This window comes from Tetrao urogallus (genome assembly GCF_951394365.1).
Source record: "Tetrao urogallus genome assembly, chromosome: Z".
Classification (NCBI taxonomy): Eukaryota; Metazoa; Chordata; class Aves; order Galliformes; family Phasianidae; genus Tetrao; species Tetrao urogallus.
This window is the reverse complement of record NC_136816.1, coordinates 6,504,815-6,648,993: the sequence shown is the minus strand read 5'-3', so window position 1 is coordinate 6,648,993 and position 144,179 is coordinate 6,504,815. Positions and strand designations below refer to the sequence as shown.

At 41.3% G+C, this 144,179-nt stretch overlaps 2 protein-coding genes across 2 annotated transcripts; one reads left to right on the top strand and one right to left on the bottom strand.

Moving 5' to 3' along the window:
- Positions 1–27,965: 27,965 nt before the first annotated feature.
- MOB3B (MOB kinase activator 3B) lies at positions 27,966–92,020 on the top strand (the record flags this gene model as incomplete). Its single annotated transcript, XM_079548607.1, has 8 exons — positions 27,966–28,392; positions 59,243–59,445; positions 87,419–87,473; positions 87,891–87,941; positions 88,806–88,868; positions 89,308–89,376; positions 90,945–91,110; positions 91,831–92,020. The coding sequence occupies exons 1-8, from the start codon at positions 27,975–27,977 to the stop codon at positions 92,018–92,020; spliced, it is 1,215 nt and encodes a 404-aa protein (XP_079404733.1). The 5' UTR covers positions 27,966–27,974.
- A 12,245-nt stretch (positions 92,021–104,265) lies between these two features.
- Positions 104,266–138,612, bottom strand: TEK (TEK receptor tyrosine kinase; the record flags this gene model as incomplete). Its single annotated transcript, XM_079548179.1, has 23 exons — positions 104,266–104,340; positions 104,455–104,554; positions 104,794–104,890; positions 105,612–105,652; positions 106,189–106,259; positions 106,929–107,042; positions 107,433–107,623; positions 107,997–108,107; positions 109,037–109,247; positions 110,358–110,515; positions 110,963–111,262; positions 112,233–112,526; positions 113,004–113,138; positions 113,953–114,114; positions 114,490–114,631; positions 115,467–115,621; positions 117,498–117,626; positions 118,338–118,478; positions 119,430–119,561; positions 120,619–120,771; positions 122,513–122,623; positions 126,124–126,435; positions 138,561–138,612. The coding sequence occupies 23 exons, from the start codon at positions 138,610–138,612 to the stop codon at positions 104,266–104,268; spliced, it is 3,387 nt and encodes a 1,128-aa protein (XP_079404305.1).
- Between the last annotated feature and the right edge of the window lie 5,567 nt (positions 138,613–144,179).

Here is a 144,179-nt window from a genome sequence, read left to right as displayed (position 1 = left end):
CAGGAACCAGAGATAGCTAGGAGCCAGCAGTGCCTGAGCTTAGCTGCTGCGGGAATTCCCATTGTACGTGTGTTCTCCACTAGCAGATCTCTGTCCTGCTAGGCTACAGAGAACAGGATGAAACTCTTGGCATAAGTTGTGTTTGTGCAATTGCTCTGTGTGTCTGCTGGCAATTGATGTGGTCACATATATGTACCATATGTTCTACATGGTGTATGTACTGTATGTGTGTGCCTGCTGAGAATGCATGCTGCACCTAGCTGCTGGTTGAACCTGGAGGCTCAGAGCTGAGCAGCCTCACCTCTGCTAGGCTGCCAGATTCTGCCTATCCTAATAAATTATGGTCGTTTTCTCTCAGCCAGGGACCAGCAGGAAATTCAGACTCATCTAAGTGCTTATGAAGTACCCACCTCACCCTGTATGTAAGTTACTGGGGGCTGTAAAAGCAGAGGAATGCTTGCAGGGATAGAAAGAAGATTGATCTTTAGTGCCATGTCTGCCATTGAGAAAATAAAGAGGTCATAACCTACCAGAAAAGCAGAGGTGGAATGCCCTACAGAGGCTTTGTGGTTTTCTGAGGGAATTTCCATCTGGCTGCTCTGTCAAACTGGTTGTGTTAGATGTCTGTGATTCTGCTGTTCTCATCTGCTTGCAATCAGTTTTTATAAACAGTCTAACATGATTGTTCATCCATCTTGGCAACCAGTAGAATATCACTCTCAAAACTATTTCTGTGAAGATGAGAGTTATATAGTTCCTAATGCTTTCTCACTTGCAGTACTTAGTACCAGTCTTAATAAATTTGTATGTTTGTGTGGTGGAATGTTGCTGTAGTGGATGATAAACCAAGGTGCCTCACGAGTCCAGGGGATAAGGCTCACTTGGTGTTCCCATTTCTGGGAAGACTGCAAACATCACCGTGTATGGAGTCTGAGATGTGAAAAACCCTCGGGCCTGAATCACTGAATCCAATAGGGGTGATAGGAAAAGCTCTACCCAGCCAACTTGTTTACCCCCAGCTGCAGAGGAAATGTTTTGTGCTGCGTGTGTTTTTAGAGATCTTTGTCAGTTTAACTGCTCTGGGAAGTAAACTTGTAACGGGTTGCAGATGATATGGAGCTTAAGGTGATGTTTTACCACACGCAGGCAAACTGATGTAATAGTTGTCTTGTACCTAGAGGTGTAATCCTGTCTCTTCTGTTTGGCCTTAGGACTTTTTTAGCCCCCAAACAAATCTGTCTGAGAAGCCAAACCCTTTCCCTCTCCCTGTGGAGGAAAAAAAAAAAAAAAAATCTTGTTTTTGCCAATCAGAGAGGCTAATTAGAATAGAACTGGTGCAGGCACATAGGGAGGACTAGGAAAGCATGGCTGTTAGCAGAAGAACATGACCTGATTTCATCAGCTGGCACCCTTCAGGATATTGGAGAAGGTATGTTTGGGTTGGAAGATCTGATCTTGCTAATTTCCCATGGTAGCACCTCCAAGGGAAATGCTGCCTTTTCTTATCTTTTGGTTTGATGCTTGCAATTTCAACTGGATTCCTTTGCTTTCAGACCTTTTTAAAAAGAGATGTGAGACTAAGAGAATGGTGTCTTAAACTGAGGAGCCTGTGCTGCATAGAAGGCAACCTGGAGTTGTGTGACCTTGTGTCATCATGACATCCAAAATGTCCCAGTTTCCTGGGAGAGGGAAGCTTTAGCTATATTGTGAAATTTCACAGTTCTGTATTTCAAGTACTTGGGCCTGAAACTGGCTGCAGAATATAGGACATTTCAAAACTGTTTCAAATCAAACCAGTTAAAGAATGAGAACCTTACTAAGTGAAATCTGAGATTGTTAACTGTGATGTGTGCTTCTTCCTACAGGGTTGATACCAGATACACATCATTGTTGCATGTTAATCAGCCTCTGTGAGAACTGGAAGCTGCAGAGGCTACAAAGAGGCTGTAGAAGTAGACTATTTCTTGTCATTTATCTTGAGTGAAGGGTGACTGCTGTTCTGATGTAATAATTTCTTCATACTGCTGATGAATTATTTCAGCATGGCCGTTGGCTGGTGAGAAATGTCTTTAATGATGTGGCATGATTGTTGAAAGGCTGCTAGTGATGCAGAATTGCCCAGGCATGTTGAGGTGAAGACATAGCTATTTGTGCCAGGTGTATTTACAATTTTTAGAAATTTACTTCTTTAGCTACTGAAGGCAGTTCATGACCTTCTTTCATTCAGTTCCTCAACTCCTTTTAGTGTTCTGTGAAAGCATTCAGAAAGTAGGACAGAAAACCTACTTGAAGCTAATTTTCAATTCTGTATGTTTTCTGAATGAATTTTCTGAATGATCGATTAGGTTTTTCCTTAGCGAGTTCAGTGAGCTGGGTCTCTTCTCTGTCCAGTTGCTAATTTGGGTGAACTGTGGAGGGCTGTAATTATGTTGAGGTTTGAAAAGCTCTCTCAAATTTCATTGAAATTGGATGGTGATTGGGAAAGTTATTGAAGGGAGCATATAGGTAATTGAATTTTGGAGGCTCTTTTTCTAGGAGGTCAAGAAGTATAATTGAGGTATAATTCCACACTACACCTTAAAAGTTAATAACACACATGGATAACAAGCCTACAGAATTAAGCATTGTTGTAAAGTGTAGTAGCAGCGGATTTTCATGGGCACATGTCAAGTGAGGTTAGTATAGCATAGATGTTGACTTGATCAACAGGAGTAATAACCAGCCTTGCTCTTACTTTATTTTTCTTCTAACCAGGTGGGCAAGGTAAATGTTAACCTTCCAAATTTGCTCTGTTTTCCCTGTAGAGATGGTTGTACTATGAAAATGGTCATTACCAGCAGCTCTGATAACCTGCCTTGATAGTGATATTGGCTGAAGGACTGAATGTGAAACGGTCACAAAGACTGTTCTCTCTGTGTCTTATGAGTTGTCAAATAACAGCTGCTGTGGGCTGTGATCTCTCGAAGCCCAGCAGGATTCTGGATTGCTGAGGTTTCTACAGCAGGGCTGGTCCAAACTGAGAACAGCTCATGTTGCTACATGTAAGTATATCCACATCTCTCCCATCTGCCTTGTATGTAGAAATATTTGTGGTCCATCCATTCTCACACCTCATGCTGCATAAGAAATAGTCCAGACCTTCTAGAACTATTATTATTATTCCTCAGGAAATCCGATGGCTTTCGTTTAAACTGCTGATGTTTTCTTCACTCCAGAGTGGAGAACTATTGGTACTTGGTGTTTTGCTACTTCGGATTTTGTTCAAGACTATCTGTAACAGAGTTAGGTGGATTTTCCAGCCTTTTTCAATTTTGCTCATTAGGAGATTGTTTGGTGTATACAAGAGGGGAATGCTACTGAAATTAGTGGCTGGGCCATATGCATTTAACATTAACAGTGCAGTTAGTAAGCAGTCTAGGCTTTTGGCAACAATGCATGTTCTGAAATGGCTCAGCACACAACAGGCAAGTGAGCAGGCTAGCACATGACAGGTCAGCCTATTGGATGGCATTCAGGACAGGATTTTTGATGTGCCAAAAGTGTAAGCGAGTTCACTGTAAATCTTATTTCAAAGGATGCAGGAAAGACAGCTCTAAAGTCCTTGACAGAATAAAAAGCAGTAGATGGCTGAGTTTCCACCTGGATACCTGCACGTTTAGCAAGCAGAGGTACTATGGCAAACTGCCACAACAGGCTGTGGTGCTATCAACTAATGCCAGTTGCATAGCAATTGGCACTGACCATACATGGTATACTACTCTGGCCTTGGTTTTCTAACCTTTTTGCTGTGTTAAGAAATGATCAAGTCTAGAAGAGGTAGTACTCCAGAATGTAGTACCTGTCTGCATAGATCCTGTTGAAAAAATTGTGAAATCCTTCTGCAGAAATTTGTTAGCTTTTGCAACCATTCATGAACTGTCTGAACGACTGCTTGAAATACTGATACTCACTGAAGATCATTATGAAGAAGAAATAAGACATTATCTTTCATAGCAGGCCTGGAAATATGCCTGTATGACACATGTAAGAGTATGATTATAGAAGAGAAATTTTTTAAGCAGTGACCTGGTGGTCACCCCTTGTGAACCATGATTCTGTTTTGGATTATCTGTGTGGATGCCATCTGCATTGGAATGGACATTGAATGTTGCAAGCAGAAGGCTGCTGAAAAGCTGCAATTGTTTCTACTGGTGAGATTAGCAAGTTTTTGGAGAGGTTGATGACTTCTTGGAGGGACTAAAACTGGGTTCTGTGAATGAAATTCCTGTTAGCCCAGCACTCCTTTTGGCTAGGACTAACCTGACCTGGAAACCCAGTGAGTTGCATTCCTTCCTAAATCTTCTTTTTTAACAGACTTTAAATTCCACTGATGCTTCTGTAGAGATTTATAATAGAAATTTAGTACTAGTACTAGTCAGGGGAGAATTTAAACAGAGAGAGAGATAATGTTATTTTACTATGGGATTAAAAATGCAAACCGTATTTCAAGGACCAGAAGATTTTAGTTATGAGTGTTGCCCTGTTCTGATTTTTATGCATCAGGATTTATCTCCCTTGCAGCATCCTTGTATTGAATGGGTGAAGTTCCAGGTCCCAAACCACAAGGTGGTTCCAGGGGAATCCTTGTAATTCACCACTGTGATGGCAGTTCTGATTACCTCTGATGATACCTCATGTTAACACAATAAACTACAAGTGTTCTGTAAGCATCTACACAACAGTAGTATCTTTCCTTACACCATAGTAATTTAAAGATAAGAGAGGAGAATTACCTTTGTCCAGTAGATATGGTTGAGAAAGTAAGAGATTCTGGTACAGAAGAACAGGAGTCCGTAGTGCACTCCTTTGTGGTGCTGCCATTGATTAAGGTGTGAAAACAATTCTGATTGATGCTGTTCTGTGGTGCCCATCTTTCTGTTCATAACTCAGACAGTAGAAGAAGAGGTGAAATGGAATGTAACTGATTTTGTGAAGTAGACGTTTTGGCCTTTTTAACATCTGTCTGAGCTCAGAGCAGTCTTTAGCTTCTACTGTTTGCAGTATTCCTCAAGACAGCTGAAGTATTTTCATAACAAGAGCAAGGTAGGTGCTAATTGCATGGTGGGTTGACCCTGAAGTAAACACAGTAGCTACAGTTTACACTACAGATAGGTCATTTGCTTGTGTAGCGTCTGTGTGGATCTTTGTTTCCCTCCCAGATCACTATTCAGAGTGCAGCTGAATTTGGAGGACAAATTTTGCGAGAGGACAGCTCAACCAGTGAGTTGTTTGCAGGGAGAGAGCAGTCTGTTTTTACCTCTTCTCTCCTTTACTGACTTCTTACTCCACTGAGTGTGCCAGAAACGCCCTTCTTTTTGACCAGCATTTTGTTGCCATGCAACCAGGACAGCTGTGAGCTGGTCTGACCAGTCTGACCATTGCAGCTGGTTCCAAGTCCTTCACTTGTAAGCGGAGTTGAGCCCTCCTCTCCCTGTGTCAGAGGACAGCAAGCACTTGCAGGACTCTAGTTTCATTTTCTGTCTTGGTGAGGTCACAAAGAAAAGTAACTTTTGGGGAAACCTATATCAAATTTCTGTGGTACTGAAAGAGGTAAAGTTTTCCTCCCATCCTTTCCTATTTGATGTTAAAGAATATTCTGCTAAGCAGAGAGATAATGCTACTGCAGTATTACTTTTTTTTTTTTTTTTCATATGCATCTCATCTTCTTGTTTTGGGCTTCCTGTACTTTATAGAGATGTTATTTCAGTCCATTCATTAACTTGGTGAGAGCTCTTTTTGAAGTTCATTTGAAGTGCTCCACAGGAAGGGTGTTGACAGTTGTGGTTAGCTGCCAAGCAAATAATAATTACATGATGCACCTGTCCTCTCCCAGCTTTGGGTAAGTAGAGAGAGGAACTCCCATCACTGCGTGCTCAGCGCTGCACCGCTTTATTCTGCATAGAATTTGGGTGGAAGAACTAATTTTGCACCCCTGTAAAGAGAGTTGGGATGGGATATGTGCATAGGCCTTTGGGTTTTGAACAGGGAGTATCAAAGGTAAGAATATAATTTCCGATAAGGAATATCTTGATAAGTAATACATATTATTGTAATGTATATCTTTGTAAATAACAGTAAGTGGTTTTCATCATGGGGTCATGAACAATGTAGGTTCCTGAACTAAATTATTTTTCTCTTATTTTTGTTGTGATTGTAAGCTTCAGATATGACATTATCAAGTAGAGAGCTAATTTCTTTGTTCAGTGGAGTAATTCAGCTTGAAAGAGATGTGTTTTCTTCTTCTTTTTTTTTTTTTTTTAACCTGATCCAGAGAAACACTGTACAAGAAAACAATTCACTGTGGTAGAATACAAAACTAACATCAATTGGAGAACCATCTAGATAAGTTCAAATGTGTAGAGAGGCCTTTACTCTAGGTGCCTTTGGATGAGTGAGTAGTCTTGTTATGTTCTGTCAGTCACGGCTAATGGAGAGAGGTGTGTGCTGGGTTGGAAGGAGGCACAGATAAGGGAGAGAAGATGCTGAAACTATAGTCCATGCCTCTTCTAGTTTAATGACATTGAGACTTTAAGAGAAGTGCAATTTCATAGCAAGTTAGAGGCAAAACTTCCTGAAGGATAAGAAAATGACAAGTTTGTACTACACATTTTTCTTTCAAGTACAAACTTACTGCATTTTCAGTGTGATTTGGCTAGATCCAGAGGGCTCCGTTATTATCCAATAGAAAATGAGACTTAACACTTTTTCATTAAACAGGTTGGAACCAAGTTAAATAGAGGTGTCAAAGTCTGCTTCAAGAACGTGTTTGGATTCTGCTTTATGAGCAGATGGCTACCCTGTGAATGAGGCAGCTATGGTCTTGTACTTCGGACTGCTGTTGGCCTGCAGTGTGACCTTGGGCTATTTGTTTACTGATTCTCATGGCTCTTTTCTTTCATCTACTGCTCTCAAAGTCCTTGAAACAGGCTTCACAAAGGACTCTGGAATTGGTTGTGATAAGAATTTTGTGGTTACATCTCACATCAGAGCTTACCTTAAACAAACAACTGGTTACTACATATTAGATTAGTTGAAGTTCTTTAAGACAGTGTTTTCTGATGCCTTGTAAAATGATGTGTGCTTACAAAAGTCTGTTTTTATGCACTGGTGGATAGGTAGCTGTCCTTGGAGCAGGATTACCCACTGTGTTTTCATGTATTCAAATGCAGATTGTTGCAGTTTCTACAGGTGTACTATTGAAGGCCATCTGAAAACCAGGAATTTTATACTAACATAAATTTATAATTTATTTTCTTTGTGGTTATTGTGAACTTACAAGAAGTATCAAACACAACTTCACTCCATTAATGGCTTTTCTTGCAGTATAAGAAGGGGAGGACTCCTCTTGGGGTCATAGAGTTCATTTTGCTTGCAGGTGTAGGCTTCTAATCTACTGGCCTTTTTTAGTGCTTGGTGCTAGCATTTTACTGGTTTCTGCAGTGTAATGAGATGTGGCTGATTACAGTTGTGAGCCTCCAGTGGATATAGGATAAAGAGGTTCTAAAGCATGTAAAATACTGTTGGAATTCAACTGTAAACCCTGAAGGAAACTCTTCATTTGACATGAACTTTAGGAGACCTTCTCTTGGAATGTAACAAAAAATAAATAAATAAAAGAGAAATAGAAATAGAACTCCTTGGGCTGAAAAGATTCCTATTGAAATCTTCTCTGTAGTGATGGAGGATGACTAATAGAAAGAACTGCTAAAAAATATGACTGATCTCCATTGTGCACAGCACAGTTTAATTTGCTTTTTGTCCTAATGGCAGAGAAATTTGCAAGAATAAATCCTCACATGCAAAATCCTTGGGAATTTTGCATTCCTTCGGGAGTGTGTATCTAGGCAGCTTTTTTCTCTTTCTTTCTAAGGGTTTTGGAGGAAGCACAGCTTTACTTCTGTTTTTTCCATTAGTCAGTCATAAGTTCTTCAGTGCACCGCTTTACAAAATACATTAATCCAAATGCAAGTGCCAGCTCATCTTTTTTAATGCAGAAGTACAAATAATGTTACTAAAGGCTCAGCTGTTATTGGTAAAAAACTGGTGCATGAACAAGGAGGTGCTTGTGTAAGCTGCTCTGTGCACTCAGACACCTGGGTTTGCTGCAGAACTGCTTTCCAAAGTTCTCAGAGCTACTTTCCATTGTGGCAGCCTGTGTAATCCACATGCAGTGGTGAATGAGGGTACCTGGAAAAGAGAACATCTATTCATGAGGTAGCAGGATTATCTTCTGCATCACTCTGTAAGCTGCCATGGCTACAAAACTAACCCCATTATATAAAGAAAGAGAGCCGTGCCAGTCACAACCAATACAGCTTATGTTTTCCTGAGTCAGGTGTTAGCTGTTCTCTTCTAGGAAATGAATTGGATTAAACGATGATCATAGCTCGAGGTCTTCTAATAGAGAGTAGGTCTCTAATGGGCTCGTTTATGTTATAGTGGAAGGCTTCTCGCAGTAATAGGGAATGCACGTGGACAGTGGATTAGGCTCTGGCAGTCTGAGTTCAGCTGACAATAGCTTTTTAAGGACATGTCCTAATCTTCACAGAAACCCATTTATTACAGTCAAAAACAGGTAGCTGGAAGGAAACTGGATTTATAGGGGGGAATGGAAGTATGTGGGAAAACACTTGTGAGTAGCAGCCATTTGCCTTAGGTAGCTAAGATCAAAAATAGCTACATGAGATTCACCACAGAGGAGGAAAGGAATATACACCGTTGTCTTATGTTTTCAGGGTGGACAAATGGTTCAGTGATGCTGAAAATGATGCTTAAAAGTCGCTACTTTGTTCTTATCAGCAAGTTCACTATGAAATTTGAGGTGTTAAACCTTTGCCAAAGTTGCTTCAGGGAAGTCTGCGAAGATTTTCTTCTTGAAGTGTTAGTGGTTAACTTGTTTCCACTTCTGAGCACTTAGATTTAGGTCTGGAAAGAGTAACCTTAAGTTTCTTTGCAGTTTGCCTGACGATCCCCTGTCTGCCTGTTCCTGGGTTAGATTCAGTCGTGCCTGGTTTTCTTTTCTTTTTCTTTATCTGTAGATTGCCATATGAGAACTTGTGGTGATTGCAAATTGGTAGGTAGCACAGCTCCATCATGCTGCTCACTCAATCCCCTATCAGAAGAGAGTAAGAAAATACAATAAAAGGCAGCAGGCTGGAGCTGCTCAGCCCTGGTACAGGGCAGAGCTGGGCTCTGCTCACAGAGGCCTCCCCTCTGCAGCCCCCACTACCAAAAGCTTATGCACAAACCCATTATGGAATGGGAATCTTGTGTCTCATAGTCTGTTACAGCAGTATCATCTGCTTTGGGAGGCACTTCTTCACTGTTTGTATTGAAAATGGGCGGATAAACATTACTCATTCATTTTCTTAAAGAGCTAACAGTAATTGTTCATTTCTAAAAATACCTTGTCTCAGAGAATAACACAATATGTAGGTATATAAATGTAACTTTATATTATTTATAAGTGTCATTCTGCTTGACTTAAGAAAGGGAATGGGCAGAAGGATGAGGGTGTGAAGGGAGGAAAAGATGGAATCTGCAGCTTCCAGTTCACTCTGTAAGACTTACACATCTGAGCTGATTGGAATGGGATACCTTTACTATCAAGGGAAGCAGGTGAACAGTTTTTGGTTTGATGCATCTGTTGGAGTTTAGTTGTCCAGTGTGAAATAAGTTTTGTAAGCAGTAGTTTTGCACTATTAACTGTGATGGAAGTTTAGACGAGAACCAATGTGTCTTATGTCTATGCCAGAAATACCTGCATTTGAGCAGGTGAATCCCATGCTGTGAGTGGAAACTGCCACCAATTTGTGACTTCCCACTTCCATACAATGCATTCCAGAAGAAATAAATTTCTTGACTTCATGCACTTTGCAATGGCATGTGTATTCTGAAAGTTAAAGCCTTTTGTCATGGCAGTGGCAGCTGTCCCCTTTTGGGCTACTTTATCCAAGCTGGGCTCACCAATGTTCTTCACAGAGGGGATGCTGATGAGGCTAAGGGTGCTGCTGGAACAGCCTGCTTAGCAGAAGTATTCCCAAGCTGCAGTGCTGCAAGGAAGGTGGTGTAGCTCCATTTTGGGCTGGGATGTTAGCAATATAGCCACCATGGTTCCTGGTGCTGGGTCTACAGCAGTGAAGTATTGACATAAGCAGGGCATAGCAGATTAGGCTGTGCTCTTCTCTCTGGATGATACTGTGATGTCTTTGTAAATAGTACAGTCTGAATTTATTCAGTCCTAATCACTGTCACAGTGTAGTCAGGTTTTAGGCAGTTGAAAGGCATAGGCTTATAGAATCAGAATCACACACTGACAGAGTGACCTGGGTTGGAAGGGACCTCAAGGATCATGAATCTCCAACCCCCCTGCCACATGCAGGGCCACCAACCTCCCCATTTAACACTAGACCAGGCTGCCCAGGGCCCCATCCAACCTGGCCTTGGACACCTCCAGGAATGGGGCATCCACAGCCTCTCTGGGCAGCCTATGCCAGCACCTCATTACTCTCATAGGAAAGAACTTCCCCCTGACATCCAACCTAAACCTTCCCTCCCTCAACTTAAAACCATTTCCCCTTGTCCTGCAGTTATCAGCCCTTTCAAAGAGTTGACTCCCCTCCTGTTAGTAAGCTCCCTTTAGGTACTGAAAGGCTGCAATGAGGTCATCCTGCAGCCTCCTTTTCTCCAGGCTGAACAAGCCCAGCTCCCTCAGCCCGTCTTCATATGGGAGGTGCTGCAGCACCCTGATCATTTTCATGGCTCTCCTCTGGACCCTCTCCAACAGCTCTCTGTATTTCTTGTATTGGGGAACCTAGACCTGGACACAGTGCTCCAGATGGGGCCTCCCAAGAGCAGAGTAGAGGGGGACAATCACCTCCCTGTCCCTATTGGATAGCTGCTAATATATAACTGAGAATTGCTTGAGTTGCTTATCAGGGATTTTTATTCATATCCTTATTTAGTGTATGTGATTGTTTGTTGTGCCATGTAATCTGATGTTTGGTCCAGAAAGGTGGAATTGCTGAGTTGTTACAATTAGGTTTCTGAGGCTGGGCCTTTAGTTGCCCTTAATATAGGCCTGTGCTCAGTAATGCATTAAATTAAGCGGATGGGTACTCTATTATCTCTATTATTGTCTTGTTCACATTGTTCCATCATTTGTAAATTCCATGGCTCAATTATATCCTGGTCACTGTGTTTACATTATTGCAGTAATACTGTGAGACATTAGTACTAAATTCAACACCATTTATGCTGTTCATAGTGATAGAATGTAAGTGTCTTTTAGATAGGTTGGTCTTGTTTCCCTAGTTAAGCTAATGAAAGCAAAAATATAATGGTCTGGTGTACCTTATCTGTTGCAAAAACTGTTTTTCAAGCACTTTTAGAACACTGAAGTTCCCAAAAATTATGTCCAAATGCACTGGAAGGGAATAAAAAAACAATCCAGATCCATTGCAAGTGTATTTTTTGCCATGGTTTCTCATGTTGTCTCAGACTGCTCTCTTTTGCCCTTTATGTTGGGTAGAAAGAAAGTGAAACTATTATTAGTGTCCAGTTTAATGCAGTTTGTGGAAAGGAGTAATTTCAAGTATGTTTCTTAAATGTTAAATCCTCATGAAGAATAGGCTCAGAAAACACTGCCAGTAGGAGATCCCTAACACGGCATTGTATTTTGTGAAAGGTATACAGCATTTTGAAGGCACATTCTCCCCATAGTAGAAATAGTAAAAAGTGACTGTTACCACTTATCTTTTACAGGACTGTCATCTTAGCATTCCTCTGGAATAATGTATTGCACTGCTGGCAGGAATTCATGTCTGTAAACATCAGTGAATGCGTGAGTATGACAGCAAAGAAGGCCTGATTCTCAGTCTGCAAAAACTGGCATAGAAGCTGGATGTGAAATTCAGACTTGAGTGGAAATGTGTTTCCTCACAGAATGGTTGCTGCTTTACTGAAAGTAAGGTGTTAATTTGGTTGTGAGATAAATATGAGCCTTTCCAGGACAGTTTTGTGCTATTCTGCACTACTTTTTGCATCCATCCTAGGGAAGCAATGCATGCTTCAGTTCTTATGCTCTGCTTACAGCAAAAATAGCTTATGTGAAGATGAGTCTGTTTACTGGAGGTTTAATCCTGAAGATCTTCCACACATGTGCTGGTGTTTCAGCTCAAGGCAGAGTATGGTGACAGTAGGAGCTGTTTTGGTTTCTCCAAACAAACAGTGTCTCCACTGTGTTCTCCACAGATGTCCCCTTTTCGTGGTTCATCCCATTGTCCCTTCACACTTGCCTGTGGAGATTCTCACCAAGTTTGGCCAAGCAGTGCAGCTGCCCAGGCTCTCTGCACCCTTGGAACCTCTCCCAGCTGGGGATGCTGGTGTGGTACTGTGCCATCTGACTGTGTTTATCTGATCATGCTTTTGAAACAGAAGCTTTCTCAAGTCCTAAGCTGACAAGAAGTATAATGCTTGATGTAATGTTTCCTGCATTTTTTTTTTTTTGCCTGAAGCTGTTCCATAACATATGTTTGATGCTGGAAGGAACTCTACAATTAATCCCTGTCCCAATGATAGAGGAATGTGGCAGATCAGAAGCGAGTATATAAGGTTATCCCCTACCTTTTAGCATCCATGTGATGAAATCTCTTTTGTGTGAGGTGAAGTTCAGGTGTGGAGTATGCCATTTCACAGTCTGGATACAGTATCTCTGCAGGGCAATGAAATATAAGTCAGGTTATCCAGAGAGTGTTGTCAACAAGCAAAAGTTTTATGTGTCCAGCCTTCCACAGGTGACAACTGTTATGTGAAGTTCTGTGAGGTATTGTTTCATTTGTCTTAAATGCATTGGATAGCTAGCTGCATAATAGAAATCATGAGTTCTGTTACGCCTCCAGAGATGTCTCTTGTGAGAAGCTTGTGGTTACATCAAGTGTGCAAGTTTTAATGAAAATCTATAGAACATAAAGGGAACCTGTTTACATCTCTGTAGCTCAGAGCAGCTGCATATTACATTACATCTGCAATTCTGTAGATGTTATCTGCTTCAATAAATTACACTGGATTTTTAATATTAGAGATTGCAAGGGCTTTCACAATGTATTCTCATAATTTATCAAAATGCTTATGATAAGGTAATCCTCATGCCTTTAAAGAGGTCATGATGGGCATCTTAGAGTTACCTGTCATCTTGTGTTGTAATATACCAGTATGGCCATTTTATTGTTGTGAGCTTGATTTTAACTCTGTGTAATCCAGTGATCAAAAATATATTTGAATTTGAATGTATGTTTTGCAAATTAGCTACTTTTTAGTTTTCAGAATATTTCAGTTTTGCATGTTGTTTTGGCTCTATTTCTTTCTTTCACTAAGTACTGGAGAATATACTGGGGTTTTTACTGGGTTTTTGATTGATTTACTGGAGAATAGATGGGGTTTGTATTTGTTCTAGAAAAGAAGTTGGATTTGAAAGAAACTGAAGACTGATGATGCATACCATAATTTGGAAAATCCTTGTTTCCTGGCAGAGGCAGATTATTCCATTTTAATTATAACCAATGTACTCAAAACTTAGGTTTTCTCCTTTTGTCATGTTTCTTTATAGTGGCCACGTTCTCTACATTTATGTATTACTTATACCACACTTTTCATGCCATCCTCAGTGTGTTTGCTAAAGAATGAATCACAGAGTAGTGTCTCATCAGTCTGGCTCTAACATAAATGGAGTTCATCTGGTTTGTTTAGAACAAACATGTGAAGGATTGGGTGACATATTCTAATCATTCAGGCTGTAGAATTTGTGGTGTGTTATCCTATTTTTAAAACAGGAAGTGTGAAAGAAGAGTGCTTCTTTAATTGTATGTCCTCCCACATACAAGCAATAAGGTAATACTTAAACCTGTCTGAAGGTGATGTTACCAAAAGCAGTCGCTGTAGGTACTGATGGTACACACTTTCTTCATATATCTGCCCGATTGTTTTCTGTAGTCTAGAAGCTTAGTAGGGACAAAGAAGGATGTAACCAGCAGCCTTTGTTTTCATGCCTCCTGTCAGCCTTCTCAATTGCTTTTTAGCTGATACCTGAGCCAAAGCGTGTGCTTTTCTTATAGTACTGAATATGACTGCAAGAAACACTTAGTAAAGGAGTGGAGAAGGAAAGAAGGAAAAAAATGCACAAGGAGAATGAAATGAATACTTTGGAACGAAGAGAGGAACAGAAGAGGAAGAAATTCATAACACAGAAAACAAAAGAGAGGAAAGCATTTCTGAATATTTGCTCGTTTTCACAACATTGCTGAAATGTGTGTTTTCAGACTGTGCAGCAGCATGAGAGAAGCTGTCTGTTAACTACTAAGTCAGTGTCATTGCAGCATCTGCAGATAGGCTCCCAGTGGTTTTCCTCTTGATAATTTTTAGGTATTATCAGTGGTTCCTGAAGAAATATCTGTAGCCTAGATATTAAGTCTTACTGGAGTCTCAGCAGTAGTCTCCAGGATACTAGCTCTCTAAAAAAACAAGGTTTGCTCAGAATTTGGTTGTGTAGCTTGCCATCCTGAATTCTCACACATTTTACCAAGGGCAGCTTGGGCTTCTGTTCCAGCTGTGGTACGTCAAGGGTTCAGCCTTGGTCAGACACTTGGTTGGCATACTGTTCAGAGAGCAGAGATATTATTATTGCAGATTACTCTTGGGATCTGTGGTGATTACTGTCTTAAAAATCATGGTGGCATCTTCCTACCTAATAGCAGATACTGTGTGTGATACAGCTGGGTTTACTCAAATAATTTGTGATGGGATCTAAACCATAATGTATGGAATGTGTGGATGGCAAGAGATGTGACTGAAATGGGATGAAGAATAGCAAGGTAGCAATCCAGTTTCCTAACCATTTATATATGTAGCAACCATAATGACGAAAGCAGGGCAGTCAGTCTAAGGTTGTTTTGGCTTACTGCCAATTTAGAAATAAATTATTGGTACTAAAATTTCTGTGAACGTAAGCAGTATTCACAGGAATGCTAAAGACACTGTAAAATCTTAATGAATCAATTAAAATGTTAAATATAATAAAGCCACATAACTAGCTAAATAACTACTGGTAAAAGATTTCAGTACCATTATCTTCTGGGTGTTGCAGGATGTGTGTGTATGGCAGGAAGTGGATGAAAGAGGGAAATGCAGAACCTGGACATGGGCACATTCAGCAATGCAGCAGAGTTTATACTGCGGTGTGAGCCAGGATGTGACAATGAGGTCATGGTCTGGATGAACAGATGAAAAGCATGCTGCTGTTTCAAGTGCTTCCTATCTGGAAGACTGTACTAAAGCGACGGGAGGGCTGTGGTGGAGTAGAAACCTCAGATACTAATCAGCCTTTAAAGACCAGGCACTGAATCATCTTTCAGAAGAATTTTCTCTGGTGCTGTTTTTCTTCAGTTAATTGCATTTAACTTGGACGTACAACTTAAGTTTTATATAATGTTCTCCAAATTATTTGCAAAAATTTTATCTGCAATCTTCCCAAGATGTTGGCAGGGAATACTTCTAAATTAGTTTTCCAGCTGCTGAATATCAGTGGATAATGAAGTGCCTTATATCCAGATTGGAAGTCAGCTGTTAACAGAATAAAGCAGATATATGATTAGAGCTGGCTTTTTAGTATTTTTCGTATTTTGGTGCTCTGATCTCACAGGGACTGTTTTTGTTTTTTTTTCTCTGCAGAGATCTGCTGAGATTGTGTTGATGTAATTACTTTGCACCAGCCTCTGACATCTTAAGGGTTATACAGATTCATACAACCAAGTTGAAAAGGAACCTAAATGGTCGTCTAATCTAACTACTACAGTAAAAAGGGTTATCTACAGCTCAGAGTGCTGTCCAGGCTGAGCTTGAATGTCTCCGTGTGTGTGAATCCTATGAAATCTTGTTTAGAAGGAATGAAACTGCTACAGGTGTGTGTGTTGTACGTATACGCTCACTGCTTTACTAGAGGTGGTGTGAATTCCTCCACTACTATGACCACCGTAACCATTCATTGGTTTGGATGTATGTTTGGCAGGACAGCATATCCTGTAATATAGGATCCCTAGCATCTATTTTCTCTTAGACATTTAAGTGGCACTTTTCCTTTACAGCAGCTCCTTCTGAGCTCATAAAGCTCCATTTGCTTTATGTTAGAAAGGCATCTTAAAGTTCTGTGGGTTAAGAAACGTGACCACAGAACCTCCCTACAAAAATTTTAGAATTATACCAGCAAATCAATGTTCCTAATGATGTTGCTGTGATTGGGGCCCAAGACAGATGGAGACTTGCTTTTGAATGACAGCGTGTACTGCTTATAAATGTACACGTGAAGCTTTTTTCTTGGTCAGAAATTTTGTGGAAAGTACTGAAATTATGGTGTGGGAAACATGCCACATAAAGTAGATCTGTAGGATGAATCTTAGATGCCTTGACATCTCCCACTTTAAAACTGAGCCAGCTTTATAGTGAATTTTTAATCACATCAGCAATTGGTTTTTAGTTAGAGATAAACTAAGCTTTGCCAAGCTGCGGGGAAGGACTGCCATTCAGACCAGGGTCCTTCAAGCACTGTCTTCCCGTGACCACTGGCTGTGCTTTCCCTGCTTGCTGTCTGCTCTGGTCACAGAGCATAGTGAATAATTGATTATTTTGTTTCAGGGTAACTGCTTGTTTTAATGGTCAGAAAAGAATCCATCTTAACGCTCCCCTGCTGATCACTTTTACTTGCTATTAAGTAAATCATTTTTGTTCCCTTCCTTCTGTAGTGTAAAGTGATGAGATTGGCTTGAGAAGACAAATCTTATAGTGAAGAAAGTTTCCTTCCTAATATACTTGTGGAGGGCCTAATCCTATGGGTCTCAGAGTGAGTGCTTTTGTGGTTGTAAAAGGCCAACAAAAACACTTTCTGTCTTTCTAGGATGTGCTTAGTATGTCTCAAACACTTGCAGTGCAAGGCCATTGCTGTGATAGCCAGTCAAAGACTGTTATCAGCAGATACGATATCCTCTCCTCCCAACACAGTAGACTTGCTTTACTGACAGATTTTTGTCTACGAACTTGGTTTTGACAAACTTGTTATAGTGAACTCGCTTGTTTACAGGCTTGAGACAGTGCATCTGTAAGCCTCACAGGCTAAAACGGATGCCTGAAAAGGACCCTGAGTCATTGTCATCATCTTCATCATCTTGGTGGTCACTGTTGCCATTTGCTGGTTTGAGACTATGACTTCTGCATGAGTGCACTAACACCCCTACCCCTTCTCCAGTGCTGCAGGCTGAGAGTAGAACTCCTCAAAACAGATGTCCAAAACAGTCTGGTGATCAATCTTTTTTCCTGTCTTGTTTTTCTGACGCTTTTTTTTCCTCTGTTTTCTTCAGTTTTCCCTTTTTGTTCTTTTTCTTTGTAAAATTATTAAGTAATTACAAGACATATTTTGGCTTCTGAAAAGCTGTATCTCCTGTACAGTTGCTAAGTTGCAAAGTTGTGAATTAGTTGTGAGTCCTATTTTGGTTCCTGAAAGTCTCTAAGGACTGTAAAGAATGATTAAATACTGTGCTTCTGCATATTCTGTTTAACATGGGGGATAATTAAAAATCCGCACAAACCTGCTTTCCGGATCAGCTGGTGAGTGGAAGTTTTGTTTGCTGTGTTGAGTGGCTTTTTGAGAACAATACAGATTGAGCAGTATGTAGTGGCAGAGAAGAGGCTTTGAAATCTTAAACTGTTTAGTTTGCTGGAAAATTGCACTGTAAACTCCTTGGGTGTGTGTGGAGAAGAGTGCAATTCCATAGCTGTTCCTACAACCTACTCCTAGTGCAGGGTTCCTCTGGTGTTACTGTTCTGTTGTTTTGTCTCATAGTTCTTGGAGTTTGGTTTTTGCTACTAAACTGTATTGAAGGATATTTTTTCTGTCTGCATGAACAGTCTGTGATTATCAGCTGTATTCTTGTAAACTGGAGAGGAGCAAGCTGTCCTTAGGAGAGGTGATTGTTATCACAGTGTTCTTTCCAATAGCATGTGTTGTTTAGATCATGTCTCTGAGTTCGTTTACTTACTTGTATTTCTGATCTCATAGGTGGTAAAGAAAGCACATTTTGTTTTGTTTGTTTTGTTTTTTGGTACAAGTTACAAGCTGCTTATTTAGAGCTTTGTAGTGTGGATGAGTACTTCACCCCAGGTATTCTGTTTCTAGTCTGGTTTATGGGAATGCGTATGTTTAACAGATCCAGCGTTTCCTCCCCTGCACAAAATAGTAGGTCATTTTGACCAGATGATAAGGTCAAACATGGTAAAATTACAGGGTGGTAGTCAGAACTGTTCTCTGGACAGAAATCTCTTCAGCCTTCAAGCCAATTTAGTCCTACAAGTTCAGAACAACTCATAAATCAGCACTGACTGATCTATTTCTTTGAATTTTGGAGGTAGAGGACACACAACCAGACTTTTACAACTACAAAGGCTATGCCTTGTGACTGAGTGTGTTGAAATGCAGTATGTTTTGCCAAGTCACAGAACCACCAGGCCCTTAGCCTACAAAATCATCCTTGGTCTGATCTGTGAAACCTTCTGCATTTTTCAAAAGACACAAGTAGGAATGCTCTCTCTGGTCTGAAAATGTCCATAATTAACTGTAGTTGCTGCCACTCACTATTTGTTGCATATACATTGGGAACTTTGATGGAAGCTAAGATTTCTACTGAAGATTTCTTTAGCTCTTTAAATGTTCTTTACTGATCTTAAGATCACTTAGCTTTTCTAGTACTCATTCGGAATTGTGGGTTCAAGTGAACTGATTCAGGACAAAACTTTAGATTTGTGGCATGAATATATTTGTAGTTACTATATCCCCCTTTTTTTTTTTCTTTTAATATTCCTTCATTTGTGAAAAAGTATGCATTTTGTCTTGTTCACCACTGCTTTGTAAAGACAAACAAATCCTAATCCCCATGGTTAGTAGTGGAATTACCTTCACTGTCTTCCGGCTGTAGGGCCCATAACAGTCCCACTCAGATATGAGTCACCAGAGGTCAAATCGAGGGGCTACCTGGGTCAGGCATAACCTCAACTGCTACATGATTTTGGGTTGATCTTGTCTCTCAGTAACATTGAGCTAAGGGTAATTCTTTGTAATGCAAAATCACTATGCCATGTTGAGAACTGTTTGTAATGAAGGGTGCAGAACACCACCTGATGATGCTGTAGACTCCCTGCAGGTCTTTTGCTCTGAATCCTGGAGCTACTTAGAACTGAGGCTCTCTGTCACCAACCTGCTTCTCCTCTTTTCTCCCTGGGACAACCAGCTTGAGATTTGGCAGCAGAAGCCAGATTTAGACTAACCTTTCTATATCTGGTTTTCTGAGTAGATGTGGTTTTCTGAGCAGTCTTAGTTATTTATGTTTGCCAGCATAGTGTGTGTAGCATGACTGCCTTTGTAGCTCTGTTTCTTGATGTAAAAATGAGTAGTTTGAATCAAAATGATACTGTATGATGGAATGTATGATTTAGATGTTCTTGAACACATATGTGGTTTCCTAAAACTAAGGCTTAGTCTAAAAATTGAAGACCTTGGCCACTGTTTGCAGGGTAGGGAACTTGAAGTTTCAGAGGATAAAATGCTGACTTTTAGCAAAAGAGCTACTGTACTGCTGTGTACAGAGACCTGCCCTCCAGTGAGTCTGTACACGTAGAAGAGTAAGGCCCTGAGTTTAGATCTGAGACCACTGGAGCAATTTTGTGTACGTATGTTTTGTTATTTCTTACCACTCACGAGACCTGTCATGGTCATTCTAAAAACAGACTTCCTAGGATTCATGTTAAATCTCAGCTTTTGGATTTTGTCCTTGAGAATTGTGTGAATGTTCTTGGTGTGTGAGGGTGAGAAGGAAACTGGATTTTAGTGCCATCTACTCAGTTATTCCAGCACTTTTGAAAGCCAGAATGCAGACTGAGGAGCGAGTTAAGCTGAATAGAACAAAGAGATTTATGAACTGTAACCACAATTTAACTCATTCTTACTCTCTTTTCAAAGGAGTGTATTCAGAGGATAAAAGTAAAATTTTACTTCTATTGAGGGTAGAAATTAAATGAACTGGAAGAGAAAAATGCGTGTTAGGGAGAATCATTGTGTAGTTTAGTTTGTATCCCTGTTTTCTGTAAGCTGTTAGAATTTACTCCATTTAACCATCCTGTTCATATTTTTAAAAGAATGAATGATAATAACAGTTCTCTGTCACAATAATTTCAGTGAGAACACCATCCACAGAGATGGCAGGATTTTGGACAAAGCAGGGTTTTTGAGCTGGTTTTCTTGCTACTCCTACCGGAGTGTAGGTCAGCCCAGTCATGCAGTCCACCAGTGTGGTGTTTGCAAGAGCAGTGATCGCAAGACCAGCTGGCCAAGCTATGCACATGCATTTGTAAAGGCTTTTTTAATTAATGGTGGGAAGAAGTAGCAGATCACAAGGAATTGACAACTGAAAGCAAAAGCTGTTGGTGTATTTAGAAAGAGCGTGGCTTTGTGGCTGTGCTTGTAAGCATGCTAGCTACAGCTCAGACCAGTTGGAGTTTGTGAACCAAGAGGAGAACTATAAGAGCTGGGTAGCCAAAAAAAAAAAACCACGCAACAACCATCATTCAAAGGCATTGTCAGTACTGAACATACTTCACTGCATGATCCTGTCACTCTGTCAGAATTCAACCTCAGTAGATGCATGAGCCAAAGGGAGTTCCCAACCTGCTTTAAGGACTTGGAAGGTCTGAAATAATGGCAAACACTGTGATTCAGTGACTGTGGCTAGAAAGGCACTCCTCCATGTTTCACCCATCCTATCCTTTGCCCTCCACAGACAGTGCTTATGCTGTCCTCTTTCCTGTGCTGTGTATCCATGCAGGGGATCAAAGAAATGTACTGGGGTGAAAAATCAATGGTCTCCTTAATTATCTAGTTTAGTACTCAGCCTTATACGGGTTTTGAAGGGATTATATCCACTTAGGCCACATATCACAGAGGACATGGTAAGAGGACAGGAACATGAAAGGCTAAGAGTTGAAGTGGAACAGAACTTTCCAGAAAGAAATTACAGCCATACTTACTCTTGCATGAACATCAGTCTGTAGAAGGTCATAACCTTAAGTTCTTGAACAACGGAGGAGTAAGGGCTGAACTTCAGTATAAACTAAACCATCAATATTTTGTGATTTCTGTACTCTTTGTTATTCTGAGGAATCCTTTTTTCAGCTCACATGAAGCTGTCTTCTATAGCAAGGACATATTCCTGTTTGGATTACCATGGATGCTATTACAACATAGACTTCCAATAAGCAAGTAAGTAGGAGGGTATACTAGTACCTCTCCAGAACTTCTGATGAGATGTTAATTCCTGTTACACTTCTGAAAGCCTCTAGAATGACACTGATTGAGAAATGAGCCCTTCATTAATACAGAAATGTTTGCTCCTATGGTGAAAAGCGTGCCTAATTTGTTATAATGAAGTTTACGCCTAAGATTTATCCTCTCTCATCCCTGTCATTGCTCCTTAGACACAATGGAGGGACTCCTTCAGTCCTGTTTATTGTTTTCCAGTTTAATCTCTATGAAAATCTCTGTAGTTTGGCAGAGTCATGAAGTATGATTCTGTTTCTTTTGTCAGGCATTGCAATGACATTAATGTAGAGGTTTTTAAGCAGAAGCCGATCCAGTGAAATTACTGTTTGTCAAATATTACAGGAATACATTCATTTTAAGGGACCCAGCTTTATAGACAGTTATCCATTATATTCTGCTTTCCTTCTTCGAGTGTTAAGCTTAGAAATAGGGCAGTAGAAGAAGAGGAAGCAGTTACAGCTCCAAATTGAATAAGAATTGAGTAAAAATCCTTTATTTCACTGAACATTGACACCTTGATTATTAAAATACCGTTGTGGTTTTTATTAATCCCAGGAAACCACTTGCTCTTTTTTTTCTCATGCACGAGTGAAACAAAGGCTTGCTATTACATGTAAAATGGATGTTGTTATACATTTGGGAAATGTTTCTGACTATGGGAAGACTTCTTTACAGTCAGCGCTTTCCACTGAGGACCTTGAAGCTGGACTGTTCTCATGGTTATCATATAAGCATTAATGTAAGGCAATCCTGGTAGCTCTATAGAAAAGCGAGGAACTTGAAGAAACTCAAGAGTCCTTCTGTGAGAGGACTTGAAGCCAAATTCCATATTTTTCTAGAGATGCTGGGACTTTTACCACCACAAGAAGTAGCAAATTCTTGTCCTCAGGCATCAGTTAGCTTCCTTTCACTGAATGCTACCACTTACTATTGTTATTTTGCACATTAATTAAAATGCTCTGAGTTTTCAGCTAAGTAACATAGAAACCATGGATACAGGCTGAAGCAGGACTTTTTTTTTTTTTTTTTTTTTTTTTTGTTAATAATGTTGATTCTTCCTGAAAACATTCACTGCAGAAATCATGGAGAAACCATACAGGCCAGCATCTGGAAAACCCAGTCATTGTTTATACATTTCTATGTAGAGCCCATGGGAGCTCACTTTTTATGAGCTTAGAAGATTGTTGAGAATAGGATAACATGTAGAAAAGGATACAATGACTTTTAAAACCTAGTTCCTGTGTTTGTACATGGTGCTTTTTCGAGACGCTTCCTCAGTAACCCAAACTTGCTTTGATCCATTTTCCTTTCTCTTTCAACTCTGGTTAAACCATAATGCAAGTCTGTATTACATGTTAATAAGGGCTGTTGTCCTTTTGCTTGTTGTGGTTTTATTGTTTGGTTTGTTTGTTTGTGTTGCTCCCCCATAAAGAAATGAAGTTTCCACCATGAATTTGCACAGCATGATTGTACAGCAGTTTTTTTCTTATGATTAAACTTGAATTGCACAAACTTGTGCAAGATATGTGGGATATTATTCCTATTTATTTTGATGTTTTTTGCTGTCTAAATAGGAAAGGTGTTTTAAGATTTCTAGACAGGCCATTGTTCACTCAATTGTTCTTTGTACTTTGCTGTGTTACAAGAACTGATTGTAATGTAGGATAATAGTTGCTCTCAGGAGACTGAAAGTAGAGAAAGTATGTATTTGAATATTCAAAAGGAAGAATAGTATGTATGGTCCTCTATTTAAAGAATATTGTGCCTTGTATTAAAACTGTATTAAATTTGATAGTCAAGTATGAAGCCAAATATGAGAAGTCTACAAAGTGTTGGTACTTAATGGGATTTGGATCAAATGTGCTTTTCTAGAGGCTGCAGATGACTTTAGAATCATAGAATCATAGAATCACTAAGGTTGGAAAAGACCTAGAAGATCACCCAGTCCAACCGTTCACCTATTCCCAATAGCTCCTACTAAACCATGTCCCTCAACGCAACATCCAGTCTTTCCTTGAACACCCCCAGGGTCGGTGATTCCACCACCTCCCTGGGCAGTCCATTCCAGTGCCTGACCACCCTTTCTGAAAAGTAATACTTCCTCATGTCCAGCCTGAATTTCCCCTGGCGTAGCTTGAAACCATTCCCCCTGGTCCTATCACTAATGACACGAGAGAAGAGGCCGACCCCCAGCTCACTACAACCTCCCTTCAGGAAGTTATAGAGAGCAATAAGGTCTCCCCTGAGCCTCCTCTTCTCCAGGCTGAACATTCCCAGCTCCTTCAGCCTCTCCTCATATGGCCTGTGCTCCAGACCCCTCACCAGCTTCGTTGCCCTTCTTTGAACACGCTCCAGGGCCTCAATATCTTTCTTGCAGTGAGGGGCCCAAAACTGGACACAGTACTCGAGGTGCGGCCTCACTAGTGCTGAATATAGGGGAACAATCACCTCTCTGCTCCTGCTTGCAACACTGTTTCTGATGCAAGCCAGGATGCCATTGGCCTTCTTGGCCACCTGGGCACACTGTCGGCTCATGTTCAGCCGAGCATCAATCAATACCCCCAGGTCCGTTTCCTCTACGCAGTCCTCCAGCCACACCGCCCCAAGCCTGTAGCGTCGCCTGGGGTTGTTGTGGCCGAAGTGCAGGACCCGGAATCAGTCCATGCAAGTGCTTAGAATGAAAGCTTATATTTTTGGAAAGGAAAATATAAAAGAAAACGAGGATGCAGAGTTGATTTTTCAGACAGTGTCTTGTAGGATAGAACGCTTACTGTGTCTTTGATGCTGGGGAGGTCATGTTTCTTCACTTCCTTGGCAAATAAAATAGGAATTGTGTGAGCTACCTTTCTGCTTAAGGCTCGTGTTATGCTCACTAGAGTGCTCTGATGAAAAGCATGTGGTTGCAAACAGTGTCACATAACATTCTTATGCCTGTGATTTAATAGAAACTGTATGAAGAAATTATATGTTGGGTTTTTAACTCAACAGTGACTCAGACAGGGTGGTGGTGATGTTTTGCTTATTTTTCTGTCTGTGTGGGTGGTATCTGTGTGGGCAGGACTGGCTTATGGGCTGATTGGTGTACCTGTTCACCAAACTCTATCATTCAGGCCATGGAATATTCTCACAAAAGTATATTGTGTATACTTTAGAAATGCACTTTATCATATGAAGGAATTGTCCACTTGAGTTGCCCATAGAGGGACAGCTGTAAATTAGTGTTACAATTCAGAAGTGAATCTATCATGGGTCAGAAGCCAGTTTCTATGGCCTCTGACATCAGTCAATATAAGTCCTGCTGGCATTACTGGGGTATGAAGACTGTTAGACACAAACAATGCCAAATAAGTAATCAGTAGTCAAGTTTAATTTTACATGGAAAGGTGGTGCGACTGTGCCTATTTCAAGGAGCTATAATCCATTATAGCCAATACAGCAGCATTATTCACAGCATTTAGTCACTGAAATAACCCTCCCAAGACCACTTTAGGTAACAAAACTGTGAGCATTTCTCATTCTCCACAGATGAGAACTGTCATGAAAGTTAAAATGATGGCAGGCATGCCAAATTCCATCGTCAGTGCTTTAAAAATCTTGAAATTTTGCTCACCATTTGTTGCTATCGGATGGGTTTACTTTTGATAAAGCCATACGATTTTGAAGCAATATATTTCCTTTCAAAGTCTATCACTACGAAGTTTTAATTTGTGATCCAGAATGGAATGACAGACCTCTCATCACTTGCTGAGTAAAACACAACGCTGCAACGTGCTGGAAGTCCAGTGGTGTGTGAGTTTCTCCAATGGTTCCATGATTCAGCCCAAAGCAGAGGCCATCCTGCAATTAAGTACCACTTCATTGCCTAAACCGTAAAGATACTTTTAGAGACTGCAGACTGTCGCTAAAGCTTTTCAATTAGCATAAGCCTTTGAAGGATCCAAATCTAAAGTGAGTGAATCTCAGCTGAAAATCAGGTACTCTGCTGAAGCTCAGGCTGTTCTTTTGTCCCTTGTAAGAAATATGAAAGCTTATTTCTTCCAGGAAAGTAGTGGTGATGCTATCTGTAACTGTTTAGAAATGCTTGGTAGCTGGGTGCTGTAGTGGGAGCAGTAAGGACACAGCATAGCATGCAGGATCCCTGTCCATTGCAGAAGTGAGGGGGAGGTGTCAAAAAATCGTGTTTTTCTTCATTCATTTTGGCAAGCTTTTGAGTGAAGAACAGAGTTAACTAGATAGCAAATATCCTCACAAAACTGCAAAAAGCGATTTCAGAGAACTGATTCACTGATCTTCACCATACTCTTTATTATATTTTTTTAAGTGAAAATGATTGAGAAATTAAATACACGTGTTCCCAGCTTTGCACAGCTTTCCAGGATATTTTAAGAGAGAGGAAAAATAGATCAACTGATAGTAGGCATTACAGTATGAGTTTGACATGTACAGTCCAGAGTAGTAAATATGTTTTTTTTATCAGGTAAATTTGCAGATAAATAAGAGAGGTGGCCTTACCTTTTACTACAAGATGCTGAACATAGGATTCTCAGTGCAGGAAATTCATAGGCAATTCTCATTTATTTTCATTCCCCTTGTTGTATTAAAGCACATTTTATCTGACTGCATAGTAATCTTATGTTATTAGCTGTTGAGTTGCGTTAGACCATGATGTACGTGTGCTTCTGTGAGCAATTTCACCATTTGATTCTTGGTACGTAGAAGACTTGAGACAGTGAGTTGTTTGGTGAGTGTTTTGTTACTTCTTCTGTGTTCACTGTTTTTCTGCAGTGAAAGTTTAACAGCAGCGAATATTGTTATCTTTTCAAGATGTGTTTTATTTGTTACGCAGCTAGTTGTTTTAAATAAAAATGTTGTGTCATGGTGAATATTTACACGTGAGGAAGTAGCCATGTTAGAGTGCCATGTGTATTACACTCAAAAGAAGTAGTGACCTGAGCTGTGAAACTCCTGTTTGACATCCTTACTGCAAACTGAGACATTGGCTCCATGCCATCTCAAAGTGTGCCAGTCACCAGTTCAGTCTGAGCAGCAGTAACCACTTGTCCTTCAAAAGGCTTTTAAATAAACAGCCTGCTGCCACAGAGCATCTGAAAGCCGGAAGTTATGGTCTTTGCAACAAACTGTAGGACAAGGCTGTCTCTTAAAGCACCCTCATTTCCTGCTAATGACTCTTAGTTTGACTATTAGGAGGCTGGCCTTCCCGGCCTTTGTACTTCATTATTTCCAGACTGTGCAGGAATACTACATCAAGGGCCATGTCAGGTGTGACAGTGGCCTCCCTGGAGTCCATCCCTGCACGTCTCATGTTCTGCTGACAGAGGAAGAATGACTGCTTATAAACTCATGATTGAAGTATCTCTGCAGGGTGGTGTAAAGATGTGCCATCGGCGAAAAGAAAGGGCAACTGGTTTTATTTAATCTTCCAGCTACTTGGGGGAGGATTTTCCATGTTGCTTACATTCTACTGTGTGGAGATGGGGTCTAACACACTACGGTTCTCCTTGCCTAGGTATGCGCTACTTTCTTCTGGTGCACAAAAAAAAAAAAGCCTTTTTCAAGACCTTTCTGCGTCTCTTGAAAGCTTTAAGAGTGTCTTCAGAGTAATTCAGTGCTTTCCATGCACAGCTTAAGGAAAACAGTAGAGCACACATAATCCCATGAAGAGTGTTCATTAGACACTGATAGGGTAGGATGTTTATAGTGCTATGAAAATTTAAAGCGAGGGCCACAGTCTCTTCTCACGCCTCTTATTCTCCACACCCTTCTGCATCTTTGTTGCTCCACTTTGGACACTCTCTAATAGCTTTACATCTTTATATTGTGGTGTCCAGACCTGCACCTAATACTCAAAGTGAAGCTGCACAGCACAGAGCAGAGTGGGACAATCCCTTCCCTTTCCTGGTGGCAGTACTGTGCAGAGGCAGAGATCCACCATGCTGGCTGTTCCCCTGTAGAGAAGATAAATAGAGCTATTAAGAAAGTGTCAGCTTCACCATTGCTTTTTAATAGTTTTACACAGTCTAGTAGAAAATTAAAACCATTGTTGAATTCCCGAGGGTGGATTAAGTATGATAAAAGACAGAGATGATAATTCCTTAGTACTTAAAAAAAAAAAGAAAAAAGAAAAAAAGTATAAAAAATATGTTGTTTATGTTTTATGTTTTCATCAAGTTAGAGATTAGTATTTTTTAAATCTGGCTTATTAAATACTTTACATTTGCTTTTCAGCTTATAATTAATAGAAAACGATGGTAAAATGATAACAAACTGGTGGGTCCAAACTTGAGCTTACCACTAATGTAAATCATTTCCATATCCTTAGGGACATGAAGCCTTTCGGGAAGGCTTTCAAGTGGAAGAGCTAGTAGACTGCTTTGAAGTCAACACGAACTTCTGTGACAAAGAGAACCTGGAGGACCTGTGATAGGGAGCAAGTGTTTTCAGATACCTGAGTTAAATCTTAGCAGTGCTTTTCTGCCATCTGCTGCAGAGCAGAAGATTATCAGACATGTCAATAGCACTGAAGCAAGTCTTTAATAAGGATAAGACTTTTCGTCCAAAACGCAAGTTTGAACCTGGAACCCAGAGGTTTGAGCTACATAAAAGAGCTCAGGCCACTCTGCACTCAGGTGTGGACTTGAAAGCAGCTGTACAGTTGCCCAGGGGAGAAGACCAAAATGACTGGGTGGCTGTCCATGTTGTTGACTTCTTCAACAGGATCAACCTCATTTATGGAACTATCTGTGAGTTCTGCACAGAGAGGACCTGCCCAGTGATGTCTGGAGGCCCTAAGTATGAGTACCGGTGGCAGGATGACATGAAATACAAGAAGCCTACAGCGCTGCCAGCACCGCAGTACATGAATCTCCTCATGGACTGGATTGAGATGCAAATCAACAACGAGGATATATTTCCTACAAGTGTAGGTAAGTTCAAGGAAGAATTGTCAATTGCCTTTCATTCTGTGCACTAAGCATGATTCTTCCTGACCTCACAGAGGCTGTGGAGTCCAAGGCTTTATAACAGCAGGTGGGGGAGGAGGGTGTTTTGCCAGAATGGTCTAAAATGTATGAAATGTTAACTGTGTCTGCTACATATGATGGGGTTTATTAGCCTAAAATGTTTTCATTTGAGCCATTTGTTCTTGGTAAGCTTCTGCTTCTCAGGTTATTCACTACAGGTGGTGACCATTTCATTTTAGCTTGCTGAAACTTAGTCATGTTTGAATTGCTTTACTCTTTGCCTGCCCACATTCTGCAGACGCAGAATGGATGGAAAGAAGAATGGTATTTCCCTTTGGAAAAGTGTACAGCACTATGCAGCACAAGGCCATGGACAGTCAGGAATGCAGTCAACTATACCCTCCTACCCTCTCATCACTTCCAACACTAAACTGATGAATTAGAAAGTGAGCTATTCCCCAAATTACTGTACTTTAACCAAAGAGCCCAGGGAGGAAGCTGCTAGAGAGAGCACAATTTGTCTTTTGGTACTGTTGTTAGCTTTTCTGGAGTGTGCAAATAGATGGAAGTATTGTTGCTAGAATATTTTCCTCTGAATGAGGAAGACTTTGTGGAGGAATGCCATTGTATGCATTGTATGGTGTAGAGAGCCTAAATCTTTTGCTGTGGCTGCAGCTAATGAAAAGGACAGGATGTTGTACCTGAGCAGTGTGAACTTCAGTTTCATTTAATGAATCATGATTCACTTCTTTCAAGTAGGAAAGCTGGGAGCTTCCTGTCAGAAATGTGGGATGTAATATAAATATATGGATGAGTAAATAGCAGAATATTTTGCAGTTTATACAGTTAGGAGATGGTACATCAAGAGGCTGCATGTATTGGTGAGCTTTGCTAACCTTTGAAATAGCCAATTCTTGGCCTTGTCTGCTCTTTGTTTGAACAGACTTGTGGCTTGTTTCCCAATCCTTCTCTCTTTTCTGCACTAACAGGTAGAAAGAAGACAACAACTATGTCTCTTAGGCTGTAATTTGCCAGTCTAGCAAGAAGCAGGATTTCAAAGGAAGAAATATATACTTTTTATATAGTGAAGAATAGGTCTGATTTCATAAAGCTTATTTGCTGTGAAAGATTTCTGGAATTGAGTGTAGCTTAGGAGTGCAGTTAAATATGTGTTTTTGCTTCCATTGGTATTTCTTCCATGCTTTTGTTACACCAAGTTTCCATCTTCCAGTCTTCTTCTGTGCCACCATAGTGTGTATATGCAAAACAAGATTTGTGGCCTGAACATGTACATGCTGATGAGTTTTACTAAAACAATAAAAAAAACCCCACCCAAATAATACACAAGGTTTCAGCTCCAATAGCTCTCCTGTGTATGTTTTTAGTAACATACACCTAAGGTAAACCTTCAGGATAAATGTGAGTAACAATAATGCTTAAATATTAAATAGCAGTGGTGGTTTGAAACCTTGATCTCATGATTCAGAAGTTGATGCACACTGCAGTGAATTTGGAGTTTTGTGCTCTCAGTGAGTCCCTGAGGAGGCACCTAGAACAGTCAGAGGGAATTCTGTGTCAGAGTAGCTCCAACACAGACAGTGTGTTGTAGCCTCAGCAGCTAGGAGAAGTCTGGGCCCACTTCTGGGGCCCATTTCTGGATAAGACGCTTTGCTCTTGAGGGAATCTTTCTAATCTTTCTAAATCAGTCCCCTATCTATAACGTGGAGATGGCACTACCAGCCTGTACAAATGCTGCATATTAAGCAGTTCAATGAGATGTGGTAGCTCAGCATGAATACTGTTCCATGTTTTGCTCTTCACAGTTGGTTAGAGAGTGAAGCTTTGTTATTGTATTGGATACTGTTTGTTCTGCCTGTTTTGCAGCAGCCTTTGGTTATTTAACCATAGGGTCTCTGTTATGTTTAGTATTAGTGCAGATTTTCATTCAAACAGATAATTGGCAATGAAAATTAAGATTCTTCATTCTTCAAAGTAGTTGAAATAGATCTTGAAAGATGATCTACTCGAATGACAGAACTTAGTATGCCATTACCAGTAGTATAGCAGCATTAAAGCATCGTATGTGGATGTAACTTGGAGATTAACTTATTGTGTTAAATCTTTGTAGCATACGTAGAGAATTCCTCTGGAAAAAGTGTATGTCCAGTGGATAGGATTTCAGCTGACCTTTCCACAAGTGGATGAGTTTGCTTAAGAGATCTAGGAGATTTATAGGAGCTGTTTGTACCATACTTTTCTCAGCTTAATCCTATTGCCCTCTTTTATTTGACATAATTCATGCAAACCACTTAAAAAAGGGATAGGGAATAGCCCAGCTTGGTGGGCTTTTGTTTTGGTTCTTCCCTCTGTGGTTAAAAGAAAAAAAAAAAAACACAACAGAACAAGTGAGTTAAGTTATAAACAGTATACTACATTTAACACAAATTCCTCTTGGTGTTTACATTGACCTCTAACCTATGACTACTTACCAGTCTGTGTGCTTCCTGTGGTCTGGCTCCTCTTTGCTTTCTGTGGTCATTCTGGCCTGCTCACTTACTGGTAAAGAGCCCCTTCTCCAGCCACCCTCCTGCTAATACCGATCTGACAGGCAGTAAAAAGGGAGCTGGCATGGGAACTGAGGAGCTGTTAAGTGAAACTGACAAAAACAGGTGCTTGAATATTAGGGGCTCTTTTTTCTTTAAGGCAAAACTTCAAAGATTATTGGAAAAACAGAGTCACAGCCTGTAGACAAGTTTCACTGATTATGACCTTGTTCTTATTTCAATTATTACCCATTTCTTTCATCCATTTTTAGATGGGTTTAATGCATGTTAGAGGCTAGCAGCTCTGCAAACATGTTCTATGTGTAACTAGCCAGCTGCTGTGAGCAGTGTGAGACCTTTTTGGGAAAGGAAGAACAGGATGGGGGAGAGTTTGCTCTGTGTGCTTGCTTAGGCCATGCTGGTGAAGCTATTGATTCTAGTTTCCAACATGGCATCTTTAGTGTGTTGGGGTTTCAGTTACCAGATACAGCTACATCAGATCCATGGCTTGAAATACAAAGGTAAAACAGAAGACGGAGATTTCTGCTAAAATAAAGAAGCACATGGGCTTTTCTGACTTGATGTAATAAAACTCTAGCCCTTGTAGATAAGAAAACAGTGAAGGTTGGGGGCACAGAGTTTATGCTGTCTCCGTCCTTGGGAATTTTAAAGATCAAACTGTGTAAAGCCTTGAGTGTCCTCACTGGATCTCATGGCTGCGTCAAGCAGGAAACTGGGCTGCAGACCTCCCAGAGTCCCTGCTAGCCTGAACTGTCCTGCAATATGTAATTCTGATTTCAGTGCTGACAAGCTGCTCAGGGAACAAGAGCTGAATTGATTAGAAACTGATGAAGCAGCTTAAGAAGGTGCAATTTGGCATTTAACTGAAGTACAAAATCACTTCTAAGCTTTGAGAGTTTGTGTGGAATAGGATTTAAAAGTATTAAATTACTGTAATCAAATAGCCTAGTTATAGCTGGTCAAAAGGACAACATTGTCTTAAAGTGTTTAAAGCCTGGAACTTCAGCTAAAAACTTAATATATCTTTAGAAATATGTTGCCTTCTCCACACTTGTGAGCTCATGACTTTTGGTAGTAGGCAGTTCCAAAATTTATACATGGAGCATAAGTGTACTGCTTCTTCCTAGAGAGGAACCCCATACGTCCACACAGTACATCTCATCTTTAAAAGCAGACCAGGACTGTGGGGCCTTCTAGCCCTTTTCCAGAATAGGGTTGCAGGTGACTGGTGCTGTGAACAAAGACTACTATTGCTTTTGTTTTCCCAAGGAATGGAGAGGTGTATGAGATTTTGGTAGCATGGTGTTAACTGGCACTGGCTGGTTTTCTTCATCTTTTGCAGCCACTGCAATTGCAGCATCTAGGGTCTGACATTGCCTTTGCACATGGGCCCTGCAATAAAAAAAAAAAAAAAAAAAAAGTGTAATTGCTACAGCTGGCTTTTTTTCCTCCCTCCCTTTCTCTCTTGCTTTCTCTCTTGCTTTCTTTCTGCCAAGCTTTGCCAAGGGCTGACAGGATCAGTCAGATGGCTGGATGTTAGCTGGTCGTTCAGTCATGGCTAGTGGATAGGTATAGCTGTAGATTGACAGCTGAAGTCAGTTATAAATTCCAGTCACTCCTTTCTTGCTGATTTTTACATCACTTTGATCAGTAGTGGATTTGGGCTAAGGAAGACATTTGCACTGTAAAGCTTTTCTCCTTTCTCCTATTGCTTCCTGTCTATGGTCCCTTCTTCAGCAGGGGCAACCTGAACAACTGAACAACTACACAACTACGCAACTACATCTTTTGTGTAAATGAAGAAAATTCAACAAGACAGGTTATTGCATCCCAGTAGTTTTCTCTAGTCATTGAAGTGTGTGAATTCTATGCTTATTTGTATGTTGTAGTAAAGTTAGAGCAGTAACACTTGTTTTTAGAAAGTTTTGTGTTTGGAAATATATGTGCCTGAAAAATAACGTAGATATTTTATATTGTGTTTATATGCCCAAATCTACTTTTTCTCTTCCTTTTTAGCTCTTAGGGTGATTCAGGGCCTAGCAGATATTTCTCTGTAAACTAAACTGGCAGATGAATATGCCATTTCAAAAGCACTGTCAAAGACAGCTGATAAACATTGTGTTGTCTCTGTCTGCATGGTGAATCTTGCCATCTGCTTGATAGATAAATATCTGGCCTTTTAAACATTGTTTCTTTTTGCTGATTAATTTTTCTTTTGAGCAGTTTCACTCTGTTTTTGTTTAGTATCTTAAACGCCTTTTTTAGCCCATGCTTTTATAAGAATAAGGACTAAATCCTAGGAGTAATTTGGACAATCTTCAACCCCAGTCATTACTAATTACTCAGGGTAACAGTAAGGAGCCACACAGATTGTCCCATCAACCTTCAGGAAACTTGACTTTCCAGCACACTGAAATAGCATGTGCTGTAGACGTTACTTGAATTAACCTCTTGTAGGATCTGCACCTTCACCACCACAGCTTCTCCTCTATCTGAACTTGTGACCTGTTCTCTTTAGCAACCTTCACAGCATGGCTAATGTCTGTTTGGTCTGTGATAGTGGGGTTGAGCTTGTGCTGAACTCAAAGTGTGGGAAATTTGATATATTTGAATGTGCTTTGCCTGGGAAAGTGGGTTTTGTAGAAGTGAGTTCCGTCTGCATTCCACAACCTTGTGTGCATTCCTTTCCTTGATGAACAGGGAAAACAGCTCCTTATAGAACCCTATAAAACAGACTTTGTCTGTTATGCTGCAAAGCAGACTATATGTAGGAGTAACATTTATGGTTCATAGTGGCTCTGCTGCTTCATTTCTTGGAACCTAAACAAAATTGGTTTCACAATTACTGCCTTTTCTAGTTGCTACTTTTTACCTATGTCTACTTTACCAAATCTAAGCTGTTATTTAAGCTTAGAAAGAGCGTAGAAAATTCATGATGCCCCCGCAAAATATATTCACTGTTAAGGTGACTCTTTAGAGCACAACATCTGTACTTTGGAGCATGTATCTGGCCATGGGGGAAGAAGGGTTAATGTGGCCTTCAGCTAACCCAGCCATGTGATATCAGAATAAATTGTGGTCATAGAAGTTTTGAAATTAGTTTAGTCCTATTTAAAGTATAATCACAATTTAACTTCATTGTAGAAAACTGGAGTGCTATGGTAGTGCAGCTCTCAGGGACTTCTGGAAGGCCTAGAGTGAGGGCCTTTGCTTCAGCCCTCGCTCAGAGATGTATTAAGAAATACATCCACCAATACTGCCTTTATGTTTTCCTTCTATCAAATACTGATTTGGCCCTCTAGTTTCAGAAGTTTCCAAAACGAGCAAAATTAAAAATCTTAACAAGAAGAAACTCATTAGTTTCTTTTAAATGAGGCCCTCATGTCTTTTATAGATAATTTCTGGAGGAAAGTCAAGTATGTACTTAGAAAGTATGTGGTTAGAAACCCCTTCTGTTGATAAAAGCCATGTGTGAGGCTGTATTCTTTAAAAACAAAGACAAGAATGACATTCAGATAATTTGAAACATTTGTAAGCACTGTTTCATCCTCTGAATGCTGCAGGAAAAAAAAGCCAATCAACTTTATTATCAGCACTGTTTTGAAATGTGATTGCCACCTGTGTACTTCCTGTTACAGTCAAATGTAGTGGCACATTTCTGTGCAGAGTTATGTGGCAGTTCTCTCCCTTGTGGAGCCAGCCTAAGTACTTGGCTAAACAAATGTTGGTAAGGAATTATGAGAAGAAGAGCTTCAAGAGAAAAAGCTGCTTAGCATGGCTCTTGCTGAAGTTGGTTTTGCTGCTGCAGATTGCCTCGAACACTGCCTTCATCTGACCTCTGGCTGGCTGCGCTTCGTGTGTCATGTCAGTATTTTTCGTTTTCTCTTCAGATATGTTTGTTGTTATTTGATTCACTGCACCACACTTTATCTTTTCTTCATGGTGCGATTGTACACATTTCTATAAAGGCCTTTACAAATGAAAGGGGGGGAGGGGGACAGTGGTAGTGGCTCTGAAAGGAGCTTAACAGGATGGGTTCTCTGCATCTTTGTGGTTGTTGGTTTCACCATTCCTCTGGTATGTAGTCCATAGTATTCCTTCACACTGAGGACTCTTAAATTTATGACTGATCTGTTGAACACTTGGAAGAAAGCAACTTGAAATTCTGTGGCTGGTGTGATCTGGAAGAAGACAGCTGTATTCCTTCTACTGTTTTAATTCTTAAGGATGTTGAGATGGTGAGGAAATGTGTTTGTGTGTATATTGGTCCGTGCTGGGTAGCAGAAAATAAAGTAACTGAAAATACTTGAGCAACGGAACAAACAGAGATGTTTCTCAAGCTTATGTTCCTTGCTTCAGTGAGGTGTGTGTATGCCCCGTTTACCATGCTGACAATGGCTATGTGCTGTGAAACACCAGGAAGCATATGTCTCTGTGCTTCAGTAGGCCAACTGTAGCAGATAAAAAAGGCTTCCATCTAGCTTTGTCAGTGTGTTGTAGTGAAACAAGAATTCATACTGGCTGCTGGCCCTTGCATAGCTGTAATGGAAATACATGTACATATGTTCAACAGCATGCTTTCCTTAGCTGGTGAGCAGAGGGGTTTCTTGATAATTGTGAGCTGTATTTTTTAATCTACTGCTATATCCAAGCTTGTCCTTCTCTGCAACTTGCCTTACTCCTGTAGCAGCTCTCCTCTGGCTATGTGGGTGATATGTACAACCTTACACATTCATGGTGTTCAGATCTGTGGAGCTCCATGCAATGTCAGAAACTGTGTTATACCCGCAAGATTCTGCATGTTACCTGTTAGGATTGCACAGGAGTGCAATGGCAGCTTGGATCTTATTGATGTTCTTGTGCACCCTGGATGTCCTCTTTATATGTACCTGCTGGCATAATTATTATTTGTTTTAACTTTGTCTCTTCTGTAAGCTGGACACTTGTCTGGAGCTTATCAGCCAAAAAACTGCCTGCAGTGAAAGAGGAGATGGACTCTGCATCCTACATGTGCCTTCTGGCATTTGAAAGCAAAAGGCGAAGGCTGAACTTCATTAATGTAGCTGTGAAGGGATGAGCTCTTGTCCTGCAAAAAAGAGAACTAGTGAATCACAGAAATGATATGAAACAATTATCGTCATTCTTGCCATCTACCAGCTGTGTGGACAGAACCTCAAAAGACACAATTTTCTTAATGACACTGACAGACTTCCCTTTTTCTTTGTTGCTAATTAGTGCTGCTTCTATGTGCCTGAGATGCCAAACAGCTCTTATTGACACTGGGGCTCAACTAACACATGGGGTCTCCAGAAAAAGGTTCTGCATTCTGACAGTCATTGTTGGACTAGGCTGTCATCTCTGTATCACAGACAACTCTTACAAGAAAAGAATCATTGGCTTCAGTAGGCCGTGTGCCACAAAACTTTCATGTGCTGCAGGACTGTGGAAAATCCAAATTGTTCTCAGTGTTTGATGCTGCTCTTATTAGATCCAAATTCTTGTACTACTGTATTCAGATTCAAAGAATCTTTAGGTGGGAAAAGCATAAAGCCAAGGTCTAAATGTTTTTATTTCCTTGAAGACTGATATCAAATACCTTCCAGAAACAGATGCATGGTTGGTGCTTTTCCATGCAGATAGCAACAGGAATGTTATTAAAGTACAGGTATCTGTGATGTTTCATTTTTCTTACTTTTCAAAAGTTTTACTTTAATTGGAAAGCCTTCTGGGCTATGCATAATCTCCTCAGTGCATAAGTGCATGACTGATGAATGACTATTCTACGATTTAAAAGAAAAATCCAGCTACAGCGAAGTTGAAGATTAAGACCTGACAAATGTTCAGAGCATCTGAGCAACTCTGCATAGAGTGGGATAGGCTTTACTGCCTGCGCTGACACAGAGAATTTTTTTTCTCTTTCCATTCTACAGAGAGTCATGCATCTAAAGCACAGGAGGGGGGCTGCACCATTTCATAAGCCTTAAAATGTATGGTGGAAACTTTTATTTCCTTCTCATAATGAGAATCAGTGGCACTTTGACTCAAGGAAAACAAAAGGAAGGTTACTGAGCCATCTGGAATAAGAGATGCTCAAGAAGGGAATAATCAAAAGTATGTTAATAGTTGGAGGGGAAAAGGAAAGACAATGAACAGATTGTCTTTGAAAGACAAACTCTTTCCTGGATATGGAAAAAGAAAAAAAAAAAGAACAACAAACAAAAACCCTTTGCTTTTAAGAGGCAGATGTTCAGCTGAACTGAGAAACATAATAGTTTATCGATAAATGTGTTTTATCAACATTAGAGTGGTGAAATAATGGTAATTGTTGTTCATACAGTGTCAGCTTTAATGAGCCATAATAGAAAGAGCTTAGCCCCATAACAGATAAATCCTGAAAGCTTGGAGCTACAATACTCAACAGCAAAGACACTTTCAAGACGTGCTGGATGAGATCAGATCTTTTAGAAAAGTGCCAGTGGATATTTGGTCATTAAGGCAATATATCTGTTTAGAATTTACATGCTTTAAAATTAGTTGCATAGCATGGCTGCCTCTTTTTGGATTTTTTAAAAATTAAAAATAGTAATAATATGATTTTGAAGAGGTCAGGTAAGGTAAATTTTGCTATTTCATTTGTCAAGTAGGAGACTAAAGCTCAGGTAATTAAAGTAGTCTGCATAAGAGATTTTTCGTGTATTATATAATGGTAGTTCTTTGGTGAATCCAGAGACAGGTGTTATCAGTGATTCTAAGAATACTCTCTGTTCCTAAAATGTTGGCTTTTTTTGTGTGGATTTGAAGCAATGGAAGTAAAAACTGAGGTCTTCAAACTCCAATACCATACATTTTTAGCTATCCCATTAAAGGAGAAAGCTTGCAATTTTGATTCCCATGGGAACTTCAACAAAGCAAATGCAGAAAGTTTTTGCCCTGTTATTTGTTTACTCAGGACATACAAGATGACAATCTATCAAATATTTTTTTCCATATTGATAGATTTTGAGGACATGATTTGCAGAAGAATAGTTGTACAAGTTCAGAGTAAGAGTTTGTGCTGCCTGGTCTGCCTTTGGATATCTTGGGAAAACAAATATTGGAAAAGAGCAGGGTGCCGTTTACCCAGTTTCCAACATTTTAGAGATGACATTTTAGAGATTCCCTTGGAGGTGCTAGAACACACTTTGATCTGGGAGATTCTTCTAGGAATCTGCATCTCACAAATGCCAGTCCTACTTTGTTATCTTCATGCTGATTTGCTAATTTGTTCATTTCAATTTTCTGATACTTTGGGCTTTCTGAAGGTAAGAATTTCTCCCACCCCAAAATTTTACAGGTTAAGAAAAGAGTGGTTGGAAGATTTGGGTTAGAAAGGAGGATACATCCTTTTGTTCTCCTTTGAAGTGAAAATAAGGAGTCTAAAAGGTTACTCCCATTTTGTCTTTCATCTTCACCTGAGCTCCTTCGAGTGCTTCTTAGCTTGTCTTTGGCTGACCGTATTCTAAAAACTCCTTATGACACAGTACCTGTTACACTCAAAGACAAAAATTTTGTAAAGAAAATCATTGCTCATTTTATTATTCACACTGCACTGTTATCTGAGCTGATTGATTATCAGTTAACAGTATGTATGAAAGAACAGTGCAGTAATATTTTATGAAAAAAAAAGCACTTGAGTGTTACTGACACAAAGGAATCGGTTTTTCACTTGTGGATTTTTGCTACCAGAGTTGTGATAAAGTTTGGCTTTTGCATATTCTATTCCTCCTGCAGATAACTGGGTTGGAGAGTGCTGAGGATTTCCCTTTGAAGCTGCAGGTGCTTGCACAGGAGCTGAGGAACTTTACAGTAAAACAAGTGATTATGTAAATATTCAAGATGAAAAATTTTTTTCATGGAATGTAGCTTTCAGCTGAAATGAAGGATGTGCTTGTTATCTCTTTTGTTATCTTCCTAAGCTTATCCTAACATGTCTCATATTATGAAGGCCCACCTTCTAAAACACGCAGATCTTCCTTCCACTCAGTTTCAAAATGTTTCTTAACAGTTATTCTTTAAATAGTGTTAAAAAAACCTTTCCATTCTTATCATAAATGATGATGGCTACAATGTCTTTCTTAATCTTTTGAGTAGGATTTTCTCCAAGTGGGCAGTTATTTTATAAAAATAATTTACAAAATATATCTGTTTTACTACAGTCTTTTTGTTTTGTTGATATTGTAGTTTTCCTTGATTTTTTTTAATTTTTAATTTTTTAATTATTAGACTGAATTTTGCGACAGATACAAGTATGAAGGGAATAGAGTCAGGCTTTAGGAAAATTCTTTGAATCCCAGTGAGATTTCTAAATCTTCAATCTGAGTCTTCCATAAAACTTGTAGAAGGAAAAAATGATTTTATATTGTGTAACTACAAGAATTAATCTAAGGATTTCTGTCACTGGAAGTAATTCAGATTGTGAAGGCCAAAATGCACAAGCAAAAAAGTCCAGTTCTTTTTCCTAGCTGCAGCCTATTCTGTACTAAATCACACGTGTGCTAGAAGTCTGGGAATATTTCTCCAGCACATGTATATCCTTAGAGATAAGCCAGTACTATCTTAATGTACAAAACATATTTTAATGTGATACAGTATGGGACAAACAGAGCTGTTCTCTGTCAGGTTTTCTGTGTTGTGCAAAACTTTAAAACTTTATCCTGCACTCAAACCCATAAAAGCTAACCTGTAACAGAAACAGATGATGAACTGTGCCTTCCTATCAGCACAGTACAAGTAGAGATGTATAACTGTGGAGGCCACACATGCAGTTAGAGGTCTGATTAAACATTTATTCCCTCAGAATTCAGAGCTCCCAGTTTTGCTAGTACTTTGATGTTTAGAAATGGAAAATTCCAAACTCCTTTTCAGTCTTAAAATGTGTTGTGTACTGTGATAAACAGCTACCTGCCTCAGGTTACTAAATAGGCATTTATAAATGTTAGTAAATTGGTAAATCGTCTATTTTCACTCCTCTTGCAGCAATGAGAACAAACTATTCAGTGTCAGGAGTCATATTCTGCTTTTCCTCAGGTACACAGGCTTTGCTGAGCATTTTTGACAGTACGACCGAATCATAGGTTAATTTAGACTGAAAGGGACCTTTGAGATGATCTGATCCAACCTTCTGGGTCAAGGGTGATCATGCAGAACAGGTTGTCCAGGACCAAGTCAGCTGGATTTTGAACATCTCTGGAGGTGGAGACTCCACAGCCTCTAAGTAACCTGTTGCAGTGTTTGACCACTCTCACATCAAAGAAGAGTTTTCTTGGGCTCAGATAGCATGTTGTGCATTATAATTTGTGCCTGTTGCCTCCTACCCTGTCAGTAGGCGCTATGGAGCAGAAATGGCCCCCGTGTCTTCATTCCCTCTTACCAGTATTTATACACATGGATGTCTGAAGCCTTCTCTTCTTCAGGCTGAAGGACCCCACTTCAGCCTCTCTTCATATATGAGAGATGTTCCTGTCCTTTTAACTTCTTTGTGGCAAAGTGCTGGGATCAATCCAATGTAGTCCTGTCTTTCTTGCTTTGAAGATTCCCAGAACTGGACATAGCACTCAAACTGTTGCCCACTGCTGCTTAGGAGAGGGAGGGATCATCTTCTTTGACCTTCTACCTTTTCCTATTGCAGCCAAAGATATTACTGGCGTCTTTTGCCATGGGAGCACTTCGCTGGTTCACAATCAGTTTCTTGTCCACCAAGGTCTTTTTCAGAAAATCTGCTTTTAGCTACACAGCCCAAGAATGCACTAGCGTATCATTGTTACCCCTAGGTACAGGACTTTGCATTTACTCATATTGAAATTAATGACACTAGCTTCCAGCCTTTTGAGGGCCCTTGGCCCAGCAGCGTGCAGTTTGGTTTATCAGCCATTCTTTCCAGCTTTGGATCATTTTTGAATTATCTGTGAACTTCTGGCACGTTGCTCCACCGCCCACATCATTGGTGAAAACTTTTGGTAGCGTGGACTGCTGTACTTTCTGTCACTGGCCACAATCCTCTGGACCTAGCCATTTAGTCAATTTTCAATCCATCTCACTCTTTGCATACCTAATGCATATTTCACTAGTTTATCTGGGATGACATTATGGGATACTGTGTCAAAGACTTCACTAAAGTCAATGTAAACAATGTTTACTGCTCCTGCCTTATCCACCAAGCTAATCACCTTACTGTAAAGACTATCAGCTTGGATAAGTGTGACTTCCCCTTGTGTACATTGCTGACCACTCCCAGTCAGCTTCTTGCCCTTTATATGTTTGAAAATGCTTGCTATGAGGATTTTGTCCATCACTGTCTCAGGGAATGAGGGAGTCTGTCTAGCCTAGTTCCCCTCATCTTCTTTATTGCCATTTTTGAAAACAGAACGGATAGCTAGTGATCAAGGTCCACTGTGAGTCGCATGTCTTTTGAAAAGTAGTCAAGAATGGCCTCATGACACCATCAACTATCTCCCTCAGCACTTACAGGTGTAACCCATTAGACCCCACGGAGTTACATATGCCCAGCTTATTTAAGTGCTCCTTGATCAGGTCCTCCTCCACCAATGTAAGTCTTCCTTCTTCTAGGTGTTCTCTCTGCTCTCAGTGGTATGCGATCCTGAAGGACAGTTTCAGTGGTAAAGACGTAGGCAAAGAAATCACTGAGCACCTTGCTCTTTTCACTTTGCTGAGCATTTTTGACACCAGTTTCCCTGCCCTCTTCACAAATAGGCCTTTGTTTTCATGAACCTTAACTGTGCTTCAGAAGGACGTGTGGAATTCAGTCTTGTTGCTCTTCACAGGCCTTGCTAATATCAACTCTATTTCAGCTCTCAGAAAGCTTTGACTTTTTCACTTGCTGTTTCCTCTTAGGATCCTTGAGGTTACTGCAGCCACAAGGCTGCAGTGTGACTTTTATGTTCCCCATCATCTCTTTCTTCTTGGAAGTACTGTGTCCAGCTGAGCATTTCTCTTTGTTGGCTCTTCCATTACCAAGTTGCCAATCTAAAACTCTCAGGTTGCTTGAGCTCTGGCTGGACTTTCCTTCCAGCAGATACTAGAGCGATTCAGTGTAGTCACTTAGAGCAAGTCCTACAATTCCTTGATGTAATTAGAACTACCTCTCAATTGGAATTTTGTCAACATTTTGATGTAACCACAGATAGAAGCTAACCTGAAAGAGATCTGCTCTTGAAATGTGCCTTGCTGTAAATGGTGGATGGCAATCCCTCTCTTTCAAACCCCATCCAAAACCGTAGCTGATAGCAATGCTGGAAGCTGCGCTGGGAGACAAAGGCAAATGGCTCTTGTGAGTGATAACAGAAGGTGTAGTGATTGATGCTGACATGCAGAAAACCTCCCATAATGCAGCTAGTTACATGCTCTTTGACTTGTCATATTTCTTGAATGATAGACCTATGTTCTGTAGACAAATAGAAAAAGGCAGAATGGAAACACAGGCTGTGAATCAGATCACAAATCAAGTCACGATGGCTTAAAAATGGAAATTGCCTTCACAGTAGTGTAACTGATTACAAGAAGTATTGCATATTGAAGATCAAGCTTATACAGATTAATTTGCCTTTTTTTTTTTCCCATGTCATTGAGTGTAATGAAAATTCATTTAAGAACATATTTTCATTTTCATAATATTTTCTCCTTGAAGAGAACAGCAGGGAGTAATATTGTTCTCATGTTTATATTTTGTCTCTGGCTGCTGCGTGTCCCTGGTATTTTCTTTTGTAACATGTACTTTCATGTGGTCTAGGTCTAAGCCACCCAGACACAAGTTAAAAGCTGTGCACTTCTACCACCAGTCCAGTTCTCCTTGGACTGACATTTTGACTGGCAACTTGTTTGTCAGAATATGAACCCAAAACAGTAAGTGTATCTTCTGTGTGAACTTGCAGTACACACTACTAAGCAAAATGGACAGTCCTTTCTTTTTAAGCCTCCTATTGTTAATTCCTCATGGCTGGAGACAGTCAGAAAAAAGCCGTGTAAGTCCTCTGAGCTGTAGACTCCAGCTGCTAATTCACCCAACCAGCCTATGCTGGTTTTGGCAGATGGTTTCTTTTTTAGCATAACATCTTTAATGGCCTACTTCCCCTTGTTGGCCAGGGACAAGCAACAGCTGTAAAATCATCTAATGGTACTTAAAGATACCTATTAAACTTTCCATCTGCATACCACATTTGAGCTGCCTTGTACACATTGCCTTGTAGCTCACATGGTTATCCTGAAAGACAGACAGCCACAAAGGATCCAGTTTATATTTCATGTATTTATGGAGATAATCTGCTGTTCACAGTCGGATTTTGAGTTGTCTTCCTACTTAAAAATATTTGAAGTAATGTAGAAGCACAAAACTCTTTGCATTAACTTCTATTTTTTATGGTCTCTAAGGAAAAAAAAAATAAAATAAGAGCATGGAGAGGCTTTTAAAATCCCAGTGCAGTGTTTACCTCTGCCAAAACTATCAGAAATTACTAATAATTTGAGCACATAAGTACATAAATGCCAGATTTCAGAGATCATTTGAAGACTCCTGCCTTCTGGATGCTTGGAGTGCACAGGAGGCAGCACATGGTACAGGGCAGTGGGCAGTCCATGAATCTAAGCCCACGCTTCTAGTGGGGGAAAAAATAAGGAAGGTCAAAATTAGAAAGGGGGGTCATATTGAAGGCCCAGAACAGCTTATGGTAATAATGCATTATAGTCAGGGCCAGCCAGTCCAGCTGTGCCTAAATGTGCCTGGAAGGAATGGTTACTCTAAGGCATTATCTTCCTGACTGAAAGAGTGAAGAAGAGCTGGAAGGCTGTAAAAGATTTCTTTGAGCTATAAGTAGGAGGAGCTGTTTACAAAATCCTTATACACTTAAGGCATCAGGTTAGTTCTTGGTGATGGCATGCACCTGTAGGCAGAGCTGAAATAAAAGAAAGCGTTAGTTAAGCTGACATGGCTAACCGGCTGTTAGCAACTTGCAGGGCATTGCTGGGAGGAGGGGAGGGAGGATGTGCAGCTAATAGAGCAGGGAGCAAAAAGCTGGACCTTCCAGCTTCAGTGGCAACTGAAATTGGTTCTTGAATGCGGTACTTTTCTTTCCAAAAGAGTCAAACCATTCCTTTAAAAAAGTATTACTGCAAGGAAAGCTATAACAAACTAGCCTGTTGCTGCTTTACTTCAAGAATTGTGACCCTTTCTTCCTGGCTGTTTTTTTCCTCCCTGAAATCAGTCAATTCAAATATCATTTTTCTTAGTAAAATCCTTCTCTGTATCCAGAAGCTTTGCCTTTTGTGCTTCGTCTCCTGACATTCTGTATTTTTTCATCTGAGCTCTCTCCCCTAGCTGTTTGACTGCACTGTGACAATGCTCTGGATAACTGGTTGTGGTAACACGAGTGTAACTGTGGCCAACAGAAAAGGTTTCAAAAAAATAGTCTGTTTTCAGCTGATGCATCACCATGGAGTCATTTTACTGTATACTTTAGTCTTCTGGAAAACTTGTTTTAGGGTGAATTGATATTCTGACTTATTTTCAGTGCTTTCTTAATTGAGCAGTCTCACGTTACCTCCTGATATGTAGCGGATTTTTCTGGTTTTGCAACTCAAGTTCCAATGGAACTTAAGAATGCTGCATACAAGGGATTTTCCCTATCTTTCTTCATTTTTTTTTTTTTAATGAATCCTGATGAAAAAAAAAAAAAAAAACCTTGATCATGATACAACAATGAAGTTTGTGTACTAAAAGCCACTTTTGCAATGCTAAACTGCAGATGTTAAAAGCATAAATTGTTGGCTAGAAAAGGAATTGAAGAGGAGGGGTAGATCGTTGAAATCTTGCACTGTGAAACTTAGTACAGTCAGCAGTGAAGTTCTGCAGCCTTACAGGCTGGGATGTGGGTTCTTTAGTATGCTCATAAGTGAGAGGCAAGAAGAGTGTGAGCAGTGAGGTAACAGATAATGTTTGTTGATAATAGAAAGGTATTCAAGGTAGCAGAACAGGGGCTGACTTGGAAGAACTGCAGATCCCATGGGTCAGTAACTGCAATAAAAAAGCAGGTGTATGTTGGTGTAGGTGAAGTATGAAGTGATGCATTCAGGAAAAAAGCCTGGTTTCTTTCTCAGATTGTGTCTGAGGTGATTCTTACCATCCAGATTAAGAAAAACAGTGCAGCATCAGCCAAACAAAATGTGTATTTCTACTATTGTATAAATTTCATTACTACATTTCATAGTTGTTGTCTCTTCATCACAGAGAAGGTCTTGTTAGGAAATCTCAGAGACCAACAAAGATGAGGAAAGATATGGAAATACCTCTGATCTGGGAGCAGAGGAGCTGGCTTAGGGGCATTTCCATGTGACAGGAGCTTGCTGAGTAGAGGGGTGCAATGCAGGCATGGAGAGCAACAGCTGGCCACTATTCCAGCATGGGAGCTGGATCTTCCTGACTTCTGAGTTTCAGGAAGACAGACATAGTGGTGGATGGTAAGCTGAAAGTCACTGCTATCTTTGACACTGTAGTAGATCTTTTAAGTTATTAATATATTGGTACTTTGGGCACTGAGTACAACAGCTTTTTTTGTTGTTGTCTTATCAGCATTCTTTATGTTACTATTAAAAATTTTAGATTTTCAAGGAAGTAGTAGGCAAGAAATTTGTTTATTTATGGGGTTAGGGTTGGTTGTTCAATTTCAGTGCTCAGACATCCCAGGAGCCATAGGGAATTTTGGTCATAATCATCCTGGGCTTCTGGGCATACTAATTTTGTCATTGCTGGAGGAAGATCCATTCTCCAGCTCTTATGCAGTATCCCAGGGAGCTCCAAAGAGTCATCGTAAAAGCTCTGTGCAGAAAGTCTTCACACAGAATAATCCTTCTGTTTCCTGAGCTTGCATTATTGTAGGGAACTACAGCTCTTTTTTCAAATACTGTGCAGCCTCATTTTTTTCTTCCTGTTTCTGAGCAAGATGCATTTATTCACGTGGATCACACACAAATCAGAAAGCTTTTATTTCTACTGGGCTGTAGAAGTAGTTAAATCTCGTTGTAATTTCAATATGCAGTACTGATTTCTACCTAACTGCAGGAGCTAGGCAGATACGGATCAATTCATGGTGTCATTCGCAGTTTTGCTAGTCATCACATTCAAAGCATGCCAAGTAGACCCAAAAGTGCTTAGGAGAATTAACTGTTGATTAGTTTTATTCTGTCCATTGTCACACTGAGATGTTCACAGCTTTCACATCACAGGATATCAGTTTTAGATAAATAAAAATGCTAAATGAAACTTGAGGTTTAAGATAACACACATGCTAATGAATATCTAGCTAATGAAGAAATGTGTAAGGTATCAAAACTAAATCAACTGGTTAACTGACAGACAATTTACAAAGTTTACTTTTACAGAAGACGAGACAAGTGGGAGAAAGGCCAGACCTTAGAGACTGGCAGAACTCAGAAGAGCTTTGCAATCTGCCACCTGCAGAAATACTTTGGAGTTAATTGACAAGATGATAAATGAAGTGAAGCAAAGGACAAAGAGCAAAAATGTGGGACATCACTGTGATTCCATAAAGTCCGACTTTCTGTGCTTAATATTAGGCCTGAGCTTATACCCACCCTTCTTCAGATAGCATCATAAACCAAAATCATTAAATAGTCCGTGCTAACCGTACGCAATTTTACCATTGACTGTCTTTGTGCTGTTATTCAATTTTTGTTTTACTTGTGCTCAGAGCTTTCTGACAACAGGAGTGTGATGCTTTGTTGAAATCAGATGCTCAAAGAATAGGTTAGGGAATTTACTTTTGGAGGTTGTATTACCTCCTCCTCTTTCCCCCAGATTACAGGGTTTCTAAAATGATTGCAAATCAGAATGGCAGAGATCACTCATCCCTGTCACACAAAGGGCTTGTTGGAAAAATCAAGGAGAAACATTTGATTGAGAGATCTCAGTTGTTACAGTTTAAATCTAACTGGAAACACTAATTAAAAGGTAAGCAGATGCAAGAAGTTGATTTATGTGCTAACCACTGAGGCTACATGTTTTGCACTTGGATTTCTTTCTTAAATATTTTTAGAGCTGCTGCATGCTCGCCTTTTTGCATGAGAAGGTTCAACAGAGATACTACAGCTGCTTTTTATACTTAGTAGTCCATAGTGAAAACATCTGTGCTATAAACAGATTTTTTGAATTGGCAAGGTGCCACAAACATCTCAGATTCAGGGACTGATGCAGCTTTTATTCTAACACTAAGTTTCCTGCTAGGAAGGAAGTGAAAGTGTGACAAAATATACCTGCTGCTTCATGATCTGTACATAGGGAGAGATTTCTTTATGTATAGTGCATTCTTCCTGTTGCCTGGTTGTTTAGTGATACCCTCAGGAGCAGTGGCAACAGTTTTGTTGGGACTTACTGTGATTTACACAGGGTCTCAAGGAGCAATATCTGAAACCATAGCAAAGTATTTGTTTAGGATGATCCAGCAAATTTTAAATGAGTGGGGACCAGTGTCATGGAGGAGAACTCACACACGAATTAAAAGGCACTTTTTGATTGAGCTTTCTGTCTTAGTAAGAGAGAGGTTTTTTGACAAATTTGTGTAGTATTCTTGATCTAGTTTCAAGCTTCTCTCAGAACCAAGAAGACTCAAATTTGCGGTTCATTTTGGGAGACATACTCAAAGATTTAGTGTGTATGTACATATATAAAATCATCCATTCAGCAGTTCGTGGACATTTGTATGCACGGGTTCCAAGTAAATGTAGCTCAGTTTCCTGAAATAGAAATTTTGAATTTTTAACATCAATTAGTAAGTATGATATGTGCATAAATATACATATTGCTTTTTCTTCTTTTTTCCCTGTATTAACTCATTTTTCACTAATACAAAAAGCAGTATTTCTGGAAATGAGTGGATTCCCAATTATCCTGTAAGTAGAAAGTATAACGATGCAGCAATTAATGAGTGAATTTCAATGTCCTAAATATTGATAAACACTACACCAAGGCATCATTCTGTTATGGGCCAAATGGAGTCACCTCTTTCTTACATACTGCTTCTATTTTGTCTTGGTTTTTACAGTCAGTGTGGTGTTTTTTTGAACACAGTCTCCAATTATTTTTCTTCATTTTTCTTCAAATGCCATTGTATTTCCCAGCACAAACTCGTGCTGAATCTGATGGTGGACCAGAGACCCTCTTCAGTAATTTTTCTTAAGAGTCAGATGTTAAGCCTTAAATGCAATAGATGAACCCAATAGGTCTCAGGAAATGCACATCCCTACTTGTCTAAATGCATTGTTGTACAGTAAGTATTCATAGAAATCTTCTGAAGGTTCAGTGAGCTCATGTGTACCTGCATATTAAGGCACTGTCCTTTAGATACATAAGGTATCGTTAGATCTCATCATGTCCTTCCACCTCTCATGCAGAAGTCTCTTGCAGTGCACCAACAGAGCAGACTGTGCTACTGTTAAAGATTAAATCTTCTGTTCAGTGTTTGTTCTGGTATTGATTAGAAACTATGCAATCCAAGTTGAGAAAGTCAAGTATTTGGTCCTTGCAGACCATCAGTTTTATCCTGTTGTGGTTACTAGCAGTGAATTCTTTGCTCTGGAACTATAGGTATTCATGGACATTGCTTCTAACCACTTCCATGGCCATGCAAAGATGGTCCTGCCCTGTGTTTATCTCTCAGATAGGTAGAAAAAAGAAGGCACAATTCCTCAAGCCTGTGATCTCAAGGACTAGTCAGTATTTGCTGTGTGTAACAGGTATTCTCCAGTTGTAAAATACTCTTGTAACAAATTGCACTCAGCTTCCTGGATCATCACCAAAGGATCAGTTGCTGGCCTGTCCCATTCACCAACATGAAGATCTTCTGTTTTTTAAGGCAGTGGAAATCCTCACTGGGTTAAAAGAAGACTTTAGGTGTCTATTATGGACACTGCCTTCTGGATTTTAGAAACCAGAAATAGAAACATCAATCTTGTGACTACTCAGGAGGAGAATAACAAATCTGTGTTCTTTATGATTTATTCATGCCTTTTCTTCTGTGGAAAAGCTGGCTTAAGCCTAGAGCTTATGGATACTCTTCAGATTGCAAAAATGAAACCGTTTTGAAAGTCTGCTCCAGCTTGCCAGAGCCCTGACCTACACTAATAGTTAAGTGCATGCCAGCAGAGTGAATCTACAATGGATTGAAGCTCTCTGCCTAGGTCTTGATCATCCTTTTTACAAAAACACACAACAGACATCCCTCCAAGTGCTAGTGTCTCTTCATCAGCATCGTCAGGTGCAGATGATCTTCATCCTGCTCAGTTCACTGGTACTCAGAAAACACAGACTCAAAGCCTGCAAACTCTACAGAAGTTGCAAAGAGAACCTGCAACACTGCCTACTGCTTGAAGATATTTTAGGATAATTGCTGAGCCAACACCATACTCTCTTATATGTTTCTTTTAAGACAGAAAATTTTAGGTGTCCAGATACATAAAGCTGCCAGCACTTGTCAGATTTTACACACAAGTTTTATCAATTCAAGATCGTGGTCTGCTTTCCAACTGTGTTAGTTGTAGCAGAACTATATAAATCCCCATAAGCCTAACAGGTGATTGATGTTAAACACCTCATGAACAGTGGCAGAGATCATGTAAACTTAATTAAACATGTAGATAAAAACATACAGACATTAAGACGTGAAACATAAGGATGAATGAACGTTTAGTCCTGAGATGATTAATGTTAAACATACAGATAAATCAGTCTCTTAGCAATAAACTGAAAAATGTGTTGTGCTCTGCCACTGAACTGCAGTAACCACTCTTGCTAGTGTAAGTAGAATGAGGAGAATGGCTTGAGAGCAGTCCTTGGGAAAAGTATTCAGGAGTGCTGGTTGATGAAAGACTCAACATGAGCCGGCAGTGTGTGTTTGCAGTCCAGAAGACCAACCTTATCCTGGGTTGCATCAAGACAAGAGTGACCAGCAGGTCCAGGGAGGTGATCCTGCCCCTCTGCTCTGCTCTCGTGAGGCCTCACCTGGAGTACTGTGTCCAGTTCTGGAGCCTTAGCACGAGAAGGACATGGAGCTGTTGGAGTGGGTCCAGGGAAGCGCCACGAAGATGATCAAAGGGCTGGAGCACCTCCTCTATGAGGACTGGCTGAGAGAGCTGGGGCTCCAGAGGGAGAAGGCTCCAGGGGGACCTTAGAGGGGCCTTCCAGTACCTGAAAGGGAGCCTGCAAGAAAGCTGGGGAGAGACTTTTTATAAGTGCAAGTAGTGACAGGTCGAGAGGAAATGGCTTTAGGCTGGAAGAGGGTAGATTTAAACTGGATATAAGGGAGAAATTCTTTACTGTCATGGTAGTGACACACAGGAACAGGTTGCCCAGAGAGGCTGTGGGTGACCCCCCTCTCAGAAAGCACTCACGGCCAGGTGGATGGGGCTGTGAGCAACCAGATCTAGAGGGAGGTGTCCCTGCCTATAGCAAGGGGTTGGAACTAGGTGATCTTAAACCATTCCATGATAAGTTTTAGTGTAGGTTTCTAAAATTATGCTAGAAAAAACAAAAAAACCCTATAAATACTGTTTTCAGTTAGATTGTCCCTGCTTAATAAAAGCACTGTGGGGACCTGATGAGCTTTTCAGCTTCAGGTGTGAGGTGAAAGGAAGGCGAAAGTGTGAGCAGTATCTGTTGTGTGTCTGGTCTGGGAAGTGGAATGGAGATAAATACTGTTTGTGCATACACAAGAAAGAATTTTATTAATTTGTATGAAAAGCAGATACCTTAATTATACTTTCTGGTTTTGCTCTTTCTCAAGATTTTCAGATATGAAAATAAAGGTCTACTGACTGTTTTCTTTTACATGAAATAAATAGCTTCAAGGAAAAGAAATGAAGCAAAAACAGTCTTTGTTTTATTTCCCTTTCAGTTCTGAGATACTCAGTCGGTATTAAATAAAATAGCAGAAAATATTTATAGGCAGTTTACGAGACCCGAGGAAGAGTTCATGCGGCTGAAACTGTTCCATCGTAGAAATACTCCTTACATAATACATAAATGTTCTGTTGATGATTCCTGTTCGTATATTGCCCATAACTAATTGAGTCTGAGGTGTTTCTGCTAGAGGTTGAATTCAAGGCTTTCAAAAATCTTTTTTATTCCAAGAAGTGTTGAGTGACAATTGGATGAAGGAGGATGAGTGAGGGAAAGAAGGGAAGTGCATTAACCTTGTGGAAGGTCTTTTAAAGAGAAATCTTTACTCTGGTAAATTAAGAGTGCTTCCCTCTTTGGTTTGACAGTTGACTTTGGTAATACAGCAAATGGACATGCTTTTGGCCAGGTGTTTTAAAATGCTTCTTTTATTTGTTGTGTTAGAAGAGCTCTTATCCTGCAGAGCATTTGATTTTAATGGATGTATTTTCATTAAAAACTCTGACTACTGCATTCATCTTGCAAAAATATTTTGTTAAGCTCAAGTCAATGCAACTTTTGAAATTGATGTTGTAACTATCCTTTGCTAGAGGCATTACAATAATATTATGCTGCTTAGCTTTGTTATTGGAAGAGTCCATTTACATCATCTGGGCTTCTTTGTATGGTCAATTGTAGGTTTTGAGTATGTTGTAAATCCAAGAGTCATTGGCTTGTGCTTTAGGAGTAAAGTTTTATCAGAACATCTGCAATCAAAATACTCAAATTCACCCTTGTGCCCCTGACTGGGCAGGGAAAGGAATCGGTGGCAGCTGGGACAAACTTCCGTGGGCTGCAGCTGCGGATTTCTGAAGAGCAGCTGTGGCTTAGCACCCCAATATTTGAGAATGCTTCAGTGTGCTGGGAGGGAGCCGACTCCTTTTTCTCACACTGATGGATCCATTCAAGTTTACAAGTCCTTTAACAGCTGTAAAGCACCTGTTGTGTTATCCCCAGATTCAGTGATATAAAGGCACGGTTTAGTTGAAAGCAACTCTGGAAGCCCTGAGTGACTCTTGCTAAGCAGCGTCCATATTTCTCTCCCAGATGCTGGGCTTGGCTGGAGCAGCACTACTGCAAGGCAAGGTTAACTCCAGCAGTGTCAAGGTCCTGGGCTCCATTCCTGCTTTCACCTGGGCTTCTGGAACAGAATTCTGACTTTTTCATTGCATGCTCCTGGTTACTTGTCTTTCCCTGTCTCATGGGAGAGCTGCATTTTTCTGGAGGGGAAAAATAACTTCTCTAAAACTTCTAAATCTTTCCAAACAGCTATCCGTGTACACTAAAGATACCCTTGTGTGCGTAATGGATTCCTAAGTCAGTGCAGATGTCAGAGGGTCAGAACATGGCATGTACTGCAAGAGCTGTTAGTACTGAGTGTTTCTCTTAGTGGCCCCCTGAAAGGGATTGAGCACAGCAGCCATCTGGAGAACAAACATTACTTTTGTGATATAAACCATGCCAACCTTTCAGATCTTTGAATTTCTTGTTAATGTACTATGGGTTTGTTTTTCAATCAAGGCCAGAATAGAACACGTCCTTGAGACAGGGGGCTGTTTTGTCTGGTTCCCGGTGTAGTTCCCAAGACTAGGCTGCTTACTTCCAACAATGTTTCATGTTGCTGCTTGGTGCTGCAGCGCTAAGTCTAAGAGGGGCCCTTTGAACAGCATGTTTTTTCCGGTGTTCTTATAAAATAAATGGGGGAGGAGGATGTTTACTTGCTGGAAATGCCAGAAGTAAATAATGAAAATAAAAACCATACTGGCAGCGCTGTACTCAACAAGGGATGCTGAGTCATTACCCAGAAATTGTCAGGCCACAGTAAGCACTCAAGGAATGAAGCTGTTTGCAAGTGTCAGCTGAGGAGGCAGTGTTTCCTCTTGTGCCTTAGTCAGACTCCTGTGTTAGTATGTTCTTTTTTCTTGCGTTGACTCAGCATCAAACTCTGTTCCTACCCTAAACTGTCACCTGTTATAATGCCAAGTGAGTCTAACTTTCTGCATTGTCTGCCCCAGAAGTGGCTGCCTATTGCTAACTTGTAACATTGCACTGCTGAGGCTGAGTGCTATTTACTATTCAAATAGATTTCCAAATCTGTGAATATCTAAATGCCACATAAAGTTGTCTAAATCCAGAGTTCCAGTAAATCCCATTTTGTTTCTATGGTGAAGGAGGGACTTCCGCGTGTTTGATGGGTTACAGAGTCACATAAGGATGACTCTGCTACTTTTGCAGGCTCTCAATTTCCTTATCGTGTTGTAGACCTACAGATCTATCCTAATGGGTTTATTGGCAAGACTGGCCTTGCTTGGTACAGGCAGCTGCAGAACATTCTGCTTTCCAGTACTGCAGTTTTCTGCTCTTCTGCTGCAGCAGAATCAAAAGTATTAAGTGGCAGGTCAGGTTCAGAAGAGGTCAGGATATTGGCAGGAACAAGCCACTGTCAACTTCCCTATAATGCAAGGGACCTGGCTTATGCAGCCCAAGGATTCAGGTTCTTCTGTCCTCAGATTTGAGGGAGAGTCGCTTCAGGTGTCCTCCAGCTGTTCAGGTATTGCATACCTAGGTGTTTGCATGCTTCTAGGAAGTGTCTTCTCATTAAGTTATTAGTAAATGGCAGAATTTAGTGCCTTCATCATTTGTTCTTGTACAGCATCAGAGAGTGCTGCAGGATGTTCAAGTAGTGTAACCCCTCAATCAGTTCTCAGATCTTTGTTCTTTTCCCCTTGAACATAAGTACCTTTCATTAGTGGCAGCACCACTTAAAAAATAAAAGACACCATGTAATCTTCAGGATATATTCCTTTGTTCTGTTTTCTCTCATGTGAGAGCAGAAAGTGGGGCAGGATCAGGAGGATGTAGGTGCACGGTAGTCTAGTTTATCACTGACTTTTTGCAGTTGTCAGCTTATTTTGGTGAGGAACAAAGTTCTGCAAAGCCAACGTTGTTTTCATTGGCACTTGAGGCAGATGCTTCCTTGAGTAACATGCTGAGTTAAACATCTGCTTGGATCAGGATAGGTGTTTTGCAGTGAGGTTTCCAGCAATTGCTGAGGGTATCTTTCACAAATTTTAGTACTGGGGACAGTAGGAGGAGGAGAACGCTTAGAGCAAGAAGAGAAGAATTTGGATCAGATGCCTTCTCCAGGTCATTGGTTTTTAAGAATACTGCTTTCTCATTCATAAAAATAAAAATAATCTTACTTTTCCAGGTTGGCATATTTTTAAACAGAGTTTGCAGTAGTGTATTATCAATCTTTTTGCTAGGGGAGTTTTCCCATATGTATATTGTTAAAAAAGAATGACACGTGACTGTGGCCTGTTAAAAGATGTTGAAATGTGCAGTGCTATGTCTGTGCACAATTGCCAGAGGGATTTCCTTAAGTGAAGTAAGTCTTCAAACCACACAAATACAGAAGGTCCAAAGTACACCTGAGTCTGACATCGTAGAACATGTAGCTGGATTTTAAACCAGCAGACCATTGACTTGCTGGTGGTCACTGCACAAGGGGGAAAGGGAAAGTCTCACTGATTTCCAGTGGAAAATAAAGTGTTAAAACTTCTTAAACACGTTGAGTGAATTGAGTTTTGGATGTTTTACAGAGTCTTTGTTATAGCCTTTTCTAGCAAGTAAAAAGAGTTGTAGAATCACTGAAGGATTTAGGTTAGAAGGACCTGTCAGATCATCAAGCCCAACCATCCATCTAACACTACAGGGTCACTGCTAAACCGTGTCCTTAAAAGCCAGATCTGTTTGTCTGTTGAGTGCCTGCAGGGATGGGGACTCCACCACTTCCTTAGGCCTGACCAGCTTCTCTGTGAAGAAATTTTCCCCTATATTCAGCACTAGTGAGGCCACACCTCGAGTACTGTGTCCAGTTTTGGGCCCCTCACTGCAAGAAAGATATTGAGGCCCTGGAAAGTGTTCAAAGGAGGGCAACAAAGCTGGTGAGGGGTCTGGAGCACAGGCCATATGAGGAGAGGCTGAAGGAGCTGGGAATGTTCAGCCTGGAGAAGAGGAGGCTCAGGGGAGACCTCATTGCTCTCTATAACTTCCTGAAGGGAGGTTGTAGTGAGCTGGGGGTCGGCCTCTTCTCTCGTGTCATTAGTGATAGGACCAGAGGGAATGGCTTCAAGCTACGGCAGGGGAGATTCAGGCTGGACATGAGGAAGTATTACTTTTCAGAAAGGGTGGTCAGGCACTGGAATGGACTGCCCAGGGAGGTGGTGGAGTCACCGAGCCTGGGGGTGTTCAAGGAAAGGCTGGATGTTGTGCTGAGGGACATGGTTTAGTGGGAGCTATTGGGAACAGGTGAATGGTTGGACTGGATGATCTCTTAGGTCTTTTCCAACCTTGGTGATTCTATGATTCTATGATTCTATGATTCTATGAAATAATCACTGATATCCAACCTAAACCAGCCCTAGTGCAACCTGAGGCCATTTGTTTGTGTCCTACCACTTGTCACTTGAGAAAAGAGACTGACTCATCCTCACTGCAACCTCCTTTCAGGTGGTTGTAGAAGACGAAGAGGTTTCCCTTAGCCTCTTTTTCTCCAAACTGACCAATCCCAGTTCCCTCAGTCACCCCTCATAACTCTTGTTTTCTAGTCCTTTCATCAGCTTCATTGCTCGTCACTGAATGTGTTCCACCAACTCAAATCCTTCTTGTAGTGAGGGGCCCAGAACTGAGCACGGTATTAGAGTTGTGGTCTCAGCAGGTCTGAGAACAGAGTGATAATCACCTCCCTAGTCCTGCTGGACACATTACATCTGTTGCAGGCCAGGATGCAATAGACCGTCTTGGCTTCCTGGGCATACTGCTGGCTCAGGTCACTCCAGCTGTTGACTAACACCCTCAGATCCTTTTCTGCCATGCAGCTTTCCAATTGCTCTTTCACAGACCTATGCTGCTGCATGGGGTTGTTTTGACCCAGGTGTAGAAGCTGGCAGGTAGCACTGTTGGATGAAGCAGAAAAGTATAGGACAGGTAGGCAGGTATGAGCAAGGAGGAGGTGGTGGCTGGCCACTGCTGTTCTGGTGCGTGCCAGTGCTGCTGTGCTGCAGGAGGAGGCTGTCATTAGCAGTATTTACTGCTGTCTATGCTATACACATCATTCTCTTACTCAGTTGCATTGTTTCTCAGTTGCATGTACAGCCCTGAAGTAAAAGAGCTTGCATGGTATGACTGGGATGTCTGAGAGCATTTGTGTAAGGTGGCACTTAACTAGGACATAATCAGGACCCCTGGGGTTTGGAACCAAGGGAATCCTTCCAATACATTCTTCTCATACAGCAGCACTGAGTCCCAACCTGCAAGCAGGTTGTGCTCCAAGAAGTACTTTTTTTCAGCAAGTAGCAGCTAGCTCAAAAAATCCATTGGCATCTTTGTATTTCTTTGTGTTTTATTAATATAGGTTATCAATCTAATTTGGTGGTTTTTCATTCTTTATCTTTACAGTATCACCTTACTGTACTCAGATACTGAGACAGTCAACTTTATTGAAAATCTTTTTTGTTGCAGAAGGAATCCAAAGTTTAAATAAATACTCAGGCATTTTTTCCCTTATTCAGATTTCCAGGAAAGGAATTATTAAACTTGGACTGCATGTTAAAAAGAGCTTGAAAGGGGAAGGCTCGACTAAAGCACTGTTGACTCTTCAGCAAGTTAAGCATCTAAATCTAAGCTAGTCATTTCCCAGGGGTCACTGTTAACGATTGCATTCTGTGCTTGATTTATTTGTAACGGTAACAGTTGCAGTGGGAAGAAGACATTAGGCCAAATTCTGACCTCAGAGTATAAATCTGGAACCAGTTCACTCTGATTTTTCAAATTTTGATGACATTACTTTAAATTTATTCTGTTACTGTGTTTGGAATCTCTTCTGTTGCATTAGATATTTTTTTTTTCTTTGAGACTGCATTTCTGCCATCCTTCTTGTCCATTTCTGAATACGAAGAGCAGCACATCTATGATAGCAGCTGTGTCTCACTGTTCATTTCATAGCCCAAGTAAGTGAGACAGGGAGAGGTTTGCAAAGCTGGGGAAGTGCTGCAGTGACAAATGGTAGGTGGCAAGTTTATATGCCCCAGGCTGTTCTGCTTTGGTTATTTCTGTGTCTTGTTTGCATGTTCTCACATTCAGTGCCTACACACCTATAAGGCCATCAGGTGGAAGCTCTCACCTGCAACAGAAACTGTGCTACCCCCTTTGCTCCTGCTGCTTGTGACTGTTCAGTGGGAAAATGGGCTGCAAAGAAGTAAAGGATTTGTTCACCTTTGCCAGCTAGATGTATTAGGATTGTTTTAGTTAATATAAAAATATTTCTTCATTACAGTAATGTTCTTCATTAACAATTGTTTTTCAGCCCATGGAAGATGAAACTAATTATTCTCTATTTTGGGGCATGTCTGTTCAGGACCAGAAAGTACAGTGCCCTCAAGCTTCTGAGAATGTTAATTTAATTTCTTCATCTCCTTTGTGCAAATAATGAATGTTTTTTCTTGTTGAAACCATGAGCCAGGTTCCAAGGGCTGTGGGACTGGTTAGTGGTGAGGTTTTTGTTTTGTTTTGTTTTGTTTTTTAAAGAAGCAGTAACTACAGTTATGTAGTTCAAATCCGGAAAAAAAAATATGAAGGGTAAATGAAACATCAGGACAATGCAACAAAGCAAATAGCAAGCAGAGTTACGAGGATGGCACTGAAGTCATTGTGCTAGAGTGCAATCATAGAATTAGATGAAGCCTTTAGGTGTTTGTGACAGCTCTGTGATAGATAGTGCTATGCAAGGTGAACTTTTAATGACAGGGTTTTTTGAAGTCATTATTGATGCTACACTGTGGTTGCCTGGTGGTCTACTTGCAAATATTTCTCATACTGCTGCTTTCAAGTCTTCCACTACATAGTAGTCTAACTTCCAGGATATTTTAGAAAGGTTGTTCTTGTTGTTTTCATGAGCTTTTCTATTAAAGAGCAGAGTGGTGTATGTGGCCGATGAAGCTGAGAACAAAGGGATGTATCCTTCAGTTTCTCTTCATTATTAAATTTAACTTTGTGAAAATGTTAAACTGTTGAATAAGATGGGCAGAAGACAGTCCATGGCATCTAGGACAAACTCTGCCTGTACAGCAAGTGAAACAGCTACCTCCGCATGCAAGCCATTGATGTTATCGAGTGCAGTGCAGTGAAAATCACATTTCTGAATATTCCGCCACCAACTGTTTCTCCGTTAAACTAGTAAGGGAACAAAGACCAGTAACGATTAGTCTTGATCCATTACAGTGATTAAGTGTTTGGCTACCTATGCTGCTACAGTAAGCTAAACCTGACCTTACTAAGAATTGCAGCTGCTTCTGTCAAACCAGCTTGATGCATTACATTCACAAAAACAGGCTCAATATCCCACTACTTCTATGGTTTTGTTGCTCTCCTTTTTTGTATTTTAATAAAAAACATTGAAAATTAAAATGTTTTGTCACTTATATACATTAGCTGTATCATATATTTTATTAGGGCTACTATGAAAGTATTGCCTCCTATTTTATAATGTTGTCCCATGTTGTCAGAGGTGGATGTTGGTGGTTCGGCAGTAGAGGTAGAGCTACCCCAGGGGTATTCTTTTGATTTTATTGCTGTGCGACAGATGGCAGCAGGGAGGCACTCTGTCTCTGGCAACTCTGGCATGAGTTGCATATGGAACAAAGGTATAGAATGGAATTCTTCTGTGCAGAAAAAATGGCACCCACTGACATTCACTGAACATTTATGGACACCAAACAGAAATGTGCACACAGTGAGGGGTGGGTTGGTATGTTTCAGCAGTGGCAGCAGTGGCAGAGTTAATCTCTGCTGGTGAAGATTTTTCTGAGTGGAGCATGCAGGCTCTTGTTCATTATGGGTGAAAGCACAGAGCAAAGGGTGGTGATTGTGCTGGAAAAGAGTATGTTGTAGCTGAGAACTTGCTCTATTAAATAGTGTCTCTGTACTCTTTGTAGCTGTTGTAGTTTCCATCAGAATAAATAGGAGGCATTACCTTCAGAGCAAGCTTCATAGATAACACCCTAGACAATTCCTCTTCACTCACTGCAGCCCAAGCAAGCCAAAAGTTTGGACACCTGTATGTTACATAGACTTTTGGAGTGGAAAGGAGTCATGTCATAACCTGCTTTACAGTTACAGATTTTTTCTTTACTCCAAAGTCACTGTTTTGGTAGGATGACAAGCTGTTGTGACAACTCTCTACCTTCTCTATTCACAGGTGTTCCCTTTCCAAAGAACTTCCTTCAGATCTGCAAGAAGATACTTTGCCGGCTTTTTCGGGTGTTTGTTCACGTCTACATTCATCATTTTGACCGTATCATCCTCATTGGGGCTGAGGCCCACGTCAATACCTGCTACAAGCATTTTTATTACTTTGTGACAGAGCTCAACCTGATAGACCGCAAAGAACTAGAGCCTTTGGTAAGTGTGAGGTCTAGGAGAAAGCTCGAGGAAATATTCAGCCACCCTTCACTGAGCCTTTCCCACACTTACTGCAGTGGATTTTCTCAATGGTTGAACAAAGGCAATTTAAAGCAAAGAACTTGACTTCTGACCAGAGACCATCGACTGCAGCATTTGTGAGATGTAGAGTAGTCAAAGGATAAAAATACAGTGTGTTTTGTATGGAAGAATACAAGCTGGGAAATGCTTTCATTTTAAAGTGGAAATTCAGTTTTCTTTCCCTCCTTCTTGTATTATATATTTTATATATAATTTTGTGCTGTCTTTTTTTCACTAGTTGGTAACAGCGTGGTACTTGTAGCATCCAGTTGCATGCACATGAAGAGAACAGTGGTGTAAATAGAGGTGAAATGGGATTTTTTAGAAATGTTTTAAGTAGGTGTTTTTGAAAATATTGAGTGTGCTAGGCCTGGATCTAAGTGAGACAAATGAGGTGAGACTGAGACTCAGACAATTAACAGCGTAAGAAAACCAGACACTTCCTTTTGACTGAAGGTAGGTCATATGAAACTTATTGTTTTCAAAACTAAGGCTTCAGAAATGGAAACCCTTCTGTTGTGGTCTGCAAATGCAAGTGAAATAGAAGTGTAGGCAGGTAAGAAAGACAATTCAAAAGGTTTCCTCACTGTGTGCCAACTTTTAAAGGGTATGGGGCAACATTTCTGTGTTGGCCAGAATTCTGAAAGTACTGTGTTGTACAGCTTATTCATAATGGCTGGGGTATTTTTTTCCTCAGAGGCACAAGAGCAGCAGAGATTGGCCAACACTTGCAGATGCAACACAGTCCAACGTTGCTCCACTGAAAGCAGTGTTTCCTAGGAACACTGTGGAACACATCCACAGACTTTCAATTGTTCCTCACAAAGGCAGAATGCACAGATATGTACAGCATAGCTGGTATTAAATATTTCTGGAAGTGGTGGTTCTGTGGGAGCTGGAGCTATTGCAGAGTGGTACATGTATGTGCTTATGATAACTGAAGCAGAGCCAGTGAATAAAGACAAAGAGAATGGTCTTGTTTGCAGCACTTCACAAGTCCCTCTGAAAGATGCTGTATATGGCACATACAAGTAACCTGTAATGTTTCTGTCATTCCTTTGTGAGTGGAGAACTTAATACCATCTAAATGTCTGGTAAGGGTGAGTAGGTGCCCTGTAAAAGAGAACTTTGGCAGACCAGGGATTCTGGGTTTGTTGTAGCTGTTGATCTCTGTAGCTGTGTTACAAATAAAATGAGGTGGGATGGGAAAAGAGGAGACAGCTAGTCAGCTACAAGATCCTTGCCTGCTTTGACATACAAAGAGCCCAAAAATTAATTTGATGCCACAAGAAGAGATTAGCAAAATTCCTGTGCTGAGCAGACAGATGAAAGTCTGAGGCCAGAGTGGTGCAGGAGGTGGCCCAAGTCTAGCAGGAGAGCAGGCTAAGAATGTGCTGCATTGGTATATGCTTTCCCCTTGCATTCCAGCATTTGCTTCCCTCACAGAATTACTCTTAGTTTCAGCACAGGGTGCTTTGAACTTTGTTGAGCTGCAGGAGCTTCCAGAAAACTGTTCCACTTGCATGAAAGGCACAGTATCAGCAAGATGACAAAACCCCGCCTGTTTCTTATGTCTCCCTGTCCTCAACTTGGGAGGAACTAGAAATAAAGAAAAAAATTTATCTGCATTTTTGTCTTCAGCTGGGCAGAGAGAAGGGGAGGAGCTGCCAAACAAAAGCAGATATTACAAATAATCTTCTATTTTATTGCAATAGCTGAGGACAACCTGTGCCGTGCCAGGTTCGCCATGGCAGGAAATGAGCCCACATTATCTCCCTTAATTAGAAAATGGGCCAGGAGCTGATTAAATAAACAGACTGCCACATGCTTTACTAAACAGGAAGGCAACTGATTTATCACCACATCTTCAAAAAGGGAGAATAACTAGGAAGTAGGCAGTAGATAAATAGTAATATTAGCCTGCTGGCAGGACTTTCACCCTTAGTTTAAAATAGATTTTATCAGCATTTCTAAGCTGATGTAACAGTTATGAATCAAATGCGGCAAATGAGTCAAATAGGGTTCCTCCCCTCCCATTCATAACTTTTGTTAATACAGAGTCTATAGATAAAAGTGCTGCTTATCTTCTTCCCATCTTCAAGGCTGTGTTAATTTGACAGACCCCCGAGTCTCTCATGGAAAGAGTCTTTTTGTGTGGAAAAAAAAAAGGAAGCTGGCACACTTACTGATCCTGCAGGTGGTCCTGAAGGAAACAAGGCACGGCCAATTGGCTAATTTGTGAGAAAACAGCAAGTCTGAGAATGCACCGGCCCTTTCCCACAGTTCACAGGCAGAAGAGGCAGTGTGCATCATAAGACCCTAGTGGCATGTCTCCAGGGGAGTTTTATCAGAAACTAAATTAAAGTTTGAGTTTAATATGTAGCATCTGTTTTGTACTCACTTCCTGAGTGACTGATTTTATTCTCCAGTGGCACAGTTCACCTTATTTTACTTCTGAGCCTTTTTCAAGCGGTCTAGTTGTGTGATGCCTATTGCAGAATCACAGAATCACAAAATCACAGAATGGCCATGGTTGGTAGGGACCTCAAGGATCATGAATCTCCAACCCCCCTGCCACATGCAGGGCCACCAACCTCCACGTTTAGTGCTAAACCAGGCTGCCCAGGGCCCCACCCAACCTGGTCTTGAACACCTCCAAGGACGGGGCATCCACAGCCTCTCTGAGCAGCCTGTGCCAGCACCTCACCACACTCATGGTAAAGAATTTCCCCCTGATGTCCGACCTAAATCTCCCCTCCCTCAACTTAAAACCGTTTCCCCTGGTCCTGCACATATCAACCCTTTCAAAGAGTTGATTCCCCTCCTGTTTGTAGGCTCCTTTTAGGTACTGAAAGGCTGCAACGAGGTCACCCTGCAGCCTTCTTTTGTCCAGGCTGAACAAGCCCAGCTCCCTCAGCCTGTCCTCACAGGGGAGGTACTCCATTCCCCTGATCATCCTAGTGGCCCTCTGAATTCTCTCCAACAGCTCCCTGTCTTTTTTATTGTGGGCTCCATGCTTGGACACAGTGCTCCAGATGGGGCCTCCCAAGGGCAGAGTAGAGGGGGACAATCACCTCCCTGTCCCTGCTGGCCACCCCTCTTCTGATGGAGCCCAGGATACCATTTGCCTTCCCAGCCACAAGAGCACACTGCTGGCTCATGTTAAGCTTTTCATCTATCAGGACCCCCAGGTCCTTCTCTGCAGGGCTGCTTTCAAGGACTGCTCCTTCCAGTCTGTATGGATGCCTGGGATTCTTCCGGCCCAACTGCAAAACTCTGCACTTTGCCGTGTTCACCTGGGTTCACCTGGGCCCATCTTTCCAGCCTCTTGAGGTCCCTCTGCATGGTATGCCTTCCTTCAACCATGTTGACCACACCGCTCAGCTTGGTGTCATCAGCAAACTTGCTGAGGATGCACTCAATTCCTACATCGATGTCACTGATTATTATTGATTATTATTATTGATTATTATTATTGTTACTTCCATTCCGTCTTCATCCTGTGTAGATTACTGCTGTTAGAGGATACTTAAAACAATCTAAACTTGCTTTTTAGTGAGGCTTTTAATGCAGCTATAGAAGCATAGCAGCTTGCTGTTCAAATGGCAGTTCAACCATGTCAAATAACATTCTTGGTTTTTTTGCTCATGTTTGTATGTAATAAGCATGTCTTGAACAAAATAGTCTTGATTTGGGAAATTATGCTTCATGTATTAGCAATGAACAGAAACTTTTGGTTATTAATAAGATAATGAGAAGTAAAAGGACAAAATAATAATAATTAAAAAACACTCAGGAGAGAAACACTTTCAAATTGAGCAAAAAACTTTTCATCCTCTTTTCAGAGGTTCAGCTTACCATGCTTGTGCTACATGTTATGTTCAACTATGGCCAGTCCCTTTGGCAAGGCCAGGGTTTATGCAGGAAGCTAGGGTTGTGATGCTTTAGTTCTGCTGTTTGCTGCTTGTTTTCCACTACACCAGCATGTGTTAACCAAAGCACACAGTCGCTCATGTTGTCTCTACTCCAGCATAGTTTGCCCACAGCCCCTTTGGAGGTGTGCCTTTGAAAGCAGCTATAACTTGCTAGGGGCTGTGACTTGCGTGGCTTCCCACAACACAGGTCATCCCAGTCACCCCCTGCTACCAATACCCTGCTGGTTAGAAATGTGAGTTATCATATGCAACCTGTTAGCTGAAGATTTGCATTCTTTGGTTTTCTTGTGTATCAGCAGATTAACTGATAACTCTCTTAGTGAGTTTTCCCCTGTTGAATATGATACTGTAAGCCTCAATTCACTGATGTTTGGAAAGTGTTTTTATACCACCAAGTAAGAGTTGAAATAAAAGTAGATCTTAGTCCTAGTTCATCATCTTCCTTTCAGTATGAGACTGGATCCTTGATACTGGCATGTGCAGAACAGCTGAAGGAAATGAAGCCTCCTATGTTCCTTAACTTGATGTTCATTAATGTGGCTTGTTGTTGTGTTAGGAATTGCACTTAATGTTCAAGCACTGCACCATTACATTTCACCAGTCTGCAGGATTAATGCAAAGCTGGCATTTTGTTAGTCTGAGCTGTAACCTGCAGATGCAGACTGTTGTTCCTCTAATCTCAGAGTACATGAAACACCTTCAGAACTGCTTCATAGAGCAACTCATCTCTGTTAAAATGTTCTCTATGCTGTGAGAAGATAGTCCATACCCCTTGTGAAAGATGTAGCTGTTTGTAGTACAGATAGAATTGGAGAATGTTTTTCTGAGATAGGTCATATTAGCTTGCTTGTTTTTAAGGACTACAAGCTCCTGAATACAAGGCAATATAATCCCTTCCAGGTATTTCCTGATTTCTTTAGCTCAGCACAGTATAAATAATCATAAATCCAATTTTTCCATAAAAACAGGTGGGTACCTTCTCTGATATGCATCACTTTCCGTTTCTGTCGTCTCAGAAAAAAGACACTACCTAGCAGGAATAAAGTGCAGCTGCAGATAGAGCAGTCTCACCATAAAGCAATTTATCTTTTGAACATATCTGCTAGCTGTGTCTCAGCATCACAGAATCACAGAGTGGCGTGGTTGGAAAGAATCTAAAGGATCATGAATCTCCAAACCTTCTGCCATCAGGTTAGTTTCCTTTGCTCTGCTGTTTTGAAGCAGCTGGATTCCTCTCTTTTTTCCTGAGAACAGGGTGTCTTTTCAGGAGCCAGGTTTGTCCTGGTGATTACAGGGCCTGTTTGCTGCTGTGCTGAGATTTAGCTGCAGTAGGCACTGGTCATGGCCTGAAACCTGAGAATCAGTGCAGCTACAGCAATGTGTCATGTAGGAAAGGAGGGGGAAAAAACAGGCTTCTGAAAAATGATAAAATTAGTGTCAAGCAAATGTTATGCCTCAGTGGGTTATTTTTTGTTTGTTTGTTTGTTTTGTTTTTTGTTTTATTTGTTTTGTTTTTTAAATTAGAACTTGCATTCTAATAACAAACGTAGGTGGCAAAAATATGTACACTTTGTCTCTCCTTGGCTGCACGGCTGCAGAGCTGTAGGTTGGTCAGGAGTTTATATCATATCAAATGACAGTGGGAAGTGATGGGTTAGGGGCACCTTGACAGATATGAAAGAAGGGTTTGTGTGGTTTGAGTAAACTTGCTTCCGTCATAGTTACTGTGAATTTTCAAATGCATCTGTTGGCCACATAGATAGAGATACCAATATATGTCCTTTCTGTACATTTTCCTTTTTAACCAACGTAGTATCCTCTCACTAAGCAAAGAGTACCTTTGTACTTGAGAGAGCTTGTTCTCTCTCAGAAATATTCAGAAATATATTGCAAATAGCCAGATTCTAGCAGATGCTTACATGACTTTGGAAACTATTGATTGCAGTGAAAGTCCCCTCTTGAGTGCCCGGGTGAAAGACAGAAGAATTTGGCCATTTACTTCACTTATTTCCTAAAAGTTATTTTTTATAATTCCAGTCCCTTGGAAACTTTGATTTTTCTCTCAGAAGTTTTTTTTTTTTTTTTTTTTTTTTAAACATTTTGTTTTATGAGAACAGAAAGTATTAATTACTCTTGGACAGGAAAACAGAGAAAGGTGTTATTTAAACATGTTGTTACAGTAATTCACAAAATACTGACTTCATTTTGATGCAGAGATAATCAGCCATGGTGGCAAGCAGATAGTTTGAGTTTTGGAAGTGGTAGCAATCAGTGGAGCTGCATGCATACTAGTGTAGAAGCTGGTAATTGCCTCTATGAGTATGGAGTTCACTTGTAGAATAACAAAGTTAATAAGGGTTTCTCTCCTTCATTATTCTCAGTGTAAAAGCTTCCATTGATCTCATGGCATGATTGGCTTCTGATAATATATTCATTTAGTATTAGGAGTTGCTTAAAAGTAAGCATTTATATCTGTTTGTTTTATTTTTATAGAAAATTGTCTTCAGAATGGAATTGCTAGTGTATGTCAAGGCAGTCTAGCAGGTAAAGAGATGAGTGTTTAATATATCACTGTAAGTACTAAATTGTGTTCTGGGATTGTTGTTTTTGTGGTTTTTTGGTTTTGTTGTTTTGTTTTTTTGTTTTGCTGTTTATTTTTGCCCTAGCAAGCTGTATTATATATTAATTGCAAGAACCAGTTATGGTCTGAGTGGCAATAAGATTTCAAAGTTTAAACACATTCAGGAAATTGCGCAGTGAGGTTTATAATGATCTAACTCTGCCTTCTTGTATTTTATGATTCAGAGCTGCATTACTGCCCTGATTACGCTGACATGAATGTGGGGCACTTTATTTTCAGTTAGCCCCTTCTTCCTTGTATCGGAGCCAGTCATTACATTATCATCTTAAGACCCAGCTGAACACTGGTTTTGCCTAGGCAGTTTCTGGAGCAGTTGCACACAACCTAGTATCAGCACAAGGCACATGGTAGAAACACTTGCAGCAGCTGTTTGTGCTTCTTCAGCCACCTGCTGAGGGTATCACACAGGATGCAGGGTACCAGCTCACGAAGTCTGCATTTCCTGGTGGGTTTCTCCATGCACATTGTTTCAGGATGAAGTAATGAGAAGTACTCCGTGCAAGTGGTATCCAGATGAGTGCCGAGAGTTTTTCTGTTATGCTTTTGCTTGGCCAGCTTTACAGCAAGGCTCAAGTATCACACCTCAGCTCTGCTGTTGCTGTGCGTGAGGCCCATGTAGCTGCTGTTAGACATCCAGTTTACTACAAACAGTACATCTTTTCACAACATAACTGGAAGTTCTGCTGCCTCTTTGTTTGTGCCGCAGAATGTTTATTCATTAGGCAGTTCATTGCCAGAAATGCCACAGACATTGCACAAATTCTGTAAACATAGCCCATCTGGCATTAGCTCTAACCAGAGCTTATAGTGGAAAAAACAGCAATATCAGGCTTAACAAAACATAGCAAACTGCTAGCATCTTGGTAAAAGTACTCTCAGATGAAAGATGGCTGAGTCAAAATTTGATTAAATGAGGCTTCTACTTCAGATAAATTTTTCAAGCATAAATTCTTAAACATCAATATTCCTTTCTTAATTCATTTGATTTTTTTTTTCAAATAATTGATTTTTCTGCTTAGCTAGTTTTTTATATTCATGGTGAAAATTGGAATTTGAACTTTTCCTGTTCATTTTTTCAATTTGTACATCAGTCTTTGTGAAAACAGCGATGGTAGCCATAAATCAATAGACTGTGAAATTAGCTGTTTCAGACTCAGAAACATAAATGATCTGCCTGTCAGCAGAAGACTTTCTGAGCTTGAAAGCAGAGAACTAATTTCATTAAAGTCACTGTGTTCTTCTTATAACTATCCCTTATAGCTACCCAATTCTATTTTTATATTGCTGCTCATTACTGCTGAAATGAGACCTTCAGTGCTGGAATGGGCTGCCCAGGCAGGTGGTGGAGGCACTGTTTCTGGAGGTGTTGAAGAAATGTTTAGATGGGACAGGGTTTAGTGGGGAAATACTCATGGTAGGTGGATGGTGGGACTGGATGGTCTTGGAGGTCTTTTCCAGCCTTGGTGATTCCCGATTCACAGCACATAGAAGAGCAAGATAACAATAACATTAGCACATTGTTTGAAAGGTATCTTTGACTTTTCATCCTTCCAGACTCTCTGGTGCGTTCTGTATGCTGTACAGATGGTGTAAGCTTCAGACAGGGAACACATAAGGTTTGATATTGTTCAATCATAGGTGCTGCTCCAGAAGGATAACTGTTCATTCCCTACTTAGTCTATCATTAACAGATTCTGACTCTAAAATCTATCAGTGAAGCTTCTGTGTGTAAAAACCACTGTACAAAAACGTCTTTAACAGTAGTGTGTGATTTAGAGCAGTATGCATAGGTGCAGGGGAGGTACACTGACTTACTGCTTGTCTGGGTATTATCCAAAAATCAGTGCTAGCTAAGCATCAGTTTTAAAGTAGGCATTAGTTTGTCTTTTTTTTCTCCCTCCAATTATTTGCTTAATTAAGAGTCCCCACTCAGGGAGGTTTCATCACTGTTGCTAACTAGCCACTGTTATTTCTTTCCTTAAAAAGTAAAATAAAGAAATCAAGCATTCCTTGCTACCAATCCAGTTTTTCATAGAATTACAGAATCATAGAATGTCCTGGGTTGAATAGGCCCACAATGATCACCTACTTTCAACCCCCTTGCTATATGCAAGGTCACCAACTGCTAGACCAGGCTGCCCAGAGCCACATCCAGCCTAGATTTTTATGCAGCTAAAATATATGGTGATAATGTGCAGCATTTCTTTTTTTCCCTCTACAATAAGAACTTGAGAACATAATATTGCTGAAGAATAGAATTCTTAACTTTGATGCTCTAAAAAAGCTATGTCATAAGATGCACTACAGTGCCAGAGTTTTTGAGTAGACTGTTTCTGGCCTGTGTTTTTTTGAGTCTATTTTTATCACATCAGCTGCTTTGCTTGCACGGAGTCCAAATGTACAATGCCAAAACAGGGAGGCTGAAGGACTTTCCAGCTGACAATTTTCTGTGTGCCACTGATTCACCAGAGGTTTGGGGGTGGTTCTCTTTGGTGCCTTGGCTTAACCATTGTACCATTCTATACTTTAATGCAATTTTCTCTTTTATGAGTGCATTTATGTTTCAGTTGCTTGGTGAGTACACCACATAAATCCTGTTTTAAAGTTTAGCTAGTAAATATAAATCATAGCCTGGCGAATAAAAAGGATTTCTCCAAATTAATCCACATTTCATGGTTTGTAATAAATAACAACACATTTGTACTTCAAAGAAATGATTAATACCAGATTGAAAGAGCTACGGGTAACAGTGCAGAATAGAGTAAGAAGAGGAAACTTTGAAGAAGCTTAGACCTCCAAATGTGTTCAGTTCTGCAAAACATTAGAAGAGAAAATAACTACAAATAGCATCCCTTTGATAGTTTTGCAGTTTTTTCAGGTCATGTTATAGGGAACTGCTACAACATTTCAGTGGTAGAAAAGGAATGACAGTCAAGAAATCTTTTTCATTATTATTTAATTAGTGCTTCTGAAGAGCTAATGTGAATCTTGCATATTCAGTATTTTATTTGTGCTTGTTCGGTAAGCATGGGGAATATCTGACTTTGCTATGTTAACTAAGATAAAAGAACATAAAAATGCAGTGGTGATTTTTCACCAAAACTGTGAGAAGAATGATGGGAATCCCACATGCTTCCTGGGTTTTGGAAATACCTGTGTCCTGCATTAGCACCTCAGCTGTTGTACTGCGCTGTTAGGGCCCTTCAACAAAATGCCATACCTTGTGCTTCTCTGCGTAGAGTCAGTCAGCTGCCCTTGCTAGACTGATGCAAGGGGGTGTTCCACTGCTGGAATGATGTCAGTCTTCAGAAACAAAGACTGCTTTATGAAGCAGCAAAATTTAGTATTCCTTAAACTCAAATCAACTTGAAATTTTGGATGGGTATTCAAAATATGTCTATCATTTCTTTCTTTTTGGTAGCACTTGATGACATAATCCCATACTCTTGCTTGCATAACAAGGCAATTGTGAATACGTTAAGAAGTATAAGGTTCAGGAAAGCTTTTAGATCTAAGTAAAAATGTATATTTTCACAATTTGAACAGTACTTCTTAAGTGTTTCTTTCTGGTAATAATGAGTTTTGGGTTGGCCTTTTGTTATTCTTTTTAAACCCAGACCTACCAGAAAGCTAAGAAGCAGAATTTTTTCTCACAGCCAAAGGAAGAAATTTAGTGCCACATAAACTTGGTTGTTAAAAAAAAAAAAAAAAGAAAATATTGTGTCATTTGAAAAGATATGTTAGTGTACAAAATAACTTAATGTAAAACATCGTGCAAAAAAAGAATTATAGGTCATAGTGATGAAATTACATGTTCTGAAAAAAAAGAAAATCTGCAAAATTTTATACTAAAGATAGCATTAGTATTTATTATTTGGTCTTCATGACCTTAGAGCCAAAAGCAACATGTTTAAAGTCCCAAGCATCACCATAATTGAGACTTCTTCAAGCAGAAGTTCTGAAGCCGGAATACTTGGATGATCAGTATGCCTATTTGCTATCAGTTGCCAGACCATCATTTTCTTCCTAGTGGTGTACAAAGATGGGGCAACTGAAAAACATAGAGGAAATTTAAAAAAATAACATTGGATAAAGCAGTTTGGAAATGAGGATCCAAGACAAGGCTCTAACTAAAAATGCCAGAAAAAGAAGTTTTGTAAGTAACAAATTGTTACAAATGTAGTTTCACCATTCCTATCCTGGTTAACTTGCCATCTGAATATAAATTTGTTGTGCAGCACTGGATCTCAGACCAGGTGATATTTGTTATTCCACAGCAAACAGCCTCTTGTGACCAGGATACTAAGCATTGTCCACATGTTGCTTTGTCTGTTGTTGAAGTCTTTGTGAAGAAAAAACAGCCGCAAGGGTAGCAAAAGTTGTAGACCTTTGTGCTTCAGAGAACAGCATGTAAATGCTCTCTTATGCCTTTTGCTTGCTCCTTCATTTACTCTGTGGTTCTGATTTGAACGACTGAATGTCTGTGACTGAAGGATGTCCTGTGGGCTTACTGCAGATCCTCCCTCTCCACGTACTGCTGGGAATCCAATGGATTTCCCTCTTCCTCATGGGAGCAGGTAGCAGAAAGCTCTCCCAGGGATGCTGGTGCTGCATGAGTGCCTTCATGTCTAATGTCATTGCATTGGTTAATTTTCCAGGTGTTTTTACAGTGCTGCTGTTCATACTGTAACCCATGTGTATTCATCCACTTTCCCAATAGTTTTAGCCTCAGATGGACTGTGGATCCCTCCTGCTTCCATTGAATTCTGCTACTAGTGTAAGATGTTTGCACCTTATGTTTTGGATACTGCTGTGACTCACCACACAAGTCTAGCAAAACTATTTTCTTAGAAGAATGTTATTCTTTAGTGGGGAACTCATTCTTCGTGTAACTCATGTCAGCGTGTCCCTATATGTAGGTTTGTCCCATTAAAAAAATTTTTCTTCAGCTACTCATTAACTCTATAAGATGTCAGAGGGATTTTTCCCATTCTTTTTCCACTTTATTTGAAGATGAAATGGAGAGCAGAAATGAAAGCACTTAGTTACAGACTTCTGTGCCAAATGTATTTGTCCAGCATGTTAGTGCAATAGTGAGAGGGGAGGACTGGGCATCTATCAGAGATAAAGATTACCCTTTTAAGATTCAGTGCTGCTTCCTTCCTTTCTTCTGGGAAATCATGTTGATTCTTCCTGAAAGCAGTTGAGGAAGGAATGCATCCTTCTGAGAAATCACATATGCTAAGGAAACAGATGGACTTGTGATGCTTACAGAGTGGCTTGCCAGGGCAAATGAGAGAGTACTTTAAGAACTTGACAAAGAACATTTCTCTTAAAGTTACTTAGAAGTTATTTCTTAAATTCTCCTTAGCAACTGGTTTCTGGACATATTGGGCCAAAGTTTTATTTTCTACTTTCTTTGAAAGCTCCACTCATGCCTTCATTATTGGAATTAATTTTGTGATCTAAAAATGGGAGAAGGTACAGGTCTGAATGCAGCAACACAGAATAATACTATGGAGTTCTGAAGAAACTCTGCTGAATACTGGGCTGTGGGTATTTGCTGAGGGCAGTGCTACGTGTGTTCAGTTCTGCAGAACGTTACAGGAGAAGATGCTTACAAAGAGCACGCTCCTTTCCCTCACACTGTCACTGTGACAGAAGCTAGCTGGTTCATAATTGTAACAGCTACACAACAGTCTCCTTGAGAAACTATTTCCTGTTTATTTTCCTTCCCTTCCACAAAGCATGTACCAAACCACACTTCTAAATATAGTGATTATTTTATTTTTTTTTTTAGAGAAGCTTTTCCAGCTCCTTGCCTGAAATAAGTTAAAGTGTATACACATGTGTGCAGAAATGCAGTGTGACTGTGGTTCTACATTGCTGTGTCCTTCATTTACCCATAACAGATTAGGTCGACACGGAAGCCTTTAAGTTTCAAGGATGTTCTGACTTTTATAAGTTGCCCTAACCAAACCAAACCAAGCCAAGTCAAGCCAGTGCAGGAACAGAAGGCTCTTAAAGTAGAAGCAGGGATAAAACTGCAGAGTCTTGTACTGCAATGCTGTCATGATGGGATGGGGGAAACAGGAGTTGGGGGGAAGACGGTGGATTTCAGGGACTGCTGATCTCATTGTTCAACCAAGCAATGTTGCAGGAACAAGGAGATGAACAGGTGTGTGCAGAATTTGTGTTACACTAAGGTAAATTCTCTACTAATAGCAAAGTTTGGAATGATGTTCTAAGTGCACAGTCAGTGATAATTGAACAGTGAAAAACCTGCAGCTACAGTTCATTGATAGTGAAACGACGTAGGCACTCACTTTGTAGAGCCCTCTAGTTTACAGACAGTCCTACTCTTCCTTTGCCTGTGTCTCAGTTCCTACCTTTGATGCTATTTTTTTTCCCTAAAGTAGGAATGGAAATGTATTTTGAATGTGGAATGAGTCGCTTTCAGTATTTTATTGTGCCAAGTTTACCAAGTGCCTGGTGCTGCCTGCCTTACAACCCTGATGCTTTTCTGTAGAGAGGATGCTGCTGCCCAGCTGCCAACATCCTCTCAGCGGCTCTGCAGGACAAAGTGGCTGTGCTTCACCTCACAGACCTGCATGGTCACTGCACGTGCAGTGCAGACATGTAGGATTACTGCTGCCTCAAGAAGCATTAGCACCTAATGAATCTTCAGATAAGGGAAATAAATTAGTCAAATCTGAGGATGAAAACGTATGTTTTGAAAAGGAGGACTGCTTCCAAGCAAGCTTTTGTCATATCCTATGTGTGCTGGGTTATAGTTAAGTTCCACATTTGGTGTTTGTTGCTTTGAAGGAATAATCCTGGGCTGTTTTTGTTTGTTTGTTATTTTTAAAATAACATTTAACAGGAAATTAAATGGCAGAGTTTTCTACAAACATTTATCTGTGTCATCTGTAACAAATTTGAGGGAAAAGCAACTATGAGTTTGGACTATAAGTGCTGTATCTGTTATGTTGTCTTTGTAGCAATAGTAAATGACAGTATTCCGTTCTGTAATCAGTCTGTAATCAGCTAGAAATGAAAACTAATTAAAACTGGAAAGGAAAAAAAAAATCCAACAATTTCACTTATTTTGTAACTAAATGATCTAGTTAGCCCAGAGTAATGTGGAGTTACAAGACTATCCAGATGGCTTTTACATGAGGTTGTGTTACGAATGACAACAAATTACTCAAGCAATCTAGGGGGAGTTTCAGAAAATTCTGACAACTTTATGTACATCAATAGATGTTCCAGAGGAAATGCTATACAGGTCTGCAGATATCATGAGAGGGGAGCTGAAAGGACAAGCTGCACAGCCTTAGTGGCACTTTCATGCTTCTGCCTTTCAACCCTGAGGTCAAATCTGGGACTTCTTCTCTCACTTATACACCTTGTGGCAAAACTCTTATGAAATAGCAGGCTTTTGGATCTTAACATGCAACTGTCCCTACTCTATAAAGAAGAGTTGCCCTCTGTTCAGAGCAAATCACATTTTCACATCTGAATTCTGACAGAAAGTCAGGAAAGTGACAAAGTGACTGGCCATCTGATACTCTTTTATACAGTTTATGTGGAGAAATATGAAGGATTTTATAGAACAGAGTAGTCAGCTGCTGGATCAAATTGCCTTTAATTCACGTGAAGTCAAATCAGATCCTGCAGTGGATGCCAACCCCCATTTCCAAATACAGTCTGAATGCTACAAGACCCCATCCTAGAATCAAATTCCACAGATCTGGTTGAGTCCTAAAACGATTTGCCTTTTGTGTCCATATGTCGGCAGAAATAATTGGGTAAACATTATATTTCCCTGTTTCCTGTTGGCTGCAAGTGCAATGACAAGAGTTGGAATACTGTTCCTTGCATTAAGTTAAAAGGCTTCCTGCCTGACTACTTTGTTATGTGTGGGATGCAGCACCTTTTACATGGTCTGGATAGGAAATTAGCAAGGTACTAAAGCTGTCAAAAAAGACAAAACACAGCATGCTAATTGCCAATTATCTTCACCTTGAAACTGACAGAGAGGAGCAGAAACATGGTGGCATATAAAGCTGTGTAAATTGGCACAAATGTAGAAGTGGTAATTGGGAAGAGGTGTGTGCAGATTTTTAAACAAACGTCCTTTGCATTTTAATTCTCCCTTCTTGTTTTACAGAAAGAGATGACAACCAGGTTGTGTCACTGAAGAGCCACTCACGGAAGAGAACATGTCCAGTTTCATCCTTGCTGCAGAGTTCCAGAACATGGCAGCCTTTGCAGAATGCATCTGCTTTCAATCCAAGAAAGCAGAAAAGATGGGAACTGCAGTTACTTTCACAAAAGTTTTCCACTACTGTCAGTGTTCCTAACCCAGAGTATGCTGCTAGGAACCTCATCCAGCCGACGTGAGGGAAAGAAGAATCGACTTCATATTAATCCTAGCTTCTTCATTAAGGCTAAGAACCTCTTGAGGCGCAAGTAATGACTGACCATGTTCCTGCTGCTAAAGCCCACTGAAATTCAGGTCCCTGGGCTGACCTCCGGATCCACTGTATTCAAATGAAACTATTACTAGCTGCAATGTTGTTTTCTTTTTATTTTGCTCCTCAGTTTATGCTTTGTTTCCTAAATGAAGTGGAATATCAAGTCAGTCTGGAGTTACAGAGAACTTACCTGAACATCTCCTATCCATCACCAGACCACTCAAGGCTTGGCTGCTGTTCCCAAATGCCAGAGAGCCTTGTGTTTCCACAAACACAGCCCCGTCCTTTTGCTGACCGTAGAATTGCAGAATTGTTTGTGTTGAGAGGGACATTGAGAGTTCATGTAGTCCTACTCTCCTGCAATCAAAAGGAACATCTGCAAGGACATCAGGTTACTTCGAGCCCGATCTAGCCCTGACCTTGCTGACCTCATCAACAGCTTGTGCTTCATTGCAATTCCTAATGGGGTGATGGAGGGTCAGCCTCTGATCTCAGCTACAGGAGCTCCAGACACAGCCCTGCAATGTTGATGTCTGTCTTCAAATTCTTACTGTGACTGACAGCAAATCTGCTCAGTGTTTCTGCATTACATAAGAAAGCAACTATATTGTCAGCATTTCCTGAAATACCCTACAAAGTGCACCAGTGCGTGATGTAACTTGATGTCCTATAATCCCCTTAGAGGAAGGACAGCTTTCATTCTCCCAAATGTTTAATCTTTTCAGGGGAAAAGAAATGTAATTTCAGTAACTGGGAGGAAGATGAGTGAAGATGAATAGTATAACCATCAGGCCAGGAGGGACTGAGCAAAGGACTCTTTTGCATCTGAATTGTGCTAGCAGTGTGGCCTTATTTCTGCACTGGAGAATATTTCTCCCCAGTTCTTAGTCCAACTTAACACATTGGTAAACAGCCTGGAGGGATGTAAACACCGTAGATCCAGTCTTCTGTGTCAAATATACCCTGATGAAAGGCTTTCTTAAAAAAAAATTAAATTAAATTTAAAAAAAAGAAGCAAAAAGCAATACTTAGCAGATCGCAGGAGAGGTTTAGCTGAATAAATGGGGATTGAATGGAACACGCCTACATATTCTGTGCCTTCTGATGAATTTTGCACATTTTTGCTGTTATGAAAGATTACTCTTTCCTTTTTAAGTGCTGAACCCTATTGCTGCCTTCCCTACAAGCGAGTTAGGTATGTTTACTTCTTCTGAGACATTATCAGAATGAAATCTCATGGAGTATCCAGTGATTGGAACATTAGAAAATAGAGGTGTAGCAGTGATTAAGAATAACCACAATCCCTTTGTAGTTCATGTTGTCGTGTATTCTGCCTTGCTCGCTTGCTTGCTTGCTTAAAATAGAGCTTATAAATCTTGGTGATCTGTTCTTGCTGGGAGAAATGGCTTTTGTCTGTGAACATTCAGCATAGCTAGGTGGAGACTTTTCTGCATCTTTAGAATGACACAAGGAGCGCTATCCTTTGCTTTTAGGGAAGCAGGCTGAAGTGTCCTTCCTCTTCCAGTATTTTCTTCAGTTAGGTTTATTCTTTGTGGGTTGCACGACATAACACCTCTGGGGTGCTGGCACTCAGGCATGGTATAACTGTCTAGTGGTATTCATTGCCAAAGCTATTGCTGGGCTTTGCTGCTTCATTTTAGATGTAATGATAAATGTTGTGTCCTTGGAAGAAGGCTACATGGATATGCGTGGAATTGCAGCCTTGATTACATCTGAAAAGGTTTCTTACACCTTCTCCAAAGCCTGTCAAGTCATTGTCCTGTTGGAACTGGAGCTGTAGTTGATACAGTGTACTTGAACTTCACTGTTGCCAGTTCCCATCTTCTCTTCCTATGGCTGGGCAGTACTGCAGTGCTGTGTATTAAAGATTAACATAACGGTCAAAGTGCCATTGCAGAAATTGAGAAACAGTATTTTTGCATAAAATAATCTGTCCTTCAGTTTGTTCTGGTCCTTACCATAAGCTGTCTTGAGTCTAATTACTGTAGCGATGTCTGGAAATGCAGAAGAATTTGCTCCCATTTACTTAGAATTACTTTTGAATAACCTTATAAATGCGTTAATCTCAGCATGTTTGCAAAAGTTCTTTGTTGGAGTGTGTTTATTTTTCTAAAACCATCTTTCAGTTTCCTTGGCTCTTGTGTTTCCTTTTCTAGCATTAGGAGGCAAAGGAGGGAATATTCACTGTGGAATCCTAGAGGATCTGTGTTTGCCAGGGCCAAAATCCTGACGAGTCTAATTGGAAAGGGATTTCAACCCAGGAGTTGAACCACCACACGATGCACTTGGTTTGGTGGTTTGCTCTGATGGGAAGAAGGTGGAGTTTTGCCCCAGCTTGTGTTTTCTCTGTGAGCACTGAGCTCTTTCTGTTGGTCCCACCAGTGTTGTGACAGGCACAGGCCCAAGTTCTGTGCATAGGTAGTAGGGCAGAGGCCTTTTGGCAGCCTCTTCACTTTTTATCTGTGCCATGCTAAGGACGGTGTGATGCCTGGGCATCGCAAATCTGTTGAGCTGTGTTTGCTGTGGAAAACATCCAAAGCCAAATTGAAACTTGCTAGATGATGAAATACATCTTCCTCCAGATGGCAGGGTTGGGTCCTTGGCCAAATGTTTCCCAACAAGTACTACTTTCACTGCAGAGGTATCCTGCCCTGGCCTTGCCATCCTGTGCCATGGGCTATTTCTCCATTTCCCGCGCTTGGTACTTGATATCTTGTTATGAATAATGTCTGGAACGTGGCATTGCTACATGAATATGTCAAGTTACTCTTCCCCTGGAGGAGAGAGGGGCAGCAGCCTGTTGGATCCAGATCTGAGGCATTCCAGCTTTATCAGCAATCTGCTTGGGGCCACATCCAGATGACTCTTGTTCTGGGTGTTGATCACAGGTCCTGATTTATGTGATTCCTCAGGATATGTCAAGAGAAATCTACTTTAAATGTGATGGTATGCAAAAGCGTGCATTCCACCTACTGAGAAAATCCTTCTACTTGACCTTACCATTTATGTGTCTTCCTAATCATTCTCCAGCGTGTGTCCTATTAGCATTTCATGTGGTTCTGGAATTATGTTTTGTTTTGCTTTATTTCCTGCCTTTCAATAAGATCTTTTTTTCTTTTTTTCATACCTAGAAAAAATCCTGTGAGTCTGGCAACTAAGAGGTGTTCTTAGTACTGAGCTTCAAGGCACTCTAAGTGGGATCACTTCAGTTGATAGAGGCCACAGCCACCTTTATTTCAGGACTCCTGTGATACCAAAATTGCCTTCAGTGATTAAAGACTGATTAATAGCTTTCATTGATTCGTCTCTGCCATAAGAGATTTTGTGATGAACTTCTGCTTTGTGTGAATGTAGGTTAGTGCTAGACTGCAGCAACTAATCTAATATGAAAAAGATCTTAACTTCCCTTATGTTTAGTGAAGGATGGATTTCCAGGGACTAGAAAGGGAGGCTTTTCAGCAGCAGTGAAATTGATTGTTTCCTTTTCGATATGAGAAAAGGTGAAAACTTGAGTTTTTCCGAGAACTCAAGCTCAAAGCAGCAAAACTCATTGCCATACAATAGTCGTGGTTAATTCTGCTGACCAGTGCATTTGCTAAGAACAGGGCAGGAGGACAGGAGAAAAAAAATGTAACTCAGACCTATTTACACTTAAGGAAGACACGGAGAAACCTAAGGGGTAAACACCATCACAGTAATCATGCATGTTCCCAGGACTGTGTGGAGAGGACACGGAGAGAATGGTGCCCTTGTGAGCAAGCATCCGGACCACGATTAGTGATAGCCTCTCAGGTCTTCATCGTTCTTATTAATTAGGATTCCAGGTTGTTTCCAGCCAAAGGCAGCCACCTCTCCGCCACAGAAATTTAGATCATAGAATCATAGAATGCCTTGGGTTGGAAGGGACCTCAACAATCATGAATCTCCAACCCCCCTGCCACAAGCAGGGCCACCAACTTCCCCATTTAACACTCAACCAAGCTGCCCAGGGCCCCATCCAACCTGGCCTTGAACAACTTCAGGGATGGGACATCCTCTCTGGGCAGCTGTTCCAGCACCTCATCACTCTCTCTGTAAAGAACTTCTCCCTGACCCCTTAAGATTAACTTTAGTCTTCCCTCCCTCAGCTTAAAACCATTTCCCCTTGTCCTGCAGTTATCAGCCCTTTCAAAGAGTTGATTCCCCTCCTGTTGGTAGGCTCCCTTTAGGTACTGAAAGTCACCCCACAGCCTTCTTTTGTCCAGGCTGAACAAGCCCAGCTCCCTCAGCCTGTCTTTGCTGGGGAGGTGCTCCCAGCCCTCTGATCATCTTCGTGGCCTCCTCTGGACCCTCTCCAACAGCTCTCTGTATTTCTTGTATTGGGGAACCTAGACCTGGACACAGTGCTCCAGATGGGGCCTCCCAAGAGCAGAGTAGAGGGGGACAATCACCTCCCTGTCCCTGCTGGCCACCCCTCTTCTGAAGGAGCCCAGGATACCATTTGCTTTCTGAGCTCAAGAGCACACTGCTGGCTCATGTCAGGTCCTTCTCCACAGGGCTGCCCTCAAGGACCGCTCCTTCCAGTCTCTATGGATGCCTGGGATTCTTCCGGCCCAACAGCAAAACTCTGCACTTTGCTGAGTTGAATCTCATTTGATTCACCTGGACCCACCTTTTGAGTCTGGAGATCAAGCTCCAAGGACTAGTTGTTTTCTTTTGAAAATACAGAACAAGGTCTTTAGCCCCTTTAGACTTAGGTTGAACAAGTTATATGTCCTGGAGCCATCCTGCAGGAGACCATGCCTTTCTTTTGCTTTTGTCTTTCCTACGTGTTTTTTTCTTTCCAAGTACCTGCTGGCACTTCAAAGCAGGATGCACTATATATAAAATAAGAATATACTTGCTATTGTATAACATGTTTAAATTTTGGGAGGATTTTTGAGGAGGGGGATAACACAAGTGGTCAGTGATCAAACTTCACATAGATTGAAAGATTTTGAAGGCATTTTAATAATTTTACTAAGAGTTCTGAGGGCGAAGCAAGCCAAATGAGTTGTAAGAGCCTGGTAGTGAAACACATTTAGATCCAAAATGATCAAAACCACTTTTTGATGTATTTTAGACTAATGAGAAAAGCAGTGGTTTTCAGGATTTAATCAAGTAAGTTGGAACTCTTAGAAGTAATTGTTTCTTTTCTGTTTTAGTAAGTTTGCCGTCCTGTTGTAAAGATAGATATAATATAGCAAAGAGATACTACAATACTCTTCCAGGAGAAAAAAAACGGAATTGCTTTTTTTGAATTTGTCACATGTGTATGTGTGAATGCACACAGGTGTGTTTCAGTGGGTGTGCGTGTGTGCATTCCCGGTGTGTAGATAAGCACAGATACATGTCCTGAGCTTTCCCATTGAATATGTATTTTTCTTGTGCTATTTTAAGGGGATATTTCTAACAAACAAGTGCTTGATTCCTTTTCCTCCTACATGAATCAGTGTTGTTTGATTCCTTTTTTAATGATGTCAGATGTGTCTTAGACTCTTTTTGTTCTGTTTGTTATTAAATAAGTTGCAGCTGTAAGAGAGACCGACTGGAAGAGAGACCAACACTAACTGTTGTAGTCATTAAAAGAACACCAGATTATTTTTCACATCAGTCCTAAGTAGGTGAAGCTGTAAAATCCAAATATCATGAATAAATGAAATGTAATCTTGAGGAATATTGTGAAGTTGTTTGGAGTCTATCTCTTTGGACAGAAAAATGCAGATGGTATTTGTACTGCAGGATGAAATTTCCTGATAGGCTCATAGAAGTTAGAGACAGCCAAGATCAGTCACAGCTGATGATCCAGCTTCCACGCAGCCCTCTGGCACTGGGTTGACACCAGGGGAAATGGAGCAGATGTTGGTTGGCCATGCAAGTGGCCCTCCTGGTGCTCTGCTGGCCTGCTGTCCTCGCCCACCATTCTTCAGGCTCAGGTAGCTGCATCGCGCTCTGCCGCCGGTTCCTGATGGGATGCCCCAGGTCAAGAGAGATGGGTGTCAGCAAGCCAGCTGAAGGCAGAATTTCATCTCCTGACAGCAAAGCTAAGGAGCCTTTGTTGAGTTTTGTAGGTCAGGAAAGAAGTGAAGGCCTGAGAGAAAAACGGAAACTGTCTGCTGCATGTGGACTTAGCTGGGAGTCAGGGGACCCGTGACACCGCAAGGAGATGGGGAAAGTGGGATGAGTCAGCTAGAGAGCTGAAGGGGAGCAAGCAAAGGGAAAGGAGGTTAAGGATAGCTGTGGGATAGGTTGGGACCACATGCTTCTGGACTTTGGGTGTCTCTGATGGAGCTGAAGGTTAGCATGTTAACTGGTGGATGACTGGAAAACAGCTGCTAAAAGGAGCTGAGAAGCTCAGCAGAGCTGAAAGAATCCCAGTGGTGGGAATACCAGGATGGTACTCAAGGTAGCGTGCGAATACTGTAACATGGGACAGATCTGCTGCCATGCAGAGTTGCCCATTACATGCTGGATGAAGAGGCATCCTGGTAAGATCAACAGGAAGAGGTGTAGAATCTTGCCAATGGAGAGGAACAACCCAATGCATGCTGGGGGCACCTGGCTGCAAAGGAGCCTGGCAGGAAGTGACCCGGGGTCCTGGTGGTCACCAAGATGACCGTGACCCATCAGCCCTCCCTGGAGGCAGAGACCGAGGCATCAGGGCTGCATTACACAGAATTAGCCCGACTGTTGTCAGCAGGTTCAACCTGGAGATGCTAGTGGGGCATCCTCAGGTATAAATACCAGGTGTGAGGAGTGGAGAACAGAGCCAGACCTTTCTCAGTGGCATCTAGAAGAATCAGCAGTTTCTAGCAGAAACACTGGACCCAAAGTGAAGTACAGGAAATTCAAACATAAGGAAAACCTTTGTTAGTGCTGTAGAACACCGGTGCAGGTTTCCCAGAGAGGCTGTAGGGTCTCCATCCCCAAAGATACCAAAAATCCCACTGGGTACAGCCTCAGCAACCTGCTCAGTGGCCCTGCTCTGGGTGTGGGCTGGACTGGTGGCCTCCAGCTGCAGTGGTGTGCTGGTCACAGCATGACGCCATCAGAATCTGCTCTGTTGCTGCCATTTTGAGCGTCCAGGCAAGAGAAGACATTCACTGTCAGGGGAAGGAGCTGCTTCTCTGCTGCATGCAGCTCCCTGGCTCATGGAAGCCACTTCCTAGGCCAGCTGAGGAGTGAAGCAGCCAGGGGAAGTGTCACAGCCAGCCTGCACTCCCTGTAGCACTGGGAGTCAGCTACGTCATTTCCATCACATATGCAATGTGTGGCACTCCCTGCTGCTGCACAGCAGGGGGCAAAGCAGAATTCATCCTCCCTGTTTTTCACGTTGCTCTTCATGGTCCTCAGAGCCAGCATAAAGCAGAAGTGATGCAAACTCAGCAGGAGATGCTTCAAGAAACAGAGAACTCTGCCTGATTAACAAAGTAGTTTTGACATACAGCAGGTGGACCTCATGAGTTGAGCCCCTGGATTGTGTTTAATATATCACAGCAGTTAGAAGCAATACAAGTAAGTTGGCTGGCAATCCAATTCACACTTGGTGCGCATGTACCATTAGTAGCAAAGTGAAAACCAACGTTACTCACATCCCTAAAAGCCACATACCATGTAATTACTGGCCATTCAGCAACAAATATGACACAAGGAGTGGTGGTAGTTAGAAGGAGGAGGTGGCATCTCATTATACGGGGAGTAAACTAAGCCCCTCTCCTGCTACTGTATGGTATCACTATCAGGACTTGGGCCATGGAGTCCTCCTGGAGCACCGGGAAATCCTGCCTGGCCAGTCAGCTCTGCGAACCAGGACACCTGTGTGTTTACTTCAGCTTTGAGCACCTGACACATTAATTTCTGCTATACAACGAGCAGCAACTCAGCTGCCTGCTGAGAGGTGTTGATCCTCCAGAGTGTGAAGGGAGCAAAGTGTGAACACAGCCACCTCCACTGAAGTTGGTGCATCTCACAGTGTGGTGGCAGCCTCTGGCTCAGTGGTGCTACCATTTAGACAATGCATAGGACTAAGTGTTTTCTACCTTTCCTAATGGAAACAAGAATCAGTTCTACACCCACGTGTAAGATCTACTGAGTTAAGACCCAGAATTAAACCACCTCTTCTCCCATTTGCCAGCACACTAAACCCAAAGTGGGCCCCCAGCACAAGAAAGACACAGAGCTCTTGGAGCGGCTCTAGAGGAGGGCCACTGAGATGATCAGAGGGCTGCAGCACCTCTCCTATGAAGAAAGATTGAGGGAACTGACGTGCGGAAAATCAAACCCTATAGCCTGTAAGGATATAGAGAAGGTATGTTTTATTGGCAACTGTGCAAAAGCCCTGGTGCAAGGGGGATAATTCCTCCAAGCTTCCACACTGTCTAGAAAAACTGTGATGCAGATATAGGCCAAACTAATACATAATCAATAGTTTCCCAGAATTTGGATACACATTTATTACACCCCAAGGCATGCAGACCCTCCCCTGTTGTGCATGTGTAGTGGGTCGTGGGTTGAAGAATTTGTTATCTCTCTCGTGAAGGCTTCTGACCTTCCTCGCCATAACTCCTGACAGAGGAGAGGGGGGCATCCCCCAAACTAGTTTTGTCTTACTCTGTGGACATCTAATCACCTCCCTGCCAGATGTCTCAAACCTTATCAGCATGGCCTTCATCCCCCTCACTATCCCAGACTGTGTCTGCTATCCCCCCTTCTCTAACAAGCTCTACATTCCTGCTTCTATAAACTATTCCTAACTATCCCCCTCTATCCCCTCCCCTACTCTCAGTTACTGTGAAACCTTCTTTTTGCTTTTTTCTTATGGGGCCCCTTTTCCACCTTTCAGAACTGGGCTCGTTTAGCGTGGAGAAGGGAAGGCTCTGGGGAGAACTCATTGTGGCCATCCAATACTTGAAGGGAGCATATAAACAGGAGAGAGAAAGAAGGTGTGAATCATGATAGGAAACGGGAGAATGGTTTTAAACTGAGACAGGGGAGGTTTAGGTTAGATATCAGGAGGAAGTTTTTCACTCAGAGGGTGGTGAGGCACTGGAACAGCTTGCCCAGGGAGGCTGTGGATGCCCCAACCCTGGAGGCATTCAAGGCCAGGCTGGATGTGGCTCTGGGCAGCCTGGTCTGCTGGTTGGCAACCCTGCACAGAGCAGGGGGTTGAAACTGGATGAGCGGTTGTGCTCCTTTTCAACCCAGGCCATTCTATGATTCTATGATCATAATAATCATGTTAATACTGTATGTAATTAATCTGCGTGCTCGCTTAATTTTTTAGGTAGCTATGGCATGATCAAGCACAAGGAGAAAAAAAGCATGCTTAGTAGACAAAATCTTCAGAAAAATAAAAAAGGGGAGAAACAACAAAATCCTATTCATTTAATGCACTGCATTTATCTTACTCACACACCGCGGTATGACAGTGAGTTTCTAAGCTGATGCATATAGCCTTGAAGCAGAGCTGGTGTTCTTAGTGAGCAGGTTTCAGTGACAGGCCACCCTCCAATACAGGTTTCAGTGCTAGGTAATGCTAGGTATGGTTGTGAATTCCCCTGTTCACAGCTGGTGTGGTAGCAGTCTCTGTGACCTGCAGGCAGTACACAAAACAGGACACTGAGCCAGGTGAATACGGCAAGCAGCTGGGAGGGAAGTTCAACCCTTTACAGAGGCTGGCAGAACCCCTTTCCACAGATTCCATGGAGAAGTTTGTGTATCTCGAAGTATGCATAAGGGGATTCTACATTTATTTCAACAGAAAAACTGAGTGTAGTGTGTTCCAAAACCAAGGGGAGCTAGGCCTAGCTGGGGGATGAATTTTTGGCTAAAAGTGCCTGGGTGAGTCAGAAAAAGGTGGGGAAAGGTGTATTTTCCCCTAGTTTGTTTATTTATTTATTTTTTAACCCTCTCAATCTCCTAAAAGTAACCAAAAGCTCATGAACTGACACTTCTGCAAGTTGTCATAAAGCTTCTGTCTCAGGGCTATGAGGCGAGAAGTGAGCACAGGGGCACCCCATGGTGCCTTGTGAAAGCAGGGGTCCTGGCTGCCAGAGCAGGGATGGAGGCCACATCCTTTTTCTCAGTAACTGTATGCAACACTGAAGAACATAAAATCTCAAGTTTGCTCTCAAATACAAATACTGATCATGTTTTTTCTAAGCTTTCCCATGAGCTAGTAAGTTGATTCCTATGGTGTGGCTAGCAAGGCACCAGGGGCTGGGAGCACCAGTACTTGTACGTGGATTTGTAGATTGAAGTTTAACCCTCGATACAGATCTTGGCTGGATGATGGTATGCCAATAGCATTTATGTACCACCTTCAGAAAAGGCTTCTGCTTGCTCAAAAGGAACAAGAGGGGTACAGAGCAAGCAACCGGTACTGCCAGCGAGTGAAGGGGAAAGCTTCTTGTTGGAGCCAGTGAAAGAACAAAGGTGAAAAGTGAAATGCAATGTTACTGTTTGCAGTTATATAATTAAAAACTGAATTATCTGATTGATGTTCAAAATGAAGCAGAACTAATAGTTTTCCGAGCAGAATTATTTTTCACAGGTTATTATGAAATTCCTCACAGTACTTTCTATTTCTTGAACCTTCCCTAGTACTGGTTTTGGGCAAGATCAGGTGAGGACAGCATTTGGCCTGGGAATGCACTCCATGGGTGGGGAGGAACTATCAGCTCCACTGAACACTTGTCTGGGCCTCTTCTGCAGAACTTGAGAAGTGTGAAAAACTGCAGAGCTGGTCCTAAATAGAACATGCTTTTATGTCTAAGGAGCAATACGTTTTCAAAGGCCATGACATAAATTTAACAGGCTTTCTCTCATTAACTTCAATCGTGTAGCAATGCTTATCCATTAAAATGACAGGCCATATAATTATTTCATGAAAAATGAAAATGGAGTAGAATCTGTCATCTATGGCATAGTGACAATGAGGCTGTTGTAAGCCAATTGCAGGACAGCTAAGAACAAATGCTCTGAAATTAAGCCTATTAATGCAGACATGCACACCTCTATTATTTTCTGTAAGGAAGCAAAATGCATATGCCTGGCTTTATTTTCAGTATTTGTTGTTAATGCTAAAAGATAGCTGAGCATGTCAGCTTTGAAAATAATGGTGAGCGCCCCTAGTTAAAGGGCAACACGAATCTTTTCTGCAACTGCAAGCAGAGACCTGCATAGTGTGTCTGCCAGGACTACTGCAAGGAAATGGAAGGTACCTGAAATCCACTGTGTGCAGCTGCCACTCACCGGCTGTACCGGCCGTGCGTGCACACAGGTGAAGGCGCTGGCACAAATGCTGTACCACACATTTTCAGTAGATGACATGCTCCAGGTCTGCTCAGTGGTGTCACACGGGACAGCACATCTGAGGCAGGCCAGGCACCAGCAGCCTCTCTGCATTCTCTCACCAACATCTTCCAAAGCCTTGGTATACACTCATACAGGTCCCCTCCTTGTTGCCCCTCCCAGCTGCCTGGAGGGCTTGTTAATCTCCTGACAATGTAGGAGAGAGGTTGAGCTTCTCTTTGTCTCTGGAAAGCAACGCTCTTCTCTATGATGTCTTTTAATGAAAAGCCTTCAAGCGATCAAGAGTTGAAAACTGGCAGCTATTGCCCTTTGAAATGAGTGCCTCCCAGAAGGGTGACTGTGCTTAAGATTCGTTTCACTCGGCCGTGAATGGCCGAAGCTGCAGGCTGGGACTCTGTGTGCCGCACCACAAACACCCTGAATTCCTCCATCAGCTTTGTAATTCTTGCTTATATGAGTAGTGAGGGTCAGTTGCACGCCACGTGAATGTTGGCTAAATAAACCAACTGTGAAATTCTCTTTTCCTGGCACGCTGTTGTGTTAAGGCTTAGGTTGTTGTTGTTTTTGTTTTTTGTTTTTCCTCTTCACGGTTTTGTTTTGCAACACTTTCCTCTCCATGGTCTTTATTTACAACACCGAGCGACGTTTCCTTCTGCAGTCAGCAGAGGGAGATACGTCCCTTACATAAAACCACAAGTCAGGCCGGCGCTTTTGCACGGAATCGTGCTCAGTCCTGGCAAATTCGCAGGGCCCTGCGCAGCTCAATCTGTGGTAACATCATCGGGTGCCACCTTTACACCCGTGTAATTGTGGGGCTTCCCCACCCAGCAGTGCAGATCTCGCCTGATGATGTCACAGTCGGGGGGGTGACAACAGGGAGCAGCTGAGGCCCCCTGGAGAAGCAGCTCTGTGTCCGCTATGTGGCTCATACTGCTCTTCGTGGTGCTCCCTCTCCCTTTTTATGGTGTGTGCCAATCAAAACCTGTTTCTGGTAAAAGTGATTAGAGAGGCTGTGTTCAGCTAGGTACAAAGAAAGGCAAAAGGCATTTTTCCTCTGACTGCTAAATGCTGGTTTTCTTCAGAGAGCTTAGTAAGGCCATTCCCTTCCCTTACCGTTTTGCAAACTTGCTCTACAGCTAGACTTGTTCTGCTTGTGTGCAAGTACAGGAGTGCATAGAGCTCCTCCAGCACCTCCAGCAACCTCACAATGCCACAGTGCCAGAGCATATGCTCCTGCAAACAGACAGCGTTTCAGTGTCAGCACATGCACACAGCTGGAAGCAAGCTGTACTTCTAAAATGGGGATCTTATTAAATAACAAGTCACAGCATTTAGGAAAAGTTAACTATATTGCTTTATAATTTATCCCACTAGTTTAAGTCATCTGTTGCAGCAACTGATTTTGTAGCCTGTCAAACCATCAGTGAAAACAGGTTTAAAAATATCCAACATTTGATGAAGCGGTTGTTTCATTTTCTGCATAGCAGCGCTTCCTGAAGATTGTTGGGAGTATGGTAAGGAAAATTAATAATGATGATGGTAAAAGAGAGATGATAGAAACCAATGAAATGAAGTATAGCTGAACTGACACCTTAGGGTCAGGAGTGCAAAATTTAGAGGTGGAAAAGCATTAGATGTGGCCTTCAGAACACTCATCTTGATCGCATCTTAGGCAGAATACCAGAATCCAGTACTGAAAAAGAGAATTGGAAGTAGCAACCTTCACAGGGGCTGTTTTTGCTTTGTTTCGTTTTTCTCTAAAAGTGGCAGCATTTGATGACCCACCGAACGATTAGAGCACAACTGAAAGCCATCTTTTTCACTTGGATATGAGAGTTTTTGTCATATTGCCATTGTGCTCTTGAGAAAACGCCAGACTTACAGGGCCAGAGTAAGAGTCTAACTTGGTACGCACTCATTTAGACGTCTCTGTAATGACACCTGTGTTCCACCTAGATGATGGGCAGGATCAGTCAAGGAGGCGTTTCCAGAACTTGCAGGAGCATTGTAAGTAGAAGTATATGAAGTCACATGAAGTAGTCATAAAGTCCGCAAGAAAGAGACTGTCTGGGCAAAGTTATCAGACAGTTATGCGTCTTAAATTACATCCTGTGCCCCATTCATTTGCCACCAATACAACTATTCTAAGAAGAGGATAAACTGCTTGTGCCAAGCTTGTGCCAAGAAACCCTAAGTCCAAACAGCTAAACAAAATTACAGAATGGCAGGTGAGAGAACGAATAGCCTGCCTGCCTCTCACCTTTCAGCAAAATAAATGCATCGGTATTATTTGACTTGCAGTGATAGATCAGTCCTTACAGGGCTCTGCTTCTTTTTCCAGGTTTAATAATCTTCCTATTGATGACCTTTGTGATCATTCAGAGTTCACAGTCAGTGGTTATAGAGTCCACTTCTGAATTAACTGTAGAAAAGAAGTAAGGCCACAGTACTGCCAACACACAGTATTGTGCATGGCCACTCCAGTGCTGGCTAAGTCATAGCTTTGAGGCATTTCTGTTAGGCACTAACAACTGAGAATGAGAAAAGTGGACTCTAACAGCAATGCATTTTTCTGCTGGGTGGGCAGCTGTAGATAGGAAGTAACATATTCATCATCGTTCTCAGTCAGGAAGCAAAACAGTTGGTCTCAGGTGAACCACGCTGTACCACTCAGCACACCACAGGCAAATTATACACTGCTTTCCACACAGGGCCATGAAAAATCAGACACAAAACTGGAAAACACTCCTGCAAAAGCAGCTGTGCTTTAAAATCTGTGTGTAGAGATGGGGATTTTTGTAAGCAGATTGTTTCTATCCGTATGAGATTTTTCCTGCTTAACTGCAGCTTCTTTATTATTACTGCTTGTAGCGAATTTCCTCTCCACTGAAGGAGATGATGATGAGAAGATTTCTGAGGAAGCAAAGAGACTAGGTAACAACTAATTGGCATTTTCTTTGGGGTTGTGTTATCTCTTGTGCGTTTAGCACTAGTGTATCTATTGTGCTTCTACCACGACACTAAACAAATCTCTTCTGATCTGATTATGACTGAGCTCAACATCAGATATTCTTCTGTTGTTTGTAAGTTCCTAATATAGCTATTTTAAATGCTCAGTTTTTTAATCACTGCAGAACTGCAAAACCCAAAAGAATAAAATGATTTTTCCTTATCCTAAAGGAAGCCATCTTACCACTTTTCCAACTAGGTCTTCTAGAGAAATATCTGATTTCTAATTTTCTGTCTTTTAAACTTTTGACCCTCATGAGGCAGTTTTTGTAGGCACGCTTCCTCTGCTTCCCTTTCCACTCAAATGTTGAACTTTCTGATTATCCCTGAGACAGAGCAGTTGGCTGCTGTTTTTCTTTTCCAGAATCCAGATTTGGACCCCAGTATCATAATGCTGCCCTACAGAACTACAGTGAGGAGCAGGCCTTGAATGGTATGGTAAAGAATTCAGCAAAGGATTAAATATGACTTGAATTTACCAAACTAAGTACTGTAAGAAATGACATCAATTCTAAATTTGATGAGCAATAATGAAATCAATAAGAAACCTTAAGTCAAGAGTCAAGAGTCTTTGTCATACTCTCATCCTACAATCACAGAACAGGAAAAACGTGAGGCAGACCTCACGTCTTTAAGGTACACACATATTAGCAGGTAGAAACATCAGAGCCAGTGGGTGATGAAACTTAATCCGCATTGACAAACTATGGAAAGCACAATGCTAATAAGTACTGAATGTGCAGAAATGCTTGTATCCACGAAAAGTGCCTCAGATTGTGTACCTTTCTTTTTTTACCTGTCTTTGTTTCTTTCTAACAAGGGGCTAATAAGCAAAATTTTTTGTATGAAACAAACTGTGATGAAAGAAATTATCCTAGAAGCAGTGTCTCTGTGTTCTAAGTTCCTATATAGAATCATAAAAGGCAGGATAAAAGGTTATTGCTTAAATGGAAGGTTTTTCATATAATCATACAGAATCCTCTGAAGGCCATCTAGTCCAGCTCCCCAGCAATAAACAGGGACACCACACCACCGCTAGATTACGTTGCCCAGGGCCTGATGCAGCCGGGCCTTGATTGTCTCCAGGGATGAGTCATCAACCACATCACTGGCCAACCTGTTCCTTTTCCATGTAATACTGAACTATTACTGTATCTTAAGCATTTCAGACCCAGTAGCGAAATTTTTGAATGCTTATGTCACATACATAGAATCATGTGGTTCTATCATTCTGTGTCCCTTAAAGAGATGGAAGAGTAAAAACCTGGATTAGTAAAGATGAAGATTTTCTTTTTAAACTGTGAATGGGTCACCATCTAAAAACTCTACAGTGCTTGTAGCAGAAGATCTGGTGCTGCTTATTAGGGAAGTCAGCTCATACATTCCAATTTTTATAAGCAGACACAGATACATCATTTTAAATCCTCATGGAATATTTCGCTGCTTTTAAGTGACTCACAATAAATCTCCCTTGTTTCTGTTGAAACAAACGAATTAGCAGTGGAAAATGAATTGTTCTTTTTATTGCACCACAGACCTGATTGCTGACTGAACAAGGGCGCACAATTTCCCTATTTCAGTGGCAGCAGACACCATCCAGGTCATGTCTTTCTCCATGAGATGCCAACCAGAGATGCAGTATAGCAGCCTTGCTGGATTTTGCACACAGTGAGGCAAGAATGTGCAGAATCCATGACCCCAAGATGACCTGATCTCCAAGTAGATACAAAAATGAATTGTCATGAAGCTCAAAATACTGACATCTCTATAGCCTCTGGAGCTGCTCAGCTTCTGTCAGAACTACCCTCCGTGCGTGGAAAGACTGGAAAAGATATAATTGGGGCTGAGTTATTTACAATTAAATGAGTTTGTGTTTTTGCAGAACAATTCATTATACTAGAAAGCTTTCATTTTTTGTTTGCAGACTGTAGAGGTGCAGTCAGTTTGCCCTGCGCATTGGCTGTGTGAGTACTGATGGTGTGATGTGCTTTACCGTTGTAGTGTCGGACAACGCTGATCTGACTCAAGGGAACACAGCTGAAGAAACCAGTGAAGAGGATTTAAAAGAGACTGCAATTCTTGCTGTGTCATCTATAGCTCTTGCCATCTACCTGATATTCCTGGTCTGTTTCTGCGTGGCTTTTAGAAAATGCAGAATGCAAAAAGGGTGAGTTTTCCAGTCATGAGCTGTGTCCATGCTGTTTGATCCCTTTTCTGCACCTCTGAGCTCTCTGCAAGTGGAGGCAGACATGATAGTAGGACTCAGGCTGTGTAAGATCATGTTAGCTGCTGTGCTGCATATTTTTTGAAAGGTGCTCCCGCTGACACCCCTAGCCCCCAGTACATCAGAGGGCAGTAGGTTTTTGAACGATGAAGAAGGGTTCTGCTCTAAATGTAGAATTACAAAACTATGCTAAACGTGGTAAGTACGAGGAAGGGCTGCACTTGCAGACGAAAAGGAAAAGCAGGAATTATAACAAGGTATGAATTATATTACTTCCAAGAGCCTCTTACTTCCAAAAGCCAAGAGCCTGAACTGTGGTAAGATGAGATTCTCGTCTTCGTCAGTTGAAATCTTAAAAAAGATAAAATTCAGCAGAGCTAAAATCCAGTCATTTATTATCCATATATATTTGTGGTGTCTGTTAAGTTTCCATCGAATCCCTGTAGTCAGAATCATAGCATGACAGAATCATAGAATGGCCTGGGTTGAAAAGGACCACAAAGATCATCTCCTTCCAACTCCCTTCTGTACGCAGGGTCGCCAACCACCAGCCGCCAGGCTGCCCAGAGCCACATGCAGCCTGGCTTTGAATGGCTCCAGGGATGGGGCGTCCACAAGCTCCTTGGGCAAGAATGACATAATTATTTTTGTTCCGTGGCTCAGGAATACTTGTCATGCCTTTGGACGCTCATCTGAACAGCAGAGATCAGCAGAGAGTGGGATGAATGCAGACGGCTCACACGAGGAATCCTCAGACTCAGAAACTGTCCCTCTTATGAACTCAGTTGATGAGCTCGTCGCTGCTATTGCTTCACGTCGCAGTAGAACCTCTTTGTCTGAAGACCCAAATTAAAGGTGAAATTGAATATAATCTTAGTGCCAGCCACACCAGGGTTTAAGAGCTGGCTTATGAGCAACTATGATTCTGGAAATAGTGCTCGTGACTCACTGAGCGTGTAACTGTTTCCTGACGGCATGGAATAAACTTTATGTTCTAATAGGAGATATGGTCAGCTGAAACCGTCACAATTCCTTCCTGACACGAATTCAGCCACCATCAGTTGGTCATGATGAACAGGGATGGAGCGATGCCATCTCTAAGGAGTACTTATTTTCTGAACAGATATGTTCTGAGCTAAAATTAAGGAACAGGATTTTGAGAAAAGAAGTATCCTTTCTTTGGAAAAGATAGAAAAGGATGTGTGCACTTGGAATGTTTTGTCATTAGCAGCCGTGTGTGCTGTTTCTACGCATACCATAACGTGCAGGCCCAGGCAACAGTGAGGCAGATATTCTCGTTGGAAAAACACCTCTTGGCAGATCTTTCTAGGGGAGGTTTTCTACTGTATTTTTCTCTTTCTCCTCTCTTCTGCCATGACATGACATCACACTTTGCCTCCCCTACCCAACAGCAGCAATACAGCTGATGACACTGCTGACATGGGGAAGAAAAGTGCTCTGACCCAGAGGTCAGAGAAGGAGAGGTAGGTTCTGCAGAAATCTTCCATTGAGAAATTTTAAGAACCGGAGCATGAAAAACTGGGGTTTCCGGGTCACAGACTAAATGCAGCTGCTTGGCTGCGGCCTCCTGAAGCAAGCTCACAATGCAGGGATCTTTCGATTCATTTTCACCATCTTTCATATACAAGAAATTATCCATTTTGAAGTTAGTTCTGTCCCACAATATTGAAATACAAAGCAGTTACGCAAGTTCTTCATTCGGATATCCAGTTATTAATAGATTTATTTTTTCCAGCCACAGTACTAGCCTGCAGGCGGCTGTTAGCAGCTCATTTCCAGTTAGTCTCTTCATTCTTTTTATTGTTGGTACTTCCCATGTTTTCAGCATTTTGAAGTTGTCCTCGACAACCTGAAATTAAAGTTGCCTTGGGGACAGCACTCAAGCTCACTCGATCTCTGTGTGGAAAAGAGTGCAGAACAGCATGTGAAAGTGATGGTGCTTTCGTAGAATCATAGAAGTTGCAACAGACCTCCAAGATCACCAGTCGTCCCATCACCACCATGCCCACTAAACCATGTCCCTCAGTGCCATATTTACCTTCTTCTTGAACACCGGCACGGACGGTGACTCCACCACCTCCAGGTGGTGCAGCCTGTTCCAATGCCTCACGGCTCCTTCTGAGGTTTTTCCCAATATCCAACCTGTCGCCTTTGTTTCGGCGACTCTGGCTGCAGTCCCTTTGTGAAAGTGTTCCGACAGCCCTGGTCAGTTTCTCACGCCTTTCATGACACCAACATGGTGAGCGGCAAAATGGGTTTGCTGCAGGGAGCACATCCTTCTTAAAGCTTGCCCCATGCCTTAGGGCTACTACCGTTATCTCTGACCAATGGACACGTGGCATGTCTTGTTTCCTCCTTATCTGGTCTAACCTGTTCTTCACTTATCTTCAAGACGTTTGTTGCCAAGGTTTCCCAAGGGCCAAGGGGCCCCTGTCGACCCTGGCGACTGCCACAGCCCATTCAGTGGACTACATTTCCCCCTCCCTAAGCACAGGGCAATCTACTACAACCTGAGAGGACCCCGATCGCGTACACCCCGCAATCCCCGCGTTACGCCCATGCATGCCATTGTCCTCTCAGTTAAGCGTTGCCCCGTTACATCGCAGTGCGCCAAATAATCCTACCCTAATGACCCTATAACCTATTAATATAAAACCTATAACCTAATAATCCTAATGTCGTAAGCGTGAGTTCTAACTAAAGCTAAACACTGCATTCTTAGACGATGCTGATTCCTTCGTCTTAGCATTTGCCATATGAGTCATTCGTCTCAGCATACACCATACTTATCTATGTGATATACCTATATACCTATATGACTATAAGCGTTAAGCATATCAATATTAGACCTAATACAACTATAACTGAATACAGAATAGAGTTAAACAGAGTTAAACATCCGTTACAGCGCGTACGCTACCCAGTTGCATTCTTTCCTGAAGCCTATGGTATTCCAGTCGTTGATTACTTAAACGTTACTGCAGACAGTTCATGAAGCATGGTGCGCAAACCACGATGCAGGTCTCACACGGCTGAGCAGAGGGAGATCCTATCCCGTCACATTCCGAGTCCTCGCCTTCTTCACCTGCTGCGACATCTCTCCCATGCTCAGGGAAACCCTGCTCTGTTATATCGCGAAGCGCATGATAGTTCTACCCTAACAGCCTATCAGCCTACTGGCCTTAAGATGAGTTACAAGAGGCGATGCAGTGTATCCTCAGATAATGCTGAATCGAGTCGGGACACTTGCCTCAGCAAGCGCCACATCTTAATATATATTATAACTATCAGTAGTAAGCACAGTAATGCTAAACCTAACGCAACTACGACCAGATGCAGTGCAGAGTTGAATATCCCTGTTGCTGTGGGGGACCATCCAAAAAGAACTTCCCACCAGTGGTGTTCTCTGTCCTTCTTTGCTCTCTCTAGGACACGATGTATCTCTTCCGTGTCATGGTGAACAGTGATCAAGGTTTTCTGTCCATTGTCTCTGACACGTTTCAGCAATTGGTGCAGGTCATCACGTTGTAAAAGCTTCCTTACCAAACGAGGTTCATTGCACTTGGAGCAGGTGATAGATCTTTAATCACCGTGTAATTAGCCTGCAAGAACTGATGTAATGTCGCCGACACTTAATAATTAAAGCCACATCCTACAATACCAGTAAAGTTATAGACAGAGAGATTAGAGATTAGAGTGATTGCTGATAGCTCTAGTGGCACTATCTGTGAGTATGAAATTATAAAGGTCCTTACACAAACTTCCTAATATATACCAACATTGTCTCAGGTACCCGTTGGAGTGTACCTCCAAAATGACAAACATTTGTTCAATATCAAGGCAGATGTCTCAAGCCTTGAAAGCACTGCTCTCACAAACCAGCTGTATGGAATTGCTTGTTCTCCAGGCCTCAATCTGGCCACCTGTCCGTGAAGGGAACCCCTTCTGATGCCCACAATGTATACTGCACTGGCTTAAGCACCATGCACATCAGATTTGTTATATGCGGAAAGAGAAGGCCTAATGCTGTCACGACTTCTAATGCATTTAAAGCGAGGAGTGATTTCAATTCTCGTTTCTCTGCACAATCTATCAGGTGTGTGATGCCTTTCGGATCAAGGAGTACCCTTTCTGGGTCTCTGTTATCATTCTCTACCATCAGGAAGGTCTCTAGTGCTCTTCCTTCCTCTATCAGGCTAGATCTAAACTTCCCACAATCTGTCAGTGCATCTCTCTTAACTCCCAAATGCAAATTCACCTCTCTCCTTTCGCTATCCTTTTCAGTCACAGCTGGAAGCTGAGGGCTCCGCACCGCTCCCACTGTGCCCATCTCCCTTTGATCATGCACTGACTGTTGTAGAGGCTTCTGATTGGTTGCATACACACTCAATCTTGTAAAAGGATGTGTGGGTCGAGTCAGTGGGTCTGAACACTGTGGCAAAGAGTAGGTCCGGAGACTATCGTTATTCCTTTCTCCGTCGGGTGCAACCTGAGCAGAGGGCGCCGGCCGGACGCCACCTACACCTTCAGGCGCAGTCAGGGTGGACAGTGCTGGCCGTACACTATCATTCGAGCACCTGTAACTTACATCGCTTCCCTTTCTCCCTGCTGTTTTTTCTTTCACTGCCTCCTTAACTTTTGACCAATCCATACCCGAGCCATGCCCGCAGTCCCCACCCCCCTGGGTGTTACTGCATTCCACCTCCTGAGAGGAGACAGCAAGTGTCCCATCTCCGCTCACTTCTCCCCCTGCCCCCACAGGTGGCGTTAGATTACACGGAGACAGCGGTTGTCGTGGATACAGCGGAGGGGTTTCAACGACCTTACATTCCTGCACTTGAGCCGTTTTGCAAGATAAAAGCGCAGACAGTTGAACGCCTTCTTCTACTTGTTTATGCGGAGCTGAAGCCGAGGGGGGAGTGAAGAGGGGTGCCGAAGGTGCGGACGAGACGTTAGTCGCTATAGCTGAGGGCATATTTGCGGTGTTCTCTTCCTCAGGGGACCTGCAAGAAAGTACGCTCCCCGCACACGTAAGCATGACCCTGCCCAAGGGGCGCTCTCCCATTCCCATGGTTAACGCCACTGTGGGTGAGGGGCTCACTGAGGTGCGGGACCCCGACCTTGGGTAGGCAGAGCCGCATTGTCTGGCCCATCTGGTGTTCCGGGGGAGGGGCCCTGGGCCTAAGGCACCCTCCCATCCTCGTTTCCCTGCGGCACTGTGACAAACTTCCGACATTGGCGCGCGGCGTGCCCTGATCTCCCGCAGGCTTGGCAGGTCTGGTCTGGCCCTGCTTCCCCTTTCTGTCTTCCAGGGGCTCGGCATTGGGCTCTGAAGTGACCAAAGTGTCCGCACTTAAAACAAGGTCACTTACTTTGATCCTCTCCCATGGCCATTGCGGCTACTAACGCTGCTGCTAATCCCTCATTGGTGAGGGGCGTCGTTCTCTGTTTCTCCAGTACATACCTAATGATATCTCCCGGAGTATTGAGGTCGTTGGGAGCGGCTCGAATAAGATCCTTAACATTTTTGTGTGATTTCTGTTTCAGACAATCCATGATTACTGCATTATGGGCAATCTTCGGCAGATCTGAGCCTTCTACTGCCCGAATCAATCGATTGGCAAAATCCGAGAATGACTCAGATGGACCCTGGGCTATCTCTGCCCAGGGAGCAGAAGGTTCAGCTGTCCTGGAGAACCTTCTGAAGGCTGCCAGAGCTGCTTCTCTTTGACCACCATCAGCTCTCCCGGGCGAAGGCGTCTGAACTGGCCCTCAGGGGACCCAGTCATCCCTTCCCCATACCCTAACAGCCGTGTCAGATGAGTTACCTCTCCCTGTTCCCTACCATTTGCTGGGTGTCGTGGGTCACGTGTTGCTGGAGCGACTATGGCCCTGAGCTGTGCCGACCACTCTTCCTTCCATAACGTATACTGCGCTGGCTCCAGTATCACCTGCATGAGGCCCTCTACATCCCCGGAGCCATAATTGCCTCCAGTGCAGAGAATGCGGCGGCCGATCGTAAACCCTTCTTCCTTATTGTCTCAGCGAGGCGAGTTATCGCCCTTGGGTCTAAAGGAATCCAAACGGGTCCCTCTCCCCTGATCTCCACCGGGAATGCCTTATAATCATCCAAAAGCTCCGCCGCTCTCATCTCCTCCCTTACCCGGCCCCAATCGATAAATAAAGTCCCTTTCCCCAGATTAGCCGGGAACGTGGCCGTTTGGGAGGGCGGAACGGGTGGCGGGGGCAGAACCGCGGCCAGCAATCGCTCGGCCCTTTCCCCTCCCCGTGTAGGATCCCCTGCTGAAAGCCATGCAAAGAGGGGTACTGGAGAGGATACTGGGGGGGAGCCGTCGGCAATGATGGCGACTCTTCCTCCTTCTTTTCCGATGTTGACGTTTCTGGCGCGGTCGGTGCCTCCGGCGCCGTCTTGTCTTGGGGCAGATACTTGAAGGGTTGGAGTCTCCCGGCCGCGGTGACCCCTCCCCCGCCCGGATCCAAACCCAACAGATCTCTGGCAAGGTTTCTGGCAGTCTTTTCTTCCCTCGCTGCCTTCAAAGTCCCCCGAATCAAACCCCAAAATTTAAGCACCGACGCCCCTTGGTCAGACGTCGTCCGTGCGAGCGCTAATGTCAAAGAGCCCCACTTGCCGGAGTCATAAATCTCATAAGGAGAAGTCCCTCCTTTTCAAGAAAAGAGAGGACCGCGGCCACCTCCTTACAAGGGGCGGTTTTCCCGCAGTACGTTTTACAAGCTTGATGCAGTACCTTAATGACGGATTCCATCGTCGCTGGGGAAATCAGACCCTCCGCGACCTTCCACCAGCTACCGTGGTGGGATAACTTTGCAGCGCTGCTCTTAGCCCCAGCGGATCAGTCCATCCGGCTCTTCCGCCGCCTTACCGCGGCAGGCTCCTGCGTCCGCCCCGCAGCCAGCTGTCACACTTTCACAAGTGAGGCTTCCTCACACGGCGCACCATTTGTCCCCTATGTTTCGGCGACTCTGGCTGCAGTCCCTTTGTGAAAGTGTTCCGACAGCCCTGGTCAGTTTCTCACGCCTTTCATGACACCAACATGGTGAGTGGCAAAATGGGTTTGCTGCAAGGAGCACATCCTTCTTAAAGCTTGCCCCATGCCTTAGGGCTACTACCGTTATCTCTGACCAATGGACACGTGGCATGTCTTGTTTCCTCCTTATCTGGTCTAACCTGTTCTTCTCTCTTATCTTCAAGACGTTTGTTGCCAAGGTTTCCCAAGGGCCAAGGGGCCCCTGTCGACCCTGGCGACTGCCACAGCCCATTCAGTGGACTACATTTCCCCCTCCCTAAGCACAGGGCAATCTACTACAACCTGAGAGGACCCCGATCGCGTACACCCCGAAATCCCCGCGTTACGCCCATGCATGCCATTGTCCTCTCAGTTAAGCGTTGCCCCGTTACATCGCAATGCGCCAAATAATCCTACCCTAATGACCCTATGACCTATTAATATAAAACCTATAACCTAATAATCCTAATGTCTTAAGCGTGAGTTCTAACTAAAGTTAAACACTGCATTCTTAGACGATGCTGATTCCTTCGTCTTAGCATTTGCCATATGAGTCATTCGTCTCAGCATACACCATACTTATCTATGTGATATACCTATATACCTATATGACTATAAGCGTTAAGCATATCAATATTAGACCTAATACAACTATAACTGAATACAGAATAGAGTTAAACAGAGTTAAACATCTGTTACAGCACGTAAAAACCTGGATTAGTAAAGATGAAGATTTTCTTTTTAAACTGTGAATGGGTCACCATCTAAAAACTCTACAGTGCTTGTAGCAGAAGATCTGGTGCTGCTTATTAGGGAAGTCAGCTCGTACATTCCAATTTTTATAAGCAGACACAGATACATCATTTTAAATCCTCATGGAATATTTCGCTGCTTTTAAGTGACTCACAATAAATCTCCCTTGTTTCTGTTGAAACAAACGAATTAGCAGTGGAAAATGAATTGTTCTTTTTATTGCACCACAGACCTGATTGCTGACTGAACAAGGGCGCACAATTTCCCTATTTCAGTGGCAGCAGACACCATCCAGGTCATGTCTTTCTCCATGAGATGCCAACCAGAGATGCAGTATAGCAGCCTTGCTGGATTTTGCACACAGTGAGGCAAGAATGTGCAGAATCCATGACCCCAAGATGACCTGATCTCCAAGTAGATACAAAAATGAATTGTCATGAAGCTCAAAATACTGACATCTCTATAGCCTCTGGAGCTGCTCAGCTTCTGTCAGAACTACCCTCCGTGCGTGGAAAGACTGGAAAAGATATAATTGGGGCTGAGTTATTTACAATTAAATGAGTTTGTGTTTTTGCAGAACAATTCATTATACTAGAAAGCTTTCATTTTTTGTTTGCAGACTGTAGAGGTGCAGTCAGTTTGCCCTGCGCATTGGCTGTGTGAGTACTGATGGTGTGATGTGCTTTACCGTTGTAGTGTCGGACAACGCTGATCTGACTCAAGGGAACACAGCTGAAGAAACCAGTGAAGAGGATTTAAAAGAGACTGCAATTCTTGCTGTGTCATCTATAGCTCTTGCCATCTACCTGATATTCCTGGTCTGTTTCTGCGTGGCTTTTAGAAAATGCAGAATGCAAAAAGGGTGAGTTTTCCAGTCATGAGCTGTGTCCATGCTGTTTGATCCCTTTTCTGCACCTCTGAGCTCTCTGCAAGTGGAGGCAGACATGATAGTAGGACTCAGGCTGTGTAAGATCATGTTAGCTGCTGTGCTGCATATTTTTTGAAAGGTGCTCCCGCTGACACCCCTAGCCCCCAGTACATCAGAGGGCAGTAGGTTTTTGAACGATGAAGAAGGGTTCTGCTCTAAATGTAGAATTACAAAACTATGCTAAACGTGGTAAGTACGAGGAAGGGCTGCACTTGCAGACGAAAAGGAAAAGCAGGAATTATAACAAGGTATGAATTATATTACTTCCAAGAGCCTCTTACTTCCAAAAGCCAAGAGCCTGAACTGTGGTAAGATGAGATTCTCGTCTTCGTCAGTTGAAATCTTAAAAAAGATAAAATTCAGCAGAGCTAAAATCCAGTCATTTATTATCCATATATATTTGTGGTGTCTGTTAAGTTTCCATCGAATCCCTGTAGTCAGAATCATAGCATGACAGAATCATAGAATGGCCTGGGTTGAAAAGGACCACAAAGATCATCTCCTTCCAACTCCCTTCTGTACGCAGGGTCGCCAACCACCAGCCGCCAGGCTGCCCAGAGCCACATGCAGCCTGGCTTTGAATGGCTCCAGGGATGGGGCGTCCACAAGCTCCTTGGGCAAGAATGACATAATTATTTTTGTTCCGTGGCTCAGGAATACTTGTCATGCCTTTGGACGCTCATCTGAACAGCAGAGATCAGCAGAGAGTGGGATGAATGCAGACGGCTCACACGAGGAATCCTCAGACTCAGAAACTGTCCCTCTTATGAACTCAGTTGATGAGCTCGTCGCTGCTATTGCTTCACGTCGCAGTAGAACCTCTTTGTCTGAAGACCCAAATTAAAGGTGAAATTGAATATAATCTTAGTGCCAGCCACACCAGGGTTTAAGAGCTGGCTTATGAGCAACTATGATTCTGGAAATAGTGCTCGTGACTCACTGAGCGTGTAACTGTTTCCTGACGGCATGGAATAAACTTTATGTTCTAATAGGAGATATGGTCAGCTGAAACCGTCACAATTCCTTCCTGACACGAATTCAGCCACCATCAGTTGGTCATGATGAACAGGGATGGAGCGATGCCATCTCTAAGGAGTACTTATTTTCTGAACAGATATGTTCTGAGCTAAAATTAAGGAACAGGATTTTGAGAAAAGAAGTATCCTTTCTTTGGAAAAGATAGAAAAGGATGTGTGCACTTGGAATGTTTTGTCATTAGCAGCCGTGTGTGCTGTTTCTACGCATACCATAACGTGCAGGCCCAGGCAACAGTGAGGCAGATATTCTCGTTGGAAAAACACCTCTTGGCAGATCTTTCTAGGGGAGGTTTTCTACTGTATTTTTCTCTTTCTCCTCTCTTCTGCCATGACATGACATCACACTTTGCCTCCCCTACCCAACAGCAGCAATACAGCTGATGACACTGCTGACATGGGGAAGAAAAGTGCTCTGACCCAGAGGTCAGAGAAGGAGAGGTAGGTTCTGCAGAAATCTTCCATTGAGAAATTTTAAGAACCGGAGCATGAAAAACTGGGGTTTCCGGGTCACAGACTAAATGCAGCTGCTTGGCTGCGGCCTCCTGAAGCAAGCTCACAATGCAGGGATCTTTCGATTCATTTTCACCATCTTTCATATACAAGAAATTATCCATTTTGAAGTTAGTTCTGTCCCACAATATTGAAATACAAAGCAGTTACGCAAGTTCTTCATTCGGATATCCAGTTATTAATAGATTTATTTTTTCCAGCCACAGTACTAGCCTGCAGGCGGCTGTTAGCAGCTCATTTCCAGTTAGTCTCTTCATTCTTTTTATTGTTGGTACTTCCCATGTTTTCAGCATTTTGAAGTTGTCCTCGACAACCTGAAATTAAAGTTGCCTTGGGGACAGCACTCAAGCTCACTCGATCTCTGTGTGGAAAAGAGTGCAGAACAGCATGTGAAAGTGATGGTGCTTTCGTAGAATCATAGAAGTTGCAACAGACCTCCAAGATCACCAGTCGTCCCATCACCACCATGCCCACTAAACCATGTCCCTCAGTGCCATATTTACCTTCTTCTTGAACACCGGCACGGACGGTGACTCCACCACCTCCAGGTGGTGCAGCCTGTTCCAATGCCTCACGGCTCCTTCTGAGGTTTTTCCCAATATCCAACCCATGCTGACTTGATTTCCCAAACTGAACTTGTTTCTGAAACTGCTAGCCATCTCATGAATTTGTTTGTGAGCTTAGAATGCTGGCACTGCTAATGGGAGAATTTCTTGTGGAGAAGTTGCGTGCAGGCATTTCTTCTTTTTAAATTCTCTACTACTTCTGATTATGTTCCTGATAATTTCAAACTGTAGGTAACACTCAACTGTAAATGGTTACCTGCACATTCTATGTCACATCCAGCTCCAGTTGTCTGAAATGCTTTTTTTTCTTTTCTCAAGCATAAACTTACCTTGAGTATGAGCTTGAGAACTGTTTTTGATAAGAGAAGATTAAGGATGCAGAAGTATCAGAAGCAAGAAAAGAGCTGAAGATACTGTCATTTTGTGTGTAGAAGTAGGCAGGTGTAGATTAGTAAGGATGTACAAAGGGTATTAGGATGTGAGATATTTGGAATAGTAATAGTTGGGAGTTGGGAGCATTGAGCTCTTGATTAATAAACAAAGACACTCTGGGGCTACGGAATAGCTATTGTAGGTGACACTGAGATGTTCCCTATTAAAAATAGGTACAGCGTTGAGGAAACTGTCAGGGTGGAATACAGTGAATGTGCAAATAATCTGTTCCTTGATGGTTCCCTGGGCAACATGACTGCAGCCTTAGGTGTTAGCAGCACCAGGGGAGCTGAATGCAGACTGGAGGAGAAGCAGCACTGTGGGTGGAGTGGACTAGAAATAATGTCACGAGGCTCCATGGTGACAGTGCAGAGATGGGAACTCAGTGGTCCAGTGGAACTGATAAACTGCATAGCTATTAGTTTGAGCCACTAATTTTTCCTTCTTCTTGGATTTTTTTTTTTTTTTTGGTTGAAAACACATCCCTGGGTGAGCTTTCCTCATTATTCACTGTAATACACCAAAGCACACTTCCATCCCACACCTCTGCAGGCAGTGCATGTATCACTGGCAATCCAAATTGCCATTCTGTTGCTTCAGTAAACTGAACTATTCACTAATCTAGCCATGCGAGCCTATCTGATTGCAACTAGATGAGTTGGGCACTAATAGTTCATATACTGAATGCAACCAGACGTACAGTGCCAAACTGGGCATCTCTCAGGATGTAATCCCAGCTGCTCACAGCCCAGCAGGTATCAGGACAAGCTGGAATGCAGGGGGGTTTATCTTCCACCAAGCCTTTTGACCCTTTAATGCAACATGAAGGAAATGTGTTCTAGTGTGATGTACTGTGGAGTCAGAACATACAACCACTAACAGGTAAGCCAATGCTTACCATACTCTTTTTGTCTAGCCTACAGACCAAATCTTTCTGGCAGGCAGATGTCATTGTTTCAAAGCCCTTCACTAAAGTATTTTACAAGGTCATACAGCAACCTGCAAAAGGGGTAAAATAAGGAAAAGTAAGTCCTGCTTGTATATAACAAGTAGCAATTTATAATTGTGCAGTAAAATTAGTAAATGAAATACAAATAGAAAAAAAAGTCATGTATATCCCCAATAACGTAGTATATTCTTCTGTCCTACGCTTTGTGATGGTTTCTGGATGGTTGCTTCACGTAGCATCAAAGACTTAAAAATATATGCTTAGTTTTTGGAGTTAGGCAAACAGTGTCAAACTGGACCATGAAAGAACAATATTATTCCTTGTATCTTTCAAGCGTCAGCAGACTTTCCAAGCAGATAATTCCTACCACCTTACTTTTATGTTCAAATAGCAGTCATAGTAACTAATTGGTGAGAATACTGGATTGACATCTGCTTGCACGTTTCCATTGTCACACTGAGCTTAGCTTTTCTTTTGAATCACAATTAAGATGTATATGAAATACTGCTACAAGATACTGATTTTGCTCTCAGTAACTCTTGCTATGTATTTAAGATGGCAAACAACAGGTGATGCACTACAGTAGTTGTAACATATACATTTTGTCTATGTGACTAGAAAAAAGAATACCCTGCATAATTGACAGCAGATTTTATGACTCCAGTCTATTCCTGCTCTCAGCAGTATATACAGTCCTACAGCCTGTGAAGCAGGGATTACTATGTGATGATACCTGTAGTAAAACATCACTGTATTGTATACAGTTAGAGCTAAACAGCACACCACATCTTGTTCTCCACCAGGCTGTTTTGGTTTTCTTTAATACATCATTTTTGAATGAAGCTTTGCTCCCGTCTTAAGCAGCTTCTTCAGCAGAGCAGTCAATGCCTGCATAGGTGAACTTCTCATATAGGGTGGTGTTCACATAAGTCTGGAAAGGAAGTAAACAGAAAGAGTGTGACACAAAACAAACGCACTACTCAATAATCCTAAGCGATACAGAAATTACTGATGGCCTAATTTTTGTCTAGGGATTTGTTCTTACCTTTCTTTCTTCCAGCATCCTGTTCAGTGACACCAGTATCTGAGCAAATGATGGTCTTTCGTAAGGTTTCTCCCTCCAGCACTGTCTCATTAGGTCATACCTTTAAAATCGAACACCAACACATGCTGGTTTAGACACATGGGTGAATGCTATGAGTTCATGTTTTTTGGAAAACTGTACACATTCCATTACAAAGAAGCCCACTTCTGCACTCAAAAAAAAAAAAAAAAAAAAAGTAACTTTATGTTTTTTGAACAATTCTGCTATTAGTTTATTTCAGACGTTCTCCCCTGTACCAGATGTGTTACTCTTCTTGTTTTGTTTGCTCTGGGAACTTACACTTCATCGTCACAGTTGAGAGGCTTTTCCAGTCTGTACCCTTGAGGCAGTTTTTCATAGAGTTCTGCACAGGTCATTCCACAGTACGGTGTTCCACCTGAAGCAGAGTCAAAAATTGTCCTGAGTGGTATCTTTTTTATAAAAGAAAACATTATTTCGTAACAGAAATGAAAAGCAATGTCTAACTCTCATCCATATCTAAAACAAACCCATTAATTCACTTAGTAAGGAAATCTGGTAATAAATTAGACCAGAATTGTTGTTAGCCCAGTGTGCAATGTGCACCTTTGTCAGTTTGTACCTCTTGGCCTGCAGACCACATGGCACATGCAGACAAATGAAAAAGTCTGCGTCAGACAGTCAGAGGCTGTGTCACTTACAGCATGAATAGAGACATGAAAAAAACTCTAAATTTGGCTAATGATCAAAAATTTTCTTCAGCAGTGCTGGAATAGGAGGTGTGGCAAAAAACAAACAAAAAAAAAGAATCTGAATTTAAAACTCAGGCTGAGCAAAAGGTGCTCATCAGCCTTACAGCATTTGGAATTAGGACTACAGATATGTGATGTGCTAAATTTTGTGTTTAGGTTAGGCCTCTGTTTTGCAGTGCAATGAAAACATGGTCATTTTGACTGTACTCAGGCTGAAAATGTGACAGTTGTAGTTCCAAGCACACTGAAGCTATCTGTGATTCTATTAAATGAAACAGAATAAAAATTAAATATGCTGCAGAGCAAGAAGCTTTAAGCAGGCTGAATGGATGGAGTGGGCTCGTCCCATGTGGGTTTATGTGTGCAGAACAAAATTTGCATGCTTACCTAAGCTAACGATTTCCCATAATAGGACACCATATGACCATCTGCAACAAAGAAATACTATTGAGTGCCACCAGAATACAAGATGTCACATATTAAATTGGTAGATGGTTTTGCTAAGATGCAGATAACATAAGGAGGTGTGATTCGTTCTTTCTTTTTTTTTTTTCTTACAAATTTTTCTAAAACAACAGAGTTTGTGGAATCAGAACGCATAGAATCAGTGAAGTTGATTCCCTGAAAGTCCACCAGCTGGAGTCCTTTTATAGACTGAAAAGCTCTCAGCATATAATACTGATACAAATTGCTCTGCTGTGTATCTGTTCTGGTTGCCTGACTAAAACACTGAGTCTCTGAATCTCTGGAGGAATCAGCAGTTTTTAATTTCAAGTGGGAAATGTACCTCCATTAGTAACCCAAATCTAACCAGTTTCCTGCAAGATTTACTTTTTTCTTGCCATTTGCTTGCTTATGCTGATACAGCATGAATTCTTTGATTAGATGTCACTGTCCTCACTGTCAGACTTTCTTTGTTATGAAAACATCTTTAATTAAAAGGGACCCCTTAAAACATACTTACACATCACTGTTAGTGGTGTAAACACTGTAATTCAATGACTCAATTGCCATCCATCTCACTGGAAGTCGTCCCTGGAAATTATTTCATGGCGGTTAGTTTTTGGGTGGTTGAAACAATAATACAGAATCAGAGCTGTAGCATAGTTTGGATTGGAAGAGACTTTCAAAGATCATCTAGTTTACCCCACCCTGCTGCTATGTTTATTAGGCATCACCTTCTTCCACATCATTCAAAGCACTAGCTCTGGACAGCTATTTTGTCAGCTCACAGATCCCAGTGTGCTGTTTTTTACCACCTTGTTAACTCTGGCCTTGTTAAGTAGAATTAGACTAATTTGCCCCAGCCAGATAAATTCTGGGAAAAAAAAAATTATAGTGTTCAGATATCTACACATCCATACCTTGAAAGTAGATTCTCTGTATTTCTGTAGTGCAATTGGACTAAACCTCATGACTGTCTACAAAATTGGTCATTTTGCTGTAATCCACATTCACAGAAATAATTTTCAACTATATTGAATGTAACAAAAACCTGGTATAGACTTGATTTACAAGTAATGTATGTACATTAATAGTTAATATAAATCTTTATGCATATCAGTGTATATATATATATATGTATAAAACAAATCAGATATCTAGCAATTATGAGTCTTCATTTTTCTTTACGTGAAACAAGAAAACAAGAAACAAGAAAACAAAAAACGGAAACAACAGCTTATACTCAGACTTGATCCTTACCATGGTTTTCTTGACATAGACCTCTTGACCCCTGGATAAGCCAAAGTCAGCTATTTTTGCAACATAATTTTCTCCAACCAGGATGTTTCTTGCTGCCAAATCTCGATGGATAAACTAAAATGTAGAAATCAGAAGTCACCGCAGTATCTGTGAGCTTTACATTTGTCATTTCAGTGCTATACTGAAAATTTATAAATATTTGGAGTAAAAATGAAAACTAAACCAAATAGCTTCACGTGGCACTACCAGAACATTTTACACTTTAGCTGAAGATTAAAGCAGTTAGGTTCCAAGTCATTTCTGAGTTTTAATGCTTCTTTCACAATTCCTAGTGGCAAAGTATTTCACAGGGCTGAATGAGCACAACAAAATAACAGTCATCCAGTGGGTGCTATAGGAACTAAAACTAAAACCTCATTTTAATGAAATTTTGATTTCATTAAGATGAGTGGTTCCTGAAAAATGAGTGCTATGCTTTCAGTTGGTAGAACATTTAGGACTGACCTGTTTCTGGCTCAGGTAGTCCATCCCCCTTGCAACATCAGCTGCAAAATGAAGAAGCTGCTGAGAGGAAAGTGTAGATGCAGTGCTGTTGGCAATAGCAAATGCTGGGTCAGTCTCTAGCACCCTGCTTTTACGAAGGAAGTCCAGCAGATTCCCATGAGGGGCATATTCAATAGCAAGATAAAGATATCCTAGTGAAAATTCAGATAGTTAGCGTTATCACACAGTAAAAGTTGGACAGCAATAATATTTGGACACTTACATTACTGTATATTAAAAGGAAATAAATCAGATTGTAGGGGAAATATCAAACAGTGTAGCTCCTAGGTGCCATAGAGAACTCAAAACTATTGCTGACTAATCTCTGAAGGATTACTGTGGGCATGTAGCTCCAAAACCAAGTTTATTTGACTTTTGAACAGAAATGTTGATTAGAAAGGCCTGCTCATGATTTTTTTTTTTTTTTTTTTTAAATGGACTGTTTGAGTTGTAATATGCTGGATTGTTTTTTTTTTTAAACTGATTTTTAAATCAATTAAATCAGTGTATTCAGGAGTCTCTTACCCCGATGTTCACATGCTCCTAGAAGATTTATGATGTTGGGATGATGACCAAGTTTACAAAGCACTTCGAGTTCTCCAGCAAAGTCTCTGTGGTCATCTTTTGAAGCATACTCTGAAAATCAAATCAGCATGCATTTATGTTTTCCTTTGAACTGAACTTACAACTATTACTAATTATGAGGACCCTAGGCTGCATGAGGCACTACTGCTTCATCTCTAACAGAAAGAGGAAAATTCTGTGATACATTAATATTTATTTACAAGAATACAAGTTTTCAAAGGAAAAAATAAAAGGAGAAAACTTAATGTCTGTAGCAACCATCTACCAAGAATGAAAGCATCTTAACATATTACATTTAGTTTCCCTCATTTGAGAATTTAGAAGTCATAGCAGATCATATGGCTACTAGTTGCCTATGAATCTTTCCTTCTGTGCTCTTGTTCCTACCAGCATGCAGACCTTGGCTCTTTTTATAGTGGTCACCATATTTAAGAATGTCTTCCAGTTTGCCTAGATAGTCATCTAGTGAATTGTAAGAAAATACATACATTCTTGCAGTATTCTATGTATTGTAGTTCTCTCCAGAATACTGCAGTAATGACTGGTGAATACAAAGAAATTAGTCTCACAGTGTATTATGTATAGATACACAGATGTGGTCATCTGTGTGTGAATAAAGGAAGCAAGACATTGTTGTGACCAAAGGCTAACTCTGTGCTCCTGCCTAGCCAATGAATGTTTTATTGGTTCCTCCTTTGAAGATAAACACACAGATGAAGTTTATACTAACCAATGAATTGCAGAATACATAACAGTTAATGATATTAACATTTAAAGAGGAATGTAGGCCAACTTGCCAGAGCAGAAATGGAGTTTTTGGCAGAAACAGTTCCTGGTCTAGTAACAGCCATTACGTCATTAGTAATTTTGAATATTTGTTTCAGTGTGAAGAGGCTACTAAGCACTTCTGAAGAGAGAGAAACCTCTGAAGCAAACAACCAAGAGAAGTCTGTAGTCTCAGAGTCTTTGATCTTTACTACCTTTCATCCTTTTAATTGCAGCATCCATGCGTAAGCCATCCTTCTTAATTCGTGCTTTCAAGACTTGCCCAAAGTTACCTTCCCCAATCACATCTTGAAATTTGATGTCATTCCACTCGAGAACAGGGTAAATAGTGGGATCTGGGCTGTTTTTGGCTTTCCTGCTCAGAGTGAGAGTACCTGAGTTAAACTGTACAGCTGGCTCTTCCCTCTGTAACAGAATAAAGCAAACGACAATGGTTTCTTCTTTATGGAGAAATCCCCGAATGCATGTGTGCTCACTCATGTACTCACACACACAGCCTGATTCATCTCCTGCCAACACATAAATGAGTGCAGTGGAAAACTACTGCATCTGGAACTTGTACCTGGATCCGTGAAAGTAGTCGGGATCCTACTTACACGTAATAAATATTATAGCTTGGCCCATTGAACAGTTTTATAATCAATGGAGATGAAGGAGATGAACAAAAATAATTTGGTTATACTGACCTTAGAACTAGTTCTAAGCCTCAGTAGGATTTATCTCTACCAAATTTGACTAAATTCTGTGGTAATCAAGCTCAGCAGTAAGACTGAAGAAAGAGGATGCAGGGAAAGGAAAAAGAGAGGAAATTAACCACCTCCATACTTGAGACATTTCTACTTCAGCCACACGTGCCCACAAAACACTTCTGGAGAATTTTCAAGACGAGCAATTGCATGAGACCTGGAGACACAGGTCATCTTTTTGAATATGCTCCCTTACTTTATTCCCTGTATTTAGAAAATAACTGCATAGGTCTTTTTGAAGGAATTCTTTAGCCCAGCTTCACTCTCCTTCATGGATTCCCCTCTAAAGGCAGAGATGTTGCTGGAAAGCAGAGTGATGCAAAGAGTACAGCAGGGGCAAGCATATAGAGAGAGAGAGAGAGCATAAACTCCAGCATTTTCCTCAGAACTGCCAGAACTGTGATGTTACCATTGTCCAATCCCTGTGCTGCCTCAGCTCAAAAAACCTTGGCAGAAATATCACTGATGCTAAAATCCAGGGTTAAAGATTTTGTAGTTTCAAAACAGGACAAGCTCCTCCATTCTGTCTGGCTTGCTGTTTGTGATACATGGCTATAAGGAGATAGAAATGAAAAGGATAAACTGTGTCTATCTTTTTTCAAGTCAGGTGTAATTAAGCTTGCTTTAGCTCTCTGTCACTAAGAAGATTGTATTTGAAAACACTAAAGAAAAGTAAGCGAAAAAAAAAACCAACAATCCAACAAAAAGCAAGGAAAAAGATGATGCCAAAATAAGTAGCCACACTGACTCAGGAAAACAAGAAACCCACCACTACATTTTGGAAAGCCTGAGCCATTCTGCGCTGGAAGTTGGCTCGCTTCAACTGCAGCATGATGAGAAAGGCCAGGAGAATTGTTACGCAGGTCATCCCTGCAGAGCCAAGGATAGCAATGAGCAGCATTTTACCTCCTTTTGATTCATATGGAGCTGTAGAGGAAGCACATAAAGAGTTTATCATTTCCAGCTAATCCTGAAACAGCCATGAGCAACAACATATACAACTCCTATCTTACAAACAGTATAAAGACGGAGTTACAACCCATTTGTTTAACAACATCACAGACATTGTATTGTCCAATTTTCAGGTGTACAAGCACCTGCAGGTTGTGCTGAGTGCAGGCAGAGTGGTGCGGAGGTCACATTCAGTGATCTAATGTAGCTTCATTAATTTATGAGCTGTGGGGCACTCTCTAGTGAATACACAGAAATGTTTTATGTTGTCACCTCACCAATACCACAGTGGACTGAGAAGAAAATGCCAGCGTTGCTGTGTTGTGTGTCTAAATTAAGATAAAAAGGAAACTGATACAGTATGACTTTGCTTTAGCTAACGGGCCCTGTTTTGTGCATGTCCAGCATGCTGGAATTACCAACCTTTCATTTCTGGAAGAGTCTTCAATTCAAAGGATGTGTTCGGGTTGCTCAAGCCGATGTTGTTTTGAGCATTAATCTGAACCTGGTACACAGTGTTTGGCTCCAGGCCTTTGAGATGGTACTGAGTAATGGTGGAGTTCTTAATGATAATGTCAATGTGATTGTACTCAGCCTTGCCGTAAATTTTGTAGCTGATGATGATGGAGGAGATGGAATGGCCCTCGGCAGTTGTCCAAGAAATGACTGAGGATGTGTCTGTGGTGTTAGAAAACTTGATGTTGTATGGTGCAGGAGGTATTCCTGAGAACAAACACAAACACACAGAAATGTTGGAGTGAATTTCCACCTCTTTCACCTTTTCTCACTAGGACAAACACTTCGCTCAGTGCTTTTGTTGTGCTAAACAGAAGATAAACTTTGTTGACAAGCCATAGTAACTGAAGGCAACTCTTTTATAAACTTCATGCAGTCACCCATGTTGCAGTACTCCGTACTTCCAGCAGAGGATTTCATACAACTGTAGAGTGTTTAAGTGCATTGTATGTTCTTTTCCTTCCTTAAATGTTGACTCTTTCCTCATTGACACAGCTCAATTACAATGCCAGTGTTTTTTTGTTTGTTTGTTTGTTTGAATTAAAAAGGAGCTTGGACTATGGAACTCAATATGCTCTTCATTAAAAGAGGAAAGAAATGCTGTACATGCTAAAAGTATGAACAAGAATGTAGAAGAATGAAACACACTGATATTAAGAAGATGTGGATTCCTTAGTTTTTCATTTATTTTCCCTTTCTCCTTCTTCTTTTCTGTGTTCCTTTTTGTATTCCTTCTTCCTTTTTGTACTACTTCTCTGAAAGTATCTGAGAATACTGATATTCAGATAGATATCTGAATCTATCACCTCCCGTGGAGATGTGTAAGGAATGTTTGGATCTTGTGTTGAGGGATATGGTTTAGTGAGAACTGTTGGTGATAGGTGGATGGTTGGATTGGATGATCTTGTAGGTCTTTTCCAACCTTAGTGTTTCTGTGATTTTTTGGCAGAGAGAGGATAAATTTTCATCAGTTCCTGGCAATTTTCAAGGTAAGAATTTCTTTGGACACTGAACTGTCTTCATAATAATAGTAAAAACAACCACAACAAGTGGTCATTCAGAAATGAGAGTTACCAGAACAAAGGATATCATTTAATGTTGTCAATAAGAAGCAGTCGTTCTGATTGCTGGGGGAATGTGGAAGAATTGACCAGAAGGAAGTGAATCAGCTACTTACTGTCACTGAAAGTCCATGCGTACAGATAGTTGCTCCATTCTCCTTGGGACCTGGTGTTTACCCGTACCCTGCACATGTATTGCTGTCTGGGCTCAAGATCTTTAATGATCAGATTGGATGTGTTTCCTGGCACTTGGGTGATAACACTGCTCTCATCACCATTGTCATTCACACTCTTCCTTTCCACTTCAACACGGATGTCATCATCTGTCCTCAGAGTTAAGGGATGCCAGGACAAATTCAATGATGTCATACTTTTTGGAAGGAGCGTGAGACCTTCAGGTGGTGGAAGACCTTGGAGAAGAGAAAGGAGAGACAACATTTCATGTCTGGTGTATGCACACTAAAATATGGTACCATTAATTCCTTTCACTTGCCTTAGCTTAGAGTGACAAAAGGCAATACTCAATTTTTAACCTAAGCTGATATTAAGGGAAAGGAGCGATCCAGTAGTATTAGGAGGAAGGGCAGGCACACAATACAAGAGAATTCTATCTCCAACTCTGCTGCTCGTAGTATGCAAATGTTCCTTTCTCAGATCCCCCGATATCTAAATAAGGGAGAATAACTCTGTCTGATACACAAGGTGCTTTTCTTCACCTGTGATTTTTTTATTTTATATTTTTTGCTTTGCTGATGTTATTTCAAAAAGTTTTACATATTTTTCACATCTAGATGCTGCTTTTCCTCAAAGGAAAGTGCAAATCAGGGAGCAGACCACAGAGATAACCACCTGAAATAGGCCTTTTCTGAAAAAAGACGATGACTTACCCAGTGCAGCTGTTGTGAAACTTGCCTGTGGTCCAGGATGGCCCTCCCCACCCTCCCCTTGCCGACTCAGCTGAACACAGAACTGATATTCTGTCTTTGGTTCCAGATTGTCCAGTCTTTTGGTTGAGCCCTTAACTGAGAGGCAAAAAGAGAAAGGAAGAGTGAAGCTGAAAAACGTTAAAGAAAATATCCCTGAATAACTAAACACAGATAGCAAGATATTCAGGCTCCTCTTTCATTCCTGACCTACAAAAATGAACTATGTAGGAATACGTAATATATATATTTTTTTAACATAGGAAGTGTAATCCCACTGACTCTTTCTGGCCCAGCCAAAGGAACGTTTCCATCCATCCTTCCTCTGTCTCAAAGCAAGACTGGCTCCTTAGGCAGTTTGCATTGCGTAAGCAAATCACTGTTTATTATGAACTAGTATAGCAGTTTACTTGTTGAAGTTCCTGTAATGCTTCCTGTAATATTTTAGACCTTGCCTAAAATATTAAAGTGTCCATGTCACTCACAAGCGAGCTTCATCTTACCCATACAATTCCTGATCAATATTTTGGTAAGATATCTGTCTCACTGGTGGGCACAGTAGACATTAAGAAAGACAGCAAAGTCTGAGGACACCTCCATATGCCTCACTCCTTTTGAAAACCTGCTATTTGCACAGATTTCAGGAGCTGAGTCCAGCAATGTTCACTGTCTTAGGGCAGGAGAGGGGAATATTTTGGTTGCTGAAAACTCACTGAACATGCACTTTCAATCACTCTTGGTGTATCACACTCACATTAGCACTGTACAGTACTGTTACATAGTCACATGGCCCGTGACAAAAGATTTAACCTATATGGGTTGTAGAATCTTTTGAATCTATGTTAAGAGCAGACATAAGACATGTTTCAGTACGTAGCTGATGTTTGTGGTTGAAGGAATTAGAGACCCTTACCTTCCACCGACATCCAGGACTGATAACGCTTTGCTGGCTTGTATAGGAGCTTTGTTGACACCACAGGTCCATCTCCAGTGTGTAGCTCAGCATTGATATCAATAATGAGGAAATTATGTCCACTGTTTGTCAGCCTTGGGGCATATTGTGGCACAGGAGGAACTGAGCAAGAATGCAAATATTAAACCAGACTTTCAATTCCTGCATTAAACTCTGGTATTTTCCTAGTCCTACAGGAAAATGGGAAATGCTCATCCAAATTCTAAGTAGACATGAGTTTAGACCCTAAACCTGATAGTTTAGGTCTTTAAAAAAAAAAAACAAAAAACTTGGGTGTTCTTTTAACCCTAATGATCACGTTTTATTTTCCCTGTGCACTTAATTAGGATGCTGTGTGTGCCAGGGTTCTGTCTATATTCTGAGTGTAGACATTAATTCAGGTACTTTCCTACAGTGCAAGAATAGAACTCTCTGCCATGTTAGAGTACAAAGCTTGCTTGAAAGATAGAAAGGCAAAGTGAAGATTTTTGCTCTTACCTTTAACTGTAACCTGAAATGGTTTCTCTGCCATTCCCGCTACTGTCTGCACACTGCAGACCCAGGTTCCTGTGTCACGGGGCAGGACTCGACTAATTGTAAACATAGCTTCAGAGCGATTACTGGTGACAATGAGGGAAGGCTGAAATGACAGAAGACATGGGCCTGAACAATGCGGGCATTAAGGAATGTTCCCATTCCACCTTTCTCAGAGTTTAGGAACTCTGACTAGGGTTTAGTGATGACAACTGTGAGGCCCTATAGAGATCATCTCCATAGTTTCATATGTGCTTCAGACAATGAGTTCTGCTCCTGTGATTCAGAAAGCTCACATGGTGACTGTGCAATTTGATCATGTGCCTCATTTTCTTCTCATTAAATCAAAGGCATTATTGTTCCTTGCCTGCATCCTCAATACACGGTGTGGAGTCAATAATTGAAAAGTTATAAATAATTATTCTAAAGCATAATTAGAAAGTTGAAAAGTAAACAATCAAGTTAATATTTCAGAGACAGTGATTAATTACTACACTATTTAGTAACAAATTTTTCATTTTTACCGGTGAACCACAGTTGAAAAGCATAATTGAAATTAATTTACTATTTCATGTTTCAAAGTACATTTTACTTTTTTAGCAAAAATTAACATCTCCTTCACATTTTCAAGAATTTCATTATGCTCTTATTTTTTGAGCAGTTCGTAGCCTATGTGGTATCCATTCATCTGTATCACTTCTTTTTGCTACTTTTATTTGGTTGCTTTGTTGTTTTTGTTGCTAGCCCACATGGATTACTGCAATGTTTTAAATATTTTGAAACAGGAACATGGCAAATAAAGGACACTAAGCAATAATCAATGTGATCATCTCAGAATGCTGACATTTCTCAACATGTTTGAAAAGCATAGTGTGCATTAATTACAGATTAAGTCAGCACAAATACCAGACATAATTGGAAGCAGTTAATCAAGAGCTTACCCTTAGGACAGTTCCATCTTGCTTCAAAAGTTTAAATTCTTCAGATTTAGGAAGTGGCATTCCAGTAGCTATGCAAGAGGGCTTAAATTCTACACCAGAGTTGAGTTCCACAGGGTGTAGTAAGTTTTCTATCTGAGGTGAAAGGTCTGCAGAACCTACAGAAGATATACAATACTTTAATGCCATCCTTCAAGCAGAAGCAGCAAACGTATTTAGGCATATAATGCACATATACTCTGGGCAACATAGGTATCTGGTTCTTCCTTCACTTACGCTAGGACAAAGACAACCAAAGTTAAAGCTGTTATATCAGAGTAAATACGCAAGAAGAAACAACCTTTGCATTCATTTCTTTCCTCTCCTTTCCCCTCTATTTGTTGCTCTTTCTGATATTCGAAGAACAGCACACACTAGTTGTAATAACATCAAGGACACATTTTGTAACAAATGTTCAGTAACTCCATTATCTTTTCGTAAGAGCAGCTGGATCACAACTGTATGGTGTAGCTGGTTAGATCATGGGTCTTTTTTCTCTGCTCGTTTTTGTTCTTGAAGGCTTTTAGATGGCAGATTTGCTGCTTTATTTATCACGAATAAATAGTAGTTGCTGAATGCTTTTTATAAAATACTGTATGCCAACCTTGCCTGAATCCAAAGAGATTCTGAAGTACACACAGCTTTGTAACTCTGTGTAAGAGAGACAAGGTTGCTTTAAATACCAAAGTTGTCGTGGTGTCTCATTGATTACAGACCATGACTCAGGCGGTATAGAAGTGCATGTAGCTGAAGAAGAAAAAAGTAAAGTAAAAAGTAAAAGTAAAGCAGCATGAACCTATTTGAAAATCATACTTGTAGGATGTGCAAGTCCTTTCACTAACTGATATTAGGGTCAGAACCAATGTCTATAGACTAAAGATTGCAAATCTACCTCTAAAGAAAGCAAGTCACAGAATCACAAGGTGGGTCCAACTTGTGCTCAAACAGGGACGCCTAGATGAGGGTGTGCAGAACCCTGCTGTTCAGGTGTGCAGCTGTCTTTTGGAGGTTTTCAGTGAGAAGACTCAACAACCTTTCTGGGCAGCCTATGCCAGTGCTTCATCATCCACACAGAAAAGAAGTGCTTTCTAATGTTCAGAGGGAATCTTCTGTGTTTCAGTTTGTGCCCATTGCCTCCTACCTTGTCAGTGGGCAAAGCTGGAAAGAGCCTGGAATCATTTATAGGGATACTGATAGTGACCATTAGTGATAGGATGAGGGGGAATGCTTTAAAACTAAAGGAACGAAGGTTTAGATTAGACATCAGGGGGAAGTTTTTTACTGAGAGTGGTGAGGTGCTGGAACAGATTGCTCAGAGAGGGATGCCCCATCCCTGGAGGTGATCAAGCCCAGGTTGGATGGGATATCCATCCAGTCTGATCTAGTGCTTGACCTAGGGGCTGGCAACACTGGCTGTGGCAGAGCATTTGGAACTTTGAGGTCGCTTACAACCCAAGCCAATCTATGATTCTATAATTTCCCTTGGACACTTCCCTCAGATACTTATATACATTGATGAGGTTGCCTTTTTCTCTCCGGGATGAACTGTCTCAGCTCTCAGCCTTTTCTCATAGATGAAGTGCTGCAGTCCAGATTTGTGGACATCTGTGGGACTCTGCAGTTCATCCAGGTCTCTCTTGTACTGGGGACACCCAAATTGGAGCCATCATTCCAGATGTTGCCTCACCACTGCTAAGCAGACAGGAAGGATCACCTACTCCTACCTACTGCCAGTACTGTGCCTGATGCAAACAACAGATAAATCTGATGGAGTCTGATGCAACTGTAGCATAACAGCCTACAAAATGCAGCCTATGTGGCACAGACTTAAAGCATTGCAATAAAGGTATACAGATACCTTTATTGGTCTGGGTCCTTGGGATGCAATTGACAGTGTAAGAATCCCAGCCTGGAGTGGAAATGCTATACCAGCATGAAGATCTGTTTCAATTACACTGGGGAAAAGTCATTTACTACCGTGTTACCTTGCTTTACCTTCTTTTTCACATTGCAGACCGTGCCACCCATAGGAGCAGATACAGCCCTTATATCTGTCACATGTCCCTCGATTGTGACAATTACATTTGAGTTTGCAGTCTGACCCATAAAAACCAGGTTTGCATTCTGCAAGAACATACATTTCCAGTTAGTGTAATAGTACAAGCAAATGTCTTTCTTTCATTTTCAATTTCATCAGTTCTCCAGTAGGATTTCGTTCCCTCAGTTGGGCATAGCGGCACTCAGTCACCCTCAGATCATCCAGAGAACAACTAACTTGGCAGTCGAGAGCACTTTTGTATCTGTGCCTGTCATCTGTAGACTAGATAAGAATGCTGAAGCTTCTTCAACATCCATGTTGTTTCACTTGCACTGCAATGGTGTTCAAAGAGTTCATCAGAGTCACAGCACCATTGAACAAAATAGTACATACATGTAGTATGTAGTACTATTAAGATGTGCTTCATGACTCAAAGAGATTGCAGTCTAATTGAAAGGGTTGAGACTAATTATACTTAGTATTGTTTAGCAATGGATACATGATTGGCAGTGAATTGCTCAGTGTGACTTGTAGACATCCAGCAAGGCTCTAGCTGTTGCTGGATTTTCAACATCTCAGTGTTTAATTACTTTACAGAATAATTTGAATAGTTTGAAATTTTACTGTATCTCTCCCGAGGACTTGAAAAACTCTTCTGAGGTAGATAAATATTATTATCCCTGTAATAGAGAATGGAAAAATTCCAATCTTTTATTGTGCTCTGTTAGACCCCTCCCGTATTTCGTAGGTGCAGCACAGGAATGACTTTTCACTGTTATCCCTATTTTTGACTATACCTTTATCACATTCCAGTCCCATCCATCCTGTGGCACATGAACAACCATATGGATCTGGCAGGCAGAACATATAGTTTTTGCAGCCATAGTTTTCTTTACAGCTCTCTTCACATGTTTTGCCAAATGTATTGGCTCCACAAGCTATTAGAGAAGGAAAAGAAAAGAGAAACCCAAGAGTAATTAATTTGTAGAAGAGCGGATTTTTCCAATTATACAGGTTTAGACAACAGAAACCTTGAATTAAAATGAGAAATAGTCTTCTCACCATTCAGGTACTAGATCTATTAAACTCCATAATATCTTAAGCTGCTAATGCTAAGTTCAAGCAGCTAAAACAAACAGCTTTCTGCCATGTGAGAATCTATCAGCAAAGTATTCATTACTTTAGGTATTTGAGTGTAGAGCTGCAGTGATAAATTCTCTTTACAAGCCTTTCTAATACCTAATGGATGAACAGTGCCATGAAAACAAAATCTTAGAGATCAGTGCATATGAAGCTGCTCAAGGTTTTGTTTCTCCACTATGATCTCTACTACAGTAGAGTAGTTCAGATGTCAGCTATTCCTTAGCTTACCTCTAATACTTGCAGTGCAGCACTATGATCAGAATTTTAAGGTATGTATTTAGCACTGCACTCACAAATTGTCTGGAGAGATCAGTGTGCAATGGGCTCCTTCATTTCTCCAGAATACAAACTAATTGTCACCAACATGGATGTGCACTAACACATGTATGTTTCTGGTATGTCTTGCAGAGACAAATGTGAGCCAATGGCAACTTGTTTAGAAGCAGACTGGGAATCTCTTGTAAGGGAACTTCACTTCCCTGTGCCAGTGTATGTGCAGTAACTTGTGATCTATCACACATCTGACAGTCCACTGGAGGAACTGGAAACATTTATCTTTCCTGACAATATCGTAGTGTGAGGAAAGAGAGAGAAGGTAAACCACAAGAATAGCTACACTAATTAAATCCTACCCAACACTGTCCGGTGTCCAGCACTGGCTCTGACTGCTATATCCATAAGGATTCAAACATGGTTATTGCTGAGTACAAATTAGTAATTAGTATTTGTAAAGAATATTTGCTTACCTTTCTCACACGTTTTTCCCATAAAACCTGGAGGACAGATGCATTCCCCAGTATCTTCATGACAAATGCCATTGTTCATGCAGGAAGGGCAGTGGGAGCTACAGGAAGGGCCCCACTTCTGAGCTTCACATCCTTTCGTGAAAAAATATAATGACATATTTGTTGTCTTCTTATTCAGTAACCAGTAAAATAGTAGTGACTGTATGATCCGCATGCCACCCTTCCAAATTATGGCTGTCTACCCTCATGTGAAACATTCACTTTTTTCACTGTGGAAGTGCCTGTATTTCTGGAGCAGATCTGTTGTGTAGTACAAAGTAATGTTGCATAACATTTTCATAGAACAAACTGAGGGAGGCTTAGTTTTCGAAATTAGATTTTGATCCAGGAAATAAGTATGGAAGTTAGCAAATTCGTTACATGTAATATTTATGTTCTCCTAGCACGGATCTGAGACCTACAAAAACACCAGTGTTCACTCAGATTGGGTCATACCAACAGTAAGCCAGTGGGTGCCAGCTTGGCATCAGTCCCACCATACTACCATTTGGCAAGTCACGGTTTTATTCTGCACTAATAGACAAAGTTCACTGCTGCTATACCTTTGCTGTCTTCAATCACCTGATGACCTCTTTCTTGTCAAATAAATCAGCTTATATGTTGGATTTTAATGCCTGTTACGATTTTCTTCCCCACGTCATAATTTAAAAAAATGCCAATGCCATTAATGGGTACTTTATACAAACTGGTGTAGTTTGTCAAATTACAATGAAGTATGCTAAAAATTGCTCTAGGATAATAAATGGAGTTTTAATTCAGTTTTCCACAAAGAACAGATACATTTGAAAAATTTATTTTTCGCTCACATCCAGATCTCACAGTCGTGAGAGACACTGTGCCACCCTTCTTTGTTCCCTCTTACTTGAAATTTTAAATATTTGCTTTTTGAGAAAAGAGCTATCTTTTCTGGCAATAAGATGAACTGAGCCTAAATCTGCAGATGTTTTTTTCTCTCTCAGCTGCTTAAATCAATACCAGCTTATCCCAAAAACTGCTGGGAAAAAATTTCTTCTGACATAATCTGATGGCAACCTATGCCAATAAATATTCTGGCCCGTATTTGGACACAGTCTGTTTCATATCACATTCATTACAACATCAATCATTAGCACACATTAATGGAACTTACGTCTTACAATAAGCCTCGTGTAAGCAGAAGTAAAGAGGTTTCCTCCTATGTATCTGGCAGAGTAAACACCCGCATCCTGCAGCTGAACTTGGGGATAGGAAACTTCCAGCTCACCTGGCACCTCATGTCTGGGCACCGAGTGGATGAAGGAACCTGGAGAAGGAGCACAACAGGCAGAAGTCATTCATCCCATACAAGCAGAGCAAGGTTGAGCTGATTGCTGAGGAAGGACAGCTGGGATGAAGTAAGCAGCAAAATGTATTGTTAGTTATTGACTTGCTGGCAGCTCTTTAGCTGTGCTAGTTCTTAGTAATTAGAGATGTACAAGCAAAGAGGAAGCTGGATCTTGAGAAGATGCAATAGGTGAATGACACAAACGTATCTGAGTTTAGCACTGCTTTACTAGAATGTAGCTAGGAGTTGTGGTTGGAAGATTTTGTTTTGTTCCTTAGCCCTTTGGCAATGAGGCCCTTCTGCAAGGAGTCCGTTGTGACTGGGAGGAGTCAAACAGCAAGCCTGGATAAGTCCTCCACCATCTCACCAGCTCAAAGATTGACCTCACAGACCGAAGAAGGAAGAGTATATTGCAGCTGTATCTTTTCTTACCAGATTTATCATGTTTCTGCCTCTTCTATGTTTTCTTACCATGGGAGCTTATCTATGTTATTATGCAGTTGGTCATACATGTTTGTGATACCATTTAGTCTTTGGACCACCCAGCAGTCATATTTCAGGCATATTTGAAACATGAAAACCTGTTGAGGATCACCATCAAAAAAGCAAAAAGACTTTTAGTCAGATAAGACCATGACAATACGTAACAGCTCTTCAAGAAAGCAGGGCCAAAGAAGAAGAGCAAAAAATGACAAAGTTTTGTTCTGAAACTGTGTTTTGTTTGCTTACATGTCTTTTGAGTTACAATCTGTGAAAAATGACAACAGCAAAGTGCTATGAAAGCCTTATGCTAATATTGTGTTAGAAGGGTTTGGCTTTTGTGACTCATTTTCCATGGCAGCCTGTTATGCCAATGTCTTATAGAAATTCTGTTCAGGAGAACAGTTGCGTTTGCTGGATGGCCTTGTGAGCATCTGCAAGGGGGAAGTGTTATTTTAAATGCCTGAAGTGAGAGACAGCAACAGTTAAATAAGTCAGGATAAGGTTTTTCTATTCACTGCCCAGTGCTGTATCAGGACGACATTTCTGCTGCAGTCTCAGGTGGAGAACCTGACCTACTGTCTGGAGTTAATTTGAGGCTTTTTGCCCAACTTTCAGTTAGAGCTCCAGAGAATGCAGCAGTGGAATGTAAGCACTTCTGCTCCAACACATCAACTGGTTCTTATATGGGAAAATGCTGATAGAGGGTCACAGAATTTCCTTGGGGACAATGAAGGCACAAGTGATGGCAACTTTCCCCACTGTGCACTGTCATAGCTGAATCTCTAGTAAGAAACAGATCTTTAATAAACTCTGCTTTGTGTGTTGCCCTTTCTAAAAGACATCTTTTGCACTTGCTTCCAAGCCTAGTGTGCACTTGAAAAGCAGTAGAAATGCAAAGAAAGATGTGATAAATAAGCATGCACAGAGGTACAGAAAAGAGATAAAAACTAAAATGAAACAGGCAAAAATAGGAGGAGATAGGAAAAGAAATGAAAAAGGAAAACTGAGAAATAAAGGAAAGGTGTAGATAGGATTTTGCATTCTGGTGGGAGGGAAACGATTAGATCAGTATCAATATTTAAGTATGGCAGATGGCTCCTTTAAGGGACATTGGATGCATGAGGAATTATGCCTGCTCCAGCTCCACAGTGAGGACATGAGCAGTAACATTAAAGCAGTTAAGTGGCAGATGGCTAAGACAAGGACAGAATGAGGAGACAAGAGAAAGGTTAATTACCATTCTTGTAGATCACCGCATCTTCCTCTTTTGCTGCCATTCGTATGAAGGAAATATTCACATGCTCTCCCTTGTTTGCTGTAACTGTTAAGGCCACTGGGTGGAATGAAGCTACGAACAAAATAGGACATAAGTTTGGGATAAATTGCAGCAGTTGTTATCTGTACCTGGTGTCTGGGCTGAAAGCTGAGATTAATTTATGAGTGTGACCTATCTCTGATGTTTAAATGTCCTCATTGCACGCACAAGCTATTTAGCATCACCCATCCATGCCATCCCTATGTTTGGCAAATACTGAGAACTCGCCAATAACCTCAAACAGCAGAATGCTACTGGAAACTGAGACTTGGAATTATTTTTTTTAAAGGATTTTGGCTGAGTAATTGAAAACACTTCCCAGCTAGGAGCTCCAACTGGTTGTGAAATGCTTTCCTAAATTTCTTTATCCCTTGAGACATTTTTAAAGCAGGCTGGATACCGAACTGGAAAATATCTTGTAGGAAGAAGCAGACATGCGGCCTGCATGCCTCATTTCTCCTCTGGTTCAGTTTTCTAATGGAGAACAGTTGAGACAGATCAGATTACAGTCACGTAGGGGCTGGGGGAGATAGCATGGCCTGTGCTGATCATTCATTCACCACATCGTCTGTAAGTACTGGGAGTGCTAGCTTGCACCAAGAACAAAAGAATAAACTGTATTTAATAAACTGTATTTTGGGAATAGCAACTCATTGTTGCTTATCCCAAAACAGCCCCATCTGAAAAAGTGGAGGCACTTTCTACATGTAGGTTAATGGTATGTTTCAGTTTTCCCTTGGACTTTTCCACTGGATTTGTACTCAGCTTTAATTGTCCTATCACTATCCAACTTTGTAAACAGCCGTTCCCTCTCCTCCTTATATGCTCTCAAGTAGCTCTGACGAATCTGCAAGTGTTTTTCAACTGATTTCAGCCAGACTCCTCCTGCATGGTACAGCAGGAAAATATGAAGGATCTGACATGTTATTAGGTAACACAGCAGATATGGCACTGGTATCTCAAGTTACATCTCAGAGAATTCCAGTATAGAGTAATGTAGTCATTTCTCTTTAAAAACAAGAAAATGAAAACTGAGAGCAGTTCCAATTTACAGTCAGCTTCTGAGCTGGACATCATTTGTGAATAAAACAAACGCATGTTGAACCTTGTGATCTAGTCAGGAAAAATCAACAGCTTTCCCAAAGACAAATGGTTAGATACAAATGATCCTAAGAGAGGTATTACTTATTGGTTTAGCAAGATATTAAACCTTTGTATTCCCATTTTCTTTTCTTTGTATGGTGTTTAGCTTAGCCCCAAGACTTTTTCTTCACAGTATTGTTGCAATGGAAAGGAACCCGTGCTCTCTGGTAGACTCTATTCCAAACTATTTTTACACTGTGGCTTGTGTTTTGTGATTTCACATCTGGAGTGTGCCAATTCCTTATAGAGACATCATGAACTGAGTTGCAGGGCAAGTGCCATAATATTCTTTCAATAGTGTTTCCATAATTGTCTGTATGCCTGCGCTAGAGAGTTTCTGGGAGGGAAACTAAATCATATATAAGAAAATACACATCATTTTGTAGAGAAATCCAACAAATTTCAATAGAAGCAAGACAAGGGTTCTATTCTAAATATGTATTCTATATCCAGTATAATAATCACATATAAAAAGCATAGTCTGTTCCTTCTTACTGCATGAGTCAATGTTACGTGTGTAACCGTAATGCTAATATAGAAAGAAATGCAGGAGAATAGATGCCTTACTTTCAGAATGGCACACGTATAGAATAAAATGGGAAAATGAGCCAGTTACCTTTCCTGTTACATGGCAAAAGTGCTCAGTGTATCTACGTATCTGACAGCAGGTACATAACAGAGCAGAAGACAGTGGGGCCACCAAACATTGATACTTAGTGAGTGTTTCAGTAGCTTCTTGGCTTGAGGCTGTAAAACAGTGGCTGGATTTTCAAAACTGCTGCTCTTTCCTGTGTCTTTTGTATGGGAAACTGCTCATTTCAACTCTTGCTGAATTTTTATTGTTGGATAACACTCTCTGCCTTTAGAAAATATTCAGGCAGCAACAGTAAAGGGCAGTAAGTCCTGTTTTCCAATTACAGATGCTTTGCCAAACAGCACAGTCCTTCACTGACCTCTTCTTCCTCTTTCTGTGGACTCAATAGCTTTGAGAATTTCTGTTGTAACTCTTTCTCACCAGTCTACACTGTTTAGATTATACACATTCACTGATGAGTTCTTTGCTCAAACATTTGTCACTCAGAACTTTCACAAAGAAAATTCAAGAAATAGATTTAAACATAGAAAAGATTCGTATAAACCTACTTAATGCTCATGTGAATGCTGTGTTATTTCTGGTTGGAACAACTTCTCCCACACAAGGAGCTCTCAAAGTTTGGTTACTTTAAATTCTCTATGCCTAGGTGCAAAGATGCTAATTGCAACACACTGAGGGATTCAGAGGACCCTCATTCTGCCATGGAGGTTGCTGCACATGGCACCTTTAGCTCACTGGTGTTCAGCCAGAGGCATGGTCAAGTTGAAGGAGCCTCCTTCAGAGCCTTCCATGGACTGTTATCATACATCCTCCTCCCCACTGCTGCCTCCTTTGAAATAACAGTTGTTTGCCCTGCAAAGGATGTGCACATGCAGACCTATCTTGGTGGCTATCATGAGTCTTCAAAGAGCACATTTGGTCAGAGATGACAAGAGCCCAATAAATAGGCACTTGTCCCACTCACTTTTCTTGGAACATTTCCATACTAAACAAAACAAATGGACACTAGTTGTAGCTCATGCAAAAGAAGAACTTTTTTCTAGGTTAGCTGTATAATTATGAGGGATACCAATAAAGGTATTTCTTCTTAGAAAAACATACAAAAACGAAAGTGTGAAAGTGCCTGCACAGCCTAGCTGCCATGGTGCAAAATGTTATAGCAAAGCAGTAAATAGTGACAAACTGCTGAAATTTTGAAAACATGATTTGCTGCAGAAAACTGGACAAAATTGTCTAAATGTATAGTGGACTTTTGTGAATGATTTTCTTAGATTCAGAAGAAATTCTCTGGGTTTTTCTGTTGTTTTTGTGATGTTTTTCTTTTCTATACTGACAGAGAATCCGCAAATCAAAATTGGCTGACATGGCTTCCCTGGACCATAGGCAGTTATTTTACAGGCTCAGGTTGCCTTTTAAAAAACAAGGATAGCAATGTTTGCCTGTATAGATCTAGACCTGTGAAGGAGTCTCACAGTGAAGGAGTTTCCATTTGTAATGTTTTATGGCATCATTGAGGCCACTGCCACCTAATTTTATTCCTAGCAGCAGCCAAATACAGGTAGAGTACCAGTAGACATCTGATCGGCTTCCATCAGGAAATGACTAGCAGCTAGTATCAAGCAGTTGACCCTACACTTAAAAAAAAACACGGAATTGAGCCCAATCTATTTTAGCTGACTGCAGGCTGCCTTGCCTGCTGCGGAGCCAACTTTTGTGACCACATCCGTGAAATAGGGATGACTGCTAGTATGCATGCAATGACATGCAGAATTCAGTTTTGATCCTCACACAGTACCTCCCCGTGGCATCTTCATGGTGTGTATCCTTGTCACCTCATCCTTCAGCTTCCCTTCACAGTAGTATGCTCCAATGGTCTCGCTGGCCTTTTCCCTTTTCCACATCACCATCTTGGCTGTGGCTCTCTTTGAATCTTCACTGACCTCCAGAGGCTCTCGATGCTGGTTTGTCACATCCTCCTGGTCTCGGTCAATTGTGATAGATTCACGGGAGCGCCACTTCGAAGTGATACAGATAAGTGATGTCTCTGAGTTGCCCACCAGAGGGAATGAATTGATAAGGATGAGGTCCAGTGCTGCTTCCACTTTACCTGGGGAAAAAACAGCAAGTGGAAAAAATGTACAGCAGATTTTGAGTATTTGGCTTGTCAGATCACCAAAGAAGCTATTTCACCCTATCCTCAGGCTTTCTTTCTTGTTTGGTCTTATGCAGCTTTACAGCAAAATAAAAAGCAACAGATTAGGCACACAGTTCACTCTCAGCAACTTTGCTGATGTTGCCAAACTGGGTGGAATGGCTGACAAACCAGAGAACTGCTCTGCCATTGCACTGAGAGAGACCTCAACAGGCAAAGAACATCGTGAAGTTTAACGAAGACAAGTGCAGGGTCCTGCATTTAGAAGGAATAACCTCATACCAGTAGTATGGGGGCTGATCTACTGCAAAGCACCACTGCAGTGAGGAACCTGGGAGTCCTGGTGGACAGCAGGTTGACCATAAGCCAGCAGTCTGCCCTTGAGACCAAGAAAGCCAGTGGTATCTTGGAATGCAGTAAAGTAATTGTGACCAGCAGATCGAGGGAAGCAATCTTCTCCCTTTATTCTGCCCTGGTGAGGCAACATCTGGAGTGCTGTGTCCCATTGTGGGTTCTCCAGTACAAGAAATACATGGAGATCCTAGAGCAAGTCCAGCAAAGAGCTATAAAGAAGATAAAGAGGCTGGAGATTCTCCAGAACAGAGAGCTGGGCCTGCTTAGCCTATGCTTATGAATATCTAAAGAGAAGGTGTCAAGTGTATGGGCCAGGTTCTTTTCAGTGGTGCCCGGTGACAGAACAAGGGGCAACAGGCACAAACTGGAACATAAGAAATTCCACAGACAAATGAAGAAGTTTACTCTGAGGGCGACAGAGCACTGAAACAGACTGCTCAGAGAGGCTTTGGTGTCTCCTTCTCTGGAGATACTCAAATCTGATTAGATGTGATCCTGGGCAATGTGCTCCAAATGATCCTGCTTGATGTAGGGGCACTGGACTAGATAATCCCAAGTGATCCCTTCCAACCTCAAGTATTCTGTGATTCTGTGGTTAATTGTTCTAGTAGGACTTTAAAACATATTTAATATGTGAAGAACAAATGGGCTTTGCTCTTCTTGGAGGAGGAAATAAACCTTCCAGACTTCATTGCTTCTTTGAGCTGTTGCAGAAGCCCAAGGAAATCCTAGCATGTTGCTCTGTGGATACTTGGACAGCAGTGCCTCGAGTGTGGTTCTTTGCCATTAAGAGTTGCCTGACATTTTGATAATTTCTTTTATGTCCTTGACATGTATTTAATATGTGTGAATTGACATGAGGTGGATATGTCTTTAGATTTAGTAGTTAGCAGTATTTTGAGCACTTGGAATATTTTTTCAGTTATTTTATGTGTTAGGGTTAGTGATTCCATAGCTATTCACATGGTAACCTGTCAATGGACTTACAGTAAGCAGCAGGAACCATGGCACTCAAAGAACAAGTCTGTGGCAGAAACGGACCAATTATTTTAGAGTATCTTATTAATCAACAGGAATACAAGCATATTTTATAAACAGAACCACTAGAAATAGATGAAGCTGGAAGTTCTTTCACAACGGTTGTCATGATCTGAATCTCTCACAGGGTGCTACAGATTTAATTTTCAAATGTGTGTGGTAGCAGGGAAACACAGGTCTCCTATAGTCAACTCTGCAAATAATAAGCATTTCCGTTCATTTTTTAAATCTACGGTAAGGAGAAGGGAAAATAACATTTTTTTCTTCTAGCTGAAGCAGGAAGAATAATTGATTATTTTATTCATCACTTCTATATAATTTTCCTGCTCTGGATACAAGCATCCTTTGTACTTTACAGAAAGACCCAATATTTAGAGCTGTTCTGCTTCCAAAGTTTTCTTCACTGAAAGAAGTGAGTGCAGCCCGAGATACAGGGGGCCAGAAGGTCTGTGTGCTTGCTGCAGGCTGCATGCACCCTGCTGGTGCACAAGGCCAGGGAGAGTGCCTGTCCCTGCTCCCCATGCTGGGGATGGAGGAGTCATTAGTGACTTCACCACATCCAGCCCAGTGCTGTGCCAGCCCAGGTAGTTCTTGATCACACCATGGAGGAACAAAACCTTGTGGAGAGGATGCAGCAGGCCTTAAAGTAAGTACTGCATAAAGGTGGAGATCAGTAAAATCAGTTCATCTTACTGTGCAAGTACATCCTCCCCATGTACTCTGTCCTGTTTAGAAAGGCCACGTTTAGAATACTGTATACAGCTCTGGGCTCCCTAGTTCAAAAAAGACAGAATTCCTCAAAGAAGTCCAGCAAAGAGTCACAAAGATGATGAAAGGCTTGGAGCATCTCCTGTATAAAGAAAGACATAGCAACCTAGGTCTGTCTGTTCAACCTGGAGAAAGGAAGACTGAGTGGGGAGTTGATAAATGTTTATAGATATCTAAAGAGAGGTGGGAGGCAAAGCAATGAGGCCTAGCTCTTCTTGGTGGTGCACAGTGATAGGAACAATGGCCTAAAAGTTGAATTGCATGTACTATAACTGCATGTTACATGGGAAAGTCCACATTGAAAGGTAAATAGTAACTCTTCTTTCTCTGCATCTCAGTCTCTCCATCTGCTGAGAAAAAGTGGCAGGAGAAGTCTGAGTCTTGAGGCCTAGTTTTTGTGTTACCTTATGTCCCTATATATGATATAGCAAAGAAATATCATATTAGATTCAGGGTATTTGCTGCATAATGGTTTTTTTCTCTGCAGTGATATAAATTGTGTAAATCAAGGTATAGAACAAGCATGTCACAGGCCTATTGCTCATCTATACCTGTGACTATTCCAGAGGAATATGAACCCAGCCACCAGCGGATAGTCTTTTGATGAACTGTCTAAGCAGAGGTGTCTTGTCATATCACACACTGCAGAGCAACTCAAACGCAAGACACTGACAGAACAAGGCAGATGTTCTGGAGTTTTCTCCAGAAGACCTTTCTGTGGCTAAAAGGGTGTAAGCATAAGCACTGACTGATTAATTCCCCAGATATGAGCTAAAGTTTCACAGCTGAGGTATGTTGCAAGCAGAAATTAAAATACATCCTGGTGAGTTCTGCACTAAGAAAAAGGTAGGCTTTAATGTATCTCAAAAACCAGCTCTCTAGCAGCAAGTCTAACTGAGGGTGTTTCACTTGTGAACTCAGGGACCTGGCAGGACTGGCCCTCTGAAGACAGCTACAGGCCTCAGAGGTGACAGGAAGGCTTTCTTTGTCTCCACTGGGAGTTAGTGATTACGGAAAAACAAAACAACCAATCAGAAAAGTGTAAAATCTGCATGTGCTTTATGCTTTGTGCTTCCTACAGCGTATCTTCTTGGCAATGCATCTTGGGCTAACACAGCTGCCCTTGCTGAGTGAGAATGGATTTTCATTACCTGGTGGCAAAAACGGCAGGTCCCACCCTTGGTATTAATGAAGACTTTGAACATGCAAGGACCAATTAAGGACAACAGGATTTGACTCTTTGAGAAAAGTACAACAAATAGAGACAGGAAACAGCCTGTCCCTGTGTCAGTGACAATACTCTGTGTTTCCTTGGAAAAGTCCTTTGACTCCTGCCACAGTCCTTGGGGGACTGACCTTATCAGGAAGGCAATTTGCTGTGTGTGCAATTAGATTTGCAGAAGAGAGAAGAAGGCTGATGTAGAAACTGGGAGAGGATTTGCTGCCTGATATTTCTGACACAAGCTCATTGCTGCACAGGGCTTTGTGTCCTCCTGGCATGGAGAAAATGGCACCATCTGAACAGCATCCTCTAAAGCAGTAAGTTTAACTCATAGTGTGTCCACTGAAATCTGTACAGCGAAACACTTGGAGGTAGACCTTTTGTCCCACCCTGAACTACAGGACTGTGCTCTCTCTTGTGTTAAACATTATTTGGCAGTGCTGAGCTGACCAAAGGCCATTCATTCAGACAGTTTTGTTTTCAGTGCTGTGTTGCACCAGTAAAACTCAGTTCATAAGGGCAGAAGAAACACTTCTGAGAAATTCCCTGGAACACATCCCATGCTCAAAGAACAAGACGGTCTGTAAAAGTTTGAATTATTGCTTTCTCAAATCAGAATTGGTGCTGGAAAAATCATCTGGAAACAGCATTGGGCAATCTCTAGGTGAAACAGCTTATTGCTGTAGATTAATGCAGTCAGCAAGAACCATGAGAATGGAAAAGTGTTAGGTTTTGTCCTTGCATCGCAGAAAGTCACTGCCTAAATATCTTGTGATCTATACTTAGCACTTGTCTGGTCCCCAAGAAATCATGGAAAGATTCAAGACAATTGCTGTCTAACATGATGCCTTTACAAATTTCCCTCCTAACTGGGAAATGGTTTAATCCCATGATGTAGTTCATAATCCTCCACCACAGCAGGAATAGTCAGCTCCATCATGGCAAAGGATAGTAATAAACCACGGCCCCCAAACAAGTATTTATTAACCAGCCCATATTTCCAGAGTTCATTAAGAATGTAGAGTTCTGAGTGGTTGTTTTAGCTGTTAATTAATGCTGAGTAGTAGTGGAAAGAAGTGGTTTAGCTATTATAGTATTTCATTTCCTTACATTTAGAGAGCTTTACTGTTAATTGCTTGATGTGACTATAGGATGGAAGTCCTTCCCTTTGCATCTGGAGTATAACAAAGGAAAAAAAAGAGCTGTGGTAGGAAATGAGTGGAGACATTAATTCTTTCAGAGTGTTACTTAAATAAAAGGGGAAGTGAGGGCAGAAAGGAGGAAAGTTTTATTCAGTAAATTTCATCCTTTTCTTCATCAGATTTAGTGAGAAGAAAGAAATATGATATAATTCGAACTGCCTGCTAGGAGCTACCTGAGAATGTGAGTATAACCCATACAGTGCTGTGCTGCAATCTGTGCTTGGGGTTTTGTGTTACACTGAGAGAAAAACAGTTTCTTACTTTCATTATAATACTAACCACAGAACTTAATTTTTTTGAGATTGGAATGTGAAATTTCTGTGGAAATGTATTTCAGACTGTCAAGTCATCAGCACTCCTCTCTTTCATGTCTCCTAAAAAAAACAACCAAAAAAAAACCAAAAAAACCAAAGCACTTCCTCTGTTTGAATGAATACAGTTTTGTTTTAAAGCTCTGCAGCTTTCTCATCCTATCTTGTTTTGTACTTGGCTATTCATTGGTACCCTCCTTGGTTTTATTTTTTTGTATAAAGTACACATCAAACTAAAATAATGTAATTAATCTATTCTGGATTACAAATGGCAATAATTTAGCAATATTACTGAAAAAGTGTAGTGTCCAATTAACTGCTAGCGAAGTACTGAATAAATTACACTGAAATTTATTAACTAATTCACCAATTTGGAAGGTAATCAGGATTGATTCTTTTTCTTCTTTTTCTTTCTTTTTTTCTTTTCCTTTTTCTTCTCTTTTTTCTTTTTCTTTTTCTCTTTTTCTTTTTCTTTCTCTTTTCCTTTTCCTTTTTCTTTTTCTCTTTCTCTTTTTCTTTTCCTTTCTCTTTTTCCTTTTTCTTTTCCTTTTCCTTTATCTTTTCCTTTTCATTTCTCTTTTTTCTTTTTCTTTCTCTTTTTCTTTTTCTTTTTCTTTTCCTTCTTTTTTCCTTTTCTATTTTTTTCTTTTCAGTGCACTCAGTATTTCTCTTATAAATCTTGGTTATTTTTTTTTCACTATTTGAAAAGTAAACAATCTGGGGGCATGGATGGCTTTGAAATAATAAATTCACTTCATAAACTCAATAGTCTGTTGATATCCTGGAAACTTCTTCTGAGATGCAAAGACCGCAGCAGGTTGAGTAACAACTCACTGTGAGTCAAATTCTCCTCTGACAGCTCTGTCCTCAACAGGAAAACAGCGCTGAAACTATTGTTAGCCCAAACAGATTGAGTGCATCTGCACCAGGATTAAGTGAAGCAGCACCAGGGTAAAAAAGAGATGCAGAAATGATGCTCATAAAACAGTTCATAAAAGACCAAAAAATCAAGTTTGCCAGTAATAATTTTTGTTGTCTGTGGAATTAATCCTACTGGATGTCCGTGGATGCTAACAGGAGGCTCTGGAATGGTTTATTGCTCAATCAATACCGCTCACTCTTAGCAACAGGGCATTATTTTGGGAGTGAAGACACTGTGAAGTGAAAAAGGTACAAGAGACTAGTGACAGAACATTGTTTTGCTACTTGTAGTGGGAAGATGTGAGAAATACAACTGCCGCCAAAGCTACCAAAGCTCAAGTTTTCTCATGGGCCCTTGGGTGCATCTGGAGAAGATGAAGGAAATGCAACTTCCCTCTTGTAAGGGGAAGCAAAATCATTTCCTCTACATTCCATTTATTTCATAACCTATCAGAGTAATCTTTTAAGATGAAAGTGATAATGAAAGGCTGGTGCAACTGAGTTTGCTCTTCCCAAGTTGAGAGTGCCTAAATGTTTGCGTGTGAGTAACTTAAGCACAGAAAGAAGATGAAAGCTTTCTCATGACTTCTCCTTAGAGATGGTTTGCCATAAGCAATTAAAGCAGGAAAAAAAAAAAAAAAAAGTGCCATCAGGGACTGCTTGAGCAACCAGCTGACAATGTGCTAGGTAATGCTGAAAAAGGATGAAGAATGTGGGAAAAGTGGAGCAGAGCAAGCCTGCAACTCAGCTAAATCTAGCTTGATTTGTAGCCAGCCAAATATGGGTACTACCACCAGGAAAGTACTTGCAGGCAAGAATCAATTTGTCCATAACAGCAAGAGTTGTTTTTTGAGGCTGCTGTATATACTGTGCATGTATGTGGTTTGTGTGAATGCAGTGAGATGACATATGCAAAAGAACATATGCAATCAATTCATCTTCACAACATGATCAGAGCATACAGCATGCAAAAGATTCACAGTGTCTAGAAGTGTCTCTGGGCTTTTGCTGCTGAATATGCAAACTCTCTTCTTTTACAGTAGTGTACCCTCAAGCTGCTGCTTACTGATTTTTCTGTGTAGGGAATTTTGCTGGTGTTAAGTATAGTTTGTGATTCAGGAAGCTAACAATGCTGTGCAGTGGCAGGTCAGGAATGAACAGCTCGAAAATAATTAAAGAGAAAACCATCAGCCATATCAGCCAGAAGTTGTGTTTGGAACTGCACTGTCTTAGAGAAACTTCTTGTGCTCCAGGAAATTAACCATGCCACCTCATCGGTCAGGCTGACGTGACACAGAAAGTATAAAAGTAACAGACAAGCAAAAACTGGCTTTGAAGTAAGAAGGTTGAAGTACATTACTCTTGAATAATGGGTATCTGTCTTTCAAAGGTCCTTTCAAAATTTAGAAAATATCTTTTATTCTTGAGCCTAGGAGTTCTTGTTATTCCCAGTGGTGAGTTAGAAAATGAATTCTGTTGGGGGTTTGTTGCTACTTTATGGCACTTAATATTACTAGTTCATGTTCTTAGTCTGCATGTTATCTGGACAACAGTTGTCAGATCTACACCCTAAAGAAACAATCAGCATTCAAAACTCGCCACAGGAAAGCCTCCATTTCAGATATATGCTGTTTCCTTTCTGCGAGTGTCCTGCAGTGGAACAGCATGCTCAGTAAGATCTTCCCACTGGCACAGGGTAGCTCCTTCAGAGAATATCTTCTGCTGAACCTTCTTTAAACACTTTTAATTTTCACCCCTTGGGTTCCAGGTGCATTACACAAATACAGAAGATGAGGCTTGCAAGGAATTCTCCCAGAAGTAGATCTTCTGGGATGGGCAGATCTGTGTAAGAAAGGACTCAGCATCCTCCCTGATGAGCTCAGTAATACATGGTATGTATTGTAATATATGTTACAATGTACATGTAACATATTCCCTTGTGAATCATGGTGAGAGCTGGCCGTGGAGCTGTACATCCATCCCACAGAAGTGGTGGATGCATCCATTTTTGGTATATTTGTTCTGTTCCTTACACAACAACTTCCCCACCACAATAACTGCTGTAGAAATCTGTGTTAAAGAGACAGGCCTGGGCCAAGCAGACTCAAATGTGCGTGATCAATAACAGAGCAGGTTTTCCATACAAGGAGTGTGGAGATATGAAGGACCAGCTCTACAGTCAGCATCTCTGACATCTGTGCTCCATTTTCTCCACCAAAATCCTTTCAGATTAAATTTACATAAGATCAGTAATCTCAACAAAATATTACAATTTTTTTTGCTCCAGATGTGAAATTACAGCAAAAAAGTTGTCTACCCAACCAACTTACTTATGATCTCCAAACAATCTAATATATAGCTGTATAAACTGTATCTAAAGCAATGGCACACGTTAACAGATGTGGATGGTGGATTATTTCATTTCACCCTTTTAGAAGCTATTCCCTTGTGCCTGCTGCAATGCCTCTCTATTCCTGACTGCTCCCAGCTGCTTGGAAGGCCTTTTGGCACACAGGCTTGCTGAGAGATGATACCATGCCTCTCCTTGGGGCTGAACCAGGCACATACTGAAAGCAAATTCTAAGGATAAAAAGAAACAATGGAAGAGAATCAGCACCTTTTCACGAGTCCACATAGAGTAGGTGCACAGGGCTGCCTGAAATTGTTTTTGGCTTCTAGAGTCAGAGTCAGGGGGCAGTAATAATGGTCACTGCTTAAACTTTTTTCCTTTGCAAAACTATAGTCAGCAATCTCAAGAAGAAAGATCAGCTCTCCTTTCTCCCAGGATTTAGATGCACTCATTTTGTAATCAATGACAGTCTTAGTGGGCCTGTGCTGAGATAAAAGGTGTCAGCAGGTCACAGAGGTTCATTAATAATACATGTGACAGAACTATCACTTCTGGAGTCAGTGGCGGCTCTATCTCAGCAAGAGTCTAAATTCTGTCTAAACTTTAGGCTCCTGAAAAAGATAACAGGATCCTCTGCATAAATGATATAAGAGGCAGGCAGGTGCAGTTCCTGGATCTTACAAATGAAATACATTTAAGGAGTGAAAACCCTTCTTCCACTTTCTCCTGCAATTCACATTAGAAGGTATTTGATCACTTTGGTGACTGAAATATCTGGCATCAATCTAATATCTAGTCGGAGTAATTCTAAAATTCCTGAGATAAAAATTTCAGATGTGGTTTGTGTCCCTTAAGCTGTCAGAGGCTCAGAAAGACAGCACTCTGAGTTGTGGTCAAAGTTCAGGTGCTTTTTCATTCTGGCAGTAGCATGTCCAAAGACACATAAACCTGGTCCTTCCTTTAACTATGGGAAATTCTTTACTACAAGTGTGGTGAGGTGCTGGCACAGGCTGCCCAGAGACACTGTGGAAGCCCCATCCCTGGAGGTGTTCAAGCCCAGGTTGGATGGGGCCCTGGAAAAACTGGTCTAGTTTTAAATGTGGAGGTTGGCCCCACATGTGGCAGGGGGGTTGGAGATTCATGATCCCTGAGGTCCTTTCCAACCTGGGCCATTCTGTGATTCTGTGAGCACAAACATTTTGAGAAAGAGTACAGTAATGTAAAAAACAAATGTAAAAAATGTAAAAAATAATTACAAAAAACAATGTAAAAAAAAAAACAAAAACAATAAAGCACAAGAGAAAATGTAGGTTTTCTATAGGTTAAGTCAAGCTTCAGGAAGAAGAAACAAATCTTGAAACAGAGTTGTTAGGACTTTCTATTCTGCAACCAGAAATTACCATCTCTTCGTAGCTCTGAAGAGCATACACCATCATAAATGTGCTTCTGTGAATTTGGTAATGTATGTTCAAAGCTGCTTTGTTTTCTAAACATGTAAATGAATCATATAATAATGATGACTTTTATAATTGTATCTATAATTTTCACGATAACACCTACTGATCCTAAAGAAAGCTCAGCCACCTATGGGGATTATACACAGGTCGCATCAAATTCAACTGCACTGTTAGTTTCACTGCTACCCTTTAAAAGACTAAGGTAACCTTGTTAGTCTTTACTATATACGGATTCTGAATCAAAACTACCCCCAAAATAAGAAATCCAGTATTTTTAGCAACCTTTTGCATTTAACGTTATTGGTATCATAGAGCTGTAGCACTGAAGATTCTTTCTCTCTTTGAGAACAGAGAGATTTGACAAGCCAGAAACAGTCAGTGAAAAGTGCTTGAAACTCATTCTGACTATTGCTGATTTCTACAGACCTCTTACCAGAGGAGGCCATCTTGCTAAAGCAGCACTCACACATCGCTTTTGACAGCCAGCACGCTGCAAGAAGCTGACAGCAAACATCAAACCATCTGAGGATGTGTTCAGCAAGCAAGAGACAAACTATGATATTTGTTCCTTGTTGCAGAACTGGTGGGCCTGCTACAGGAAAGTGTGCTGTGGAATAGGCGAGCACTTCTGTGGCGTGCACTCAGCAGAGGCTGCACTGCAGCACTGGTAAGCAGGTACTGAATATCACCACCCAAATCAGGCCTTCAGATCTGTCTGCTAATGGGGTAACGCTATTAAAGTTAGGAGATAAACCAAAGGCCGTTCCTTGCAGCTGGAGCCTCACAAAGGCAGGCCCAGGGCAGCCCACACCGCTGGGAGAAGGCTGCAGCACCTCTGCTGCTGGGCAGCGTCTGCCCGCCTTCCTGAGCTCCGCCTGTGGTATCTGGAGCAAAGCGGGCTCGCATTGTCGTCCCGCGCTCGCCCCAGGAAACATGATATCATTCTCAAACAAAAGCGGGAAAGCGGACAGATCTGTTGAGACGGGTGTGACTGCGATACACACCTAACCCGGAGAGCCCCTGTGGAAAAGGCTGCGCCGGGCGGCTCCTCGTGCCCTGCGGTCTGCGCTGCTAATCTGCATAGCCAAATTTTTGCTTCTCCCGTGGCCGTGGCTTCATGAAAATTACTTGCTCTCTATAGCAAGCAGGGAAAAGGGAAAGAGCTGGGTGAACTGGGCTTTCTTTCCCTCTCTGCCCATAATGGCAGCAGCACCAGTGCCGCCTGAGCCTCCTGAGGCTGTGGCCGTGCTTGGATCAGTGAGCACTAAGCGGTCATGAAACTTCAGCTGGAGAACAGGAATTAGCAAAAAATACACAATCTACTGCAGCAGTGGCTAAAGATAAATACTCACAAACATGCATTCAACAGATTTTAGGCACTTAATTTTTTTGCCTGTGTTAATCTCCTGCATATTCTCACTGCCAAAGTAATTAAAAATTCAGTGACATCTCAAAGAAACTAGTTCATCATGTCACTTAGCTAGTAAGATGGTGCTAGTTGTGAAAATTTGAAACTGTAAAGTGAGTTACACTACAATGAGGACTTCTGCCTTTTCATGCTACTTTCTGGTTTTCAGTGCAGCTTAATATGCTGTTTTACAGCATCTAACTTTTTTACTTGGAGATGGACTAGAAGGACCTATGGGCACCTTTACATCTTAAGGAGTGAGCTCAGAGCTATTGTATTTTTGTTTCGCAGATTTTCCCTCGCAGATTTCCTTGAAGAAACTCTCTAGAGTATCAAAATATGGGTGGAGATAGAAATGCTTAAAAGTTGAGCAACTGGCAGCAGCTCAGGAAGGGGCAGGCTTCCTCAGTACTCTGTCTTTGATGGCTTCAGCAGCAAATCTCTAACATGAGTGTTCCAAGTTCTACAAGCAAGATTTGCTTTAGAGCATATGTCTCTTGTGACAAACTGCTGATTTGATAACTAATCATATTTGCTGATAACACTGAATTGTTCTTCAGTTGCACTTAAAGTTCTATTGATTAGTCTTAAACAACATGGGTATTTCCAGCCTTTTTGTTCACTGACTTCCATCTAGGTTCCAACTGCAGAATCTTGACTGAAAGCTTATCTAAAATCTAACACTGGAATAACTGCAAGTGCCAACATTTCCTGCTGCACAGCCACAAAGTAAGACACAGAAAGAGTCAACATCTAGATTGCAGTGTGAGCGTGTGCGTCAACAAGTGACTTCAGTGTTTAGGAAGAGACAGCCACAGATTGTGAATACAGAGCACACTCCCTGATACCTTGCTTCCAGCCCTCCTCCCTTTGCCTGCTGTGGGAACAACTCACAGAGATAAGTGATCATACTGGAGCAGACGCGGGTAATTAATCAATAAAGTGATTCCCAGTGTGAGGAGTGGGGAGTTGTGTGTTTTGCCCACCCATTGCTTGGGAAGCAAGAAGGGCGTGACAGGCCAGCTGTAGATATTAAAGCAAATGCTTACCTGAAATAATCAGGCTGAATCCATAGAGAACCAGAGGTGCCAAAGGGTCCATGCTTTCCAAAATATATCCATCCAGTTCTTACAGCAGCTCATGGAGTATCCTTCCCCTGGTCAAAATTTTACCAGTGGTTCCGCTCCGGCATGCTGGACTGCAGCGTGTTTACAAGACACGGGCAAGGAACTGCAGCAACGGAGCAGGCTGGAACAGTCTCATTGCTGTCTGAGTACAGGGAGTTTAAGTTCCTTTTTCCTGTTTCCTTTGTAGATTAGGATGGGAAAGGCAGGATCTTAAAGGCATTTTTTATATCAGCTGGACTACAGGGCAGTGCAAGCCCAGTCCATCCAGCAGTACATCAAAACAATTACCAGGAGCTGCTGCAGGAGCAGAAAACAGCGGCTAGTCGCAGCCAGCAAAACAGGAACAGTGATGGCATCCCCCGACAGGCGAGTAGCATCCCAGCACTCAGTAATAAAGGCATGAAGCAAACCCTAACGAAGCAACCAGTTGAATCCAGCACAGACCAACACCAGCCCCAATCCAGCCAACTAATCCTTTAGTCGGTGTGCTTCATTGGAAACTATTTTTCTCTGCATCTGACTATTGGAAACAGACTGAAAACTTGTCATGGTAATAAATCATAACCAGAGTTTTTATGACTTCACAAATGCCACATCACTCCGGGGGGGCCTCAAAACTCAGAAGTAAACATGAGGAAAAATACAAAATAAAACCACAAAAGCTACGTATAATTAATGAAATACATGGAAAGGCAGCACCAGATAAATTGACTTATTTCAAATAAATGGCAATCATATTCGCCAGCTAACTAAATATAACCCTTGACAATGTAGAATTTGAAAGCCCCGTAGCTCTGCCAAGACGCTAACACTCAGAATGACTTTTACACAAGTATGAAAAAAAAAAATGTTTAGCATCATTTTGGAAATGGAGTGTGGGTTCATCATACCTTGATTTAATTTCCTTACGAAGATACACTCTGCAGTTGCTGCAGATTTTACAAAGGAATTTCTTGGCACTGAAGACTGAGTGACACCTGGATAGCAGAGTAGCACCCACAGAAGATTCAATATTCCTCATACCCAACCAAAAATAAAACACAAACCAATCCATATAGGAGTCCAGATTGGGTGCAAAAAACAGAATGAAGTCTGCACACTACTAAAAATCCATTTAAAAGGTTTAAGGAGACAGAACACAAGATGTTTCCTAGGTCTGGTTCCTCTGCACACATGCATATTTTCTCCACACTTGATTTCTGAGACATTTTCTTCCTCTATTAGACACAAAGAGGAGGTGATTATTCAAACTACAGTTGCAGGTTAGCCAATATAAACCTTCTGGTATAGGTCCCTCCTGTGGCACAACACTTTGTGTACTGCCAGGCACTGAGTATAATCACATTTCCCATCTGGTGCGTATCTCTGCTCTGTCACTCATTTAACCTTCTTCTGATTTGGCCTTCCCTCAGTTTCTTTTTTTTTAATTGCCGAGCAATGAGGGGTCAGCCAACATTAGTCAAGGACGTACATCTGCACATCTCCAGGCTGTCATTCTGAATTTAGTAGACTCTCTTTCTTGCTTTCTTGCTTGCTTGCTTTCTTGCTTTCTTGCTTTCTTGCTTTCTTGCTTTCTTGCTTGCTTTCTTGCTTTCTTGCTCTCTTTCTTTCTTTCTTTCTTTCTTTCTTTCTTTCTTTCTTTCTTTCTTTCTTTCTTTCTTTCTTTTGTAATGAACATAGATGGAAGAAAATGCTTGTGGGCTGTTGTTGACATCAATTTTTAAATAGATGGATCAGCTACAGTGGAAACCCACTTTTTAAAAAATAATTATCTTGAGCCTGCTGGTCATTTAATATCCTATGGCAATGTGGCTAACTCAAGCATAAGAGCAACCAGCCCAGATATGCAATACTTCATATATATTAAAAGACTGCAGAGTCTTGCTAAAGCTGGAAGAGAGGAAAGATCTAGTTATCTGAGTCAGAATTTGACTGGGATATCAACTTCAGCTGGTTCATGTGTTTGTTTGTTTTGGTTCATTCTATCATTCCATTTTTTAAGACATGCAGAATAGCATCTATTCATATATATATATACATACGTATTAGTTGCTGAAAAGATTCAGCAAACAGCAAACAATTACATAATTTATAATAAGAGTTTAATCTTATATTTGTTTCTGTTTGGAAGACATTTAAATCACAGTTTGATTATTGCTTCCACTGAAGTTAAAATTAATCAGATTACAAGCTATTGCCAGACTGCAGAGTTTAAAGGATTCCACTGTTCTATCTTGATTTACTCATACGTGTCTGCCAGCCCCCCTTCTATGGTTTGATACTTACACTTCAGGTAATTAGACACTGAGGGTTCTTGAAAGTGGCTATACTTGTTTTCTGTCATGTGCTCTGTTAACTCTACAGTCTGTTCATCCCTCTGACTACTGAAAGACACAGAAATGGTAGGACTGTCTGTCCTCCTCAGCAGGCAGCAGTAACGTGACAGCAGGATCCCCGGTGCTTGTCCATCCTGTACTATCCAGTCCTCAGCTGAAGATGATGATCTACAAACAGGAGGATCTTAAATCTCAGCCTACAGCCACAGTTAAAGAGTAGAACTAGAAATAGCCTTCTGTCAACACCAGATCATCAGCAAAAGAAAATGGGCTGAAAGTGAGGGTATCAGTGAGTCAAAAATACAGCACTGACTTACTCCATGTTTTGTTGCACACTGAGTCAATTGAAGCTGTTAACTTCTGGATGGGTCAATATAGTGAAGCCACAGGCATGTCCTCACTGAGTCTTGTAGCAGTGTTAGCACCCCGTAAGCTACACCTTTCTGCTTTTCTAAAGGTGTCTGGAGAGACTCAGAATGGCTTCCTGCCCATGTGGTTTCTGAAGTGCTTCCCTGGGGATGTTGATTGTGTTGGTGGTTAGCTGTTGGTTTGCACACGAAGAACTGAATACCCATCAACATAGCATGCAAGAGTTATTAAACTATTAAAGCAGGAAAACAAACTGTCTTTGAACATGTAAATATAACGCTAACATTAAACATTGGTTTTCATAACTCTGTTGAAGGCTAATTTTACGATATGTCAAGTGCTGTGAACTCCTGACACCAGGCTTTCCTCTTTAGATAAGCAGCACGCTTGTCTCAAGGACAGCCCATTCATACATGCTGCAGCGCATGGAGATATGCGAAGAGGAAAAAGAAACAATGCCACTCTGCACTTCTTTAATCAGGTGGATGTGTTAGCAGAAAGCACATATCCTCTTGGAGTGTCTGGCTGCATTATGCTGTTTTGGAGACAAGCCAATGCTTTGTCCTTGACTTGATGTTAATATGTGACAGTAAGAGGCGGTAAAGCACCTTCAGGAATTCTTACTCACGGTAATCAGCTAATGTGAAGCAGAAGGATCATAAATTACAGAGCTCGGGCTTCTTTTCTTAAACAGACCCTGTTTTGCTCCATGGAACATCGCACACCACTGCGGTTAACCACAGCCATTGCTGCCTTGTCCTGGACTTATCCTGGAACACCTGGAAAGGCCAGCAGCAAAGGCCAGCCAGGCATGAGCATTGTGCTGCAGTCCAGAGGGATCTGTCTTCATACAGTGTGGAAATTGGAGGTGCAGACTTCGGCAGTATGTAGTTAAAACATGAGCAATACCAGTGTGGAAAGTGTAGAGGAACTGGTCATATTGTAGTGGTGGTTGTAGGGAAACTTTAAGGTGGAAAGGAAAAGTAGCAGCCTGGGTATTTTTTTGGCAGTTCTTTCTCTTTCTTGGGACCTGTGCTGAGGAGGTGCCTTGATATCATGCTTTTTTCTCCTGTTTCTCAAGTTTATTTACATAGTTATGATGGTTTTTTTTGCTCAGCATTTTTGTTTTCTTGTCAAAAGTCCTTCACTATATACAAAACATACCTTAGTCAAAGTGATGTTTTGCTTTTGTGACTTCCTTGTGAATGAAATGAAAGGACATTTTCTACAATGGATCTGTGGAAACCTCAGGTTTTTCTCAAGTGTTAGGAAGGTTCAAGTGATGAAAGAACACAGCAGTCCTTCAAAGCCGCAGTATCAGTATGTTGTGAAAGACATCAGCTTGACTAAGGCCAGATGCCTGTACTCTGGATGCTTTGTGAGCCTCCTGTATTTTGCTGAAATGGGCTCTGTGCAGGTTTTATTGCGACCACTTGTGCGCAGAAGAGAAATTAATTCTTGTTTCTTAATTCTTTGCTGATAAAAGGGACTGACAACTTCAAGACAATTTCAATATTTCAAGAACTTCTTGGAGAACAAAACTATGAGTAGTGAAGAACCAGCATAAGTGAGAAGTAACTAAGCTCGTTATATTCCAATGCCTGTGTGAAAAGGAGAGAACTGCACTCTTGATGTCAGTGCTTTGCAACACAGTTGTTTTCTCCTTTGTTTTTTATTGCTGTTTCTCTTCATTTTTCTTCATACAGTGTGGAAATGGAGATGCTATGATACATCTTGAAGGAAGAAAGGAATCCATTATTTCCCACTGAAATCATCTCACACTCTTAATGTGATTCTCAAGAAAACTTTGATTAACTGCGTAACTGAACTTTACACTGACTTCACCCAAGATGTGAGTCTATGCTTAGCTCATTCATTACACTGCCAAACATTTTTCCCAAAATATGAACTCTCCCTTTTTCAAAGTACTGTATTAAAAAACAACCAGCACAGGTCATCTGCCTTCAGCAAGCGTAACTTAGTGAGGAATTGGCTATCTATGTGAGAGAACTACACGTCTCTTCTTCAGAACTTAAAATCTAATTTATGTACAGAAAAAGGACTTCAGTATTTCATGCTTATGTCAGTGATTCTGAAAACGATTAAATACAGCAGATCTGAGCACAAGTCCAAGCCGTTAAACATCCTCTCTTCATTTTATTTAGCAGAAAAATAATGAACAGGAAGGGAACTGAAAAATATAGGCTTTAATCTGGAATTTTATCTATTGCATATGGTTATTGGGGTGAATACCGTACTGTTTAATGCTTCCTACTACACCTATGCCCTTTTTTCTCTTCTTTTCTGGTTTTCAGATGTGCTGAGTCCCCCTCGGCCCATCAGTAGTTTCTATGGCAAATTCATGTTTTATGACCAAGAGAAACCTGTTGCACCTTATTTGCTCTTTGCTGCTGAGCAGAAAACTTGAGCCTGATCCAAAGATGGTAGTGGTCAGTGAATCAAGATCAGTCAGTTTTAATGAGTGCAGCTTTCAAGGAATTCATTTCACAAGAGGAAACTGAGCAGGTCATTTTACATTTCTGGCTCATTTTTTAAAAATGTGGGAGGCTTCCTCCATTTCACAGATTTGGCATCTTGTCTGGTTACTTCTCCTTCCTGAAATGAAAACCAGCAATGCAAGCAGCAAGTAAGGGCAAGAACTTTTTTCTCTGTTCCAAGTGTCTGCCAATGCCAACAAATGATTGATCAAAGCTGGGATTTGAATTCTGATCATCTATGCAGTTATGTTGAATGGCTCCCTTCCTCCTTAACGGAGAAGAAAATATGAAAACTATTCATTTTGGAAATCATTCAGATCTCCTTCAAATTGATTAAC